Below are 114877 nucleotides of genomic sequence, written 5' to 3' on the forward strand. Positions count from 1 at the left end.
CTCCTCAGACTACAGAGAGAGAGAGAGAGAGAGAGAGAGAGAGAGAGAGAGAGAGAGAGAGAGAGAGAGAGAGAGAGAGAGAGAGAGAGAGAGAGGGGCTGAGAAAGAGTGACACAGGCATCCGGGACACAGAGCCAAGGCCTGGAAACCAACAAAGCTGTCCGACTGTGTGAGCACTAACGCTTGAGACAACGCTGAGCAGCAGACTCTAAAAACGCATAAAGGACAAGAGATGACTGCGTCTCCACTATAGGTTCCGTCATAGATCCTCCCTCATAGGATGAGGGACCTTTAGGTCATGTTACAGGGTAACAGGAGCTGCTTCACACGCCTGCAGAGCTATTCACGTTGGTACTTTTCTTCTCAAATTCATGCTTTGTATAAATCATATCTTGATGGGATTTTTAAAAACCCAGCTATGTCGACAATCTTGTGTCAGACCAGGAAAATATTTCCTGCAGAGCTAAAGTCTTTTACAGGGCTCTGGGCAACATTTGTTTTGTTGGGCCAGTCCACTAGTAACTCTTGCATGTTTGTGTGGATTCTTGGGATCGGTGCAGTATGAGATAAACTGTGATTGCTATCATTACGACAGCTAGAACTCTAAAAGAAATAAAAAAGTAATGTAGTAAAATTAGGACAGCCAACAACAGCCATGTGAAATTTTAATAAAAAAATGTAAAACATAAAAAAAAGAAAAAAGAAAATGGGATTTCTGACGAGGAGTAAGTTAAGACATTTATTCCCAAATAAAAGGGCTGAAATCGTACATGAGCATATTTCATCAGTTGCACATACATTGTCCATCTTCATTTCGAAGAATTTTTAGACCCCAGACATGTACTTTGATATCCTGATTGAAAAAAAAAAGAAGCTTGACTTGCAAGGGAGTGAGCATAAAGGGAGCATGCCGTCTAAGATGAACATAAAAACCAGACTAAATTTCAAAGATCAGGACTTCTGGAATAATGTTAACTCAACAGACAAGTCCAAGAATATTCAACTAATTTGTCTTTTCAGAAAAAAAAAAACACAAAAAAACCAATCTAATACCAATTCTGAGCTGCAGGTTTCAGGGGTTGCTTGCGCTTTTGCCCTGTAGCAAGAAAGAATAGCATCCTCACAACCCTGCATGGATGCGCAGGCATAGGGAATACAGATAGGCTGCAGGACCAAGCCGGCTCGCCATCATAGAATCCATCATGAATTTCACAGTGTTATCAGAGGGAGCTTGACGACCATCTGTAAAAAAAAAAAAAAAAGGTAACATGAAGCAGAATCCACTTTGAACCCCTTAAAAGTCTCTTATCCAGGTTAGGTGAGATATTAAATATCTCTATGATGAATAAATACATGATTATGCAAGTAAGAGAAAAAAATGTTTTTGACATCAGAAAATCCTGGCCTACATTTACCCCACTCAATGCTCCAGAGTTCACCCCCTTTTTAAATGTACGTGTTACCTTTGTAAACCAGCAGGGGGCAGAACAGGTTAACTTTAGTACCAACTTGCAATGGGACAATTCAATAGCGCCAGTAAAACGTTAATAGGTGTAAACTGTTAAATAAACCTCACCTGCCTTTTGTGTAGAAATTTAAAATGCTGATTAATTTAGAATATGTTTATAGACATTATATATGGCAGTACCATATATATATTAGACATTTATATAGACATCAAAAGCAACCACAACATAATTTGCCGCAGCAAAGCATTTCAAATACAGGTATTAAAAAAAAAAAAAGATTAACTCTGCAAAAAATTATTAAACAAATTAATTATATAAACCCTGAAAATTACCTACACATAGTGCAATGTTACAAGTAAGTACAATGATTTGGCAGCAAATATGAAACGCGGCTACAGAATAAAATGCATGAAATAATCAGAGTACAAAGAGCAATCAAAACAAAACTATATGCAGCCATTACTCTTCATTTTTATATAAAGATACAAATGCCGCACAGTAAAAGGTGCACACATAAAGCTTACATACTTATAAAAGTAAAACTTACCATACAAGGTCTTATTCTCCTAAAAAATATGAACTTTTGTGATAGAAATTACCTCGTGAGAAGAAAGGATGTGCATGATAATATAAGCAACAAGCTCATACCACACGACCAGAATGGAGTGTGAAAAACAATTCTATTCATACATGAACCTTATAACGCAGTTCCTCATTGTTTTTACAGTATGTTTAAACTGCAGAGTTTCTAAAGTAAAAAAGCAGCCAGAGCCTTTAGCTGCAACAATCCTGTAAAACCATTTACACTTATTACTCAAGTAGAAGTATGGACAATAGGATTTAATATACACAAATATTTCTTGTCATATATATAAATATATATATATATATATATATATATATATATATATATATATATATATATATATAAATATATATATATATATATATATGACAAGAAATATACAATATATATTTTCTGTACTTTTGCAGCATAAACTGTGTTTGGATCTTGTAGACGGCATCCCACAATGCCTTGTGCTGTTGTCACCGCCTGTGCTAAATCCTTCCTCTCCTCCACTGTGCATACCACACTGTTGAGCTGAGCTAATTTAGCTCTGTAGAAGTTTTTAACAGCTTAGTGGAAAGTCCACTTTGTTATAGTCTCCTGAGGAAGAAGAGCCATTGCTGAGCCTTCCTCACCCACTGGGAGGTGTTCACAGTCCAGGAGAGGTCGGAGGAGATGCGAATGTCCAGGAACCTCCTGCTGTCCATACGCTTCACCCCCTCCCTCTGTATGCAGAGAGGAGCATGTTCAGTCTTCCTGGACCTCCTGTCTATACAGTTCCTGGAGCAACGCTGTGTAAGATTGCGGACCTCCTCTCTGTAGTCTCATCATTGTTGAGGCCCACCACAGTGGTGTCGTCTGTAAACTTCAGACGACACCACTGTAAACTGGGGTGGATCGCGGAGCAGTCATGGGTGAAGAGGGTTAATAACTTAATTTTGCTTCAAACCTTTGTTCTGTTTTCCTTCTGCTTGGCAATGATGTCGTACTTTGTGTTGATCATTCCCATAAAATGTCACTATAAAAACATTAAAGTCCATGGCTGTAAGGTGACTAAATGTGGAAATGTTCCGAGGTCTTTTGTGAGGTGCTGTTAATGAAGAAGTGAGATCGTGATCCATGAAGGAGAAAACATTAGATGACTTCAAGCTTTTCATCCCAGACTCCTAATTTTAATATACTAATAAAGGTTTTTGAGTTGGCTGGTGAAAAAAAAAAAAAAAAAAAAACATCCAATCTGCTTACGTAGAAGAGCATGTATTCTAACATGTGTAAGAATATGATTTTGATCTGGGATTTAAAAACTCGGGTCATTTTAAGACATCTTTAACATGTCTAAACGGGAACCTGACTTGTAAAAAAAATAGACCCCCAGAAACTTGCCTGACTGCTATTTTCAGTCTGTTCTATTAGGCTGAAAATAGCCTTATGAGAGATGCTAACAGAGAAAAATAAAAGAGGGCTAATTAACATCCTCTTGATGGCCATAAAGCATAAGGAGAGCGTTAGATTTGAAATTATGCTGATTATGGCTTTTATTTATGCTGTGAAGATATTCTTTTGTCAGTGACCTCATTGTGTCTTGTACATGTTTCAAGTGCAGTACCTCACCTCGTCCATTTATTAACTGTTTCTTCCATCTAAGCATTGTGAGCCCTTTTTGTTCACAGAATTTCATTTTTACGACTCGCCAGTTGGACAGAAAATAGAAAAAACAGCTCCTGCAGCATATCAAAGACCTGTGCTGAATAATAATAATATTTAAAAAAAGCCGTCAGACTTCAACATTCATATTTCTCGTGAGCTATCAGAACTCACCCAGCAGCTGCCAGCTCTAAATATAGCATGTGTCGTACCTGATTGCAAACCGGGTGAATCTGGTTTTTGAACCTGCGTCTTTGAACACATACACAAATAACAGACCGCTTCCTGAGTGCGGGTGCGCGGCCCAGCAGACGGAGGCTTGATGGAGACATGGGTGAGCAGCAAGCCACCAAGGCTCTCAGCTTTTAGGGAAGGAAGCTGCAATTCTAAATCTGGACCGTTTTAACACATGAAGCATAAACAACGGGCCTCGTGTGTCAGTGACATATGTGCAATGCTTTAAAAAAGAAAATGTGTCAAAATTTGGGAGGCTTTAGGGAAGTTGGCTGAACTGTATTTAGTCCGTTTATCTTCAAGTGTTAGACAGCCGGCCTTATAAAGTCATCTGGGTGAAAACCGTTGCTACAATCCATTCGCTTTAAAAGGTAAAATGCAGAAGTGCTGGAAGTACTCATCTTGGCGTTGGTAAATAAGACTCAAACGAGAACCAGAAAAGCACTTCAATTACAAAAAAGCATAAAAGGCAAGATTTTCTGTTGTCACTATATATGCAAACTGAGAAGGCAACCACAGCAAAAATACTTATGTAAGCTGGCAATATTGCGGAGGGGAAAAAAAATGGCCCATTCTTCTTTGCTGAATTGATTTAATTAGGTTACGTGGGAAAGCTCTTCTTTATCCTTGGATTATTAACACTGACATACATTGAGGTGAGTGGAGCCTGCAGAGCATTAGATGTTGCTCTGGGCTCTTTGGTGACTTTCCTGGGTGAGTTGTCCGTGCTCTCTCTAAGTCATTTTGGGAGGCTGTATACTGGGAAGGTTCACCACTGATCCAGGTTTTCTCTGTTTGTACAAATGACCTTGTGACACATTCTAAACAGGAAGATGTCAGTTTCGTCTCTTGTTGAATTTTCTTGATATCGGGGGTCTGTTGTGATGTTAGCAGCGCTGTTGACTTGCAGCAAGTAGGATGTCTTCCCCCCAACGCCCAAAAAATCATGTTAGGGTAATCCGTTTCTATAAACTCCCCATTAGGAGTGTGTATGTGGATAGTTCTTTGTCATGTGTGCCTGTGTTAGTCAAGTTTTTTTTTCAAGCCTGTCAGACAGAAAAACATCTTCTGAGCATATACAAAATTATTTTGTTGTTTCACGTCAGAAAACGTAACGTTGTAAATCTTGTTGCATTAAAGTACGTTTTGTTGCTTCAGTTTTAGCTTTATGCAAATGATGAAGTTTTATTTCTGCCTTAATATATAAATATATATATATAACGATGTAAACCAGGAGCTTTTGAGAAGCACATTACCTTTGGCCATTTCAACACAACTATTTTATGTTTGTTGCAGCGTCACGCTCTTAAAAAAAAAAAAAAAACAACAACAACAAAACAAATGCCTTTATTTTGTAATGCGCACAATTTTCCTTCACTGATTGTGGAATTTATGCCACCCTGAAGAACATTCGGCGTAACATGTCCCTAGAAATTATATTAGGAATACTAATCCATCTGTGTCTCCCATATGTTGGCGGTTTGATTCGGAGGTTTGAAAATGTAAATGCAATTTAAGGGTTTTGTTCTTTTTGGAGACTTAAAACCATTTGCAACAGAGAGTCCCATCATGGGCACGCTCAATGGAAGCTTCCACAAAATATCAATTCTTAAATCTAACAGTAATGACAGTGATATATAAAAAAAACAGTCCTCCAATTCCATACACCTTCAACAGGAGAAATTAACATGTTTTTTATTTGATCCATTTTTGATTTTATCCCTAGAAACAATCATGAACATATGGGTCTCCTTTTTTTTTTAGACATTAGTTGCAGTACCACATTCTGCCAACAGTGGGCGTTAGAATTGATGCCATTTCCTTCAGAACCTTCAGGCCGAGAATCCTCTTCACAGAAATTCCCTGCTTCGTTCGAAATGACGTCAGCGTCTACTCCTCTATGGCAAGTCGTTTCAGCATTTTGCAAAACCCCCAGTTAGCTTCCGTCCCGCTAAGTGCAAAGATCGTCTATACATGACATGATGTTCAAACACTTGAAATTCACCAAACCTTATCCTACCAAAGTTATTCGGTCGAAGTTGGGTGCGACTATAAATTGAAACAAACCAGCAACAACTTTCGGATAAATACCTGCTAATGCACGCTTCTTCTGTACTTCTTGAATTAGAATGCCAAAACAAGCTTTTTTTTTTGTTAAACCATGTGTTTGCTTTCTGTTCAACTTGTTAGGATTTCTTTATATATATATATATATATATATATATATATATATATATATATATATATATATATATATATATATATATATATATATATATATATATATATATGATAAGGTAGGATAAGGTTTTTAGATACTTGTTAGGATTTCTTTATATATATATATATATATATATATATATATATATATATATATATATATATATATATATAAAGAGAGAGTTGAGACTAAAGCAGTCTACATAATCAATTTTTTACTCAGTATTGTTTGTTTTAACCAACTAATTTACACTGACAATGAAGGTGTAATACACTGGATGATGAAGCATGCATTTCTAGAAAATAGGCAAAAAATTCAAGATGATTAGCTGCCTTTAATGAATATTGTGGCAGGCAACTAAATATGGGCACACAGTCTGAAACATTCGAGTTGCATCTAGGCTATTTGGAGCTGCAAGGGATTCAACGTTTATAAGGTGGAGTTTGACTCAGAAGACACCCAATGTATGATGGACGAAGCAGTGGCTGATGAAGCTGAAGCAAACAGTCAGGATGACACTGATCATTAAATCTGTTTAGATTCCTGTATGTGTTTTTAGATCTGATTAGTTTCTGTGTATGTTCACCATTTGTAAAATAAATGAATGCTGTACACAATTCTGAGTTTCTGGGTCATCGCAACAGCAAACAGGCTTAAATCGGAGGCAACTGGACTTCTGTTCAGTTCTTTCTGAAAAGACCCTAAACCTAACACCTATCCAGAAGTCTTTGTTAATTCTGGTGGCTTGCACTTGAACAGCTTGCAGTGAGTGCACTGCCGTTTTCAAGGACATGGAGGCCCATCCTCTCTCTCTCTCTATATATGTACATATATATATATATATATATATATATATATATATATATATATATATATATATATATATATATATATATATATATATAAAATGGTTTGACAGCACTCTTATCATGTCATGCCATCAAACTGAACTGAAAAGCTAAGCAAATAGACTGACCATGATATTTTGGTCTGGAGGTGGACACTTATTTTTAAAGTGAATATATAACAAATTCTATACAAACGTCTGACAAGTAGTATTTTCTTTGTTCTTTTAAATCTCAGCTTTTGAAGGGGAAAAACACACATAGAAAGCAGGCACAGCAGACAAAACAAGTAGAATACAAATGGAAGCACTCAAATAGACCTGATTAGTGGTTCTAGCTGTTCAAGTTACCACCCTGTGACCTCACCAGCTTGTTTGATTTAATATCTGGATTAAATGACAGTTTACAACAAACTAGCATTAAACTAAAGACAAACTATCCATGACATTTCGTTCTGTTTTCGTGCATAACCGCATTTACAGTGGCTTCAGTTGTTACGTAGCTTTATTCTGTACACAACAGCGTCTATGTCATACAAAACCGTCTCCAGAAACACGATCAGTGTGAGAGCTCGCCGTTATATTCTATCTCAGCGCCGGGGTGTCTCGTGTGCACCCGCCCCGTCGGTGACGCTCTTCCTTCCGCGCGCCTCATTGGTCGGTAGCGCGCGTCAGTCAGGGGGATTATGTGCGTTGTAGTAGGTTTCTCGCAGTTCTGCGGGGATGTGCTGAATCTGAACGGGCTTGTTTTAAAGCCGCCCCAGCAGCGAACATATCGCTCCACGGTAGGAGCTGGAGCTGAGTTCAGTTTTCGTCCTCTACCTCCATCCCTCTCCGGAACCTTTATTATTATTTTTTAAATTAAAGTCAAGAATGTCCTGGCGGAGAGGACTGTAGTAACATTTTTTCTTTTTACCTGAGACCGTGGGATACCTTTGCTTTGCACCGCACCAAGCTCCATTATCTGCGACGTGTTTTTTGTATTTTTTTTTATTTTATTCTGTCGGAGAAATAAGAGGACTCCGGCTTGTGTGCAACACTCAGAATAGAGGAGGGTATGCGGAAAGGTTTTTCTGGAATTGTTTACATGTTGGGAATGTATTTTCCATCATTGCGGAGGCAGTAGAAGTAGTATTAGCTCCGGGATTCTCCCCGCCCTCCTCCTCCTCCACATCTTATTCCTCTTCTCTTTCCGCTTGTTCCACGCGTTTATTTATTTTTTCATTATTTTTTTTGTTTTAGTTCCACTGGTTCGTTGGTTGGTAGAAGATGGGGCTACCCGCTCTGGAGTTCAGTGACTGCTACCTGGACAGCCCACAGTTCAGGGACCGGCTCAAGTCCCACGAATCGGAGCTGGACAAAACCAACAAGTTCATCAAGGAGCTGATTAAAGACGGCAAGGCGCTGATCCAGGCTCTGAAATGTAAGTAAAGCTGGACAGGTGTAATGTGTGCCATTTCGATGGGCCTGATGGGAACGGCCGATTAAAAACAAAAACAAACGCCAAAATAAACACAACGGGAAGGAGGCTGACAGAAAGCCTGCAGGAGACTGTAAACAAACGAGTGAATACTGTTGTGCCTCGGTTTGTTGCTACCCCTTGTGAAAATGTGTAACAAGCCTTGGAATAAATATTGTTTTTGTTGCAGGAACGCATAATAATAATAATAATAAAAAAATACAGTCTTTAATATGATTAGTTGGTGAAGATTCTCAGTCCTCCAGGTCATGGTCATTCCAAAAAAAGTAAAAAAAACAAAGCAACTGGACTTGTTTTCCGTAGTTGAAGACGTCTTCAACTACAGAAAACAAGTCCAGTTGCTTTGTTTTTTTACTTTTTTTGGAATTAATATGATTAGCTACATTTATCCAATCAGCAGGGGGAATACAATCCAATTTAAAGAAACAATTGCTTAAAAACAGCAACAACCTGTGGGACTATTTGTACCCCATAAGACAATTCATCTACTCTTATGACATTATACAAAGTTGGAGAAATTGGCGTGGTTTCGTATGAGAGTTTCATGACGTGATCACCTGTCAGATTTCTCATAATGTCCGCAGAACTATGAATGAAAAATGCATAACGTGGCATACTCGCCTTTTTGCAACACAGAGAAGCAACAGGTTCCTCTGACTGCTCCTAGTAAACTACAAGGTACAGTTTATAACAGCTGTAATAACGTCGTCTAACGTTTACCTTATGTTTTGTGAACAGGCTTAAGCAGACGTTTTAAAGAATGCCGGCTTAATACGTTTTAAGGGGCTTATTTTCAATGTTTAGTCCCTTTTTTTTTTAAAGCCAGCTGACCAGCAGAGTGCAGCAACATGTGAAGAGGGCAGCACTGAACCGTCCTGGCGAGCTTTTGATGGTTATATTGGTGAAGGTAGGACAGAAAAGGATTCGTTCTCGCATCACACCCAAACATGCCGTTTAGCATTTAGCTTTAAACTGCTGGTTACTCTGGAAACCTGGTGCCTCTCTTGGCTCCGCTTCTCTAAACGTGAGCTTTGGAGATCATGTTACCCATTGAATGATATGATATACTCACGTTAAAGGTTGGAATTTCATATATATATATATATATATATATATATATATATATATATATATATATATATATATATATATATATATATATTGTGTTAGATTATGCTTATTCAGTAATAAAGCAGAATTTATTTTTAGGCTTTTTACACATGTTCACCAGGGGTGGCAAGGAATTTGGTCACTGTCTGTCTGTAATTCTCTGTGTGTGTGTGTTACTGATAAAGGACGTAACAAGAACAGTTCAGATCAGCCTGATTTGACTGCACAGTGCATGGTGTCCTCTCGAGCTGTCGGCACACTCGTCCCTATCGGCTTGTATTATTTTGATGCGTTCAGGGCGAGTGTTGGCTTTCGTTGAAACGGTTGAGTGCTGTGGCATCTATGTCAGTATGCTGATGCCTGCGCTGTCCCCGCTCATGCTGATAGCGGCTGATTTCTGGAACTCGCTTGAATATCAGTTACAAGTGACTCTGAAGAACTTGACGTGTCCTGATTTTTAGGAAAAGCAAAGTGTGCTTTTTTTTTTTTTACACTTCCGGATGGGCTTCTTTGGTGTTTATGAATTTGTAACTTGGCAACAGAGTTAAGGAGGAAGTGAAGCTAAAACAGAGCTTTCACTCTGGAAAAGAGCATTTGAATAAAAACAAATGTTTTATATTTAAATTGTGAGCTTGAAAATCCGTCATGACGGCTGTTCTTTCATAACGCAGTCTGACAAAATATTTACATAAACCCCATAAGGAGAGAATCACATTGCAACGACCTTACTTCTATGAATATGATTTTTTTTCCCATTAATATGCACGATCATCATCATTTTCTTCTCTGAGAATAACAACTCACTTGTCTTTCATTGATTTCTGTTCTTTACTTTTTATAGAGCTGAATGTTAATCTGGCCCTTTACTGTTGCCGTTAAATAACGCAGCGCATCATGCGCCTATTTCCTCTACGGCGGAGTTTGGATTTGTTTCAATCCAAATTATAATGCAAAGCAGTCAAACTCAGTCGATGATTTATTGCCAGTAGGCAAAAGTTATGTCTCGAGTCATTGACTTTGCAGCAATCCCTCTTCCTGACCAAGTATGTAGCGACAGTAGAGAGGAACAGCTTACTTTCAACAGGAAGTAACTTCCAGCCAAACCAGACTTGTTGTGAACTGGAAATAAGATTACAAAATCGTCCTAAGCTCTGAACTAAAAAGTCATAAATGGAGCCTGGTATAATAATGGTACAGTCTAGATCAGTGGTCCTCAATTCTGGTCCTCAAGGATCGGGGTCCTGCAAATTTTGTTTGTGACTCTGCTTCAACACACCTGATTCAAATAACCAGGTCATTAGCAGGACCCTGGAGAACGTCACTGTATACTGAGAAGGTAATCAGCCATTTGATTCAGGTGTTGTTGGACCAGGGTCAAATCTAAACATTCCAGGACACTGGACCTCGAGGACCAGATTTGAGGACCACTGGTCTAGATGGTGCTTTTACTCGAAATTTGATTTGGACCAAAAAACAGACATAGAATTAAAACAGAGTGTGGAGACTGATCCAAGAACCTCCTATCATTACATGATACATTCAATCATCAGTTATTAGAACTTAAGACATCTCAGACGCGCAACATACTTTTTAAACTGATAAAAGAACAAACCTAGTAAACATTCTGAACACTGATTGGAATAATAATTAATTGTGTTCATTTTATTGAGGGTTAAGCTTAGTAATAGCTCCAAACTATTGCATATTTCATATTTCGGTTCAGAAAAATCAGTACGTCCACATAGTGTGGGAGACATAAGGTGCGCTGTGTTGTTTACTTTAGGTTTTTCCATGGAACGCCTTGGGTTCATTTATTTTGCACCAAATTAATTGCTTTCGAGCTTTGAGTAATGTCAATAGACATTACTCAACACCTATGGTATTGTATCACAGAATTCTGTACCAAAGCCAGTGTTTTTTTTTATTTATTTGATGGGACTCTAAATACAGACTCAACAGAACAGTACAAGGAATTACAATAAAACTGACATGGAGCATGTCTGGAGCTTTTGTCTTCCAGATTAAGTTTGTTAGTATCGACTGCTTATTAAAGCTTCTGATTAATGCTTTAGTCTTAGATAACGTGTTATTGAAGACTACTCGTGATACGCTAGCTACTTAACATTGTTTCACTCGGCCGCAGTTTAAGTTTTCCCTGACAAAGAACCTGTTGGCTGCTGCTACTTCCTTTTGTGTGTTTTATGTTTTTAACTATTTGCGTTCGGGTCGAAGTGTGTTGCGTATTACTCTAGCAATACAAGCTGTCTTTTCCAACTGGTCCGTTTCCGCCTCCTTGTGGTAACAGCTACTCATTGCAGTCAGGTGCCGAATAAGTAATCCTTTGTTGTGAGGACATTTTTTTTTTGTAGCGGCCAAATCCAAGAATATCACGAGTGTTGGTCAGAAGTACACATTGCATAGTGCTACATTCTCTGTTTTACGCAAAATAACGTAACTTAACCAATATTAGCTCCAGATAAAATCTAGGTAATTTAGAAATCTAACTAATAAGTGACCATTTTAAAATACTTAGCTGTACGTTGTAAGTCAGCTTTGCACTTTAGAGTGTGTAATGTGGATCATGTTTTGAGGGGCTGTTGAGGTTAACGAGAGGCTGGAACCTAGGACTGTTTTCTTAGGGGAGATGTTGCCAGACAATTGTTGGCAAAGATCATGAAGCTCATTAGGGAAAGTCAATAAGGTGGAAATGATGTTTCCAAAAATTCTTCCAGCACAGCAAAACAATTTGACAGAAAGATGATCTTTTGACCTTGAAAGTGGTTTTGATAGTGTAGTGATTGTAGTCAAGTGACTACATTCACTTCACTACACGGAACAAACAGTGTCAGATCAGCTTGGTAGAATGCAATGTACAGCTGGGTAAAGCCACATCTTGACATTCATGAGGAACTTAAACATTTTGACAGAGATGGATCAGTCACTTTTAGCTGAAGAGCAGTAAGCCAGACAGAAGTGCTTAAGAAAGACTCAAGGAAGAGTGTGAGGCTTTTCCCTGGCACTCAACCTTCTGATACAAGAGATGGGGACTAAAGTCTCATTTGATCATTCATAAGTCACAAAAAAAAGCAAAAAGCAAACAAACAAAAAGCAAAAAACAACTACTTTATACTCAATATAGACTCTATCTATAAAGGCTCAGTTTTGACTTGGACACAAAGTTTGAGACTTGAATTAAATGGAAAAAAAACTGTACCTTGTATACAGCAGTGTGGATGAACACACGTTGCTTTTTAGCCACTGACCACAGGCCTCTCCTTTAAACTAAACTCTACAATAAATGACTTTGGGTTGTTTCAGAACCAATGTTAATTTTTAATTACAAATGATTCTTCCAGAAATCATTTCTTTACACCTAGGTGAAATATCTATCCTAGGATTGACCGGAATAAGTCATATTTTGCAGTACACAGAGACTCAGATTAACTTTTGCTGTTTGAAACAACTTTAGATTCAACCTCATTGGCTATTTTATTCCAACTTGCTAGGCCTTCCCACATGGCTAAATTGTGATGTGTATTAGTACTTTTCATCACAGATCCACTCATTCTACACGAGATTTTAGATCTTGTCTAGTTTTTTTGTCCAAGGTGAAACGATCAGTAACAGAAACTGACCCATTTTTCGTCTGCAAAATTAAACACACCTAAAAAGCATAATGCATAGTTTACCTCTGACATCTTCTGTTCCCTTTAAGCTTGCCTCATAAAAGCACTTCCATATCTATTATTTTAGAAATAGGCCATTCTCTCTCATTTATTCACTACATTGTTCCCCGCTAACTTACTTTTTGTAATTACGTTACATTACATTAGAACATTTACTGTTTAAACTTTGCAAAACGTGTTTTACATACACATTTAGCGCTTGGTATGTTAATAATCTGAGAAATGATCCAACTCAGAAAGTAGAAGAAATGTCTCTAAAACCAATGAAGTCCACTATATACTGTAGTAAAGGAGATGAAAAGTTGAACAGATGGATTAATGTGTCCTGCACAGTGGAGCACTTATAAGCATTTTTGCCCTACAGCAAGGAGGTCCTGGGTTTTGGGGCCTTTCTTCCTGTGCATGCCAGGATTCTTGCCCAGTACTCCGAATTCTTCTCACAGTTAAAAAAAAAAAAAAAAAAAAAAAAAAAACATGCATAGGAAGTTAACTGTCTACTGTAAATTAGCCTGAGTGTGTGCATGCATACATTTTTGTCCTGTGGTTTTCCGTTTCACTGTGATGTTCAGGGTGTACCTCGCCTCTCGTCCAGTGACAGCTGGAGAAAAGCATAATGCCGCTAGGTACCGATGCAGCAATTAAGCGGATGTAGAAAATGGATGGATGGATGAATAAACAGGCGTTAACTACCACATTACCAAGTCACAAAAATTGTCAAAATAAAAGCACGTTAATTCAGAAATTTGACATTGATAGGATTTATTTAACTTTTTCAAATGCACTAATCCATAAAAAAAGGAAGCACTCCATAATAATTCTACTTATACAGTATAAAAATTAAATGCCCACATGTTAATTAACTATAATTATTTGGCTTGAATTCAAAGCCGATAACAATGCGGTGTTAAAAGTTCTTCCTTTTCAGGGATCACTCGAGACTTAACTTGAACTTGGAGAAAAGCACTTGCAAACATCCCTAACAGATACGGGGTTGATGAGCTCTAATGGCCAATGTTATGCAGCTCATGATCCAGTTGAGCTCCAGAAAATGGAAATCTGAGAATCTGTGACTACCTTTCCTCCTGTGTAACCTGCACTTTTAACCTCAGATAATTACCAGCAACAGCGTTGCCTTCTTAAAGCAGCAGGGAAACTCTCCGTCCACCACAAACTGCGGCTCAGCTTAGTTTGCGGCTATTAAAAAAACAATGATTCTTTCCTACAAAGAGGCCGTACGTCAGAAAGGATGATCTGATTTCTCGAAGCCCGTGTTGTTGCTGCGGGGTTTTGCAGGAGGTCTTCGATTTCTTTCCGTTTCGCTGAATGTTTGCATGTAAACAACACCTCCACCTCCTCTGCCATGGAGCAGCTATGTGGGAGGTCGTTTGAGTTTAAATAGTGAGAGAACCGCTTCTTGTAAATGTGTCTATGCCTACTTTCACTTGTGCTTTTATTCTGCGTTAAACATTGACAAAGTGAAACCTGCAGTTACCTTGTCACACTTAGGTTACTATTAATGCTTCCTGATCATTTGTTTGTGTCTGTAAGGAGAACATTCTCTGTATTTCCCACCGCTTTACTACAGAAAACGTCTTGCCATGGCAGATTGCTGTTGTACACTTCTTTTGAATCGGAGCAGAAAGCATGGCAGGACTGCTTTTATTGACTTGAACCTCTCGATGAAGTCACTCAGTGAAATAAAAGCAATAGGATCCTTAAAAGGCAATTTCTTTACATCTATGAAAGCACGCACGCTGCCTCGTTCAGATGGTTTCCAGAAATGGCTGCAAGCGAGTGTCAAGTAACGCGTTAAGCACTGAGATCCTCTTTTTCTTATTTTTTTTTCTTCACTACTTTGAAAAGCAGTTTTGACATATCATTGCTCACAAGAGTGACTTCCCGAATACAGCACAGTTTCGCACATACATCAGCGCCATTGCAAATTTATAGCAGCTCCATCCTGTTTGTGGGTGTTGAAGTGGTTCTGATAGCTGCTACAGAGGGTAGCGCGTGTACACACCAGTGGCCGTAAGCACACTAACCCAAAGCTACAAAGCTTCTGTTGATCAAAGGTTTTTCTTTTTTTTTTTTTTAAACATCCAAAATAGTCGATGAACGCAAATTATAAATATAAACACTTCCACAAATATGGACCCAAGTGTATGTGTGTTGGCAGATTGTCATTTAAAGGCAGGCAGAGCTTGTTATTATGGAGGCTGTAAACATGTCTGGTTGGCTGCTCCACCTCTTAACGCGACACGACTTCATCGGCCAAATAAACCCTAATTATCAGCCTGACAGTCTGGTGCTATGTAGGAAACAAGATTCTGAGCTTAGATGATTTATGTGACTCAGACTCACGGGGTCGCCATGTTTTCAGGCGATCAGAAAGCATTATTTAAGAGTCTCTCTTCGCTTTCTTTAATCCTGAAAGATTTCACTAAACTTTAAGATTTCTTTGATGACATACTGATACAGAAGGAGCTGCAAAACCCCCTATTTCCATCTGGAAAATGTTCCTTTCAGCTCACCAAGTGACCTATTCTGATGGAAATGTCAATTATTTGAAACGTTTGTTTTGTGTAAAGCTGTTAGAAATAGAAAAACAACATTTTCATGCCAAACGCTGTCAGGATAACTGCAAAGATCAGGAACAACGTTACTCTGTAGCATCAGTGCTGTTGTAATAAAGCGTAGCCATTTGGCATGACTGTGTCTAATTAATGAATGCTGTCAGTGGTTATTTGATAGATTTAGTTTGGAGTATATATTCAAAAATAAAAAACTTCTAGAATATAGCATTTAGAGAAATGTAAGTTTTAGGTGTATGGATGTGTATTTAGTTGGTGTTTTGCAAAACACTGTGAATTTCCTATTACTTTTCTATTAATTTTCAAATTTTTAACAAATGGGAAATTGACAATAACCTAAACTAGGTGGTTTATACACTAAGGTTGCATTTATTATTGTTTCCATGTTAGGCTTGCCATACAAATTTTGGAAAATTAAGGTCAGTAAAGTACAGTAACTCGCAGAAGTAAACAAAATGCTTCATTTTCGAGATCTAAATACAACTAGATGTGCAATTCAACTGAAAACGAAACAAAACCTCACCGAAGTTCTACAAATATATGAAATTCTGGGCATATCTTTTATCTTCTTTGGGTGACCTCACTGAAGAAGACCTCACTTTTCTGTCAGATTTGGTTCTTGACTGTGTTTGGCCCATCCTGTAATGTTCATTTTCTCCCCAAGGTGATTTTGTTGAATGTCTACCTAAAAAAAAAAAAAAAGGGAGTACTTTACCACTAGATTCTGGGCGATCTTAGTCAGATCTTGAGGTTTTCTTTGTTAGAAAATAATTCTGTCTTTTAGCCCTTGGAAGTAACAAAGGGGAAGGAAACAGGAGATTGTTGTCACATACAGAAGACAACCAGCTCAAGTGCCACTCTGAGTTTCAAACCAGATCAAACACAGCATAAGTCCAGGAGATTTTTGTCAACGTTTCACGTCTTTGTATTGCAGGTTAGTCCAGTTTAGCGTTTCAATTCTCAGGACAGGACAGTACTGTGAATGTTGGTTCATTCTTTGATGGGAATAAAACATAGTTTTCTTCATCCAATATTTGTGTTGCAATCTGAGAACATGCATGTGTTCTTACCTGCGGCAATCTGATTATACGATGGCACCAACGGAAGAGTAACATGTTCCCAGAATACAAGGATCCACCTCACTCTGCTACAGGGACAAAGACATTCAAACCAAAAGTTATTTTACTTCTTCTTTAATCGTGGATCTTGATTATTTTTTTTATTTTTTTTTTCAGTTTTAGCCTCATTTTATTTCCTCATAATTTTAAGATCATTTCATATGCATCTTCTCTTTGCCATTAGATGCTGAAGCATAAAAATAATGTTTTGAAGTTTTTTGGACCTTGTAAATATACTAATGGAGTTAGCAGTGGTCTTGGTTTATTGTTGCCATTGACTTCGATTGTCTGTTTCTTCTTCAATTTAAACTACATATCCGTGACAGCTTTAATATTAAAAAGGAACAATAGAATAGAATGCAAGTAGAATATAATGGAAAGATCCTTTATTGTCCCACAGTTGGGAAATTCAGGTGAACCAGCAGCAAAGAAAGAAGTGTCAAAGTGAGGAGGGATATTTCAAGAAATATGTTAGACTTTTATGTATATTTAGGCATGAAAAACACCAACAGACTATTTAGAAGAATGAAAAAAAAACAATGCAAAAAGAGCAGAGACAATAAACACTTATTGAGTTTGTTAGAAGTAGTGATGGTAATAATGTCTAAGAGCTGCTGGTAGAAGGACCTGTGGTGGTACGCATTATCCAAAAATGAAGGTTTAGTTACACTTAATGTCCATTTACTGTATCACTTATTCACAATAATCCATGTATCACCAAAAAGTTAAAGAGTGGTATCATTTTATTTGAGGGAAGCTTTTACATTTCAGCAATTCCTGCTGTAGTTAACCTTTCAAGGCACCATTTTCAGAAAAGTAGAATTTCCTTCTTTGGTTCGAAATGCTTTGATGTTTAAGACATCTACGGTTCTGTTGCAGTCTAATGCATGTTGGTCAGTACTTCCATACAACATTTCCCAATTGTAGATTCACACTAGGACCTCAAATGCATCAATCTCTCCCTGCAAACATAGTTCTAGCAAAAGATTGTTTGACATTTTTAAACAAACTAAACTGGCAGGGGTCTTAACTAAAAGGTGTCATCTGATTGCTTTTCTCCTGTTTAATTTAAACAACAAATCCAATGAAAACCCATATTTTTGATTAGATTTAGCCGCAGAAAAAAAAAAAAAAGATTGTTCAAGCTGAACATCTCGAGACAAGCAGCTCCCTCAGACTACAGCTACCACATGTCATAGCTCCACTGAAAGACGGACCTTACGCGCTGTTTGATCCTCCAAAGCCCATGCATTGTCCAGGCATGTGCTCTGTGCTTTGGTACCGGCTTAAAAAAACATCTCCCCACCCATTAGCAGCATCTTGATAATGGTCTTGCTTTGAAGCAATTGCTTTAACTTCAAATGGAGCCTTTAAGTGCTCATAACAACCTCTCAAACAAGCTGCTGGCCAACCGAGGGCTTGCATGTAAATGTCCCAGAGAAGGAGAGGTGGAAATTCCCTGAAGCACACCGCTGTGCTGGATGTCTCCCTGATTCTTCCGTTTTTTTTTTGTTTTTTTTTTAAATATCTCTCATTCTTTATCGTTCTGTAGCCACCCACGCTGCTGTTGGAGAGTTGTAGGAAGGGCAATGGCAGTCATTCAGTGGCTCAGCTGTCAACAGGACTGATATATGAGGGTCAAAGACACGCAAACACACAAAACACCATAACTAATTCTCTAGCAGGCCTGGAGGGAATCTCCTTTTAAGACGTTCGGAGCACAGGAGGGGTATGTGCCGCGGGCCTAAAGGAAGAAATGGTGTCTAAGGGGGCAGAAGAAGAAGAGACGTTGTCGTTCGTACTGCCTGTGGAGGAGCTGGGAGCGGAGCTATCTAGGTTGTGGATCAGAAAGAAGCAATGAGAAGAATGGGGGCAGAAGATTGAGCTGTGGTGTGTTGTCTCTGAATCTAAAAGCATTTCTCTCAACGGGGAGAATAGTGTCGATCTTTAGGCTTTTTTTTTTGTACGCATTCGTCATTTTGTCTGCAGTTTTGCTTGAGATGTGATATGGACAGAATGTGCTTTTATCCATGCCTTTGTTGTCTTAAAAGAGATACACACAGTGCATCCCAGTGGGGGTTGGGGGTCTTACTTAGGATATAAGCGAGGGAAATTAGGGCACGACTTGGCTCAGCTCTTTTGCTTTTGTTGTCTCGCTTTTTGTTGCAGCAAATTCACAGGCGCAGTTTGAAACACGTGCAATGACACACCCTGCATTTTTTTCATTCAATCCTTTTAAGGCAGGATTTTTTTGAACCATCTCGACACCTTTATTTCTTTGTGTTGCAGGCTAATACAGGGTCTAACACAAGCACTGAAGTTTTGGCTAATAAGATTTTTACTGACAGATAAAAACCTTACCAAAGCTCAAGCTGTGTGACACAAAATAAAATATTTGTCTTTAACCGCGCTGGTTGCTGACATTTCAGTTTCGTAGGAACCCAAAACATGCAATAAGCTAGACTCAAAAGTAAACTGAGAAAATGGAAAACAATCATCATAAAAAAAATGGGAAATTGTACTTTTAACAAGAGAAACATGGCAGACCCGTTTTAGTGTGTTAAAATGTACATCGATAAAAGTCTGACTACTATGGTAAGGCAACCAAAATGATGCATGTTTAGTTCATGTTTGAGCAGGTTGAAATGCAACAATTCTATGAAGATTTAAATTTAAAACGTAAAAAAAGTGAAGATTTGTGGTCTTTACCCATGAGGCAACAAGTTGGGACAATAACAGAGTAGCCCATGCATGTGAAGTAGAATTAAAAGGATGCATGCTTCTCAAGGTAGTTTTACTAACCTAAATCTGGAAAGTGTGGGTTGCATTCAGATTCAAGCCCCTTTCCACTGACAGCCATTAATAAAATCCTGTGCAATCAGTTTCATTGCAGTCATCTGTTATTTAAATGTCCATCTGTGTCCAGTTTTATCTTTAAATCCAGCTTTTCTGTGAAGACCTCAGGGGTTTGATAGAGAACATCGGAGAACAAGGAGTGTCATGAAGATCATGGAACACAGCATATAAGTCAGGGATAAATCTTTGGAGAAGTTTAAAGCAGGGTTAGACTATACAACTATTTCTCAAGCTTTAAATGCCCAACAGAGCGCTGAAAAGAGTTACGAGAGCCTCATGGCAGCTTTCAGTCCTGTACTCCAGAAATATGGTCTTATAGGATAGTGGCAAGATGAAAGTCATTGTTGGATAAAACTGAATGGAAAACACTGTTTGAAGCAGGGGACACTTGTAAAAGAAGGTGCTCTGGTCAGAGAAGACTAAAATTAAAAGTATTTTCCTACATGCAAAATGTGCTTTAAGCAGAAAGCTGCACCAGACCCTGAGCACATAGCCCCTTCTGAGATACATAGTTGTGGCTGCATGATGCTGTGGGGTTTAGGGTTGTCAAAACAATCAATATCTCGATATAATCAACACTAAGAAAATTAATTATTCATAGACACACATTTGTGTCAAAGTCGATATAATTTGTTCACATTTTATTTCCTGTCCGCAGCGCAGCAATAACAGAGACAGTCGCTTCTCTCAACAATGATTTCGCTGGAACTTTAAACCCCGTTAACGTGTTCAGTACCGCCAGATAGTCAGGCTTATAATTGGTCGGCTCATAAATAGATTCGGAATCAGGTCTTGTCGCTGAGTTGTTTCATACAGTCAAGGAATTTGACTCTAGTCTAGTTCCACTTTGCTCTCCATCAAGACATTTGAGGTCTTGAGAAAAAGTTTTCTTGTAAATATGAAAATGCACATTTTAGTAAAAGAGGACTGGATTGACGGTAAAGGTCCTCGATGGAGGGAAGGTCAGCCAAGATGATCCTCTTTGTGGACCCTAATTGTTTGTTGCAGTCTGGATCTGTCCTGTTTTGTGGGTGAGCCAAACCACACAGTGATGGACAAAATCAGGCCAGACTGAATGATGGCAGTGTGGAAGATGACCAGCAGCTCCTGTGGATGCACTGCAAAAACACAACTAAAAATAAGTTAAAACTTCCTGAAATGAGTGTATTTGTCCTTGATTTGAGCAGGTATTGATTTGACCCCTAAAATAAGATAAGTAGATATACTGCACTTGAAATAAGATCATGGAGATGAGTTGTCCCTATTTTAAGACAAAAATCTTATTCCATTGGCAGATAATCTTATTTACCTGCCCAAATCAAGGACCAATACACTCATTTCAAGACCGTTTTACTTACGTTTAGTTCCCATTTTGCAGCATGGTTGTACTTATTGAGTTGTTGCCCGAAGTACAGTCTTTGCTGGGTCTTCTTCGGCATCCTGAATAATGAACAATAAAATAAGCCCCCCACCATTACTCTAGCTATTGGAGACTAATAACACAGGTTATGTGGGAGCCAGACTGAAGCTGACGGAGCAGAAAAAAGTAGGAACCCGTAGCAACCTGTCCTGCTGCTGTAGCTGATCGCAAAAGAACATTATGCAATGTTGCCAGAAAGGCAGAAATTGTACAGGGATTGATATTGAACCAGATCCTTGTTTATATATAAATAAGCGTTGTATGCGCCAGATCCATGTTTGTTTGAAACACAATTCATTGTAATTTAGAATGATTCCTTGTTTGTCCCTCGGTAGTCAAATCTAATTGTATCAACAGCAAATTGACAGTCAAGTTGAAGCACGCAGTAGCACACTAAGAGTTAGCAATTCTAATAAAAATAAAATAATTGCATAACTGAATCAAAGGTAAACACTTCCGTAAAGGATAGTAACACTTACACTGGGTGTTATCTCGTCTGCTGTTTTGCCAAACAAGTAATTGACATTTAAATGATAGATTTCTCTAAAGCAGGGCGAAATTGTCCCTTACTCGCTGGTTTTGCCCTCATAAAGGATGTTAAAGTTTGTCATATTATAATTAATCATATTCTCTAATTGTATCCAGATTGTGGTTTCAAATTCATTTGTTGTGGTATTGAAAATGGGATCGTATCAAGTGTTTTTCTCAGTATCGGTAAGTTCAAAACAACAATAGTATCATGGCAACAATAGTAGGGTTACTTTTCCTCACTTGGGAGGTTAGTTAAAGATGATGAGATGGAAATAGCTCAAACTGTCTTTCAGACATTTGGCTCCTTTGGGTATGACAAACGTAATGATATGTTTAAGAAAGAGATATGTTTTTGTGCATTAAGTGTGTCAGTGATATAGAATATGTAAGGATTACCTATCCATTTATATTTTCCAGCTCAAACAGCTCTCCTCTGGTGGTGAAAATCAGAATTTATTCACCATTCCATACTTTTAGTTTTTTTTTTTTTTTTAGTTAGATTGCAAGGTAATCTACTTTGTCAACATCAAATATATGTTAGCATTGGAGATGCATACTAGGTCATCGAAAGCACCAAACAGTCCAATCTAACTTACTTCCGGCTGATAAAGTGTGTGGAAACAAAGATTAGCTGCATCCTGATGAAGTTCATCAAAGAACTGCGGCAAACGTTATTGTTGACACTTTGATAAGGACTATCGGACTCCAGCTGGACTGGGACTGATAAATATTTTAGCAGTGAGGCATATTAGTTGCGCTGTCCAGCAATCGCACAGTGACTCAAGCCTTCAGTGCTTTGTGGCTTTATGTGTGTCTTCTCTGACGAGTTTAATCTGGTAATGTGTCTGATATAACCTCCAGTTCTGTTAGTGACAGAAGCTCAGGAGTTAAATTAAGTTTTGAAAAAAATAGTTTTTTTTTTGTTTTTTTTTTTACTAAGATAGCAATTTTAAGATCAACATTGTCATCATTTGTGGAAATAAAAACTAAATTCCAAAAGAGACGAGGTTGGTATTGTCATAGCTCTGATATAAATAAAAACAGGCTGTTATAATGTTAGCATTTCCGATACAATGCAAACCGAAATTAGGAAGTGGGATTCTCACATGAAATACCTCATCTTTAAACGTGTTTTTGCACAGACCACAGCTTCACTGATGGAAGTATTTCTGGTAATTATAGTAAGCTGATTGCAGAACTGTAAGCAGCAGCTTCACATGCACACTTTCAGACCTTGCAGGTGACTTACTCTGTGCACCTGCTTGGCTAAAGTAATGCTTATGAATAATTCTGATATACACAGTAACCAATCCCATAAGGGTCACTATCAGGTAAAGCTGTTTCTTATCAAGATTAGTTTCAGTCCACTAGTTTTGATATAATATGATGCAAACCTTGAAGTTACCATACTAAACGTGTTGAGTCTATATTGGGAAGCATCTTAAACTTCCTCTGTCCAGGTGTAGTCACTAAGGCCTCAGATTTGAAGCGGCTCACGCTACAGACACCCTGGTTAGATCCGAACTCTTAAATGACATAAATTTTTAATTTGTCCACATGTGTGGATATTGTGTCCTAAGAGGCTAATTAATGTAGAACCTGCAGTACAACCCGTAAGCTCATGATCATTCATACCCCTCGCAGATTTACATTTAGATTTACAAAATTACGATGTATGGAGCTACAGGCAGGCTTTACACGGAAAGTAGTAAGTTGAGATGGTTCAAGAATCTGATCAGGTTTTTTCAAGCATGCCTCTTTGAGACATGACACCATGGCAAACCAATAACTATATGTAAAAAAAAAATAAATATATATATATATATATATATATATATATATATATATATATATATATATATATATATATATATATATATATATATATATATATATATATATATATACATTTTATAGCCTAGGGTCCTTGGGATCCCCTGGAATGAGCTGTGGAGAGGGATGTCTGGGTTTTCCTCTTAGACCTGATGTCAGAATAGTAGCTGTTGGATCAAAACAAAGCAACTTGTTCAGTTGTATATTTTTTTTGCCTTTTCAGGCCCAATGGAACAATCAACCATTCAATAAGTAACAAGCCTGTTCATAAACATAAACCCTGACAGGGTTAGGGTTGACAGGGTGTGTTTCTTTAAATAAACTGTTACTGCCTTCAGATGCTTGCAACGCAATTAAACCAACTTAACTGAGAACCACCTTGTTCTATGGTCGTGTTTTTGTTCAAATAAAAGGAGCAAACCTGGCAGAGGGCTATTGCTGTAAGGCAAATGATTTAAAAAAAAATAAAGGTGACAAGAAGTGATAAAAGCAGTTCTGCTGGCTACACATTAATCTGATCACATTACTGCACAGTAAAGCCTGTACGACACGTGGAATCAAGCAGGAAGCGAGGTGGGAAATTAAACTCTGAGGACTGCTTTTTTTTTTTTTTTTTTTTTTTAGCTTTCTGCACACGGCTACCTGATTGCTGCGGTTTGGCCATAAAAGACACAGCAGCACAGAAACCTTATAATGCAGGTGGTTATGGAGGCAAATTGTTTAATTGCAGTGCTTTAACAGCAGATGGAGAGTGGTAAACTACTGTAGCTTACTTTATCACCTCATGCCTGTATTCAGCGTGACATTCTGTCCTTTAGCCTGAATATCAAGGATAAATGTACCAGACGCTTTTACGGCCTTCCGCAGCTAAATGCAACAGATTAACGGCTTAACAAATGGACATTTAACTGTAAACTAATAAAAGATTTAGTTGTGATATGTATAATTCTTCGGGTGTGATAATCGCTCAGTGACTCTATAACTAGCACCGAGAATGCTTTTAGATAAATAAAATAGACTACATTTGTGTCTCGTGTCTTTAACTGCACGGTTGCTGCCTATAAAGCGTCACAAGACTAAAAGGATTCGGGTTTATGATCTACCGCTAGGGAACAGGTAACATGAGCTTCTAAAGGGCCTAATCTTTAATAGAGTTAAAAACATTTTGATAACACGTATTGAAAAAAAAAATCCTTTAGGTTTCTTTTAAATCATGGGCACCTGTACACATTGTGTTTTCTGTGGGCGTTCCAGCTACTCCTATCAGGATGTAGACTTCGGTGTCCAGGCGGTTGGACATGACAATCTTATTTTGAAAGGTCAGTAGTCTATAGACGCTCTATATTTTCCCCAAGTCAAATGCGCCTGCACGGTGAAGCTTCAGATTAATCAGCGTTATTATCGCGATCCTTTCCGCAACAATTATGTGTACTACTTACATCGATGTTGCAGCAGTGGTGGAGATGTCATCATCTTTGCTACAGTCATTAATTCATCTGAAAAACAATTATTTTCTTTATTTACTCAAAGCTACGCGTCTCCGTGTGCCATGTAAGCGATAAGGTGATACTGGGTATAAGATGATTTCTCTCTACAGGTTTACTTAATGGGAGTGACGCGTAAGGTAAATGTTAAACTAACAAGCTGAGCCAGTATTTCTTTTCAAGATTTCAGGTATAAATGAGGCAACATCCAGAGACCTCTGACAAATATATATTTATATATATATATTTATATAATATAAATATTATATAATATTTACACTTTCCTCTCCCAAATTAACAGGCAGTGTGTTAATATAATTATTAATATTATAATATTACTTATTTTAACACAATATGTTTTATGCATATTAATATATTGCCCCCTACAGAGTCTACAAAGATCCTTGTTAAAATGTTTCTTCCACAACTTTCTTTTTTTTTTTTGTCCAGAAAAATATATAGAGATGCGTATTTCTATTCGATGCAAGCACCATCTGCTCATGTTACACTGCAGCCATGTTGATTCCCTCCAAACCCGATTGGTTTTGTGTAAAGTGAAATGTATAAAGATTTCCAGAAATTCGGAGGACCTTCAGATGGAAGCACATCTGCTCTTTTTCTTCGCCTCCAGGGCAGCCACGTTGAAATTTAACCCGTGTGATAATGAGCTAGAAACCCACAGCCGGCGGTGCGGCAAAGGTGTGTCTTACAGCTTCTATCCTTTAATAAGAAACCTCAGGCCACTGCATATTCAACTGTCCAGACTTGCAAATTTAACCCGCTCAGCAAAAATACTTTCCCAGTAACAAATTCTCACGTTTTTGCCAGGTTGGCCCCACGGTCTGAACAAGCGCTCCCTGCCTTTGCAGCCGGGCAACTCAGAGATAGAACAACAGGTGTGGTTTTAGCCTGGCAAAATGAGTGCACCACCGCGCATAACAAGCACAGGCACGCCAATGCATGCTGTTGATAAAATAGCTGTTTTCACTTCACATCAAAGCTCTTAAATGAGTCAGAACAAAGGACAAAAAGGCAGCAGCTGCCAGGCGAATCAAGACCTGGCACCGTCTTTCAAGGAAACTGAGTCTAGCGGTTGTGAGGTGAAAGCAGGTTGTTACTGTACCCATCAGCAACAGCACCTCCTTTGGTAAAGGAGGGAATGGCCCCTCTTTTTAAAGCACATTCATAGATTATATTTTGAAACGGGTACTCAGATTTTAAAATGTATTCTCTTTGGTGTGCCAGTAGAAATTATAACTGGTTACGGTAATATTGAGTTGAGGTTCATAATTAACTAAAAAGTTACATTGTCAACTTTTAGGTTTTGATTTAACATTATCCAAAATCATTTTTTTTTATTTATAATTCAGCTTAATTCAAATATTTCAGTCAGTCAGCCAAGCAGTTCTTATTCATACAGTACTTTCAACACAAACTGCTTTATAGGAAATGTAACCAAGAGGCAATGGGACATAAATAATTAGTGACTTTAGAGTTTAAAGTAGTTAAAGATTAGGATGGTGGCAGAGAGGCCTTTCAACCTGAAAGACTTGGTGCACAAAAGATGAATCAGCAGAGTACAGATGGAAACATGCTAAAAGCTGGTCCGCAATTATAAAAAAAAAATTCCACTAGTTTTTGAAAATGAAATCAATGATTTTTGATGTACCCTTTTGTGTTAAAACGTTAACAATAATTTTCTTTTTTTTCAAAATTGATATTCTACATGGTTATCTTATTATATTTTTATATCGTATCATCTCTTGATAGCTACCTGTCAACCAAGACCAAAAGTCTCTGTTGAATGAAAATTATTTTAATTCTAAGTCTGCAAGGAATTTGAATAATTTTGGGGTTAACTGTAAAGTTACAGTTCAGTGAGGCTAGTTTAGGAATTAATGATCTTGAATTTCAAAAGTCAGCTCATAGTCTTATGTTTCCTTTTGAATAATTTGCAGTCTCAGCTATCATCCTCAGAAGGATTGTTTCCCAGGTGAGGCGCGTACTGAGAAATGTTGCCCCACCATAGATGTTAATCCCTTCTTTAGATTTCATCTTCTTTGGTATTGTTGTAATGTCTTGATTGGTATTGATGCCATTGTTGAAATGTCAAAGCAAACAAGTTTTTGCATGTTATACTAAAGCAGGTTGTGCAGGTTAGTGCTGAAATTGCTATTATAGCTGTATAACACTATAACTCTTAGATGATCTAATTTACAGTTTATTATGGTTATACATTAATTTAAATGTCTGATTCTGTGTGTTATTTATCAGATTAATCAGCAAATAAAAGCTGGGAGTTCTGTACTAAACCATGTGTATAAAAGTGATTTGTTCAACTTGTCTGTGTTTAGGGATAGTTGGTTATTGAGACTTGTACGGGAGCTGGTTGGGTGAGTTAAGTTTCGTGTGGTGGTGACTGGCAATTTTTTTTAAATGTTCTTGGTGAAATTGTTTGCACGACAGAAGCAATGCGAGAGTTGAAGTGGTTCGGGAAAGGGATGCACTGATGCCAGATTTTTCAGACTGAGTACAAGTACTTACATTTGATTACTTGCCAATACCAGGTACTGCTACACAAACAAATGAATGCAATTACACATCTTGCCATTATTTTAGAAATACTTAATTTCCATTAGGCACAATACACTTTTAGTGTATTTACCCGTGTATTTACAAAATGTTACTTATATTTGAACATTTATTGAATCTTATTCGGCCTTACTTTTGTCACCTTCGTTTACATGGAAATATCTCCACACCCTTACATAGTTCCTCCTCTACTACCTGCCTGCTTAAAGTCAAGCTTCGGTCAGGCTGTTTATCCGGCTACCGTACGTCTTCTTCTTTTTACGCTGCTTGCATTCATTTTATGGTGTATTATTGCTGCTTACTTGGCTAGAGTATTTGTGTGTAAACTAATACTGGCTGTTAGATGAATAATTGAGCTCCTACCGCAATGGTATCGCGCCCTTTAGTACATGAATACAAGAATACAAGGAGTACTCCACATGGTATTGGACATATACCTGATCCTGGTTACTAAGTAATAATAATAAAAACACAAAAGCAATTTCATATACGCACACATCTGATGGAAGAGGTGGCCTAGTGGTTAGAGCAGTGCGCCTTTGTTCTAAAATCTTGGAAGAACCTGGTTTGACCCCTGCAGGATACCACCACGGTTCCTGATCAAGACCCTTAGCTCCAGATTGCTCCCCAGGTGCAACTCAGTGTTGGCAGCCCACTTCTCACTAGCGCATGGGTTAAACGCAGGGATAAATTTCCCGTCTGTGGGCCTATAAAGGGAAATATTTATTTATTTTAAATCTAACCTCCATAATCAGTGAGGTTGCATTTAGATCTTGCAACAAGTCCTGTTGTGCCTTTTGAAATCTCTGATTTTTTTAAAAACATTTTTCTTTTCTTTTTTCAGTAAAACCATGAATCCACAAGATAAACTAGTTTTTAACGTGAGGATTTTAAGTGGACATCAATTTCTGCTTGAAAGACGCCGCTTTGGAGAAATCAAATGTGACTGTGCATTTCCTCATAGCCACTTTTACCATAATTACTGAAAATGCATATTGTTTTTTTTTTTTTAGACAGAGCATGTTTAGGTGAAAGTCTTTGGAAACAGTGGGGATTATTTGGCTTTTCGTTGGTAGGGAAGAGGACAGAGAAAAGAAATAAGACGGAATCCTGCAAAAAAATGATCCTTGCTTGGAATTGAAACTGGAACTGTAGAGTAGTAGACTCGCATTCAGTGACTTTTAATTAAAAAAAATATTCCCCTTTGTGTCAGCCTTTGAATCTTCCTTGTTTTGCTTTCTGGTTTCATCCCTGGTGTTCCTCTCTGTTTTCCAGAGTTATTGGAATAGAAAAGTGCAAGTAGAACGACCGAGCCGTCCGTCACTGGGAATAGTTTACTGAATAAAAGGAAAGGAGTGCAGGTTACATGAAATGCAGGAATCCTTCACTCCTGCCAGCAGTTTTATTGTTTCATTTTCTACCACAAGCAGACACAGCGGCCTGGGCACAACGCGTAATGCATTTAGCCAGGGGTTGTGTTATTTTTATAGAACCAAGACATGAGAGAACCCCCACTGTGGTGAAGTAATAACTCTGGGCTTCAGTCCGAACCAAGAAGAGCAGGCCCGGAGTGCTGCTCTGATGTTGGAAGCTTGCTTATTATTTGATAGTAATGCTTTTGCTTCCAAAACTGCACACTTACTCACACAGACGGACTGTTTGAGGAAGCCAAGCCAACAGGTGGAGGTCTTTTAAACTCTCAGACATGTGGAGCATTTGGGCATGAACCTGAGCTCTGTATAATGGACTGCTCCTAAAGCCTTCTGAGCCTTAAACTCAGCTGTAAAGTAGAACGTTCCTTTGTAAAAACCCTTCTGAATAATAACTGAAAGAAATCTGTATTTGCATTACAGCAAATAAACCATTTTTATAAGTATAACAGCTTTTTAGATGTTTCCATTGGTATTTTGATGATTAATATTTAGCGATTAGCTCCATGTCTTTACCATCAACCTAATCTTTAGCTCCCTTCACTGAAAAATAATGTATCCCACATTTTACCCCAGATTTTTGTTTGTACAAATATTAATGAATGAATCCTCTTCCACTTCACAACCATAAGCTGTTTTGTGTTGTTTTATCATATAAAGTCCTGAAGCAATACTTTTAAAGTTTGTGGTTGTAATGAGAGGTTTTTGGAGCAGCACGTTTTCCCTTCTCTTTAATTGCATTTCAAAAGTATCTGATTCAGTTTCACTGTTAAAAAGCTAAATAAAATATGTATTGCGTATTTAATTTTGACCCGGTTTGCTTAATCATAGGAAGCAGGGTAAGGATATATGCAGGCAGGGGTGGGCTGAGAGGGGGGAGACCTGTCACTCCGCTGCCGAGAGCCAACCCAAACAAACCGCATTTGACTGGCGTGGTGAGCAGCGAAGTGCATGTTTGTGTATTTAACAGTGCACGCGTCTGCGTTCTGGCTGTTTTTGTCCTGCTCACTCCAAAAATAACCCCCTGCTAAGAATATTTAATCCCCAGGTTATAACGCTCCTTCCTCCAAGTCTTACTCTCTGTCTCACCCCCATCTCTCCGACACCCAGTCTCATTCGGACACACATCCACAGGGATTTTTTTTTCCTTTGGTTGTCTCGAGTTAAATAGGGCATTTGGAACCATGTTATCTTATTAAAAATGTGTACTTGTGATTATTATGCCGTCTGATTTGTTCCTGAACACAGTCGGTCAGGTCAGACTGAGACATGGATGTTACTCCAGGTCAGAAGGTCAGGATTATCACTCACTCAAGGTTTTATGATGTGTAGATGGAAGAGGATTGAGATTTAAGGCCCGGATTTGGGTGCAACTCCACAGGTTTAAGGTTGTTTGGGGTTTTCTGGTGGTAGCAGATGGAAGGCGCTCTAAAATAGTGGATTAGTGTTTTTTTTAATGGTATTTGAGTTAACTTGGTACATATTATTTCAATCTTTTTTTTAAAAAAAATAGAATCATAGCAATTTATTATATCAGTTCATGTTGTGTGAATTTTTAATTTTTGGATGCATCAGTCTTTAGACCTTTTTAATGAGCTTTTTATATACAGGATTAAATTTAACTGGATTTAAAGCTACAGTTGCTGCTTGTAAGGTATATCAATTCTTCTTATGCAATGATAACTTTGAACATTTATAATTAGAAATAGCTTTTTTTTAATATCCATGTGTTGCAAGGTAATTCAATGGGTTTAATGGTAATATTTACCAAAACAAAAATAGTAGACTATTTACCTGTAAAGCCTAAATATGTCTGGTGATATTTTGTCAGATTCAGAAGGCAACGTAAATTTCATTATTTATTTTTATACAGTTAATTAGTATTTTTTCCTCTAATACATTAAGACTAGTATAAAAATGGGTAGCTTCTCACAATAACTTACTGGAATTTTGGCCCATTTTCCTTCCAGAGCTGGTGTAACTGAATCAGGTTTGTTGGCTCCCTCACTTGCGCATACCTTTTTTAAGCTCTGCCCAAACATTTTCTGAGACAGAGATCAAAACTTTGCGACGGGCGCTCAAAAACGTTGAGTTGCTTGTCTTTGTAGCCATTTGTAACTAATTTGGTGGCATGTTTAGGGCCATTGTCCATCTGGGAGCCATATTTATGCCCAATCTTTAATTTCCTGGCTGATGTGTTGAGATCCTGGACTCAATATTTCCACATATGTTTTTTCTTTATTATGCCATCTTTTTAATGAACTGTACCAGTCCTTCCTCAAGTAAAACACTAGCACATGATGTTCCCGCATCTTCACAAATATTATTCCCAGCGTTTTAACCCTGAGCCATGACTTATCAATGAACTTGATTTGTGTGAATGTAAACTGATAGCAAGTATTTCAGGTATTTTAGTGTAAATTAATTTACATTTAAATTTTTTTGACACCAGTGGTCAAAAATTTTCTCATTGAATGTTATTACATCCCATTACATGACATGCATATTTCTTGCAGATTTTGTTATAAATTTAGTTTTGACGCAGTTTAATTCTATCACTAGCCTTTGTTTCTAAATTAGGAATTGTGTCATCTTTTTCATTGTTAAGTTTATATATGAAGCTTGCACAGAATTCCTCTGTTCTCTAAATTAAACTCTTATATAACATGTTCAATGTTGTTCTCCAAAAGTGATTTATCTCATGTGGTTTCAAGTGAGAAAAAAAACTGGAGCAAATGTCAAACAGACTCATAATGTACATTATCTTTACATTCTACATTGCAGCTTATCTTGTAATGTAGTGTCATGTGTAACCGGTTGAAATTTTTTCTCTAAGCCTTTGGACCTCTCAGTAAAAAAAAAAAAAAAAAAAAAAAAAGATCCAGACATTTATCTTTAGAAATTAAAAATGTGACTTTAAGAGGCAGTTAAAACCCTGACCACAGGGATCGCGCCGGGTATCAGATGGTGATACAAGCAAATGTCCTGGCTCAGAAGTGAAGCAGCTAAACCACAACACTGTAAAGCTCATTTGTCTGGCTGTACATGGTGGGTCCTGTAAAGTCAATTTCCCATTCACTGTCAACAGACCATCACATATTGCAATCTTTATCTGCTCTCCGTCTTGTTCAAAGGAGCTATTGATTAGGCTTCTTGGCACTAAAGGAGAACACATTGAAGAGGCTAATTGAGTTGAATTCCTCTTGTCGTTATGCCATTCTCTTGGCCTATTTGTAGGTTGCCAGATGTCATTTTATCTGTTTAAACTGAAGACCTAAACTGAGATTCTAACCTCAGTTCAAAACACTGTATTTTCTCCTCGGTTCATTCTCAGGTACATTTTTTGGTAAGACTATTTCCTACAGCTACTATATATACTGAATTCTATGTAGGTTTTAAGACAGATTGCTTCAACTGTACTTTCAAGGCCACACGTTGTGACTTAATTTAAGCAACAGTGTAAAACTTCCCTGTGTAACACATTTTGTTAGTGTTATTAATAGCAGTGTACCAATCAGAAATTTGTGGCCGATTTCCAGTCAACAGTTTTTGGAAGCCATTATTTCTGGACCTTATTATGATCTGTAAGAATCATAATAAGGTATCAGAAGCATTCACAATATTTCTTTTAGCCATCCTGTTGTAAGTGGTCATTATTGATTTAATTTAGGCGAAAGGTGATGCCACACTCTATGGGAGAGCAGTCACTTTAAAAGGGACGTATGCAAAATCCACTTTTTTAGCCCTTAAATACATTTTAACTTGGAGTCTCTAGGAGTGCTCTGTTTAGCCTTCCTGTTTGATGGTTAGATTCTCATTCTCTCTCACAACCTGAGAGAACAGTAGACATCTAAAGACATGCCATAGAAAATAGTTTTCCTATTAAAGCTTCTTACTAATGTTATCTAACTTTGAGTACCCTTCACTCAAAAAACTCAACTTCCAAATCAAGTATGTTCCATGACAGATGGATCTTAAAAGATCTAAATAACTGCTATAATCAATCAATCAATCAACCAATCAATCAACCAATCAATCAATCAATCAATCAATCAATCAATCAATCAATCAATCAATCAATCAATCAATCAATCAATCAATCAATCAATCAAATTTAATTGTCAATTACAATTTGCATTGCAATCAGATTAGCCTTCCTGTTGTCTGCTGTAAGTCTTACTCTCTCTCTCCCTTTCACAGCCGTAATGAAATGGCAACATGTTTTGACACGTACTACAAACTAGAGCGGTACAATTTTGCCAAAAATCTAAATTGCAATATATTTCAAGCATAATTGCAATTGCGATTTAATTTTGACTTTTCACTTAACCACAGGCAGCAAAAACGGCCTGTAGATAAAGAGGTTTGTAAACAAGGACTATTTAAAATACGAGTTGTAAGTATTTTTTATTAATCAGAATACTCTAATTCGTCAGAATAGCTTGTCGAGTTGGATATCAATCCTTGTTCAACATAAAGTGCAAAGGGCAACACACAAACAAGTCTATGTATAAAACAGTTTTACCTGCGTTAAAGGTTGCTAAAACTAATAAATAAATAAATAAATAAAATAAAATAAACAGTTTTACCAATACTTAATGTTATGGGTAAATTCCTGAAAGTTTGTGGTAAAAAGTATTATTACATAACCTTTAAAACAAATAATAAAATTCAATTATCTCACTGCTGCACCTCTCTTCCCTTCCTTGTGGAGGCAAACCCACTTTAAACATATCACTGACACCTGAAGGAGGCGTCTGGTCCATTAATTGTTACATAGCCAAAAATTGCAGACCTCTGCGATTTAGAAATTGCGGTTTTTAAAATTGTGATTAACTTGCAAATGCGATTAATTGTCCAACCCTACTATAAAATTAAGTTTCCTTTAAAATGGGAAACAGATAATATATATTACATATTACAGCAATTACGGTACGTTCCATAATGAAGCATGAACTGGTCATTTCAGAGTTTCTGACTAGCCAGTCACTGACAGACAACTTTTTCTTGCATCTCTAATTATCAAAGGTAGAATTTTGGACCTTTTCAATTGCATTAGCAGTCTGTTCATTCTTTCTTTCACATTTATTTCAAATACAGAAACTCCTCTTTTGTTTTGTGTTCAGTCTTGGTTTCATATGTCGGCAACAGAGAAATCGGTCGACCTAAAAGCCACTCAGCTCTACATCCTGAAGGCTTTGATCCAGGCTGAAAGTGGATGAAGAGAGTAATGACTACTGAGAGCTAATAAAAGATGCAGTCTTCTAAGAACAGTCTTAGAAGACTGAACTTGTTCCTTGCCTTTAGCCATGCAGTATCGCTGCATTGTATCTGAATGGGTGGAATGTGATAACAATAAATGATTGTGCCTTTAGGGTTGCTTGTATTCTCTTACTGGGAGTGAGATGATGGAAAAAGAGCGAACATCTTTTCTTCCCTTTCTTCCAGAAGAATACTCCCATTATTCAACCTATCTGAGACCAACAGTAACATACCATCCTCCACCTCACAGTATCTTGCTTGAGGCTGCAGCAGGTGCCAGAGACAGCTTGCTCACATATGCAGGCTTGCGTGCTCACAGTGTGCTGCTGTGAGCACGCCTTTGTTAAATCTTTAGCAGTGCAGATTTGCCTTGCAGCTATGGTCATCAAAATTCAACACATATACAGATTTGCTGCTTACAGTGACTACCCACTGAGGCAAAGACATGGGAGTTTAAATAAAAATTACACGTGGTGGTGAAATAATAGGATTGACCTGATAACCTAGTAACATCTTGACAGGAACGAAGCAAAGCGGAGAATAAAGGATTAATGGCAGGGAGCTTACAGATTGGAGGTGCATGGTTCACGTAGCGTTCGCCATGCTGAAGTTGGGATTTCGGTGTTGAACACCGTGGACGTTGATGAGGTATTCATGGGGGAAAAGATGATATTAATATAAATGCATATTTCTCTGCCACCAGAGGCAGAGTGTTTAGAAAGAGAAAAGGAGATCAGGTCAGAGTTAGAAGCTTATGGAGACGAGATATTGGTGTAACATATCAAAGGTTACTAATATATTTATTTCTCATACCCAGTTTTATTTGTATGTATTTATTTACTTATATTTTTAGTTAGTAGGGCTGTACAATATCAGGAAAAGTTGGGATATGTTATAATATTGGCAAATGTTGCACTAACGATATAGCTTGTGATAAATACAGAAAAAAATAAATGGTTAAAATGTATCTGCTTTAGGATCATAGCAAACATAGACCCCTGATAATGAGTAGTATTTCCAGCTACTAAAAAAGAAAAACATTTATCATTTCCATTTCAAATACAAGGTTGTGTCTGTCCAACTTGTGATGTTTTGGGAACTAAACAACTTAGATGTAGTTTCTTATCAACTTTACCACCTCTTTAATCTTACGCATTTCATGTTGCATTAAACAACAAATGTCACCAAACATATTAGGAGCCCTGAGAGCCTGAATGCAGGGTGCTTAAATAATTAGCTAACACTTATTCCACTCCAGGCAATTCTTTACGATCGATAATATTGCAATTACGACACATTTGCGATATAATGTGCAGCCCTATTAGTTATTTAGATTTTTTTTGACAAGTTGACAGTTTCCTTGAAGCGATTGTGAGGTCCTAAATCTAAGCAGGATGTCTGTCCGGCTGCCTGGTGATTGTTGAACAGCCCTGAGTTTAATGGTAAGACTTTATTTGTAATTGCGCAGTGATTAACTTGAGAAAGTTCAAGACTGCCAGTTTGCATATACTGTGTGTCAGTACTTTTTAAGAAATGTATAGCTTCAAGCCAGACTTATTTTTAGAAATATAATTAGAAATGCATTAACCTCAACACCTCTCCTACATGACAGCAATACTACCACCAGAACAATCTAAATCCATTTAGAACATGTTGCTGCCATGTATGAAATAATGCCTTTGTTTCTTTCTATTTGATATTACCATACCATACCCCCTTTTTTATAAAGCACTTTGAAATAACAATATTGCTACACAATCTAACATAAACAAGACTTTCAGGATCAAACAATGCTCCACGGAGTTCACCCAAAGATGGAAAGAAGAAATGCGTTTAAACCTCCGTTCACTCGTCACAATTTCCAGACAGAAAACAATGATACAGATGGAAGTGAAGATGGGCTAAAGTTGCAAGTTTTTTGCACACATTTATTGTGTCTAGGCTATCTAATGTTGAAACCGAGGAAGCTGTTAGGCTCAGGGCGGCTGCCCTGTGGGCAACAGAGGAAGAGAGTAGAGACAAAACATGGAATCCGCCTCACAGAAATGTTATTTTGTTCACTGTCACTTTTTAAATGATTCACACGCGTCCAGGAATAACAGAGACAAATTGATAAAAAAAAATGGTTGATGAACACTCCATGTCTAAATTAGTGACACCATATTCCCTCATATTACTTGTCTCACGTCAATGTGGTCAAAACACTTGATTCAGAGTTATTGACTTTTAGCGGATTACAGAAATATAATAGGGTTAAATTAATTCATCATATTGCTTTAAAATTACAACAATATATTCCTCTTTATCATTGTAGTAAAGTGTGCTGAGCAAAAGCATTTTATTATGGTCTGATGGCACATATCCCTGTGCTGTAGGGCATCTCGTCAACCCGTACGGTGCTTTAGAGGTGCTTTGGGTCGCCAAGAGGACTGCGGTAAACCCAACCAGCTTCCAGCCTCTTCACCCCTCACTGAAGTATATACTTGTCTCTCTCTCACCTCAGAGTCGCTGTCTGTTTTGTGCCCTCCATCTGTTACCTTGCTCTTTCTCAGTCCCAGTGCGGCTCGCACCTCCAGCCAAATCAGTACTTAAGCCTAACTTTAGTGTCTCAGCTTAAGACAGAGAGTTCTTTTCGTTGCTTTCTGTGATCTTTGATTGTTGTTTGGTAGCCAAAAAACGTACCCATAATGCAACGTGCAACCCGAAATCTGCAACTTGCTTATTGCACGTGTTTCAAAGATCATGCAGCCTTAATTGACATGGATACAAAAAAAGGAAACACCAATATGGCCAAACTGATTGTGTAAAAAAACTTATACTGATACTTTGGACTTTTGATGTCCTTTCCAATTCCTTTCAATGTAACATTTTGCTGAACTGTTGCTCTCTTCATCATCTTTAAAGAGAATTGTCTTCAAATGAAAAAGGAACCATTGTCTGAATGACTGAACAGACTACACCTCGGTTATTTTTATGGAAATAAGCTGACTCTTGTTAGGCACAGTAAAATACTGGAGAGACACACAAAGATTGAGGAGCAGATTTGGTACTCCACTCTTGTTATGACAAACAGGTAATGGGTATTTGAATATTTTGTAAATCACCCTAACATATGCAAATTTGTTGATTTATATAAATGGTTCATTTATATAACTGGTTTTAACAAAACCAATTTGTTGATTGCCTTTGTGAGTGACTGCTCATCTGCAATCAATTTGTTTTATTAAAGAATGCTGGCTCTTTAACATATAAAAAAACATTGTTTTTACTCTGTGGGAATACTAAAAACTAGATAGACCCCCTTTGATAAGGAATTCTGACAATTCAATGCCAAATCTGGCACTTACAATTCAGTTCAGATCAATTATAAATTAAATAAGAGCTTCTGACTTTTTTTTCTGTCTTTCTTTTTTAGCACACATCAGATCGGAGTGTACATAATATACCTCTTATAAGAACACTTTGAATCACAGAACAGTGTGTAATGCAACAGAATGTTTCCACATATTCAATCTGATGCAGTTATTCTGGCTGGAAAACAGTCTGGATGGAGAACCCACTTCCTCTTCCTGTTCTTGTTTGGGATCTCTTGTTTCAAACTTCCCAGAGCAGCGACACAAAAAAAAAAAGTAGGAAGGGTGGCCACTGTAAACTTTTGTTAAAATTCTATATGTTGTATATCGTGGGGGGTTAAAAAAAACTTAAACAATATGGCACAATGTTTAAAGGAGAAACTGATGTTTTTTTTCTTACTAGACTTAATCTCTAGAAGTAATCGATCAAGTGTTCTGTTTATATACCCAAAATAGTCAATAATATCCCAGGGTAACGGCTTACAACCTTAAACAATCCTGCGTCCATAAAATATGTATTTGATGTCAATTATATAACCAAAAACATTTCGAAATGTCCTTGTTCTAAGCTGCAAACTCAGTGAAGTACTCTTTGCTGAGTGAAGAACAGTAAAGTACTTAAGGGGTATAGTGTGAAAGTAGTAAATAGAACCAGTAGTTATTTTCAGACAAAGTAATGCATGATAGTTTCCTTCATTTATGGGTTTTAAATTGTTTCTGTGTCATTGCCTTTCTTTGTCCTTCCCTTCATTTATCTCATCTTGATGGAATGAGGTCAAGGAAAATTTCTGCCAAGCCTGTAAGGGACTGCTGATTTATTTCCTGGTTTATGTCTTTGCTTTGAACTGCTCATTCTTGTAATCTTCAACATGGAATCTGGGCTTTATTCTTCAGTACATCTTTAAGTACGATCTTTGCCTCTTCAGTGGAATCAGCTCTCGCACTTAGGGAGCATTTTGGAAGTTAATCTTGATTTCTTTAAAGTGTTTAGTTGCAAGTTCGACAGCACAAGCTTGCATCTGCAGGACACACCAGTTACTCAAGATGTTTTTTCTAATTAGTTTTAGTATAATTAGCATATTTACAGCTTGTCAATCCTGCAACTCCAACTCGCTAAGGAGGCACAACACATAGCTGTGTTTCTCCAAATGATGTCGCACAAACCTTTGACCCAATAGCAATATTGATTCAAAATTCAATGCAAGACCACCATTTAGCCCTAGGGGGGTGCCACACTGACAGTTTTAGACACAAAAGCAGGACTTAAACAAATTTGCAGTTAATTGTCAAAATAATCACCAGGATATGTAGACAGCCCTATAAAACAACCATGTTAACTGTTTATTAGCAAAAAAAAAAAAGTTGATTTGGGGGTTTTACCCATTAAAATTAGTCCCTGTAGATGTAATGCTGCATGACTTTGGTTATTTTCCAAGCTCTCAATCATATAATCCTTTAACATCAGATTTGCATTCAGTGTTTAACATGTTCATCACCAGTTAAAGTCATTATACTATTTCTGGAACATATTCAAGCTTTCTGAATTTCTGAAGTAGTTACACACACTTTGAGGTCAGGTGGTCTTGTTCTTGAAAGCTCAACTCTGATGAGTTTATGTATTATAGTTATACTTGTGTTGACCAGGTATTATGACTCTTCAGTCATATCAGATCCATTTTAGTAACAGGTAGTCAATATGAAATTATAGTGGGTAAAGTGTGCATAAACAAACATTTAAAAATGGAGAGATCAGTCTGCTGCCATGAAGGTGGTAAAACTTCCATAGGGGCAACATGCTAATAACGTAAGTAGCCAGTAATAGATAAATACCTTCACTTTAAGGGCATTAGGAAGGTCACAGTTTGGCTCTTACAGAGAGTTGTAGGTAGTTTTTTGGTGTTGCTCTGTGAACCAGAGGCGGGTTTGTGTCCGCTTCAGTGGAGGAAGTGGACAGTGACTATTTAGAGACTGACACTAATCTGGTTACTGTGGTTTCCATCTTCTTCTCTGTCTGTTTTTGCCAATCACCACTGCTGCCTCTCTGGCCTGATCTGAACAGTGACCTACAAGGCTTGATTTGTAAGGACATGGCTTGCATAGTAAAATAACTGGCAACATTTTCTGGTCACATGTTAAAATTGTTTTGAAGGCTACATTAATGCTCAAAAGTTAACCCGCGTTAGATTATCTTGTGTTACTTAAGACATTCGGGTATGGCTAATGAAAGAAATATATGGATAATTTCTGTTTCATTACTATTATAGTCTGATTTTGGGATGAAAACTAGATTCTCTCATACCAATGACAGTCTCAACTGGAAACGTAAATTCTTCTATCCAGAAGTAAAACTAATCTTTCATCCTGCTGCACATTAGCGGACCGTTATAAATGAAGTGTGATTCTTTCAGCTCCTCTCACTCTGAGTGCACTGTTAGAGGAAGGCTGTATATTATGGTGCATTTCCTGTTTTGAAGAGGGTGCCTGTGCTGCTAATAGGTCATGGATGTCACATCAGGTAAGGCCATTAGATGAGATGTTTGAGGAGTGAAGGGTTTTTCTAAAACTGTGTTTTCAGTTTGTTTACCTTCAAGACATCCTTAGTGCAGTGAAACACTAAAAACGTAGTGCTGCTCTGAACATGTTTTGTGTAGCCCATTTCTGATCTTAGGTTTTGATAAAGCTTACATTTTCCTAATTTTATTTGGTTCTAATTTCTTTTTAAGAACCCTAATATGCTAACTATGTATAACTGTGATATAAGAATTGAATTGTCATTCAGTATATAGTATGGGCACAAACGACGTCACGTTCCATTTGTGAGACAGCAGTCACTGTACAATAGGGTTTTGTTAAAGCCCCAGTGTATAAGATTTACTCCCATCTATTGGTGCACTAAATACATTACAAACAACCTCGCCGTTAAGTGCTAATAAAAGGCAAAATTTGTTACACACAGTCGCTTTAATATTTGAAAATAAAAATTAAATTATTATTAAGTAGACATCTGAAAAGGCCTTTAGGATCTTATAAAAGAGGTTAGCGTTTTTAGCATTACTAAAACAGCACTCTCTGTCTGTATGCCCTAGAGCAGTGGTTCCCAAACTTTTCTTGGTGGGCCCCCGCTGTGATTTAAAAATTTTCCTCCAATCATATTTTTGACAGCTGAAAAAAAAAGCCAACTGCAGTAAAACATATAACAATAAAATAAACTGCAATCTTCTTTAAATCACTAAACTACAACTTTTGAAGTGTAATTATCTTAAATGTAACTGTCTATTTTACTGTGTAATTGAATTCAACATTCCCACTTTGGGAACCACTTCCCTAGAGAATGTAGTTCTTTACCTTAAGTCTGAGGTGTCCAAATCTAGTGTGTTCCTTCATAAACAGCTTGAAAGCTCAAAAGGGTAGAACAGAGAAACTCTGCTGTATTTCTGGTCACTCTTATTGTTATCAACGGGACGTCTCACTCTCGTAGCCTAAATGCACTACAGAATAAAGTCTGCTTTAAATAGCTTCTTTGAACATTTGTGCTTCACTTTTTTCACACCTCACTTATGCTGAAAATAGCTCACTTTAAGTCTTATGTACTCAGCAAAGATTACCAATCAAGGCCATTCAAGCAAAAAAAAAAAAAAAACAAAACAAAAAAAACCCCACAATTATTTGATACGGATCAACTTACTGAAGCTGTGCTAAAGGGTGTTCAAATGTAGCAGAAATATATGAAAAACAAGTGGGGTAAAGTTTACTGGTTTCTGCAAGTAATCACCTACCAAATTAATTGGTCATCTGGTATTCTTCAAGTACCAATTGATTTTTTTTTTGCATTGCTTAAATGTGAATTAAGAATTTGAAAATCTAATCTATTTGGGGGTGGGGGGGTGATTTAAAAAAAAAACATGAAGCAATCAAGGTTGCAATTGTCAGAGTTGTGATGGTGCCTCCTTCCAAATGGGACATGCAGACTGTTGGTTTCGAGAAAAAAGTTTTAACCCTTAATTTGTTTTTTCAAGTCAAAGAACATCAAACATTTTACAAGAGATACTTCCATTAGATCAGTGCAAATACTGTTCCGTTATCTAGCAAACTGCCACTGATAGATGTCTTAGGTTGGCCCGCTTTGGTCAACGAGAGCAACCAAAATGCTGCTGCTAGACAGATGTAAGGAAACCTAAAATTACTCTGTGTTGGTGCAATGCTGGTTAGGTCTTAGCTTTTGGGCCTGCATTTACAGATTAGACTTTTTTTTTTACTGGCGATACATCAGAAGGTGTGGGGATGTCATATGTTTAATCAAGTCGGAAAAGTTGTGTTATGTAATTACTTCCACACACTCAGAAACATGCTATGTTTAACACTCAAAAAAACAGTGAACATTCTGTGAAACTTGCGTAGTAACACAACATTTTTTATTTTGGTAAAGCATGCAACGTAAGCCGTCTTTGTAGAAAAGACATCCATGCGAGTGCTGGTAATACTTGTATACTTGTGGTGTCTGTGTCTCTTTCCTCATTTCACAGGAATGTTTTAAAACTGGCAGCACACTTGGTGTTTTCCTTCAATTTTTGGGGTCAGTTTTACCCAGAGCAGGGCATTTTCTGGCTCCCCGCATGGATTCCAAGTCGGATTGTCCCAAATTCCCGCTGTGGATTTTTCCAGTGGCAGCAGACCGTCTGCTGGATGATTTCACTCCGCAAGTGCTCGCTTTTTTTAAAAACACGCCGAGAGGAAAGCCTCCCTGGTTGTCTGTGTTCGCTGTGTCAGCAACAGGCGTGGCAGTGCCAAAATGAGAGCGGGAGAAAGAGGTTGACTGGCGGTTATAGAAAGCTTCAGAGGCACAAAGAGGAGAGAGAGTGATGGAGCATAAAGACTGAGGGAGGCTGACAGGAAACATTAGGGAGAAAGGAAGCATGATAAATATAAATGAAAAATAAATACAGATAAGATACTTCAACACAACCCCAGACAAGCTAAACTTTCTGCACTTTGTTGGGGTCTTTGTCGATGTTGCCAGGATACGCCAACTATGTGACTTGGGACAAGAGGCGGTAGATAGTGAAAGGGTTAGTGATGTACAGTGGGTCCTTTTTATTCCCACAGCAAACCAGAGAACCCATAACTTTTGGACTCCATCACATAATTGAACCATTGAGCCATTTGCCATCTTGGTGTTGATGTCCGAATCAAGCTTTTCTGTCCGAAATACCCTTCTGAATGATTGAACATTGAAAAACTTTTTTTTAAGATAATGACATCGCACAAATAGATAATGCTGTGCTGATGTCCTTTTTTAATATTTTTGTTATTGTTGACATACAAATTAAACTTTTGGTTCAAGCTGCAAGCAACAACTTAGGAGAGCCATACCAGTTAAAAAAAAAAAACTATACAGCGTAAACTATGTATAAACTAAGTAGGTTTGAGTCTACCAATCTTGGAAGGCCATCTTTTTTTCAGATTTTGTTGAAGCTAAATTAACATAAAAAAGAAACCCGATGGCTTCATGTAAAAACCTTCATGATGTTTTATTGCTCACTAAAAATTAAAGAATTCTGTTTTGCAACCAGTGCATACAATTAACTGTGTTTCACCATGTGAAAAAGCTATTTTTTTTCACCTCTTAAGCAGTGGCTGAAAATTGGCTAAAGGGTCCATTATACTTGCACATTGGGTTATCGCAACAGTCTGAGCGAGCCCATAGAAGCACTGTAGACATTTACCATACTTGTCATGGACATAGATGCGGTATCTTCAAAAACTGAGGGGGGCAGTACTCAACATAACCAGTGGAACTACAGTTAAAAGAAAAGAAAAAGTTAAGGTCACACAGTTAATGGGGTAAGTAATACTGACATCTTGTGTCTCAAATCGGTACAACTTGACAACTACAACAATCCAATATGCCGTTTTTAAACGGTGTTGCTGCAGTTGTGCATTTTTACTTACACGGGATAGGTATATGATGTTGCATTCTGTTTTATTTCTTGTCCGTATATCTTACTGGCTTGAATGTTTGCCAAGATAAAATACCAAATGCTGTACTCTGTTTTGGGAAACCTGGGAAATCTCATAAGATTGGCTGAGGAACCAGGAAGTAAACACGGGCTACACTCTGAACCGAAGTAGTTCCAGACTGTACCTCTAGGTTTAAAAGGAGAAAAACGTGACTAAGACATTGTTGATGGAGATGACCGATTGTTTATAGGGACTGTTACCTCCATCCCGAGTGGCAAATGAGAATGATTTAGGTTGATTTTACAGTAAATATCTTACTTATAGCTGCTTTAACGTCTCACAAAATGGCTGTGCACATTATTGTACACAATCATGAAGAATAGTTGGTGTTTTAAACGGATGGCCAGAGATGTAGAAGAAGATGGTACGTTCATCCATTGCATATCGACATGAAGATGAAAAGATGGGGAATACAGCCTGTCTGTAAACCCCATAGGGAATTTTTTTAAATTAAAGGTTTAAAAAACACGTTTCTTTGCTAAATAGAAGCTTATTGCTTTACAAACTGTGGGCCATTGTTTTAGACTTGATTTACGCTGCAAGTTATGGGAAGAGAACTCAAACTTGGCTAATAAACTGACCCCTAAAAGTATACCAGTAATTTGCGCATGCTGTTTTCAGTCACAGCATAAGCAGTAACAACACAGCATTTGGCCAAATTGTGCCGCTTGAAACATCTGGGCAATGTGATGTCAGTACAGGCAAACTTGTTTGGCGATTGCTCCTTTGAATCCCCCCATTTTGAATGAAACTTGCATGCGCAGACCGCACCAGGTTACAAAAACTCAAAGGTGCACAATTGCACTCTGCGTCAGCTCAATTCGGTTAGTATAAAACTAACTTAATTGAGGCTACTAAAAGTGGTACAAAATGAATCATCATTTTAAAAGAACAACCATCTTTTAACATTAATTTCTCCAGTATAGCTTTATTTATTTTTTTCCTTTCACCAGCCATCTAGAGTTTTTGTGTCCATTGGTAAATATAGATCTACTGTCAGCTTTTCTAACAGATGGGTCTTTAAGGCCATCAAATGACAGAGTCTTCTATTGCAAGATGGTTGCATGTGCTTATTTGTGGTTTGTGCAGACAGTAGTTGTCCAGACAAAAGTTGTTTTAGTGCTGGCAGTCTTTGTGACTATCGATACTATAAATATAGGATGTGGTATTGTCGCTATGATTTCAAAGGTAAAGAAGGCGTGGCTTAGCACCTGATGATAGTTAGGTGTGGGGGATAAAATCCATGTTCTGATGCATCAGGATGCTTGCAGGCATGAATCAGTTAACAAATGTTATAACTCCCTTATCTTAATAATTCTAAGTAGCGCCAAAGGCAACACCTAAGTAAGGTTTATAGTGAACACAAAGCAGAAGCAAGATTGGACGGTTGAGTGAGAAATACAACAGCTTGCTATGTGAAGCTGACCTAAAATATTTTCAAACACAACAAAGAGATGAAACCATACTATTCCACAGCCGTTCTTACCATCTGATCAAGCAATTTAATATTACTGTGCCTACTGAACACTGAATATTATATGTAATCACCTAAATTAAAGGAAATTGAGTATTTGCTGTGTTTTATTTCCTCTTCTTGTGATATGTAGTCATCCTTCTAATTTTATTGACTCTTTAATCCGGGAAGTAACATTTCGAATTTTATCTCCAACAGCTGTTTCTCAGCTCAGTCCCCTCTTTCCCTCTCTAAAGCTTTAGGACTTTCTTCTGTCTTGGCTTTTCTGGGTTTCCCAAAACCCTTCCTGCCCCCACTCCAAAGTCTAACTTTCAGTTCATTCTGGTTCAGGCTTTTGTTTGTCATTGTTAGCATTTTTTTTTGTTCCCAGGCTTTATATAGCCATTGTTCATCGCTTTGTTGGCCTCTGAGCTCCATTTGGTCAGATTCTGATGAGCATGGTGCTATTACAGGGCAAAGAAAAGACACTCTAAACAAGCAGAGAGAAGAACAACGCTCCACTGACTTTACAATTGCCATTATAAAAGGAAGGTTGCTTGAAAATTATTTCAGGTTTTTCCTTCTTTAAAACATCCCAATGCCTTCCATCATGTGATTCCTCTTAAGGACGGGCAGTCTGGCCGATGTTGAGTAAGAACGCATGTGTGGTGCTTGATCAGAAGCCAGCTGGACTTTATTGCTTTGATCTTGAGGTATTTTGCCTTTTATCCAAAAAGGGTTTTCTCAGGTGTGCAGAACTGAAGAAGCAAACTTTCTTCGCAATAGCGCGCACTCTCCTTAAACTCTGCACTGACACATTTAGCCATCTGCTGAGATAGACAGAGGGAATGTTTCCAGTGTGCTTGTGCACATTTTTTTTTTTTGTCAACACTCAGTGCTGTGTCATGTGTTGGCCCATGTTTGCCTTTTCTAAGTGGTTCCAAATGTGGGGCTCTGAGTGCACCGGTAGGTCCACTGTGTGTTTTCTATTTTACTGTCATGACTCCCACATGCAGCTCTGCTCAAGGTTGCATGTCATTCTGTTGCTGTTTATGGTGCACTAAGCTGCTGGTGGCAAGTAAAGGTTGCAGAACCCTGTTGAAGTAAATGCGAAAACAAAAGGTATAAGCTTTAAATTGATTGTTTTAAAGACTTTGAATGTTATATACATTGAAAAGCTGTGTAGCGGCTTCATAGCTGTAAGGTTGCAATCACCGAGTTTTTAAAGGGGCCTCATTTTCCTCTGTCATGGTTTTCAATGTGAAATGCTTGTTGAAAGTAAAACTGACACGTTTTGGTGTTAAGGAGGTAAAACTAGTGTGTAGAACAGTAGGGCTGGGTGTCAAGCTGTAGTTCAACCACGAGCCGGAGTATTTATGCAAGTGGCCACTGTAAGTGTGATTTAGAAGTAGGCAGGACCTGCATACACGAGTCTGTGTGGGAGTGTTGTTGTGTCTATATCTTTGTGTATCGAGGGACTTTTTTTCTTTCACATCTGTAGGTTTTAGAGGTTTGAACTGCCCCAACCCACACATACCATACAGTGCTGTACGGTATCCAACATCTGAATTTAGGCCTAGTGCACTCGTCGCCGGGTATCTGCGTAAACAAATACATTTTTATGCGGTTATGCCTTTCCACACATTAACGGCGTCTTACTTGCAAAAAAACGGATGATTCTGAGAACTCCGGCCAAAGTGGAGATTTCTAAAAACACGGGCTACACAAGACGGAGTTTTAGGGTCCGGTGCATCACGGCGCTGATGTCACATACATGCGGGCCATTGTTATAGTAGGCCATAGGCCATACAGTGGAGTAAAACATTTATGCTGTCAAAGAGGAGCTGATTTCTACGGTGGTTTTGTGATTGATTGTTAACAATATGTATCTAATCAATGTTAAACTGGACAAATTCACTAACCTACGGCATCTCTGGTCATTTCTTTCCAACCGATGTTACCTCTGCACAGCACAGTATTTCCTGACTTGGCCTCGGTGTTGAGACTTCAAAGTAAAAGCATACATGGAACATTCTAAACATTACAGGTGGTTCAGACGCTTTTTGCTTCTTTGTTTTTTACAAGCCTTCTGCTCCAAGACGTTGAGGTGCAAAGGAGAAACAGTGCTTGGAGCTCAGCTGTTTTACGCCTACTCTCCCTCCCATTACGGCAGCACAACACTATTGAATATGGCCATTATTTTGAAGGATCCTGACTGAATGACATAGGTTTTAGTGTATTTGGCATGCTTACGACAAAACTCAGTGGTGAATTTTTTATGGGTTTGTGTGGATGAAAACCTTTTTAAAAACGATCCTGTGTACGGTATTATTTTTAAAAACAATGTGGGGGAGATATTAGTTTTTATAAATACCCAACTATGTGTGTACAAGGCCTTAGGTTTTCTGACTAACTAGTTAAAGTCATTTATTTATGCACCATTTTAGTTTTGGCATTGTGACACCTATTTTAGTACAGTTTCATGTTAAATAGAAAGTTGCAATTTATAGAAACTTTAAGAGGATACAACTTCATTGTATACTTCATAACTTGATAGGTTGGTGAATTGATCACTTTGTTGAATGCTTGATTTACTGCTGTTAGCTGATTAATTAATTGATTCAATTGATGCTCTGTCCATTGATTGGTGGAATCTTTGATAGATTGATTTACTGGTTGACTGGCAGATTGAATGGTTAGATAATTAATTTATGGATAGCTTTGTTGGCTAGTTTATAGGTTGACTGATTAATCAGTTGGTTAGGTGATTGTTTAATTTGTAAGTTAAATAGTTATTTTGTTCATTGATATCATTGTTCAGATGATAGTTTTAGATAATATTTTTAGATTGATTGGGTGATGGTTAAGGGGTTGATTAAGGGACTGAATAAAGTTTTACTTGATTAATTGGTTGGATATTGAATAAAACGGTTAGTTGGTTAATGGATTATTTGAATCTTTAGTTAGTTGATGATTTAATTGCTTAGTTGGTTGAATTGTTGGTTGGTAGTTAATTAACTGGTTGATATATCCATTGAATAGTTTGTTGGTTGGTTGATTATTTGATGAAATGAATGATTGATTGGTCGGTTGACAGATAGATTCATCAATTAAAGAATTGCTGATATGGTTGGTGATTGGTTAGTTGCTTAACTGATTAATTTGTTGCTTAGCTGGGTGAATGGGTAATTAATTGACTGTGAATGTAAACTGACCTTGTTATGTGTGTGCTTTGCATCTGAGCAGAAAGGTTTCATAGAAAACATGTTTAGTGAACTCACTGTCTGTTTGGCACATTGGAAAGTGACACCAAATCTGTGCCACTTTGACTATTTTGGTAACAATTTTATTTACATTTAGGTAACAATTTCTCTAAATTTTGGATGTGGCAAAATTTTCTTCAATTGAATAAAAACAAAACTGAAGTAATAATTTTTGGAACAATACAGGAGCGACTAAAAGTTAACACACAGTTTCAGTTGCTTCAGCTAGTAACCACTGATCACATCCAAATCTGGGTGTAATGACTCAGACCTGAACCTCCAAAAGCATATAAAGACATTTACAAGGTCGGCTTTCTATCACCTGAAGAACATTTCTGGGATTAAAGGACTAATGTCTCAGCAGAATCTGGAAAAACTAATCAATGCGTTTATTTTTAGTGGAATAGATTACTGCAACAGTGTTTTCACAGGTCTGCCTAAAACGTGGATCAGACAGCTGCAGCTGATCCAGAACGCTGCTGCCCGTGTCCTCACTAAGACTAAGAAAGTAGAGCATGTCACCCCAGTTCTAAAGTCCTTACACTGGCTCCCTGTATCTCAGAGAATAGACTTTAAAATACTCCTGTTAGTCTATAAATCATTGAATGGCTTAGCACCAAAATACATCACAGACTTGTTATCAGTGTATCAACCCACCAGACCACTTAGGTCTTCTGGCTCCAGCCTACTCTGCATACCTAGAACCAGAAGCAAACACAGAGAAGCAGCATTTAGTTCCTACGCTCCACTTATCTGGAACCAACTTCCAGAAAAATGCAAAAGTGCTCAAAGCCTGGGTTCTTTTAAATCAAGATTAAACACCCATTTGTTTAGGATTGCCTTTGACTATTCTAGTTAAGCTGTTTACCGAAACATCATTTGTTTAAGTATGTTGTTCAAATGTTTTTAAAATTATTGATATTTCCTTTTAGTTTTCATTTTCCCATGTTTTTTGTTTAAATTTTTCTACATTTTATTACAACAGTTTATTTTACTTGCTTTTATTTTGTTTTTTAAATTCCTATGTTTTAATCATTTTTAAGTACTGAAATGTTCAATACAAATAAATTTGCCTTGCCTTGCCTTCTCCTCCATGTCATCACTCCTCTGTATGTTTGTTATTTGTACCCTAAACATATAAAGTAAAAAAAAAAAAAAACTCTCCTTCACTCTTGCTTTGTTAAAATGAGGAGTCATGTTGAGTTTTTAAGGCCAACCTGTTCAGTATTGCACTCCCTGAGAAGATTTTACTAAAATAATTTGTCGATAATGATACATTTTTTATGTAGGCCTACCATTGAACCACTTTACTATATGACTATATGACCCTGATAGGCTTTCTGGTGGTGTAGATTTAATGTTATTGTACATCTGTAAGCATACGTTTGGCTATACTTTAAATGAATTATTAAGGGGTGTTATATGAAAAATGATGGACCTGAAATTCTGCTGTGCACGAGGATCTGCTTTCATTGCTAGATACTGTAAATCATTGATGTCGAAGTTTAGCAGCAATATGTTGTTCGTCAGCTTTAAGCTGACAGAGCAAAAAAGACAGACGAAAGACAACCTTTGACCTTTACCTTTCCTTAACCCTTCACTCACCGTGGTAACATTGGAAAGAAGCTAAGTCCACTTCCTAACTTTTTTACCCTCTCACACTTTCCCTTCCTTTGTAATTTGTAATTTCTGCCGTGACGGTAATGTTTCCTCTTTGCTACATTTCAAAATGACCTTGTATGCTGTCTTACAGGAAGGTCTGCACACACACCAAGGTTTATACTAAACATTAGTGACGTACTGTACATACACATAGGACATCTTCTTCACAGAAAACAGGAAAGACACTCGACAGATGTGTTACCAACGGCAAACCATTGTGGTATGAGTGACATTCTGTCTTTGCATACCTTTTTTCCATAGACCTACTTATTTATTCTTGGAATTTCAGCCCAACATTAATTACTAACTGTACGTTTATTTCCTGTCTTAATTTTTTTCCCAACCTTTAACGAGAAAAACACAATAATTCATGTTTGTGGAAGCCATCCCTTGAAGGGACATGAGGCCCTGTAATGTTACAGTGTTAACAGATTTATGTCCCCACAACATGAGTAATGCAAGTAGTCCAAACTGGTAATGCCTCTATTACAAGACAGCAAATAGGATGGACTTAGATAGGTTTAATTTTCTGTCAGATGTGCTGAGATTTGGTAGGAGTTTTAACAAATTAAAATTGTGACACTGCTAATTTTCCATCCTGGGATTAGTAGTAAAAGAGATAAAAATTAAAATGTTAAATTTTCCTAATACCAGCGAAAGCTTTTGAACTCTAGTCTCTTTCTTCTGTTCCCTCAAATGTACCACCCTATGCAATTAATGACACACATGCTAAAGTTGTGGAAAAAAGTTTTAAAATTAATTCATATTTTATTGCAGTGTCATCATTTTACACAAAACGTGAAGAAAAAAAAACAGCTTACAAAAAATATAGGGGTGGATATATATGCACATAGCAGTTTTCAGATTTTTTATTTAATTATTAATTTTATTATTCAGTGATTTAGAATTGGACTATGCGTACTTGTGCAGATCCATCACCTAAAATAAGATGGAAAAACATTCAAACTATATGGTGGAAAGTTGCAAAATAGATAAAAAGGGGGGCTGAATATTTTCTTCAAGGCACTGTACATACCGTTGACTTGAGATATGGGCAGCTGACCACCTACCGTGAAATGCAACATCAAAGTCTTTAGTACAACTTGGACTGTGACAAACACGGTCTGTGAATCTGTGTTTATCCTGTCACTGTCCTCTGTTGGCAGCATGCTAAGTGGTGTAGAACAAAAAAACAGATCTTCAAACATCGCTGTGAGTACATGAGAAAGGAGCAGGACCTTGTGTTTACCAAGTCCCCAGTCAGCAATAGAAACTATCTACACTCCAAGGAGCTGTTTGGGAGGCAAATTAGCAAAATCTATTTCTTTCAAATCATCTACAATGTAAATGTGTAAAATTTGTCTAACAATACTAGGACTTTAACTGGGGTTCTCAGGACAACTGAGACTAAAATGCCAAGAAAGGATTTGTATGTGGAATATGGGGAAAAGAACATCTGGCTCACAGTAAAATATTGTGAAGAATGTGTGATGCTGCAGGCGTCTTTCTCAACCAATGGGTCGGGGAACCATGTAGGACTGCATGGAATCTTGAACTCTTGTCACCAGGACATTTTTTTTCACTTGTCCTATCACAACATTTCAGGGATACCATATAATGAAGCCGGTTGCCTACATGTGCCAGGGCAGCATCCATCCATCCATCCATCCATCCATCCATCCATCCATCCATCCATCCATCCATCCATCCATCCATCCATCCATCCATTGCTTGAAATAGTAACCTGTATTTGGATGACCTCCAACCATTTGGATGATTTGTATGTCAGTGTGTGCATGTGTAGAAATAAGGGTGTTTTATGCCGATTGGGTGCACATGAGCAAGTTTGTCACCTGGAGATGCACAGCTGATATAGTGGGGAAAGCGGTTGAAATGCTTCAACTCATAGGACTCAAGAGCAGCAAAGGATAGGTGGACTTAGGTCTGCAAGGTTGCAGCAGCCCCAGGCAAGACACATGGCGTCGCCCCAGGACGTCAGGACATTTTAAATACAAATCTGGCTGCCTTTGTCAGACAACTGAGAATTGATCATCAGTGGGTCTTCCAGCAGGATACTACCCCAAAGTAGATCATACTGTTTTCTGCATAAAATAATGGTCCTAAATTATAATGAAACATGCTAACTAAAACATGCTGTAGCAAGAGTCCCAGGTGGAGCAATACTTTGCTCTGAGGTCACATGGGGTAAACACAGTTGAAATAATGTAGGTACTCTTTTAGAGACAATAGCAGCCACTAAGTAATGTTTACACTATCCTTTTATAATCTCTCTCAAGTTTAAGTCTTTATCAAGACAAATCCCACTAGCTTTAGGCTGCAGTGTGACTGGCAATGTTTCGCTGTGTAATTAAGTCAGTAAATTCTAGTCTGTGCTTGGTTGCTGGGTCATGTAAGGAATAAAATGAGGAGACTTCAAATCTGTCTTTAGTCTCCGCCGAGGAATATTGTGTGAGCCTGTACTGGTGATGAATGAGGTTTTTATTCGCATGTGCGCGAAACAAAGATACAGCAGAATTCAGGCTACCACTGGATATCCTGTTGATATCACACTAGCCCATTCTTTTGATTGTGCATTTTGTGGGGTTGAGCGGACACTCACACACACACACAACAAAGGCCCGTTGTTGTGCTGCTGCATGGTTGCGGTTAATTGCACATGCCTTTTGTGTAGCTTATAGTGGTATGTGTGTGTTTTGCTGTGCAAGATGTCCGACTCCAGCAGTGGTCCCTGGTATGCAAATGTCAGTGTTGAAGAATGAACTGAATATGAGTCAGATGTTACAGCTGAAAGAGTCCTTCTCGCTAGATGTGTCGCAATGACAGTAAGATAATTGGTTTGGAAATCGTAATTCTCTGTAAAAAGTTGGTTGGTAAAAGCACAAATTACAGAGATGAACAATTACGATTTTCTCTGCCAATTCCAATCTCAGATTTTCGTGATCTGTAATACCTGACCTTTAAAAATCGTGGAATGAATATTCATGAACTGTTCATATTGGCAGCGGAGGAAGCGAGTGACAAGACAGGAAGATGTTTGACGGTACAAAGGGTTTCATTCAAATCGAGAAAAAGTGATTACAGAATTTATAGTTTTAAAAATGTCTTTAACTTTTTTTATATGTTGTGATAAATCTGCATTTTCCCCACTCCTCTCTCTTACATCTGGGATGGAAAAGCTTCTACCAAACCCTGTGACCCTTAGCATCTTGGGGGGCTTTCATGTATTAGGTGAGAATATCTACTGCAGTAAAAATCTAATTTTAGTGTTGGTATACAAAACATCAATTCAAGACTTTTGGAATATTAAGCCTTACAAATAATGCATTTCATTTGTCTTCGACAATTTTGCACAAACTAATATGGGGAAAACAATATATTTGTAATATACCATGGAGAAAGAACCATGCTGGGTTCTTTCTCCATGGAGTTTGCTTGTTTTCCTCACCAATTCTCGCTGGGTACTGCTTCCTCCTACACCGAATTACTAACAATTGTCATGATGTGATTTTGGTCAGGGAAAGGAGGACAGGCATGGCAGGAATCCTGCATTTCAAGTGTGATCGAAGAGAGGAAGAGGACAGCAAGGCCAGTGTCAACAGGGTCACCTATTTTTAGCTTTAACTATCCAACGCTTTCCTTCTTGACTGGACTGTCTAACATGCATGCACTCATGTGCACACACACACACACACACACACACACACACACACACACACACACACGCACACGTCCTTGTGTACATAGTTAGGACCAAGCCTAGTCTTACATAGACTTCCATTCCTTCAAGCCTTTCTATGGCCTAACCCTGACCTTTACGGGTTTATTCCTAACCCCGTTAGGAATCTAATCTAAACCTGAACCTCTGCTGCAAGTACAAGAGCACACACACACACACACAACCATCTGTAATCAAAAATGCGGCATTTTAATTTAAACTGAAATTCTGAAGCAGCATACTGAAGATGTTTCACATATTTTCATTCATGTGAAAATGCCATTGCCCCTCTTTTAAACAATCGCACATTAACTATGTTGACTTATGTTTTATCTTAATTCAATTTCACTAGCCACACCCCAGCCTGATTTCTGCCTGACCAGTAGAATCAAGAAATCACTTCAATAGTACCTGTCTGACAAGAAGAAGTAAAGCCAAAGCATCTCAAAAGCCATCTGATCATGTCCCAATCTAAGAAATCTTAAAACAGATGAGGAAAAAAGAGTGGTGAACCTCCTTTCAGGTGGACAGTCTACCAAAATTACTCTGAAAGGGCATCAGCGACTCACCCAGGAGGTCACAGAAGAACCCAGAATAATATCTAAAGCACTGCAGGCCTCACTTACCTCAGTTATGATTCGGTAATAACAAAGGTATAGTATGAAAATGGGATTTTCACACAGGTTATGATGGTTTGGCAAGCCATTTTCCCTTAAAGGGGCAGTGTGTAATTACCTTGGCTTTTAGTTAGCAAAAATCAAGTATTGCTTTTTATAAATACATATTCTGGCAAAGTCTAAAAACGTCACATCAAAAATAAAAGCGTTCTCATAACTTAGAATTAGTAGTTTATAAATACATAGGTGTCGGTGCACTCACTGGGAGGTGTCATGTTGCGTCGCTATTTCTGATTTCAAAAGCTCAAAGAGGCCAAACTGTCAGCCATACGCGTTTCCCTATCTGTTTTCTATATGAAGACATGCTGTTGGTGGTGGAGGAGTAAAACAAGCAAAGGTGACCGTAGCTCATTCTATTTGAAATGGAAATGTTGAAATGGAGGACCACCCATATTCTTTCCCCACCGAGAGTTGAGAGACAGTAACCAAGAAAATAAAAAGTAGTAACCGGGAATAAAACGAGTCTACGGGGATTTTTTTCACCAGGATTTTTTTTCAAACGTAACGGTGGATGGCTGGCGGGGTTGCACGCGTACACCCGAGTGCACACGTGTTGGGAGGCTGGTGCCCGCGCTGGTGTGTCGTTCCATTCCCTGGTTGCATTCCCAAAAGCGGCACGTGCAGCTCAAAGGGGACTGTTTTGCTTTTAATCAGGTATCTGTAAAGGAATAAATACTTTTTTAACAGCACTTTATGTTACAAGGTTAATTCACAACACAGGTTGTCACGAATACTTATGCTATTAGTTCACCTTTTTATCTTTCATAATGTTATACGTAAATAGAAGAATTTCTGCTGGCTCTTTGCAGATTTGCTTTGCTTACAATCACATGAACAAGCTAATTTCGGTGTATATCTAAAAAAAAAAATGTCACTATGGTAACACATGTTGACAATAAAGATTCTTGACTCTAATTTCTGGTTAAACACAAACACTGCCAACTGTATTCCCTCGGCCTGGCAGTCAGGTTATGTGTTCCTGGCTACAGTAAGTAGTAGGTCTTGCTACGTTTGGCGGATTCATCGCTGGCATTGTTTAACAATCTGTTAAACCTGAACATGCGAAGCACTGCTTTAGAATGCACTCCATAAATGGTAAGACATTACTGTTTGCTCCATCTGCATGCTGACCTTCTGTTACACAACAGCCATTTTGGACATTGTACTTCTTGTTACGTTGCATTGTTTCTATATCTTATTGTAATCCACTTGTGTTGGACGGATTTTACAGAAACGCATTGGCCAACAATGTGGTTTTGATTTGCAAGTGTAGTTTGAATGAGCTCAGAGTTCTGATTCGGGTCAGTGTAAGTTGAGTGTCTGTGAGGATGTTTCTGTGTGTGTGTCAGGACTGACAGGATATGTGTTTCCACATTTATGAGCGCTGCCTGTATTTTTTAGTGTTATTGAACAAAGTGTTTGGTTATTTTTTTTCATTGCAGTGGCATAATCCAGTTGTATAAAACGTCATGTTGAAACAAATAATAGTTTTTAACTAATATAATCCCACAATACAGGAATATTTGCACAATCTCTTCTGACTGTACAGAGTTGTGGGTCTTCTCGTATTGTCTATTCAGGTCAACAGATGGGTGTTCAGTAGGATACCTGTGTGAGGACTGTGATGACCATGAAAAAATGGCAATGTGTGTCTTTTGAACCATTTGATGTGTTCATATGTCTGTGTGTTTAGGATCCTAATACTGTCAAAAGACCCAATGAAAACCCTTTTTCATTTTATTGGTAGATTTCAATTGATTTTGATTTAAAATAGCCCAATATTTTTACGAGTATATGATGCCATGCCCTCTTACAAGATTCCTAGGGCCTGTAAAAGACAGCAAAAACAGGTTCACAGTTCCTTCACCATACTCAACTAGGTGCATTTTTTAATAATGAACCTTTATTTGATGCCAAACCAATGTGGAGTGCTTGTTACAGAAGTCCTAAGTCTTGGTCTCTAAAGACTGTTTTTTATGTACACTTGGAGACCATAAGTCAAAGCACTTTGCTACAGATCTCCAAAAATTAGGCTATTATTTTACCTCAACTAGCATCTTTGTTGCTCTGCGTGGGTGCAGGATAAACATGGGTCGTTGTCTAGCCTGATAACCAGCAGCTAAATTTTTCTGAATATCATCCAAAATTCCCTACAAGTCACACTATACATTACAAAATTTCTCAAACACGGTGTGTAAACTGTAGTTACAGTATATGAAAATGGAAGCGACTTCGGTATTTGCTGAGTTGTGAACATTTATTTGGTTTACAACATGATGCAATTATCCAAATATTTCAAAAACATTATCAGACCGATTAGCCCACTGTACATACTGCATGTTATAAATGGGACAGTCACTTTAAAGTGAAAAAAAAAGACTTTGTTTTGGGTATCAAATGTGCTGGGCCTGGCTATAAAGTGAATTCTGTGATAGGAGTTTACACAGGGGTGCAAAATTCTTGAACTCTTCTGAGAGCTTCTGTTGTCTTAATCATCGGTTTGTGGTTAGTTTACGAGAGGAACCACTTGGAGAAGCGAAGGCTGGAGTCAGAGAAGAGAAAAGAGGCACATTTCATTTGCAAGGTGCAGAGGGGAACTGTCAGTGACTGCAAGGCGAAACCAGACGGAAAGTAGTGAAGACGTCACAGTGAGGGTATGTGTTAAAGGAGTGATGGCGTTTTGGTAAAACTTGAAAATATGAGACGTCACTGCTGGCAGAGCTGCGTTTCCTCCTCTGAGAGGCCACCCATGCTGCAAACATTGCCCTCATGCATTGTTTAAACAGAGCAAATAAAAGGTTAGTGAAAAATGTGTGATAGAAAACAGAGCCTTTGCTTGCATCATATGCTGCTATAACAAGAGCAGTTGATGTTCCAGTCATGTTTTGCAATGTTTGATGTTTCCAAAAGTACTCTTTATGGCTGAAAAGTCTCTTTGATTGCATTTGCCCTTTAACTCAAAAGTTTTCTTATTACTTCTAAAATCAAATTGCGATTATGGTACATGCAGTAGGCTACCATAAAATAACTTGTTGCTGATTTCTTTTTTTTTTGTTGTTGCATGTAGTTGTCGTTTAACATCCAACTGAAAGGAATATTTTCACGGTAAACATTTTAGCTGCAGTAAATGATCCAGCTTTTGGTGTTATTGGCTTATTGAAGACATGGTTATTTGATTTATATCGTGATCCATCCATGGTAGAATACTTAGTTGTGCACGTATTTAATCCTACTATTAGCCTGATTGTAGTTGTAGTTCAAACATCCTTAAAAGTTCAGACTTTTTATGGAGAATTAGATGGGAAATTACATCAAACCAAGGTTACATATCAAGGTGGATTCTCTTATGCTACCATGAACCTTTACCCTTCAAAACCTAATTACCTCGAACACTCAAACGTTCCCCAGCCGTTTGTTTCTTTTTTTGTTGCGTTTCTATTGCCAGTGAATTTTGTGTAAATTAGCCAACTATTGTGATTAAAAAGGCAACAGTTGTTTCCAGTTAATTAATCAGACCTTTATCTGCTTTGTTGCTCAACAGTCATTTCCAGCCAGCGTTCCTGAGCAGACACTGTTAATATGGCACATCCTCGAATGGCACATAAAGACCTCCACAGCTAAAATAAACAATAGGAGAACCTGAGGTTATAATGTTTGCATGTTTGTATTTTGCATTATAAGTTGGGTATCTGTAGCAGTTGCAAGAAAATTGGACAAGAGGATTCACCCAAACCCAAAGATCGTTTACCAGAAGACAAAGTTCTGAAGTTGTGTGTCCGCAGGTAAAGTAGAAAAGGAAAAAAATGTCGAAAGGCTGTTTAAAACAGGGTTTTAAATAAAGAGGTGAAATAAATACTGGAGCTAGCAGACCAGGAAGAACTCATTTGGATCACAAGCTCCACCCATAAAGCTTTAGGGTAATATGAAGCACTGCCTGCCAATCAGGGTCAAACCTCTATCTGGGCAAAATGTCTTTACCCTGGTAGATACAATAGGAAATACGGGTGTAAATAATAGCCACAAAAAACTGCCCTGAATTCCAGAAAAGGTTCCGCTTTTAAAAACACAGCTATATATTTTAATAAGAAGTCGTGATAGTCCTTTTTTCTAGATGCATCTGAACATTGTTCTGCACTTTTAGACAACTTAAAGTGAGCAATCTGGAGTGTATATTGTTGGTAAAATATTCACAAAGGTTATAGTTCACAGGAAAAACAAGCTACAAGAAGTTGCCCTCTGGTGGGCATAGGAAACAATGCAAGATTAAAAAGTCTATTTAATGTATCTAATGTGCAGTAGATGCAGCTTGGTTGCAACCAGACACTACTAGTCTATCAGCATTAGCAGTATTTTGGTCTTTTTAGTTGTTATCTTTGAAATTCGGACTTCGGTTTCAGTTTGGTCATCCTTTAAATGTTTTTTTTTTTAATTATTATTATGTAAAGTCACTTTGACTCACTGCTTGGTGACATCCTACAATGATTCACTGTGTCAGCCTCGGGAGAGAAAATGATGAACGTCTGTGTGTGCCATCAGCTTGTCTAATACTTTGGCAGCTACTCCAGAGGCCTGGGTTTCATTTTTTGACTGGCAAACTGCACAGCTCCATGGACATGAGCGAAGCCAACTACTGTCTGTCTTCTTTACACTCACTGTCCTTTCCACGACTCCAACATGTTTCTGTAAAAGGCATTATCCGTTCTCCTTTGTCATTTTTTATCACATCCTATCTTTGTTTTTTGTTTTTCGAACCATCTTTGGGCTTCAAACTGTACTTTCTTTTTTTAATCTTGCAGAGTAGGTCCTGCTCCTTCCCTGCTGAGTCTGACCACACCATAATGTTACCCCTTTAAGTCTTTCTCTTTCTTCTTTGACCACCAAAACACGAGAGCAGATATTATCCCCAAACCAGCCATATAAAATGGTCATTATTTTAAGCCTACTTGAGCGCCTTGATTCGTTTAGTCAGGATTGCATGCGAGACCCTGGTTTCGGTGAGTCCCCCCCCCCCCAACAACGTGTGGTTTCTAAGAAACATATGAATAATGTGTCTCCGTTTGTGCCTTGCTCGTTATCCTGCCCCTATTTCACTCTGAGCCTGGTTGTGTGGCTGACCTCAGCCAGCCCAGCAACAGGAAATGCTGTAGTGAAGCCAGATCTACCCTTGAGTTATAACGCAAGAGAAGCCAAAGTTACTGCGAGTGTCTATCTCCTTGGAGCTTTTTGTACTTTGTGTTTTGTTTGGACTAGCAGGCAACTGTCGAAGGATTTTTATGGCCTCCCGTGGCTAAGGTGACTTAAGGTTAATAGGACTTTTGTAACCTTTGCAACGCAAACACGTGCAGATAAATATGAGATGTCATACAGTAAGATCTGATTCTAATTGCAGTAGAAGGTGGTTATATGACTGTGACTCTGTTGAACACATGCTTGGATTATTCTCTGCTTTCACAGAATAGGGTTAATTCCATTAGAAAAAGGCCCATCATTTATAAGGTGCCTTAATTAACTTGACTCTTTCTTCATCTTTCTGTTTTGTTAGGTCTGTCGACGGCAAAGAGGAAGTTTGCTGACTCCCTGAACGACTTCAAATTCCAGTGTATTGGAGACGCAGAGACAGATGATGAGATATGCATAGGTAAGCGTGGAGAAATGTTATCCTTTAGATTGTTTGCCAGGGAAGGAATGTTTTTAAAGGCCTTTTGATAATGCTGGGTTATGAACTGGAATGTTATCAAGTCCTTTAAAAGGTCAATTTGTGCTTTTTTTTATATGGCTGATTCTATTATGTCCCTGATCTGGGTTGCTTTGTGTTTATTTTTTATGCCTTTGAGTTTTGTCAGACTTCATTATTTCAGATTTCATTTAGTAAGGGTCAAACTTGTCCAAAACAAACAGGCCATAGGTGGAAAAATAACTAAACACTACCTGGTTGTGCCATCCTTGACTACAATACCTGTCACCAAGTGTTTATGATGACTGTCAGTGTTTTTTGATATTTCACCGAATTCATTTAGCACACTTGTTTTAATTTACTCACACTGGATGGGTTTTGTCCATAGATGTCAATGACCTTTTTTTCCTCATCTGTTTTTAAATTTCTTTACATATGAGCATGATGAGATCTTTTAGTCTTCTTCCCTGATCACCCTCTTTGGCCTACTTCATATTATCAGACAGGATAGACAATAATCAGGCCTGTGTTTGGCTTTTGGTTTTACTGATAAAAAACATTAATGATCACAATTAATTCACAATTTAACAAGGGAGTCAATTACTCTTTTCTCACAAAACCAGGTTGGTTTTAATGTTTTTTTTTGCGTTATCACCAGTAATTTTAAAGCCACATTTAATGACAACAGGAGCAACAGAAAACTACAGCTAACTACGTTATTGTGGTTATTAACTATAGTTTTATTAGCATATTTACTGTATATGTGAAGTCAAATGAGATTCATAACATCTCATGAGAACTTATTGATTAACTGATGATTAACTGATAATAGCAAAGCAAAATCAGTTCTTCCTTACTATTTCTGAGGTACAGTAAATGCAGCACCACTTAAGATTCAAAATGGTGAAATCTTTCTAATAGACATTTTCTGTTATCTTACACACTTGAAAGGCTCTCTGAGTCAGATCTTTTCATATTTTTCTTAAAATCTGTTAGAACTTCATTTTTGCAAGGCAAAGACGAAGAAATCAGAGACAGTTTAAGAATTAATTGTTTCAGGATGACGTTTGGTCAGTTTAGGTTACTGCTAATGTGAACGTTTGTGAAAGCCGAGCTGCACCTTAACCTCGCTGCTTCCAACGTGCAAACAACAAACCTGTTTTCCTGCGAGCATCAGAAGCATCGGTCAACACAACAACAACAAGATATCGCCTCAAATTTCCATATTATGTGTTAAACCTGTTTTTTTTTTTTTTATATATGACCTCTCATCTTACCAGTTTTGTTCCAGTGCTTTGAACCTAACGCAAAAGCCTGACGCTGACAGAGATCGGTCACGTCAGTGTGGTTTGGTTCTTAAATGAAAGTGTTAACTCCCTGTACTCTTGTGGAGCGTTTGTGTTCAGACATCCTGCTGTGTCAGTAGGAGTGCAGCCACCACACCCCTCTCACGGCTGCCCAGCTCTGTGTGCGCAGAGCCGCGGCTCCTGGCTTCGCTCTGACCCACCCACCCACTGCTGTTGTTTAACTATCCCCAGCTATCTTTCCTGAACAGCTTGCCACTCAACCGGTGTCGAGCTGTTGTTTCATAGTATTCGCAGACATGTCAGAACTGATATTCTCCCGGCTATGGTGAGCCGCTGCTGCACGTTGATGCTCCCTGCTGTAAAACAGGTGGAATTAAGCCATTATTCCACGTGACTGCTTTAAAATACGGGAGTCAGCCTTCTTTTAATTCTCGCCCAATAGCTTTGTTAAAGCAGTGCAACCGTTGTGATTTCTGTGGAGCATGTCGTTTTGACGTGTGCGCCCCCTTTCTGCGTGTACTCAGTGCGAGGTGAAGTGTGTCTGTGTTTGTGTGTGCGCGCCCCAAGTGTCGGACAGGCAGAGGCAACTCCAGTGGAAACTCTGACCCAAACAATGTAGGAGTGTCTCGCTTGCCAGTGATCAGGGAAACAAACTCAGAGCTGTGTTCACAGTGAAAGGACCGCCGCCTCAATCCCTCAAACCCTCCGAAAAGTGGTTTCAGATCCGGTTAATTCCTCTGCGCTGTCATGATGAGTCTAGAGAGATGTCTGAAGGACCCATGAACACGAACAAAGTACTTGCGTCACTTTTGCGTGAAATTCTACTAAAAATCCTCTGAATACGGTTCAGTTAAAGTTTTGTTACTAAGAAAATAGCTCCTCTTGTTTTTGTCATTCTTTTTCATCTCTTTATTTCTGTCCCTTTTTACCAACATGACTTTCCTCAGCCAAGTCGCTTCAGGAGTTTGCAGCTGTCCTACAAAACCTGGAGGATGAGAGGACGAGGATGGTGAGTGACCTCTTCAAACATGGACTAAAAATGTGTCCGCTTAGGTTAATTTAAAGCATTATGGTTTTTTTTTTTTCTGTTTTGCACTTATCTTTTCTTTGTCATAGTAAAACATTTGGTCACTACCTGAAAATAATTCTTCCTTTACATGATGACCTCTTCATATTTACAAGCAAGCTTTGGCCTCTGTGAAACGCAGCGCTTTAGTTTCACAACGTGTCTCTGTGACTTTTGTGTTCAGCACAGTATTTGGATATAGTCTGGAAAAGTAAGAAAGACGTTTTGGAATTTCGTTTTCCAGGTCTTAATAAGTATATAAAAAACAGGGAATACTCAACTCTATGAGGTTTTTTTTTTAAACTTGGGAAGACTTAATTGCGTATGACATTGTCTAAAAGTCATCCATCCATTCCATCCATCCATCCATCCATCCATCCATCCATCCATCCATCCATTTATCCATCCATCCATTCCATCCATCCATTCCATCCATCCATCCATCCATCCATCCATCCATCCATCCATCCATCCATCCATCCATCCATCCATCCATCCATCCATCCATCCATCCATCCATCCATCCATCCATCCATCCATCCATCCATCCACTACAGAACCCCATCTATTGTCATTCTACATCAAATAATCCCTCTCTGTACCAGACTTCGTTGACGTTGGACCTCTGAACTCTTGTATGGTTCTGGTTTGATAATTATCGAAAGATCAAAATGCATCATCACGTCTACATTATGCACACCGCAAGACACACGGCTGCCGAGTGAGAAAACATTTCTGTGTGTGCCACCCTTCTGTAGATCGAAAATGCCAATGATGTGCTGATTATTCCGCTGGAGAGGTTCAGGAAAGAGCAGATCAGCGCAGCCAAGGTAAGAAGAGCAACTCTGTGCAATCAGAGGACCAGACACAGCAACGGTCATACATGAGCTGTGGATGAGTATTGATGTGTCCTCGCTGGTGGTGAAAATTGAATCAATAAAGCCTTTGTTTTGCTCTTGTTGCGGTTAGATAGAAGTTGAGCGCTTTTTAAAATGAATATCACATAGCTCTCTTGTTTACAACCACAAAACTTTGAGTTTCATTCCAATTCAGTTAATCTCAGATTTCATGCCAACTAGGGATGATTTTAAGCAAAAATATGAATGAAAAAATCAATGGCAACTATAGTATATTTTATTTTTTAAATATTTCCGCTATAACCCTAATATCCAGTATCTGAATACACCCTCACTGATTAAACAAGTGAAAGGTATGTCTGTGCTAATTCCTCTACTGCAAGATATTTGACTTCCTTCATTTCCAATTTACCGGTAGGAACTGTTATTGCATTAAAAGTTTGGAGGATTACTTTTGATTTTTTTTAGACAGATGTTGGACTAAAAGAACAACCACTGCTGTTAAATATAGAGTTGAAGTTCACAAACAATGATAACCTATATATATATAAGTTGGTGTAGGTCCTCAGTTATTTTCTGTATAGCTTAAGTAGAAAGCTCCAACACAGGCTTAGCTTGGTTAAGAAAGCTAATATAATGATCTGACAGCATATCAGCTACAAAATGGGTTATTCTATTATCAGTTTGTAAAGAGATACCTTTTGAAATGAACAGCTACTAAAGTGGCCTCCTGCTCCTGTTTTTATGCTGTTTTAGGGTTTCTCTAACCTTTGTTTTTATGACTCATTGATGATTTGATTTGTAACATATTTCCACGCGGCCCCAGTTGGTCTTGTGCATACGAAATTTACAGAAAAGAACATTTTTTTTTATGACAAGCATTAAAACTGCACTCTGCAGCCATATTCCTTTCGGAGAACTTTACATCATTATACGAGAAGCAAAGGTCACATGACACAGACAGACAGGGATCTGCTGCAGCCTCTCACTGTGAATGCCATTGTAATGGGTAAAAAAAGGCTTTTATTGTAGACTTCAATCAACAAAACTATGTGCCTGGACTAAAATACAGTTTTGCCATTTGTGGACACAAAAATTAGAGCAGCATTATTAAAACAATAACACAAAGCACAGATACAGTCGAGAAAAAACTGGTATAGGGAGTTGAATTGTAACGGGCGTTATGCAAATCTCACTAGCACACTGTGCATAATTGAAGTTATAAATTCACCAGGAATCATTATAAGTATAGCCTGCTATGATGAAGGCACACTGCCTACTTACAGATCCCCACCCCCAACCGACCAGTTCTATTTATCTTGCCGTCAAGACCACACAATGACCTAAATTGGAGATAAGAGAAATACATTATGCTGCTATATAAAAAAGGGACAATAGATCAGCAGGTCACCTGGGTGCATGTTGGTGCATTAAGCCATTACACATAAAGAAAAACTTTGTGTATGTAATTTTTTCCCAATGTTTTGAAACAAAAAAATTGGGCCTTTTTTCAGGTTCAACTGACTTTTTTTTGGTGTAACCCCCTTTTCATGTAATAAATATTATAATCTGCCTTCATTAGGTCATGGTGTGCTTGATCCATGTAGCTAGTAGCCAAAGGGCCTAAATTAGTGGCGGCAAGGGTTTCCATAAAGCATTAATTATTAAACACACTATGAGTACACAGTTGACTAATCCATCCCCTTTGTTGCAGAGCGTTGTCTGATCTTGGCACAGTGACCGGATTAAAAGATAAATTCACAATGAGCAACGCCGAAATTAATTATATGCTAATCCCAGTTCAGCATTAAATGAACTGGTAAAATCTTAGTTTGGCACAGTTTCACCTATCTCTGAAGCAACGGATGACTTACATTTTGTAAATACAAAAAAATAAGCCAAATCTCTAGGGTTACAAATCACATAGAACAAGTCTAGATCTTGATTCTATCCTCCGGGGGAATTTGAGTTTATCAGCATATCACTCAAAAATGTTCTCAGGGAAATCACGTGTTTAAAGAGTCAAAGGACGTGAAGCTGGTGATATCAGGCCCCTGACAACAATGGTTGAATTGTAAATACTCTGAGAATCAACACAAAGCACAAACACCGCTGTTACATGTCCTGCTTTCTGAGACATATCAAATGGTTCGTAATAAATAATCGCCAAACATTTCCCATCTTTTAATGTTACATTTATATTGTATAATTTAACTGAGAAGCAAAACAAGCTGTCAGGGGAGAAATGCCGCAGTCTGGCAAACCTGGTTGCATACGTGTGCACACCCTAAAGCTAAAAATAGTTTGAAGCACTTTTTCCGGTCTGTTTCAACTTCAGCGTCCAGTCTTTTTTGATAGGAATCTCCCAGAATGTGACAAAAAAGTTCTCCAAATCTATGAGATTGTGTGGGCATTTCTTGTCCACATACTAAGAACCCCAGAGCATGATGGTGTCTCCACCATGCTTGTCACTAGGTGTAGTGTTTTTGTGGTGAAATGCAATGTTGTTTTTGTGACAAACACAGTGCTTAAATTTATGGCACAAAGGTTCTAGTTTGGTTCCATCAAACCGTAACACATTTCCCCGCAAGGTTTTGGGATATTTTAGCCAGCCCTGAGTGTTTTGTCTGCAACAAAAGAGCTTCTGTCTTGTAACCCTGCTCCTTTGTGGAGGAGACACAGGGAGAATCCAGCAGATTGTTTTCACATAAATACCACAACCAGCGCTGGTAGGAAGTGGCTGCAGCTCCTGTGGTCTTGCTGGTGGCCTCTTGGCGGCCTCCCTGTCCAAATTGGCTTCGATATTTATTTATTTTGAATGTCAGCAGCAGGTTTATGCAAAAATGATTTTTGTGACAAATAAAAACGAAATGAGGTGTATGCTTGCCTGAGCGTGCAAGGTGTGGTGGTGTGTTGTATAGCTTCATGGGATTTCAGTGGGATTATTCTCTTGGCATAGTGGGCCTTGTAGATGTGATGAGTCAACCTGCTGCTGTTGATGGATCCTGTAAAGAAACCTTTCATTACTTTGCCTTCCTGGGAAAGGTCACAATATCCTCATCTATTGCGCCGCACTGCCACCTGCTGGTGAAGAAAATAAATACACCTTTTTACTTGCAAAAAGTTTTGTAACGTCATCAAACTCAGTCAGTCCGGGTTTTAAATGTTTAATTTAATTTCAAATGCTTCTTTATTTTTCTTCTTTTTTTTTTTTTACATCAAATGTGTGAAACCTGAAATAAAGCCTTTACAGAAATGGGATGCAGAAGTTCCAGACACTTTAACCTGAAACATTGTTGTTTCCTGATGTGGTGTGCAGCTGTTTTCTAATTCCCATCTGGACCAGGGGAGGGACGCAGCTGTTTGCTGCTTGGACTGAACACTTTTTCTCCAGTAAATGTCAACGCAGAGTGTACACCCAGCTCGTTATCGACTACTGTCTCTTTCCATGTGCTGAAACACTCAGCTGTGCTCCCAGGGAAGAATAGTTTCACTCTGAGTCCTGTAAAACAAAGAATTATTCTATGTAGGAAAAAATAAGCCTTCGGGAAAAATGTTAAGCTCTTTGCTTATAAAACAGCTGCAGCTTAACTTGTGGCTGAATTGTTGTGGCGTTACTCTGCATGAATGTCATATTTATGTGAAGAGAATGAACATGATGAGCTCATATCTCTCCTATAGGCAAATCGTTTCATTGGCTCTACGTGTAGTTGAAAATTTGCTATTGAATAATTTTTCTCTACTCCAAAGCTCTCAATAATCAGGCCCCATGTCGTCTGAAAGATTTTTGTAGTTCCCCATTATCCTAACAGAGCACTGTGCTCTCAGAACCTAGGTTTACTTGTGGTTCCTAGAGTCTCCAGAACTGGTTTGGAAATGAAGCCTTTTGCTGTCAGACCCCCTTATCGTAGAACCAAGTTCTGATTAGATGATTAGACAGTCTATTTTTAAACTTATACTTAAAGCTTTTATTTTTACTTGCTTTTGTGTAAAGTTTGCGTAAAACATCCTCAGCCTGCTTTTGCAGTACGGTTCTCTAGTGTTCGCTTTAGTTTAACTTTCAATCACTGAATATTTTTATTTGATATTTTTCTTCTGGTTTTTAACATATTTTTAGATTGCTCTTGAAATTCATTCTGTACTTTTATTTGTGCCCTTATTAATAATACTTTTTTTTTTTACTATTTTTGTATGTTGGTTGTTATTCAGATATACATAATTAAACATCATTGTGTTTGGTTGAATTTTTTTTGTAATAAGTTTTCTTGGCAATAAATCCTTGCATGTTTATGTTCCTTTAAATGGTGGCACATTTAGAGGGAGAAGCACTGTAGGTTAAGTAGCACAGTTAAATGTATGTGAGCTGTGCCAATGAAAGATTTAATCAATCCTCTCTGCAAATGCCAGAAAGCTTATTCTGTTAGCAACTCTTGTTAGCTGTTGTTTGTTAAATTGGATGATTAAAGTTGGAAGAAACAGGAGATTTGTTCAATTTATTTAACAAATAAAGGCCTCAAGGTGCAGCCACTGCAGGCTGGCACCTCTTCTGCATGCTGCTCACCAGCTTGGTCACACACTGTTGTGGGATGAAATCTCATTCTTCATCCAACATTTGGGATAGGTCAGCCAGTGCAGTCGTGTTGGTCACTCTGGCACGATCAAATAAGCAACTAATTGGTTCAATACGATTGAGGTCAGGAATGTAGGTAGGTCATTCCATCTTCTTCACTTCCAAACTCTGTAGGTAGGTTCTGATAGGTTGGATGTGAGATTTCCACTGTTTGCAGAATCTCATTTTGATATCGCTGTGTTGATGTTACCTCCTCTGATAGCTAACCTTGATTTTCCAGTGAGGGTGATGCCGCTCCTTACCATCAAGCTGCCTCCGTCATAAGCTTGTTCCCTTTGGCAGAGAGGATTTAGCGAATCTTTTACTGGCACAGCCCACACACTGAACTCTGCTGCTCAACCCACAATTGCGTTTATCTTACGTGGCACCGTTTAAGGGGAATGAAGAGGCTCTCCAGCAGTTACGCTTACAATGCCTGCAGCGTCTTGTGTTGCAGTTACACGTCGTTTGTGTAAAGCTCCTTGATCTCCGTGCCCATTGGAAGAGGCCGGTGTAAAGGAAAATCGATTGATTAAAGTTTCACAATAGTTCCTTCTGTTGTTTTCTATGTGACAGGAAGCCAAGAAAAAATATGACAAAGAGACGGAGAAGTATTGTGCAGTGTTGGAGAAGCATCTTAGCCTTTCAGCGAAGAAAAAAGAGTCCCATCTACATGAAGTAAGGCCTTTTGTCTGCGTCTACATCTCTTAACCGTTTCCTCCTGTCTCCTCAATTACCCGAATTTACCAGTTCTATGGATTTGTTTTTCTTTTCCAGGCAGACAGCCAGGTTGATAACGTGAGGCAGCATTTCTATGAAGTTTCTCTGGAGTACGTCTTTAAGGTGCAGGAGGTCCAAGAAAGGAAGATGTTTGACTTTGTGGAACCTGTAAGACCAACACTGCTTTTCATTATTTCATTTTACTTCCTATATTTAACTAGATTAAAACACCATTGAGATTTAGATCTTACTTGGAAAGGGGACCTGGGATATGACCTAGGCACAGGGTTTGCAGTGCATATCCAAAAGTCAAACACTTTAAAAGACAATCAATTAAACCATTACAATAATCATAATAATGTAGAAACTAAAAAAAAACAACAAACAACAAAAAAAAAAAAACTATTTAAGAGCATCAGCACAGATTAAAGGTAGAGTCGTTGATTTTTCCGGAAGTTTCCTCAAGGCCCTTTTTGAATAACTGCGCATGCGCAAGACCACCTTACCTGCTCTTCCACCCCTCAGGGGGATCGTGTAAAAAAAAAAAAATCTTCAAAATCCACCCTGGTCTTATTTCTTTCCACTGGGGCCTTCCTCTTCTTCTCATAAACATGAACGCGGTTTGTTTCTTAGGAATATCAGCCATGTTGAAAGTATACGGTGTGAGCAGTGGAGCTACAATAAACGGCTAACACCCAAGCTAACCGCTAAGCTAACTGGATACATAAACACTAGACGTGCACATGCTCAGCCAGCAAGCGGAAACTAACAAGGCACGAGTACTTTGCCGTTCATTGGCGTTACGTTAGCGCGTCAGAATGATTGGCTTGTGGGACAACCAATAGATAAGGTGCTACCACCAGAACTTCAGGGACAGAGAGAGTGAGAGCTGGACCAAAACTTTGACCAATCACTGCCATTTGATGTGAATGGTTGTGATTGGTCAGAGTTCTTACATGCCTGCAGCTTACAGATATCTAATTTTTTAACCTCCACTTTCTGAATACATGATGTATTAACTACTTTCAGGACTGAAGGACCATTTCATCCGGTACAACAACAAGTGTCTCTGAACAGGATTACCAACTATAGCTTTAATAGATTCAGGTTGCTTATTCTTAAAAATGGTTTGAAATATTTTCAAAGAAATAATGTCCCATGTCTTAAATTCAGACTGGGTATTATTCTATGATGTAGGAGCCATGATGCTGAATCCTTGTTTCCCTTCTTCCTCCAAACGTGTGGAACGTACAAAAGGAAAATGTCATTAGAGCAACGAGAATTGCCAGTGTTAGATCTTTAGAGGAGAGAACTTTAAGTAAGACAGAGGTTAGCCAAGCAGAGTTTTATAAATCAAAGTCATCAAATCAATATATCTTAGTACACGTAGAGGAGACCAATCAGCTGTCAGCAGCCCTTCTCAAACCTCAAAGGACGGTGATAAATAGTATTCAATGACTGTTCAATTCAGTGTTTAATTTAATTTCCTTCTAATGCAATATAAATGTTCCTTTAACTCCTCTGCTGACTTGTCTCCATTACTGTAAATGACTTTGATGGGTCCGAGCATGCCAGATGCCCAGAATAACAGCAGTCTTCTGTTGGCGGCAAGCGCTGACTTTGTTTTCGCCTGAGGGCGTCTCCACTGGGGATTTTGAAGTTAAGACAAGTCGTTGCACATGTTGCTCAGAAAACTGACTCAGAAAAACGTATTTCTTTAAAGCATGTTAAATATTACTGATGTTTTATTTTTTTACGCGCCTTGCTTGACTTTTCCCCTCTTTTCTCCACGTTCTCTCCTCCATCCCTTCCCTTCTTCGTCTGCCTTTCCCGTCATCTCTTTGTTGTTGCTGTTCTTTGTTTCAGCTCTTGGCGTTCCTTCAAGGCCTGTTCACCTACTATCACCATGGCTATGAGCTGGCAAAGGACTTCAACCATTTCAAGACTGATCTCACTATCAGCATACAGAATGTAAGAACACCCAAAGACAAGCATATAGCATATTTTGTCTGGATGGAGGTGGCTGTACAGATTAACTGAAGTATTTTTTTATTTGATAGATGGAAATGTTTCCAACAGTTAGCTGTTAAATATATGTACAAATTCTTTTAAAAAAATAATTACATTTTAAATTTTAAGGTATGCCAGAAAACGAAAAAGCACAATTGTCCTTCCATCATAAATATAATTGTATAGAATATTACAAACACAGATTTCCATGACTTTACCTGGGGTTATGTGATTTGGTTGGATGAGACTAAAGATTGAGCTTTTTAAAAATAAACGCTTCAGGTTGCATGAAACGGCGGATAACCCCCAATATCCACTGCTAAGTATGATGGAGGATCTGTGACGCTGGCAGTTTTAAAGAATCTAAAAACCCTGTTAGAATGCATGGCACGTCCAAGAGAAAGTCTCAAAGAAAAGTCTACTGCTTGAAGATGCAGAAGTGCAAAGAAGCTTTACATGTTTTGTGTTATTTATAAACTAAACTTTGGTAACCAAATAAATCTAAAAAAAATATTAAAGAACTGTGCAAGAGCCTTTATTAACTACTAATTTATTATGAGATAGCTTTTTTTAATCATGGAAGGATAGAAGAATACAGTAAAGATCTACTGAAAGCTTCTCTTTCAATAGACTTGTGATTTCACCCTTATTCTCTCAGTATGAACTCTCTCAGACTAGTTTTTGCAACTCAGATAGTTTCATTTCTCAAAATATTGAGGTCCAGGCACAGGAAATGTCAATGAGCTGATAACATTCCATACACCACTATTTAAGTGGTAGGGTGTATAATTAATCAATCATTTTCTATTGAATTGAGCCTTTTCTCCCAGTAGTAGAGTTCTCTTTTCAGGGTTTCTGCAGAGCCTTTAAAAACATGAAAAACTCTTCAAATGAGTCATCTCAATTGGAGGTCTTATAAAGTCTTAAATAAGCCCTTATTCCCTTATTATGGTAAGCCAAACAGAAAATATGAATTGGGCATGTATGCTTAACACATTTTGTAAGCTTTACATAGGTTTAAAGTTTAATCCAGAGTTCCCTTAAAAGACTCTAAAAAGCATTGAATGTAACTTTTCACCTCTGCTAAAACCCTGATCCTATAGAGACTCCTATTTTAAAGGATGCTTTACAAATGTTATACCTTTGCACAGCTCTGAATGGTTTCAGTCAGACACTACTGACATGGCTATAAGTATGCATAAATCAATTATTTACACCAGAGACATCAATTTGAGTGAGTAAACTGTCCTGTTGGCGTTATATGATAGAAAATAAATCGCACAGATTTGACTCCTGGAAGTTTTTAGCTCCTCTGAATGGTTGCTTACAGACGAGGAACCGTTTTGAGAGCACACGGTCCGAGGTTGAGAGTCTGATGAGGAAGATGAAGGAGAACCCTCATGAGCATAAGAGTGTGAGCCAGCACACCATGGAGGGCTACCTGTTCGTACTGGAGAAGCGTGAGTACAAGCCCACCCGGGTGTATCGCATCGGTCACATCTGATCTGCATTTAATCTGTGATCCAGGCCCAACTCACACGTTTCTGTTGTTTCTGCTGATGTTTCACTGATTATTTTCGCTCCCCTTTTCGCTCCCCTGTCCTCTTTTCCCTTTGTTGCTATTGTTAGTCATCTCACCTCTTGTTCTTTATTTCTTAGGCTCCTTTGTTTCCACTTGGGTTAAGTACTACTGCACATACCACCGTGAGCCCAAGAGGTTTTCCATGGTTGTATTTGACCCCAAATCTGGGGGCAAAATGGTGAGTATTTCCCTCACTAATCATCCAGATGTTAGGATCTGTCCAGCTGGCTGCGACGAAGCTTTTCACTTGTTCTCATGTTACAACCACTAACTGCGATGTTTTAGTCACCGGTCGTACCACTGCGCGTAACTGAAGCATGAAAACTTTAGCAAGAAACCTTCAGTCGGAAATGTGGAGCTTCACTTGTCCTGCTTCTTCAGAAGAAGCAAAGTGAAAGTAAAAGATCTTTAGCAAGCTTTACCAGATCCTCAGATGGCCAAAATCTCCATCACCTTGTCAAATGACATCCAGAATTATAATTTTATTTTGTGGGTGTCATTATTGTACCACACACTGCAGTGCTTTTGTCTCTTTTTTTTGTCAGGGCGAGGAGGAGAGCTTCACCCTGAAGTCGTGCACCAGGAGGAAGACAGAATCCATAGAAAAGAGGTTCTGTTTCGATGTCGAGGCCGTAGACAGGTTAGTGTGTTTGTTGTTTGATTACCTGCGTCCTCTTTTTAAATCACAAGCTCTTGACACAATTTTCCTTTTACTCACTCATCTGTTACCATTTTACCAGGTTTATGTTTAGGGGTGAAGCTAAATAACTAATCAAAGGCTCTTTAAACATTTTACTAATTTCAATAATTTAGTTCAAAAAGGAAAAATATATTATAAACATTCACTACACACTAGCAGATACAAAGGTTTATTTCTGTTGGATGAAATGATTTCCCCTTACAACTTTGGAAAACCGACAACTCACGTTTCTCAGAAAAATAAACAAATAAACAAAACAAAAAAATAGGCAATACCATAATTCCCCCCAAATTCTTGATTGAGATTTGCTTCACAATCCTCTCGTAGCTGCAGTCACACCTTTTAGTTAAGCACCTACCACACCTTTACCTTCCACTTAACTTTCTATTAACATGCTTGGATGTAGCACTTTGTAAGCAACCACCTCATTTAACAGTGACCTGCTGTGGCGTGCCCTGCTTGTGGAAGGTGTCAGCGACTGCTGTATAGGGCTTGAGTAATTATGTAATGTAAGTTAGTAATCAATTAATAAAATAAGCGTTAACATGTAGGGGAAAACATAGCATTTCACATAGATTAAAATAAATCCTATTCAAATTTACTGAGAAGCATTTTTTTAATTATTATTATTATTTAAGATAACGGAAACCGACAGAAGAAAACACATTATATGCAATATATTGCTTTTTGGTGATCTTTGTAATATGGGTTTTACTACTTTAAATTGAATTACGGAACTAAATTAATTTATTAATTAAATTTTTATTTATTGAGATACAGTAGTATATCACATGAACACATTAATAAAGTTGATTCCCATCATGCTTCGTTTTTACACAGCTGTAATTTCCCTCCACAGACACATGAGGGTGCTATTGGGTTAATCAAGAACAAACATGGCGGTTCTCTGTTCTTTCCGGTTCCTCCTCCACCCTTTCCTCCTTCATTGCCACCTAATCCTCTTCTTGGATGTCATCCCGTTTGTTTGGTGTTTTCACACTATCCCGTTGTTTATAAAGTGCATATGCATATAAAAGAAAAGTCTTTCACCTCTTGTAACTTCATTTAAACAAACACTTCAGGCTCTACTGTACTTCAGCCAGTGAAAATTACAGAACTGAAGTCTGAGAAAGCGTTCCTCACTTTAAATCTCCAATCATGGGAGCGGCCGAGAACCTTTAGCTACTTAGCGATGGAGAACCCAGGATGTGTCCGAGCACTTGGATCAGAATGCGTCCGGATGAGCGATGACCTGCATGGGGGCAGTGGGTCGTGATTGGCGTAGAGCAAGGGAGCAACCATAAGATGAATGTGCTGCTGCTGACAGAGTGACTAAAGCAGGATCGATTGCAAACTTGGAAGGAGACAGAGACAGATTGGGCTAATGAGACTTTGTGAGTGACGGAAGTGTGGGAACACACAATGAACGCAGCTCCTCTCAGGACGATTTGTCTAATCTTCTTAGGGTAATGAATTCTTGTTAGCTGATGATTTTTTCAGGGAATCGTCGTCATGCGCCTCTCATCCTTTTATGTTGAAAATCTGATATGAGCAGCTGATCATCTGATTCCATCAGAGTAAAATCGGAGCACTGGCACGGGCAAAGGAACGTGTTTCGCACTGGAGGGGGCGGGGGTGGATCTAATTTGCTCAAATCAGTCTGAAAGTATTTCAAATGTCTCTTTTTATACTTCTAACACTGTTTGTTCCAAATAAAATGCCAGGATTACAGTGATTGTTTGCTCATGAGGCATTTGTTCCCGCACAGAGTGCAGTATTTGCATGTGTTTCTTTATGAGCAGTTGGCCAGTACTGGCAAATTTGTTGATCTAACAGCCTCTAACTGAAAATGTTTGCCACTTACCATGAAATTTGAAAAGCTAATGTCCCTTTTTATGTGTGTGTGTGTGTGTGTGTGCGTGTGCAGGCAAGGCATAATCACCATGCAGGCTCTGTCAGAGGAGGATCGCAGGTTGTGGATGGAGGCTATGGATGGTAGAGAACCGGTAAGTTGCCATGGTTACTAGTTTGTGCTTATATGACGAAGACAAACAGTGATGAAGACAAAAGGAGGAGAGAAGAGGACATCATGTCCTCTGAGCCTCAGTGCAACTTTGTCACATGCACAACAAATCGTGCACTATAGGTTTACTTAAAACGTTGTTTTTTTTTTTTAGCCCAAAGCAACTGTTTTCTTGCGGCTCTCCGCGCCCACATTCAGAACCGTTCATGTCTCGACACCTCCCTGGTGTCTGCATGCAAACGGGCAAAGGTAATTGACATCACGCAAGCTGGAACGTGCAGCTGCGGAGCTCAGGCGGGCCGTCATAAAACAAAATGTGTTTGTGTTTTCTAACTCATCTGTAAAACCGCCTTTGATGTGAAGACATGTTGGCTCTGTAACTGTCACAGTTTAATCAGTACAATCTCACCAAGCGTTACAGCGGGATGAAACACCCTTGAAATAGAAAGTTATTAACAGAAGTAAGTTTTATTAGAAAATGAATGTCCTTTGTACTTGTTTTTATGTGAAATCTGAAGAAAATTTATTTGATAAACTATGTTTTAATTTAGTTTAAAGGAAAAAGATTCAGCAGTGCCTAATCATATCCTTTCAACTTTTACACATTTTGTCACGTTCACAGCCACAATCTTGAATACATTTTATTTTGGGTCTTAACTCATAGACCAACAGGAAGTACTGCATAATAACTGTGAGGCGGAATCAAAATGACACATGGTTTTAAAGTTCTTTGTACAAATAAATCTATTCCACTCTTTTTTAAAGTGTTTTTTTTTCACTTTATTAAAACTTCTTATTCACTCCCATTTGCTTTAACCCTACTAAATAAAATCCAGTGCAATAGACTGCCCTCAAAAGTCACTTAAGTAGTACCTAGCCTACCTGTCTCAGAGGAGAGCATTAGTCAGAGAGTCTGTCCATGGTAACTCTGGAGGAGCTGCAGAGCCACATTGCTCAATGACAGCCATAGGTCCTGTTTGCAGTTTGCTACAAGCCACGTTGTGGACAAATCAGCACACGTGGAAGAAGGTGCTCTGATCAGAAGGCAAAAACTCAAGTTGCTCTACATATAACACACCGTGTGGCAGAAAAATAACACCCACCATCTCCATCATGAAATGTGGAGGACGTTTCATGCTGTGGGGATACTTTACTTTAGGGCCGCAGGAGCTGGTCAGAGTTGATGGGGAAGATGGAGGTAAATACAGGGAAGAAGTAGGGACCTGGCATAAATCCATTTAAGACTTCATAACAAGGCTCTCCGTCCAATCTGACTGAACTTTATGCGTTTTGCAAAGAAGAATAGGCTAAAATGTCAGCCAGTCGCTGGGCAAATATGCCATATCCACCCAATGATATGTAGCCTAATTGTAGCAAATTGGGCTGTGTATCGACTTGAGGGGGGCCTAAATATAAAAGCACTCCACACTTTTTAGGTTTGCATTTAAAGAAAGTATTAAAAACCACACATCTTTTTACGTTCCACTGTTTTTTGTTGGTTTGACAGTAAATGCATTAAAAACAAATTGACGCTTGTGGATGTTTGGTGACACAATGTAAAAATGTTCAATCTTTTTTGTATTGCGCACAAAGTAGACTTAATTCGTAAACTCTGAACATTGATTATAAATTACCTGTGCACCTTGTATGAATAATGTTGCCGCTCCCATTAAAATCCAGCTTTAATGTTGCAACCAAAAACAAGTGTTCTCTTTATTTATGCAAAAGCCAACATTAAATGTGAGATCTTCATGCATTCCCCTTAATGTATTAATAACATGTTATGGTTTTTGCTTTGGCACGAGACGCAACAGTTGCTAAAAGCTGTTTTGAATAGTACACATAGATTTTTTCTTAAAAATATATATATATTTCACAGCTGCACAATTTAATGCATTGTCTCTCTTTTGTTTGCAGGTGTACAATCTCAACAAAGACAACCAAACCGAAGGGAGTAAGTAGATCAGGTTTAACATTTATGCATAAAAGGGCTTTGAAAATTAACATTTTGGACGTCAACATGTTATTCAACCCTAACCGATGAGTTGCTTCTCATTTCTAAACAATCATGTTAAAAAAAACAAACACATTCTTCAGTCATGAGAGAAAAGTTTAACTTGTAACAGATTGAAACAAGTATGGTGGAATTACCATTCTGAATCAACTAAATGAGACAAAATGATTACTAGAATTGGGTTTAAAAACTAATCTGAAAGGGGCGTGATTAACCATCAGACCCCCGAGGTGGGATTTAGACATGTTCTGCTGGCCTCTGTATGTGTCGTGTCTGTATGAGAGGACCCATCAGGAATTTGCTCAATTGTTGCGTTATGAAAAACTAGTGGACCCTTAAAGGAAGGTTTATGTTGTTGAGTTTATTGAGGGATGTCTTCTGATGGAATTTGTTTATAAAATTTTGAGATTTCTTAAATTTATATTTCAGTATAACCAAAAAATAAACTCTAGGGCCAGATGTAATATTAATTTCTTAACATTTTCTTTACATGCCGAGTGCAAAAAAAAAAACCAAACAAAAACCTCAAGATATTGGAACTTAACATAGATGCAGTTTTAAAATCAATACAATCAAACGAGGAAAATTGTTGAAAAAATACCTTCAGTTTAGGAAGTTTAAGAGCAAAAGAAAAGAGGTGATCAGTGATTCATTTTGTAAAATTCTGTGGGGTTGTTTCACCTGGTCGGATTTATGTCCCCCGACTGGCGGGAAATGAGAGCGCCTACCTGAGCATTCTGATTGAGCAGGTTTCCGACTTCCCTGTGAATATCTGGGAATGCATAAAAGGAGACTTTTTGCAGCAGTTTAACTAAATTTGTTTCAAAGCATGATCTCAAAAGGCATGCCTGGAATAAGAGGAGACACATTTTTGAAGTCTCTAAAAATCTAAAGATGGAAGACATTGCCATTATGTATTTGTTTAAGACCTGCTAATCGTCTCATTGCTCGTTGCCTTTGTCTCCCATCACCAGTGGCCCAACTGGATGTCACCGGGTTCAACATCATGAAAAAATTCATCTACGCTGTGGAAACTCGAGGTATAATGTTAACAATGTATCTGCTTGGTTTCTCTCCTGCTTCATTCATGTGGATTAATTTACTTTTGCATATATTCAGTTGACATCTGCTTGTCCCAGTTGCAAACTTACATTTTAAAACTATATATATATATATGTGTGTGTGTGTGTGTGTGTGTGTGTGTGTGTGTGTTTGTGGAAGATTCTACATGCTAAGTATGTAAAACAACATGTTTTTAGGATTTTTATTAGCTCTTAAGGTGGCTCTAAAGAGATACCATGTCTGATTTACAAGGATTAAAACCTTGTAAATCATCTGTTCATTATATTTGGTTCATGTGATCTTTTTACAGAGCCTTTCATCAAGCTATACATATAAACTAATCCTACTGAGGCACAGTAGATTGCAAGACTTAAGGATCAAACAAAAGCAACAAAAAAAGTCCCCAAACAACAGAGAGAATCAATAGATTTGATCCAGGTATACTAACAGGATGTTGATGTAGGTAGATATTGCTGCTCTCCTTCTGGGAATAAAACTTTTGTGCACTTTAGGTAGCATCTATGGCATTTCAAGCCTTGCTGTAAAAGTCTTAAGTCTGGCACAAATGAAATTAAAGCTGCCACCTTATGAGTATGCGTCTCTTTGATGTTTCTGGACACTTCTGGCCTTCAGATGCTCCTTTAAAATGTCACTGTAAAGGTCTGCGTGATCGAGGGAAAAAACAAACAAAAAAAAACAGGACCTTGTTTTACCTGGTGTTGTTACAGCGTCTTTTGCTGCCGACTGTTTTTCTCTTTACTCTTCAACAGATGGATTCACATTGTAATTTTTGGATGAATAAGTCCTTGTTTGTCTGAGCTGCTAGAAATTATTTTTTTTAGTTCATTAAAAAAAGTAATTACTCATTTATTTTGGATAGTAAAATATACCAATAGGCCTCACTATCCCCCTCCACAACTAGTGGAAGCCCAGGGTAAAGATGTGTAAACAGCCTTAAAATAAATTAATATTTTATTGTAGTACTGTTCAGCATTTCCTCAAATTTTCTATTTACTTTTTTGAGGCGATAACAATGGCTTGGGCATTTTGAATGGTATTCAACGACTTTCGTTTTCCTTGGAGTATAATTATAGCTTAACACTGAGGCCTGTTTGTTTTAGCCGCTCCTCAAATTAGGAGAGAGCAGAAAGCTGTTGACTTTCATTAGCAGTAGTGATTTCTGACATGGGCAATGTGGCTCTCCGCCAGGGCGCCTCTGTGTCAGGGAGCGGCACGGGTGCTTTAAAAAATCATTATCATTCATCATCATCCTGAACATAATTTCTATTGCTTGTTGGCATGTTTGAGCCAGTCAAAGAGGGGCATAAGCATTGTAAGACAAAGTGGCTGAAAGCCACATCCATAAATGGTAAATGGACCGAAAGCGCTTTACACTGTAGGTAGGTAACTTGGGGTAAAGTGCCTTGCCCAGGGGGGCCATTGAATAACTTGCTGATATCATCTCCCCTCCTTCAGGTATTGATGAGCAGGGCCTGTACAGAATCGTTGGCGTAAACTCCAAAGTACAAAAACTACTGAGCCTGGCCATGGGTAAGTGCAGAAACACATACCGTAAAGACTGAGCAAGTACATCAAGGGGAAATGGAGTAGTTATATTTCAAACGCTTCTACCGTCTCAATTTATCAAGTATTTTGGTCCATCAGATCCTAAGACGTGTGCCGACGTGGAGCTGGACAACCCGGAGTGGGAGATTAAAACAATAACAAGTGCCATCAAGTATTATCTCAGGTTTGTGTGGCAAAAAACGGTCTGATTTCTTTCTGCACATCGCTATAATAACTGGACAGTTCTGCTACAATTCCTGCTACACTCTGCTCTTAAGGTCGCGTCTTATTTTAATTGCCTCATGACTTGCGTAAATATTGGTTCGCTTGGCATGTCCTGTTTTTCCAGGATGCTGCCTGCGCCTCTCATGACGTACCAGTACCAGAGGAGTTTCATCAAGGCTGCCAGTAAGTCTCCTCTTATCTCATTTGCCTCCCAAGTGCTCATGAAAACACGACAGACAGCTATTCAAAGAAAAGAGGGGTTGTACCAGTGTCGCTCACATCTTACTGCATATTCTTTCTGCACATTTGTGCAAAGGGCAATCCAGTGGGTAACCTTTTTGTTTGTTGCTGATTTAAGACCAATTCATTTTGAATCACAGTCTTGGTTTGGATTAAGCAAGGATTTCAGTATTTTTACTATGACAGTAATGTGTATTTTTTATTTTAATAATCTTTTAGAAGCTCCTCAGAGGAGTTTAAAACACACAGCATATGAATCCGCATGCAAATAACATACATGGGAGTTATTTTAGCCTTCTGATTCCTCTATTTTGCAATGTGTATGACACAGATTGCCTCCGGGCAGCCTGTGTGTGCGTCTGCTTGTGTGGATCAGTAGAATTATACAGATAAGATTCAAATTTGACATGAAGGGCAAAAGCCATGGGTCGCCGACCTAAATGGTACGAACTAGCTGAGTTTTATATTTTTGAGTTATGTAATGCCAAACCTTAAGCTTAAAAAATGATCTATTTTTGTATGTAGAGCGCCTGTTGAAGTTAAAAAATAAATAAATAAAAAAAAATTTGGCTTACTCAGCCTTTTTAAAGATTGATTATCTCTACTGTCCAACAGCCAAAGCAATCGTTTCAGTCCACTGCATTCCTTTCTCGCTGCTGCTGCTGGGATACAAAATAAACTCTTGCAAGCAGAGGCCGGTTCAGACTTTCTCCCAGACGTCATCATCTCCATCGGACCCAGTTTAATTTTTGATGCCGTTTAATACCCGAAAAGTGCAGCATGTGTTGTTGTACGTTTAATGCCTTGCAAAAGTAGAAATAGAATACGTGTCAGAGCTGCGCACCTACCGAGCGATAGGTCAGCAACAAGAGCATCAATCAGAGAAGCAGCCGAGAGAGCTACAGTCCTGAATTTAAACTTTAAATTTAATCTTACCTGAGGTATGAATATGTTTTCAAATCAATATACGTTTATGACCAATATCCTCATTTTCTTTGTTGATTTTATGTTTTTTTTTTTTTTCATTATTGCATGTTAAAAATATCTGGAAAGATGTGCAGACAGGTTTTCAATGTTTGACTGTGGCTAATCCTTTGGAAAGCTCAACTTTAATGGGAATGAACTCCAGGAAATGACTCTGTGTCCCTGGCAACACTGAACAGGATGAGGCTCCATGCAGCACATAGCGAAGTCAACCAGGGAGAATCAAACGTCTGTCTCTATATGCACGTTTGTGTGTGTTACACGACTGACTTATGGAAGCTCAGCATGTAAATGTGGGCCTGTTTAAAGCAAATCTGGAATGTTCCGCTATATAAGCAATAATTGCTGCATTTTTAAAATTGTTTTCGGAAGGTTTCTGGTTATGTTAGATTCAGCAAGGGATGAATATGGAAGAATTTGGCTGAGAATATGAATTTCGGTGTCTCCCCGCTCATCCCACGAAGAACCAGCAGAGCTCTATGAGGACAATGTCCTGGTTTGAACTGTTTCTGCCGACTCCTCCCTTTTTTCTTCTCTCTTTCACATCTCCTCCAGTTACTCCCACCACCGTCACCCATCTTGCTCCTCCTCAAGTTTCCTTTCTGTTTAGTCTCATCCTGTGTCAAATTTCAGGTTGAGACATAAAAAAAAAAAAAAGAAAAAAAAAATGAGACGGGGGTTAAAGCAAAAGGCAGAGATGCTGTGGGAACTGGTTCGGTGTAGAGAGAAGGAAAGACGAAGAAGAGGAAAGGGAGGAGGAGCAGAAGGTGTGGCAGGTTGGAATTTGACTTCTGATACCTGTCTTTTGTGCACGCTGACAGGAGAATTACAATGCCTTAACTCTTCTGGGTGCTGACATCTAGTTGAGCTTGCAGCACGTTTTCCCATGAGTTTTTAGGTTTTTCTCTACTTACTTTAAATAAGATTAGTCTTCCCTTAAAGTGTCCTGCAAGGTTACACTTAAAAGAAAAGAAAAAAAACCTAAACAAACGTTCATTCAGTGTATGATAGCGTGTTATATTAAACTCAAAGAATGAATTAACAAAGAAATAAGAGGCAATACGGTGACATTATAAGACATCTCTGCAAACAGCTGGTCTAACTAGTTTGGATTTCCCTTTTAAAAAACACCCAACTGATATTTATCTTCAATCCTCGCTTGGTTTCACCGGATAGGTGAAAGGATTTTATTTTATTTTTTTTTTGCTTTCGGCTACACAGAGGGTGTGAGATAGCTGTTTTAATAAAGCGATATCTCTAAAACTCACTGTCATCTGGTGTCTTTAGAACACATTAGATGTCATCGTGAAAGGTTCTGAGACAGACATGTTATGTTTTGGAGGAATCGGCACTTCCTGGATAGAACAGGCTTTAAAATGATAGCTGGACGACGTGCCTTCCAGCATCAGCCGCCAACCGGATGCCGTCGGTGTGGGTTGTTTGACGGAAAATCATGGGGGCGTTCTTCTTTTCGTGCCTGATGCCGCTGATGTGTGTTGCCCTTTATTCTCTTCCCTGATGTCAGCTCAGAGCTGAACTCGCCGAATCCAGTAATTTGTGAAGCAAATGTCTTCATGCCCTATTGGGCAAGATTTGCATGGCTGAGAACCTTTCAAGAGCTTAAAATATTTTTTTTGAATTCATTTGATTTTCCACATAACTACATCGTTGCTGTTTGTATACAGGGACTTTCAAAAAGTATTTATATCCCTTGTCTATGAATGTTTTTAAAATGTTTAATGTTATGACTACAAAAGTTTTTTTTCTGCTTGGATATTCAAAGTACATTTTTATTTCTTTATTAAGTTCACGTGTCATTGTCTAGACCCATTCTCTTTATCTCTGGAATGAAATATTTGAATTGCATTTAATCAAAATAAATAACCAGGCTAGGGCCGGACGATAATTCAATAACATTATATATCGATCGATAGATGTGTGGTGCGATAAAAAGGAAATGGGTCAATAAAACATTCAATACAACAGTTTTGCTTACTTTTGCATTCTAGCCTATCATGTAGGTAAATACTACATATATTACATGGTTCCAACCAATCACAAACGCAGACCCAGGAATCCTTTGTCACCAAGCTCCGCCCCTTTCAAAGAGTTCAGAGAGTGTTTGTGTGTTCTTCTGTTTACCTAAAATTACGTCAATAAGCAACGGCATAAAATGGCCTGGGCTGCTTTTAAATATGTTTAGAATTTTTTGAGAATTATCAGTATCGATCAATATAATTTCAATTTTATCAATATGCTTTTTTTCTATATCGTCCATCCCTAAACCAGGCCAGGCGAAGCATCTTATGCACCACCATGGTTAAAATAAATTGTAGAGGAAAACCCTGCAATGATCTTGTACTACTTATTGTAAGGAGTTTTTGAAGGAGGAGAGTGTATGGAGTGTACTGAGTTTTAGGGTCTGTTATAGACAATTCCTGCCGACTGCTGCAGAAAACTGGAAGGAAGTGCGACCAAAAGATTTACAGACGTGACTGTAGAGATAATGGTTTACCATCTCCTTCTTCCACCTTCATGCCTCACAGCTACAGCTGGTATGAATGCTCCATTTGGTTTATGCCAAACAGGTCCTCGGCTGTAATAATTAAATTTCATGGTTTTAAACCTTGATTTAAAGGAACTTGGGGTTTGTGGAGCATACAGACTTAATGCTCCTTCTCCGTGTTTGGTTCTGGTTCTGGTTCTGGGTATGCCGAGTAGATTTGAGCCAGAAGACCCTCTAGAGGGTTGATACACTGATAACAGGTCTGTGATTTATTTTGGTGCTAAACCATTCAGGGATTTATAGACTAACATAAGTCAGTCTGTATAAATACTGAGGCTACTGCAGGGTGTCCTATTTTTTTATCAGATGGCTTTATGTGTTGACAGATTGGATGTTTATTAGGAAATGTTTAGGCTGTTTTATTCATCTCTGCACTCATCTTCTATAATTGATCAGTTTCATGTTTTATTCCTTAGCGTTTGCAGCAGCCAATCGGTGCTCATGGAAATACTTCTTGCATGAAAGTGTGTGAAAAAGCTTGCCGGCCCTGTAGAGGAGTCGTTGTTGCATTACTTGCAGCTGACAGCCAGAGCTCGAGGGCTGAGCTAGTGCGAGCTCTCTTGTCACCTTTCTGTTGACTTACAGCAGTGATGCGTTACAGTTTTTCTTGATTGCTTCGACCTGCTGAAAGAAACTGGGATCCACTCAGTTTTCATCATCACTATCTCAGCAGAGCTGAAGACACCTCTTGTGTTAGCTCTTTATCATTGTGCTGACACGTGTAATAAGTACCATGCCTGGGTTGTTCTGCACCAGCATGGATGGAGGTGGCAGATGAGAGTGAGTGTGCGGAGGTTGGGGTGTAGCTGGAAGGGTTCAAGATTCAGTAGAAATTTGGGCGACTTTTGCTGAACAGTAAAATTCACATCAAAGCATTTCTGATTCTAGATCCACTTTTTTTGCAAGAAGGAAAATCTTACACAGCCTAAAAGGCAACAATGACAAACAATGATGCACTGATTCGCTGAGTCGAGTGCTGTGCTTTGTTGTTCATTGTGTAATAATTAATTGGAAGAGCTCTCACACTTGGTTGCAAGTCGTGTTGTTTTATGGAGATATTTGCTTTTGATTCATATGTTAAAGGTTTTGGCATGGTTCGAGCCTTTTGCAAACAATATGTGTCTCTTTGACCATGGTTACAATTGTTAAGGCCTGTGTGCCAACTAGGACTGAGTGATATGGACCAATAGTTTTAGGCTGAATGGTGATAAACGACATATGTTGTCCTATTCATGAAGTAATTATAAAAAGGCATCTTTTTATAATTATCCCAAATGTCTCACAGGCACATTTTTGTAGATAAATATGAGAAACGGCCGAAATATAGCCTACTGGAATATATCAAAGTATAATTCTAACGCAACATAGGCCTTCCTGCCATTAAAGATGCAGTCCCATCTTATATAGCTTTTTTAAATTATATTTTTATAATCTCAATATATTGCCCTGCCCTAGTGTGAACTGTTTTGAAAATATGGAATTTGAGTTGAAAGCAATCAAGGAAAACAGTAAATGCAGGTCTGTCAGCCCTAACCATCTGTAAGACTAAGCACCTTTTTTAATCTCCAGCAGTGCTGACCAAAGAGATACAGGATCACTAGCTAATGGTTGTAATCACAGGAGAAGCTCACCTGACATGTCAACGGTCATGACAGCATTTACATATCTATTAGAAAGCAAAAGGTGTCTCCTTTTCCTCAGGATGTCCTCAAACTCGCTCTATAAAGATGAGGAGTTTTCATCCACCCAGAAATTTTCCCTGCCATCACACTTTTATTTCCAGGCTAAACTGTCCACCAGAATCGTCCATGTTCATCAGTCTCTAACGCCATTTCTATGGCTATATTTCTTTTAAACCCATGTTTCCTTTTCTCTTTCCTTTTGTACTTTTGAACACAAAAGACTGAAAGAAAAAGAGATTACGCATGTGCAAGAATAGCCTGACCACACACCGCTGAAGAGGCTCTTAGACAAATACCTGTCTAATTTTTCACCCTGCCGTTCTATTTTTGTCTTACCCAGGAAAATCTAAATGATAGTACGTCATTAATCCTTTTCACACTAAAAATAGGACGTACATTTTTTATGAATATACAATGTTTTTAGGAAAGGCCAAGGACCAACAAGGCTTCATGTTTTAATTAAACATACAAATTGCAAAATGGTCAAAATGACCGATACGGCTGTTCTAATGTTAAATAATCTCCTTTTACCTTTTGCCTGAAATAATTTGATTTAGCAACAGCTCCATATTTGCTTCTTTGAAACAAGCTGCAGTCTATACTGTGAATTAACATGAAATATCATTACATTTTATATGGTAATCTAGGAAAGGTAAACAAAAATATTGGTCTACCAGCATGACATTTGATGGATTTTAGGAGCATTTTAATTGAAATTATTTGTCTTTGATGTGGGCATAAAGAGAGAGAGAGCCAAGTGACAAAAAGCATTAAATAGTCCTTTTTAGTTTTGGAATTGAAATGGAATAACACTTAAATACACTGATCTGTAGACATTCCTGTATTTCTCCATTTCTGTTCTAATAAGAAATAATTTGAATAATTAAAAGGTTTAATTTAAACTTGAATTGGGCATTGGTATAGATACATTTAGATTTAACTCTACATCTAGTAGTCTCTTTGCAAGTGCAGCTTCTACCAAATGGTGTCCTATGGTACCCCAGAACATTGGGCATTTTAGGTCTACAAAGCCTTTTCCAGTAGCTCTGCCCCCCTGACCACAGAAAAAGAGGAGAACGCCTTCCTCCTCAGCAGTGTGGGGTTTAGCATCATCATCCCTGGGTGTCAAGGGATGAGGGGGATTCAACAAATTAGGCTAGTTTTTAGGATGGGCTCTTGTTCAAAATATTTATTTTTCATTGTAATTAACTTTTGAGCAAATGAGCATTTTCTTCAAAACAGTTTCAGATGATAGCTCTTTCTGAGTGTCAGTGATGATTTATAAATACTAAATTACTTTTTACTGCACAAAGTTACAATAAAATTAAATTAAAGCTCCACGTGAACAAGGGTAATAACATATATTACATTATATAGAGACAGATGATAGCTGTGTAATTTTGTTGCCTTTTTTGCATACTGCTAAAACATAAAAGTGAAATAAATGACAGTAAGCGATGTTACTTTATTTTCTATTAATCTGCTTTGTTAGTTAGATTATCGGCATGACTTTAATATTTTTTTTAAAAAAATGTTCCTATGTGCAACATAATATGGTGAAGGAAGCAATGATTTGTAAGATTCCTATTTCCAGGTCAACAGGTAAGTAATTGGTACCTTCCTTATATATTTTACTTTGCTGACTGCTGACCCGTGACCGTCTCTGTCTCAGAGAAACTCACCCGTTGCCTTTATATGTGTCTTTCTTCAGAGATGGACAACCCAGAGGCCAGAGTGAAAGAGATCCACGCTCTCGTGCACCGATTACCTGAGAAGAACAGACAGATGTTAGAGCTGCTGATGAAACACCTGGCCAAGTAGGTGGAGATAACACACAGGCAAAGATGAACTGCAATTCTTTTAAGTTCTGACCCTCTAATGATAGCAGTGATGGTAATCTGGGTCTTATTTCCTCCAATCACTTTGCTGCACTCCCGTTCCTCTTGACTGGTTCTGCCATCGATCCTGGAAAAGCGCTGGTACTCAATGTAGATTTAATGTAGTTTCACACTTTGTGGGCTGAAGATAGAAACCCTGGAGCCAACAGGATCATTTCTTTTCCCAGGTTTTCCGTTGCAGGGAGACAGATATGGTCGGGTGAAAATCTTACCAGACATTTCAGAAATCAGAAGAATAATTGGGTTCATGGGAGAGTTAAGAACTGGTTCAGACAAAAACAACAGTGCTTTAATTCCTGCACTGCAATTAGAAGAAAAGAAATTGTATGAACGTCAATGTATTCTCGCTATATATTTGGCTTGATCTGGATTTCCTATCATTTTGACTAAGATAATAGGATTGTGGACTTCACTTGAGCTGGAAATCACTCAAAAAGCCGCTTTAACATAGAATTTTTTACAATTCTGTGTTCAAAACTTAAAGAATAAATATTCACAAATAGAGACATTTAGCTTTTTTGTGTGCCACTGGTTTATTATGAGATAAAAAAAAATCATACATGCACAACCATCAATTCCTGCAACTTTTTTACATTGTATATGCATAGCAGGCATATCCCATGTTAAAGTTAAGACAGTTTTACTTTGTTTGAATTTTCTAACTTTGTTGTTGGAAATTCTGACTTCTGGGTACAATTCAAATGCATCATTAATAAACTATTAAGTATTTGGCCTTTATCCATTCATCATAATTGTTTTTCTCCTTTATCACATATAAAACTTACGTTTTGGGATCTTTTGACTCTGAATCTTGGCACCGATACTGCTCTTTGTTATTCTACAGAAATCCAATTAATTCTAAAAGCATGATTTGTTTGTATTTATAGAGCGGTGGAATCATTAAAATGAGCCTCATCCTTAAAACAATCATGGCATTACAGTGTATGTTGACTTTTTCTTCTAAATTATCCGACAGACATTGTGTATTCAGTCTAAACCGGCTATCTAAGCCTAGTGGATTTATCAGGCTTGCCTTCTGCAGCAACAGCACAATGTAATCTGTGATAAATGGGCCATCATCCATGGTCCATACTACACATGGGTAAGCACATGCAGGCCTGGTGGCCTGTTGGCGACGAGCACATTTCCATGAGCTCTGGTAGATTACAGCTGTCGATGGCTGTCATAACTGTTTTATAGATATGGTGACTATCAGAGCACACCTTTGATCTTTCCGGTTTTCTCTTTCTGTCAGCCTGAAAACTGATTCATTGCATCATTGCCAAGGATTAGACAGTGTTTATAGATGTAAAAGGTCAAATCCATAAATGAGTCCAGCCTTAAGTAAATCATAAACCATGTTCAATCAGAGTAGAACAGACACAAAAAAAGTTAAAAATCTATTTAATGTCCCCTTACCTTTTTATTATTTATTTTTAACCATATTTATGATAAAACAGATTTTATTTTAACATATTCTAAGCAGACAAGACTCATTTGCCTTAACTAACTTTAGATCAGTTTTAATGGCAGAGGTTCGTTGTGAAACGTATTGCAGAAGCAAAAACATCCCTTAAACAGAAAACTCCATGGACTACCACTCTTCTCCCGTCTTGCGCTGTCCTTTTCTGACCTGCCGCATGCAGACAGGTGATGCCCTCTGTTCTCTGTGCTCTTTCAGCCTTTCTGCAAAGGTCCCTGCCGGGCTGTTGATTTACAGCGGAATTTTATGACTTTGTGCACGGTGACAGCATGTAGCCAAGGGCATCGTGCTTAAATTGCATCTGTCTGCTCCTTTCTCGTGAATGCGCCATCTTTTAAGTTCCTGGAAGAAATTTCTGTGAATTTTGAGCAAACGCCTTGAAGGAGATTAAAATGCATCGTGGCCGTGAAAACATATTTCACAGGCCCAATAAACAAATCAAGGATTTTGATGTTTTTATATTTGAAATTGCATCAGTAGATTTGAGTGTATTTTGATTTTCCTTGAGCAATATACAAGGGCGATTTGAAGCTTTATTAAATAAGAATTGGTAATTTAACATTGTGGGTTGTTTACACATAAGCCAATTATCTACATTATAAATTAAATACTAGCAGTAAAGAACTGTGTGGGTTGCAGAAAACCACTCAGATTCATTAAAGTGTAAACAAAGAAGCTCTGAGGTTTTCCTGCAGCTTGCAGGGAGGCATTTCCATAGACTCCTCAGCTAAAAGGGATGTTATTTGTCATAATCATGTTCGTACATTATTTTAAATTAAATAAATAATAATAAATAAATAAAATTCCCCTCAAAACCACCCATACATGGTTGCATTATTTGTACCTGGAAATCGGTTTACAGAAGAGTATCAACAAACCATCAGCCCAGTTCATAACCTGTTACAAACCCACTACTGGTTACACAGGTTTTTGCAGGTTTCTGAGCCGATGTATATCAAATCATGTATAGAGCCTCTTACTTGAACGTGAATTAGCACACTCAATCTCTCAGGGACTGTGTTCAGACATTCATGCATGTTGCACATTTCTGTAAATGAATTCGTTGCACAGTATTGTAGTCTGTCATGCGTTTTTTTTTTTTTTTTTTTACTTGAAAATGAGTCCACTTGCACATCAGGGAGTAATATGGTTGGCCAGTGCAATCATCATGTTTTTTTTTTTGTTTTTTTTTCCCAGTGTCCTGTCTAGCAATATGGCAATAGGAATTGATATCTCAATGCCAGATAGAGCTCGACAGATTTTGCTTTTACAAGTGGGGCAAACAGCTTTCGCCATAGTGCTCGACTTGATGTATGCTTTTAAATAGCTTTATTATGATTCCTGCAAGGAGAATTTCAAATTATATGGACATGACAATGGGAGAGTAAAGGAAGAACAAAAAGTGAAAGAAAAGAAAAAAAAGAGTAGAGGTGAAAGAAAGAGGAGATAAAAGGAAGAGAATGATTAATCATCATGTTTTAAAAAAGAAAAGATGAAGATAATGTTTGGTTGTGCCTGTTTTGTGAGTTTATGTGCATTCTGAGCCAGCGTGTGCCTCACCAAAAATATAATTATGTTAACGCATAATGACAATAAAGCTCCTTGATTCTTTATGGGCCGATTAAGTAATTTTAATTAGATTCCAGATAAAGGACTGGAGCAACCAGAGGCCTCTCCTGCTATTTGAAGTATAAAGTAAAGCAGCAGCACCATTCCCAAACCTGTTGCTCTTCACTGCCGGTCAGCTGGCTGAAGGGAAACTTCTTTTCTATCTACACGTTTCGCTAGCATCCAAGAAACACAAATCCAGCTGTTTTAAAAATGAGTCTCATTGAGGTAACAACGTTTTACCGCTACTATTGCCAAACTTAGAGCGGTATCTCTGTTACTACACAATTTACCAAAATGTCTGGATATAATTAAAAGTTGGATGAGTGAGAGTTTTCTTTAGCTGAAGGAAGATCTTCTACATTTTATCATGTTGCTCTACTTCTGTAACAGCTTCATTGGCTCCCAGTTTATTATAGAGTGCAGTTCAAAAGTTTTAATATGAAGAGTTCTGCCTGGACAGACACCAGTGTATGTCGCTGAGTTATTACGTCCCTACATCCCCACTAGGGCTCTGAGGTCCAGTGATCAAGACCTGCTGACTGCTCCCTATACTAAATTTAAAACTAAGCGAGACAGAGCTTTTTCTTCTGTTGCTCCAACACTATGGAGCTCCCTTCCTCTGACTCTGAGATCAGCAGACTCAGTGATATCCTTTAAAGGCCAACTAAAAGCATATCTTTTCAAATCTGCTTCTGTTTAGTTTGTTTTCTGTGTTTTTATCTTTTATTGTTAAGCGTTTTGTGATTTGTATCTTGTGAAGTGCTATATAAATAAATAAAACTTACTAAGTTGACTAATTAAGCAGACAGCCCAACTAATTTACAACAAACTAGACTAGACTCTGAGTGTTGCTTTGTAAAAGGAAGAATGACAAAAAAGTTTAATATTCTGAGGATTAAACACTTCAGAAGAACCATTATATATTTTTGATAATAATTTTAATAACTCATTTTTAAAAAAAAACTTTCAACCAGAATCTGTAGCAAAAGAAATAGAAAATCTCATTATAGCTTAATGAGATTTTAAGAATACTTAGTTTAGCATTTCAACAGCAGTGGAAATAGTTATTGCTTTGTTTGCTTTTAACAAAACCAGTTGTATCAGTGTAGATGTTATAATAATAATAATAATAATAATAATAATAGTAATATCATTTTTTGCATAACTACCATGAAGCTTTGATATTTTGACTCAAGTTGTTCGTACTGTGAGAATCTGACACAGGCCCATGCCTACAATGGGAGAAACTGTCTGCAGCCCTATATCAACGCCTATATACTGCTTTCATTAAGCATTAACTTCACTTTAGACAAACTTAATGGGCCTTTGTATTTAGTCTAGATCTAACTGATAACTTCAGCTCCTAATTCTATTGGCTGTCCAGTTTCTAACTGGTTTAACAGGAACTTTCTTTCGTTCTACTTTAAGAGCAATACTTTTCAAAGCTAAAAATTAGAATGTGTCTGAAACAAGGATAACACAATACACAGAGGTAATATTTGAACGATTTGCTATGACTAGCTGAGTTGTACTACTAATTGTGCATTGCCTCTGGAAAATGCACCTCTTGCTTCTACTGAGTCAGACTGTGTTGTTATCTTTTAAACAGACCTAGATCAGGTTCCCCAAGAGTCTTTTAAAGGTTGCTTGTTGGACCTTGCCAGCTTTTTCACTGCGGTTCTGTCCAAGCCCCCGTCTCTGACTGTGAATATGCAAAGTGGACAAGTAGGACGAAGGAAGTACTAAAATTTAAACGTGTACTGCAGATGTATCGGTCTGTCTTGTCTTTCAAAAATCGGTGAATAAATTCAGCAAAAACCGGATTCACAACCTGAGAGCAGCAGCATCGTTTGATTTAAGCTACTGCGTCTTTGGAAATCTACTTGATGTTGCTAAAATCGTATTCTATGTCTGGTTGAACTATGAGAAGCGGCACAAGTCAGAATACAGCAAAAGATTTCTTAAGAATTGTGGCCTAAACCTCTGGAGCATCAATTGTGGGCATCAAGGCATCGCACAATGTCCACCCAGACAAAAATAGTGATAAAGTTTCTAACTTAAATCTGATTTCAAGCTACGAATGTTGATCTGTCCAGCGAGGAGAAGAAAGTCAAGAGAACTTCTTGTCTCACTCATTTCCTGCTTGTGGAAGAGGGTTTTTGTTGTCGAAGGTTTTTTTTTAAAGTTACTTGACTGCCCTGAAAACAATGCAAAAAGTGATTACTATTAAATTTCAGTAGTTTCAGTATTTTCTGTAGATGTTACGGTACTAAAATACTATATCCGTCCTTTAAGGTTGGCATGTTTATGCTTTAAGTCCAGAAAAACTCGCTGAGAACGGGACTGTATTAGCCCATAAATCCAATCCAAATTTGACCTAAAGATGTTGAAAATACCCAACCAGGAGACGTCAATAGTATACATCAGTCTGTTTCTCTATGTACATGTATGCTAAAGAAGCAATAAGTAAGGTAATTACTGTAAAATCAACCGAAATAAGTCTAATTTCTCACCTGGGATAGAAGTAACATTCCCTAAAATCAGTCCACTCCATCAACAATGTCTTAGTCACCTTTCTTTCCTTTCAAACCTAGAGGTACGGTCTAGAACTACTTTGGTTCAGTGTGCAGCCTGTGTTTACTTCCTGGTTCCTCAGCCAGTCATATGAAAGTTCCCAGAGTTCTGAAAACATAGTGCAGCATTTGATATTTTATCTTGCCAAAAGTTACAGCAGCCTGCAAACATGGAAGCCAGAAAGAGAAGCGGACCAGAAATAGAACAGAAAACAACATTATATATCTGCCCTGTGTAAGTAAACATTCAGTGCAACAACAGACCGTTGAGCAAATGGTTGGTGTCTGTGAAAGGCATTGTGTATGTGTTTTTTTTTTACAATTTTACCCACTAGGTGTCATTATTACTTATGGTTCCTTTAACATTTCCCTTTTGAGCCACAATTTCACCTTTTGTAGACAGAAGGTGACGTTGCCTTTGTCTATGTCAGTCTACCTAAATCTTGTCAAAGATTTAGTTTAAAACATTTACAAGGAGCAGATTTTAGTTCAGTAAGGGATTCGTCTGGATTTTTGCATACCACTGTAAGGTAATTTGCCTGTGCAAATTCTCAGTTATCCAGATCATCGCAACAGCAAACAGGTTTAAATCAGAGGCAGCTGGGCACCCGCTCAGTTTTTCTGAGCGAAAGTCATGTAAGGTATTTCAACCGTTGTTCACTGTTTTTGCATTCACTTAAATGTGGCGCTCCCTTTCTCTTTGCTGTTCCTGTGTAGCGTGGCCAGTCACCACCAGCAGAACCTGATGACTGTCGCCAATCTGGGAGTGGTCTTTGGGCCGACTCTGCTCCGCCCACAGGAGGAGACGGTCGCAGCCATCATGGACATCAAGTTTCAAAATATTGTAGTGGAAATCCTCATTGAGCATCATGAGAAGGTAAGAGGAGTGAGGGCTGCTAGTTCAGCCGTAGTTGAAGATGAAGTTAACTGTTGAATTCCACACAGGAGATTAAACCTTTTATTATCTCCTATTAAAACATAATCTATTGTTTGTTTTGTGTGGTGTAAGAGCAAAATAAATAAACTATAATAAATGAAGCTCTAGAAAAATGTAATATGTTTAACATGAATGAACCACAGCGCCTTGCAGAAGTGTTCATATCCATAAACTTTCCCACATTTTGTCATGTTCCAGCCATAATGGTTAAAGTGTGGCTTTAAGCGTGCGCTGCACTACAACGTCACATGCCTCAAGCTGCTTACACAATTCACCATGGCAACAGTGTGTCTGCATGAGAGCCTGCCATTGGACACACAGCGTTCAGTCAATGAATGAAGTAAACAATTAGACGCTGGTAGACGGTTCTTCTGCCACACACATGTATTTTGACACGAGCAGGACAGTGTGTGCTAAAAGGATGTCACAAAAATATCAATTTTTTTTTATTTTTGGTTATGACATCGTCCTCTTGAGATTCGGCGGGTTGCTGTTGTGTGGTGTAAGAGCAAAATAAATAAAGTATACACTCTATAATAAATAAGCTCTAGAAGAGTTAAACTTATTTAGGATAAAGAAAACATAAACTTTCCCACATTTTGTCATGTCCCAACCATAATCGTTAAAGTGTGACGTTATTTTCTCACTTGTTCTTAAATCCTGAAGCCACTCTTCTTTATTTTTTTTTAAGATCCTTGTTCAGCGTTGAGCTTTGACTGTTTTCGTATTTTATGTACAAGTCTTGGTTTATTTAGTTTTTTCTTTTGCATGTATGGATCTCTTTTTACTTGGATAGTTTAACAAATGCAGGTGTCTATGTCTGTAGGAAAAATTTACCTGAAGGGACAAATAAAATCACCTTACTTTGTGCATTTTATTGAGATTTTATGAGATATTCAGACACATAGTGCATCATTGTGGAATGTGAAGAGATAAATAGAAAATCTAAAAAGTGTAAAATTGATTTGTATTGTTTGGATGGCAAAATAAACAGTGCTCTATTTGATATTTAAAGTTTTGGGCACAGATTGGTAACGTGACTTTTACTAACTAGGTGACTTCTGAAGCCAATTACTCGCCATGGTTTCTATTTATGGGTATTGGAGTAAAAACTGCTGAAGTGTGCATGCCGCATCTTTGAGATTTTTATTTGTAAAAGATTTCAAACACTCTATATCCTGCTTATTCCCTGTCACAATTATGCAGTGCTTTGTGATTATCCATCACAAAATAATCCAATAACGTACATTTAATTCAGCACTTGTGATGGAGCAAAAAGTGGAATAAATTGAGGTTCTTGTGTCATTGTATTCTGCTGCTTTGTTTTCAGATGACATGCTGGATGAACCACACCAGTTTTACCACAATGTTAGGAGTCTGCTTGTTTTTTTGTTTGTTTGTTTTTTACATAAACTGTGGTTTTAAAAGACAAAATGGGATGATGAACAGTACTTGTTCTTAACCTGCTAATTACTTTTACAGACATTACAGAGCAGTAGTGAGTAGCTCCTCACATGACTGGAAGTTGAAATTGTTTCTTCGAATTTCCTTTCGAATTTTGTTTTTGTTTTTGTTTACACAGATATTCAGGGACGTGCCGAACTTGACCGTCAATTCAACAAACATGCAGCTCGACCAGTTGAGGAGGAAAAGCACTGATGGCAAAGCACCGTCCTGCAGCGAGAGGCCTCTCACACTCTTCCACACACCAACACATTCTCAGAAAGGTGAGCCTAGTGCACAGAAATAAAAAAATGACACATTTTCATCATAATTTTCATCCTTAAATTCTTTTCTTTTTTTTTGCACTTTCTTTGCATAACAAACGTCATATGGATGGGATCAGGTTAGACAGATACAGTGTTCCCAGTGGTTAGTCAGGATTGTTTTAAATCAAAGCAGCAGCGTTTGTAAATCGTATCTTATTTTGTAGGTGAAAAGAGGAACAGTGTTGGCAACACCCCGGCCGCTGACCTACAACACCCAGTGTCTTCGTCTGCAAACTGCAATAGCAGCAGCAGCAGCAGTAGCAGTGCCGGCAGCCACAACCGAACCCCTAGACACAGCCTGACCAGCAATGACGGAGACCAGGACGGCCGGCAAATCCGACCCAGCTCACTGTGAGTCCCAGCGTGCCGTCATATCCTTTTCCACCACTCTTACAACCCTTTTTCACATTTTTCTTGCAAACTCCAGCTTGATTTGTTGGGATTCTGTGTAATTGTCCAACACAAAGTAGTGCATAAGTCTGAAGTGGAAGGAAAAGGAAAATCTGAAAAGTGTTCCATGCATTTGTATGCAGTTACTTTCGCTCTGATAGACTTAAATAAAACACAGTGCAACCAATTGCCTGCAGAAGTCACCGTCACTGCCACATTCTACAGCTGACGTGTGGAAGAGCATGTGCAGAAAAAACTAACTCTGTACATCACCTTGAACACATCCTGTGCGGAGGCTGCTTAGATGTGATGGATGGAAAAGATTTATGGATCTAAATGTTCAGGTCAGTCACGGATGAAAATCTGTCAGAGGCCCCTAAAGACTTGAGACTGAGGTAAAGGTTCAGCTTCCAGAAGCAAAACGACCCTAAACACACAGCCAGAGAGGTACAACGAATCGATTAGATCAAAGCATATTTATATGTTAAAATGGTCCAGTCAAAGTCCAGACCAAAATCCAAACAGAGAATCTGTGGCAAGATTTGAATAAATTTGGATTTCCCTTCAATGTGACTGACCTTCAGCTAGTTTTCATAAAGAGAATGAAAAGAGTAATCTATTTCTAGATTTGTAAAGCTGTTAAACACATGACCCAAAGAATTACAGCTGCAGATTTACCAAAAGATCTAACTACTAAATATTGACTTAGAGGGTTGAGCATAAATAAAGGCTGCAATTCAATTTCCCCTCTACTGACATAAACAACAGAAAGTGGAGAGAGAGACAGACATGTTCTGATTCTCGCTCGTTTCTCTCCTCTGTTGCCTCCAATTCTTCCCTCTCTTGGTTCCTCTCCTCCTCCATCACTAACTTCGAGCTTAGATGTCTCACCTGCATGACAGTTTCTCCGATTTAAACCAGTTTAGCATATTTGTGAGAATAAATAAAGTAGAGGTACAGCTGAATACGTTTTTATTTATTTGTTAAATTTACTGTATTTGATTTTAATTTTTACAAAGAAAATGTTTATTTAATACGTCTTTATGGTGTGGGGACTGCCATTACATTTTTCAGCTCACGCACCACACTTCGGGAATCCCTGACTTAGAGGGTTGAATATAAATAAAGGCTGTAATTTTCCTATTTTTATTTTGAAAAAAAGAAAGAAGATAAAACATGTTTTATTTTTCTTCCTTTTACCGTAATGCATTACTTTTTGTTAGTTTGTTACATAAGAACATAATAAAAAGTAAAGGTTTCTTTTAAAAGTAATTTTTAAAAATGCAAAAACATAAAGGGGCATAAGTACTTTTGCATGGAGCTGTTATAACTAGGTTTAAGATATACCTTCAGATTGTTTACTCCACACACACATCCTCAGCTTTTATTTGTTTTATATTTTATTCAAATAAGAGAACAAATTCCAGAAATTGTTTAAAAGTAGAGAGGGGAAACGTCATCCATTCAACAATACAAAGATGGATGTACTGACTTCAGTGGACAAACTTCCAGCCACGATAACGAGTGTGTAAAATTATACGTTTGTAGGCTGTCCTTTTTCCTTTTCTTTCCGGAGCAAAAATAGCCTTTTACTCCGCTTACCAAGGGTCATGTCAAATTTGTACTTTAGCTGCATTTTACTTTCACACTTAAAAAGAGATCAGCGTGTGGTCAAAATTCCCTAAGCCTGTATAAAAACATCAGAGGGCTCTATATTTGAGTAAGGGAGAGTTCTGGAGTTATTTCCAACTTCTCCACTATAAACCACAGCGTACACACACACACACACACACACACACACACACACACACACACACACACACACACACACACACACACACACACACACACACACACACACACACACACACACACACACACACACTGTCTCTCTCAGCTGTGTATCTCTAAGGCTGATTGTGTTTTTACTGTGGTGTGAATGTAAGAAACGCTGCCAAGGCAAAGATAGATCTGATTAAATGCTTTTGTGCTCCTGGCAGGGCTTCCTTTTGTGGAGTCTGTCCCACATTTGAGAAATCTGGTGCGCGCTAACTCACAAATTCAATTTGTTCTGTGCAAAGAAATAATAAAAGGTTCTGCTGAAGATTCCTCCAAACCCCGGAGGCAGTTACTCGGAGGACCTCAGGTTTTTACCTTCAGTCGCTGAGAGATTCGCTTGCGTTTGTTGCATGATCTCTAATAAAAGTTGTCATTCCCTGAGCAAGATTTAAGGCTGTTGGCACCATGCATGAAATAAGTTTACATAACGCTTACCTTTTCTTTTTTTTTAAGTGTCTGAGAACGTCTAAGCAAAATGCTGACTTGACATAAAATGTCAAAAGCTGAATATAGCAACCCCAAAATGTAGCAACTGGTGCTGAGAGCAGAGGCTGCAGGGTTTTCCTGGAATAGCTCTGTCTGCTCAGCCTGCCAACAAAACGGTCTCTGCCTCTATCAGACCTTGTTGTAACTGAACAGATCTCTCAGCATAAAACCAGAGTTATCATTAGTAATGAAACGATATAAATCAAAAACGTCCTGTGGCTGGAAAGTTTATGCGACGGTGAATGGCTGATTTGTAAATACAGACAAATCCCTTTCTTCCAGGTTTTCCTCATCAATGAAGACTTTTTTATATTGGGTTCATTTGTTTTAACGTTCTTAAAACCTTGATCAGCTGTTGTAAATATATTCTCAGAGGTATTTGGCAACAGTTTGACATATTTAAATGTTTCCGTGTAAAGATTCCCTTACAAAAAATGTTTTTTTTGGGAGGATTGTGAAGGTCAGGTTCCCTGCTCCATCAATCCATCCATTCGTTACATCTGACTTTAGTGGGCAAACTTCCAGCCATGATAACGAGTGTGTACACCCACCCACCAACACATGGCAGAAACTGATCTATTAGAGCATTTGGAATTCCAAAATAAATCCCTCTGTTTAAACCAGTCGGCTGTCAAATTGCACCTTAAACATACATGTCAGAAAATTACTCAATGGCTTAAAAAAATTACAAGTTTTTTTTAAAAGGACCAGAGGCCTCTAAAGCATATCCAGACTGTGTTAAAGCTGTTTTTTATAAAGGGAATGGAGGGGGCTTTGGGTGACTCAGCCGGTAGAGCAGGCGCACCTTGCTCAGAGGCTGCAGTGTTCGACGCGGTCGTCCTGGGTTCGATTCCTGGTCTTGGGACATTTTCTGCGTTTCCCCCTTTTCTCTTCTCACTCTTTCCTGTCAAAGTACTGTTCAGTAAAGGCCACTAGTGAGAATAGTTCAAAGTGAATTTAAAAATAAATAAATATGTAACTGTTTTTTTAATGCAATAGTTATTCTCTTTCATACCAATAACTATACTCCTTATTTGGTTATTTTTCAAGAATATGCTGCAGTTTGTCTGTCGGTGTTCCTTCAGCCAGGCTCTCTGTCTGTGTGTACGGGTGGCTGCCCGGGCACATTTGAAAGACTCAGCTAATGAGACATTAAGAAGAGAAAGAGTGTTTACAGATGGATTTATTGGCACTAGCGGGTAGTAGGCTCATGTGTTACTTTAGACTTTTAGGGCTGTTGTAAGAGGAACTGGGTCTGCCATAGCTCTCCTAATGTCCCTGTGGCAGCTGCCTGTGGTTTGTATCTAACCATCTCTTTTTATTTCCCTCAGTATGGTGCCTTGGTCTGATTGTGTTTCATAATCTCTGTTATCTTCTTCAGGTTTCTTTTCTTTTCTTTTTTTTTTTTTCCATTGTTGGTTTTGTGATTTTTTTTTTTAAAACCGAGAAATCCAGTACACATTGTCTTTATCTTGCATGACTAGATTTGTTTCAAATTAATTGTTGTACAAGTATTATTTTGTTTGTGGGTTCTATTTTGCAAATAGGTAACAATAGCTATTTTAACCACTGTTTCTAAATGACAACAGGGGCCTCTGCTTCTGCAGTCAGAGACAGTGGTAGAGATTTATAGAAGAGCTCGTACTGATTAATGATCGCAATAAAAAAAGAAGCTGCACATGCACATTTTCTTGTGTCTAAACAATGTTATTAAGCTAGAGTTCATGTATCTGCCTCCTCCAGGATTTTTGAATGAATTGATGGAAACAGTCCAATAGTAGGGTCAAGCAGACATCATATGCAAGCTATATTTTGCAGTAAAGCTAAACAGATAAAAATGTATTATTCTATTGTAGCAGCTCACTGTGTGACCCCTGTAACACATTAGTGATTAATACGGCTCTTGAACCTGAAGGACTTTTTTGAAAGTTGATACATACAGTAATTGCTCCTCCCAGCAGATAAGTACAGCCATATGAAGTACTGCTCTGCAGTATGATTTACTGCTATGATATTACAACTTTATGTTCTTACTGACATGAACTTTTCCAATGTTTCATAGGCCAAGTTACAAAAGACACTTGTGCGTTTACAGAGACTGTAATCTGTTAATGTAAGTCACTCAGGTGGACATTTATGCAGTTATTTGCAGGGGCAAAATCTGTTTAATCTAGAGTTTGCATATCCTAATTTTGAAACAAGAAGCAAAGGCAGATCTACTCCTGACTTAAGCCCCCTTTCCATTGTCACTTAAAAACCTGAGGCTATTGAAATCCGGGGTAGTGTTTTCATACACATAATTTCAGTTTCCTGGGGCTTTGGTCCCTCAAGCGACCCAGTACTTGGCTCTACTTTCCAGGCTTGTTGAGGGGGCGGGGTTGCGTGCATCAAGAAAAACTGTCTGCCACAAGGTTGGAGTTAGGAGCAGTAAGGAGATGAGGAGTTTACAAACCTATTGATTTCCATCCATCCATCCATCCATTTTCTGATCCGCTTAATCCCTCATGGGGTCGCGGGGGTTGCTGGTGCCTATCTCCAGTGTTCACCGGGCGAGAGGCGGGGTACACCCTGACAGGTCGCCAGTCTGTCTCAGGGCACCTATTGATTTTATACGATAAAATAAAATAAGATAGACTTTATTGATCTCACAGTGGAGAAATTCACGTGTGACACATCGCCTCAATAATCAAAAGAAGGTGCCAAAAGGAGGAAAAGGTGCATGAGGTATATACAGTGCGTCCACATATATACAGTGGATCGAGAAAAAAAAGAAGAAATAAAACAGAGATTTAAGATGACTTATGTACAGATAAGGTGACTTATATACGTATGGATTTGACGTTGTACATTATTATCTTAATTTATCACAAAACGTTGATTTAAGATGTTTTTAGACAAGAAAGTACACCTCCAAGCTTTATCTGTGCTGTCAGTTCATTAGGATTATGAGCCATTTTTAATTGTGCTCGGACTTGTGGGGAGCGGCAGAGACCCGCTGACAGGCCGGTCGCACCGGGCAGGCTGCAGTTTTAACCCCCACTAATGCATCGTTGTTACTTGGCCAGACCGCCTGTGATTTCCCCCAGAATGGATCTGTTCGTCGCGGCTGAGAAGTCACTATATAGAGCGTTTACTAAGTTAGTGGGGAATATGAGCACATAACAGATATCAAATGGGAAAATCTTGCTGTGATGTTTTCGGCGTTTTGAGGTAATTATAAACTGTTTCGCCACTGTGTGCGTGTGTGTGTGTGTGTGTGTGTGTGTGTGTGTGTGTGTGTGGCGGGCTCGCTTTCCGTGGCACAGAAAGTGATGGAGACCTGCTCAGCATGTATAGCCTTCAACTTATATAAAAATAATTTGGCTGTGATCAAAAGTCTGCGATACTGTACTTAAAACTCGTCCTCATTGAACTAACCATGGCTGAGGAAATTATACTCATAAAGCTCTAAAGATCAGTCTCGTCTACCCTCCACTTCTGTCACACACCCCACACAACAGTGGTACCCGCGCTACCCAGGCAGAAAGAAGCTGGGCTTTATTTTTTTATGTATACTAACATAAGTAAAATAGAGAGGGGCCTGGCGGTGTAAAATGCACTAAGGAGATGTAACGCCATCAGTTGCGCGTAATCCTCCTGTTTCTCCGGAGTCCGGATAACTGGGAGCACGGGAGTGGCAGGATATGGATACAACTTCTCTGCATCTGTCTGTTTGATTGCTGTCTTCTTGCCGCCACCAGCTGGACCGGAGTGGTACTGCAGGTATTCCTCACAACATCTCCAACGTCCCATACATCATTAGGGTTGCTTTACATGAATGCCCCCTTGCTAACGTAAACCCAAAAGCCCCAGACTTTGGTTTACCCCAGGAAAGCAATGCCAGGGGCTTTAAATCCTTGGGCTATTAATGGAATAGGGGCTATAGTGTCTTCTTGTGCTGACCTGGTGCCACATTTTGCTACTGGTTTCAAATACTATTTATTAGCAGTATTTTAGTCCACATGAATTAGTAGCTGGGCTTATCTTAATGATCAGTCAAATCTAATCAGTGGTCTAATCTGCTTGTTTTCTAATCAAATACCACATGTTGCACAATGTTTAAAAGCCTTGAGTTTCCTGAGGCTCTTGGATAATTTTGGACGTCCGCGACAAAAGATTTTTTTTTATAGAAACGCGTTGATGAATTTAAAAAAATGCCACCTCACTTGTGCATTCATGCCTGTTGAAGCATTTTCAACATGAACAATGAAATTACATCAATGAAAAGGCATGTAGTCATGCAGTCAAGAATAACACACAAAGGGCTGCCTGCAGCTGTCAGTGTTGTATTGTGAATGTGAAGTGTTGTGTTTCCTCATCCCCCTTCTTGCCAATCTTCATTGATGGCAGTTACAATAGTTAATGTATAAGGTAACCACAATAACAACATTTCTGAGCGCGATTCATAACCTGGTCTTGCCTTTTACTCAAGCTTTTTAGCTGTGTGAGTTCATCAACAACTCGCAGCACCAGATTAGATGGACAGCATGACAAATTTATTGGTGAAGGCTGACAGCTTGCTCAGATGGAAGAGTGAATTATATTTTTGCAATTCCATGGTGACGGACCATTTGGAAATGAGATTACCATATAGTCTCTCCTGTTGTTGAACACAGCTGCTGTGCAGTGTGTGCAGCCGAAATGAAAGCATACACTAATTATCAATTATCAGCAGCCTATTAAGATGCTATTTACTGTTTCATGATGTCATTTTAGGGGATTTAAAAAAAAATGCATGCGTCTTTTTTTTGTTTGTTTTTTTTACCCTATGCACTGTATTTCCATACGTATCACTTTCTATAAGAAATTATCTATGATGTAGTTGGATGGTAAAAAATTACAAAGCTAAAGTAGATTCTCACTGATTGTCATTGTGTGTTGCAAACAAACATCAAAGCAAATATTTTGCAGCTTTACAGATCCATTCAGAGCTTTACCGACACACATCATGGAAAATGTGAACAATTTGTTGGTTGTCCCTCAGCTTCTTTATTCAATCCCCTTTAACACCAGAAACACTGGCAGCAGAATAGCCCCTTACCACAATGCTGCCACCACCATGCTTATAGTATAGTGTTCTTAGGTTTTAGAGCCTCACGTTTACTCACTCCACCAACCATACTTCTTGGTAATGTGGCCACAAAGCTCCATATTTGGGTTGTCTCATCATAAAATCTTTCTCTAGAAGGCATTTAGGTTGTCCATTTTGACATCTGTGAAATCCTACAGAGTTCAGAAGAAGCTTAGATGTCTGAGTAGGTCCTTTGGTCGGCAGCATATCAGTCCAGGGTCACAGTTTGGGCCAGATAGTCAAACCTTGCAAACAATCTGGTATTCCAACAGTCTAATGATCATAAATGTTTTTCAAAACATTTTTTAAACTATCTAAATACCTAAAACAGACCAACATTAAACATCTGAAATGGCCCCAACCTCAGTCCCATTGACAAGTTATTAACAACTTAAAAGGTGGTTCTGTCCCAGAAAAAAAAAAAAAACAATTTAAATACATTTGAACAATTCTGTCTAGAAAAGTTTAAGTTTGTTTATAGCTGCGAAAAATATGGACAACTTGCGAAGGGACGTTTAACCAAATATTAGTGGGTTTTGCATCGATGCGTGATTTTGATCCTGTGTGAATTCAACAAAATACACAGTAAATATAAACGTTTGCACTTACATTGTGTTGGAGAAAAACAGCTTCCTTGGAGGCAGTTTGCATGTTTTGTTTACGAGGTGATAATGCTGCAACACAATAAAAGTAAAAGGCATAATCTGACTCTTAAAGTTAATGATAGTTAATCCTTAGAGCCAAATGTTTTGTATTTAATGCTATCCACTGCAGGGTTTACACAGCAGACACATTCTTGAGCAAACAAGATCTCTCTAAAAGTTGTATAAGGGGAAAAAGACATTATTTAACCTTTTAGATGATGTGCTCTTTATGATTCAGTTTGTTCATTCACTTTTTTTCAGTGTGTAGTTAATTTTTTTTAATTTTCATTTTGTGTCATCAGACTGAACCCCAAAAGTCGTGGCAGCATACCAACAAGGTAATAAAAATGTCTGAACGTCTTTCACTTGTAAACTTTACCGTTTACAAGCAGAATGTTGTTGTAAATCTTTGTGGGTTAATTGTGAGAATTTTTCTTTTCAGTGCAATATCTCCCAGCCCCACCTCGCCACGTTCCCCCTCCTGGCCAATGTTCTCGGCGCCGTCAAGTCCACAGCCGATCTCCTCTGCTTCCAGTGACTCTTCCCCAGTCAGGTCGGTCCATGTTGGTGTATTGTTTCATTTAAAGCCTTTAAAATAAAGTTTGTTTCCCAACCCTTTTCTTAGCTTGTGTCATTATGCAAAAGAAACAAACCTTAATTTCCAGAAAAGCAACAGCTTTTTACATAGATTCACACATAAAGAGCCCAATTTAAGCTTAATTTGCCATATCACGACTTTTAGAAGTTGTTGTCCAACTCCTTTTGTGCTTTTGGGTTACTGACTGAGACCCACAAATAATTGCAGTCATGTAAATAGCAGTAAAGGGCCATTTCACAGTTTTTCGGCAGTGCTGTAATCTGAAACTGTCACCATTAAAGTGAATCTGGTAAAATGCCAAACACCGCATTGAAAATCTTCACTTTTACATGTTTATAAACCAAACAGGAACATCACAGATTAAAAACTGTGCTTTAAAGAATATGTGTTTAGTGCAGGATAAGCTAGTCCAGATCTCACTAGCCAATAGGGATTAAAATAATGCTAGTTGGTCCACATGCCAAACAAATCTGCGAAATAGCCCTTAACCACATCGCCAGAACATCATGGGACATACAAATAAAAAAGTTCAGTTGGGTAAATGTTTTATACTCAGATTTCCAGTTTGTTTCAAAAATAATGAATAATGCAGATGCAAATATAAACTTGGAAAAGGATGGCATTTTGATGTGAACAGCAGCTGGTAAATATACAAGGCTTATTAGCTGTTAACATGCAGCGAGAAGAGATGAATTTAGGCCCGACTTCTTCAGCTGCTGGGCAAATTTCATCCGAGAACTATCAAAGTAAGTTTCCTGAATGTCTCGGCTGTTTATTGGGACAATGCTTCTGTGCCCTTAAGCATGACGTGACCCCTGAACTTCTATATGAAATGAGGTCATCCAAGAGCTAAATAAGAAGATCAGGGTTACATCTTGGATCAAGACAGCACTCCGAACTATTTTTACGCAGGTCAAGCAGCGGCCTTTCTCATATGAGCCCCTCTATTTAAATTGTAGTAAAAAAAAAAAAACAACACCCCCGATTGGTTGCAGTAACTGAACCTTGGCTGACGAACGTGTCTGTCGGTGCATTTGAACGCTTAACATTTGAAGACTCAAGTGTCCGGTGCTGCCAGAGGAGCTGCTAACACCTGGTTCTCCTTCTGGCTGCTTCGAACCCACAGTAGCCTTTCCCTCACCATGCTGTTTATGGGACCCTTCACTCACTGGCACCACTGGTAAAGACGTGTAAAAACCCTGAAAATAGATTCATCCTTCTCATTTGTGTCTAGTCAACAGTTCTTTATTTGGGCAGATGGGTCATAATTCTGCTGACAAACCAAAAGAGCTTATGATCCTATGTACTCTAACAGATTTTTCAAGGTCTTTGGGACACAAAGTGGCGCAAAGCATCTCAGATCCTCCACCATCTTTAGCAGGTGGACATTTTCCCACATTCAACCTTTGATCCACACCATGGCCTCCTGGAGTCCCCAAGCGGCCTTTTAACATGTATTAAGTCTTTATTAGTTGTTATGGAAGCTTGGTGACCTCAACATGTCCCTCTTTGCTACAGCTCTCCTGCAGTGACATTTAGAGTTTTATTTCTACTTCCCTCATCGTGCTGGTAACTCTGCGTGGTGAAAATACAAGCACAGCTGCAAGTCCAGCCTCGTTTGCTAGTTTTTCTTCTTTAAATTATTGCTCTGACTGTTTATATGGGCAAAATTAGGCAAGTATCATTTTTTTTCCCCTGGTAGCCCTTTTCTAATGTATGAAGGTGTCAACACACATCTGCCTTTGTTAAATAAATGTTTCCCTATCCTTCCCGCTTTAAAGAGAGGCAAAAAAGCAAAGGGCCGCTGTGTCCTGTTATATTTATACCTCAGGAAAGCACAAAGTCATGAATTGTTAATTGGAAATTCCTAGAAACTCTTAAGAGACAAAAGTATATAAATAAATAAAATAAAAAGTCGGGGGGGGAAACCTTAAATAAAAATAAACAACATAAACATTTACGTTTATAGTCCTACAGAGTGGGATTTAGTATCGGCATTTAACCCATGACATACGGAGCAGTGTACAGCCACACCGAGTGGCGTCAATGGTCTTGCACAGGGCTCAGAGTTTTGAACCGTCAACCTTTTTGCAGCCTCACCAAGATGCAAATGCCCAGCTCCCAAAGCACTAGGCCACCAATCCCACCTTTAGGAAGTTTTATTAAAAAAAAAACTTGTTTGGGATGACCAAGACAGTGGCACAGCCGAGTTCGTAAAAAGCTCATGTTTCTTTAAACTGAATGCAATCCCAAACTGAATATTTAAGCTTTAGTTAGGTGCTTGACTTTTCAAAATGTCTGTACTGCAATCAAAGTAGCAGTAGCATCAACATTTACTTCACTGTTACAAATATTTACCAGGGGTGCCAATGAGTAAGTAGGATGCTTTACAACAAAATTCAAAAGACAAACATAGCAGTTTATTCTAATAAGACTTGCGCATAAACTGATTACTCGCATGTAGTTTGTAAAAATTCAAATATGCTATATATCCTGGTAATGTTTCGCTCCACCTTTCTGTCTGCTCGCAGTATCACAGGCAGGAAGGCCCGAGCGCTGTACGCTTGCAAGGCAGAGCACGACTCGGAGCTGTCCTTCATCGCCGGGACCGTCTTTGAGAACGGTGAGTCAGACGCCGGGGCTGGCAGCGGGGAAGGAGAGACGCAGGACGTGTGTTGGCGTTTTAGACGTTCATTTGTTGTGAAAACATAAAGTAAGCCACGGGGATTTGCGTTTCCTCAGATTTCCCGGTTTACGGCTTGAAAGATTGTGTTGACGCTGCGAGGGTTTTTAGTCGCTTGCTTTGTTTTCATTAGGAGGCGAAAGCAACACACGCAGAGAAAAAAGGAGGACCTTTCAGGAGCTTTATTTGTCTTTTCACCTACATCACTGGAAGAATCTAACAAGTCAGCTTTTTCAGCCTTGAGCTCACACACTCCCTCCCTTTACATGAAGGCCATATTTGCACAGATTCAAGGGTGAAAAGCTATTAAAGCTGTTCGTATGCTGACACGCTCATTGACTCTCAACCCGGCGGTTCACTTGTTTAGCTTCATTTGCGTAGTTGTTGAAGAAATTGCGAAATGGGGGGCTTTTTAGCTGCAGGCACACATGACGCTCATGGTAGAGAAGCAGTTTTCTCGCTGTTTTGAGCGGACCGGTGGGCGTTAAACTCTAAATAACGTTGGCATCTTAAAGACTATTGATAGTTATGTAATGCGGAGCAGTGTCATGTGAGCCCTCTTGGGTCAAACTGTGTCCCGGGGGACATGTAATCCTCAAAGTGGTATCTGAACACTGCAGGCTTTTCATCGGCAGCCAAAGACGAAGCATTTAATCTGTCCACAAGAAGCTCAGAATATAACATCATTTTGTTGTTTTTTTTCCTTCTAGCAGGCATTATAATAATGATTTATTACCACAAATGAAGATTGGTTTATCCTGATTAGCACGGATTCATTCAGCAATTTCATCACTAAACTGTAATTTGGGTGTGTATACATTAACTTAGATTAGCTTGGTCACTTATTTACCTACAGTCATGAACAATAGATATTATTCCAAGAAGCCTTCATCACGCGTGTTTATGATTGTATTGCGTTTTGTTTTGTTTTTTGAAAATCACTGTATATATATTGTTGGGTTAACCCCTCTTGTCAAGCACTTTTTGAGACATGTCTGTGAAAATGAATTCTCACTTAAGTAAAACATTTGGATATCTGTATGCTAACGCATTTGGACAAGTGAATATTTATTATCAATTTAGAGAAAACTGAGATGTTGAACCAATTTAACTTACTAACTTACTGAAGAAAAAAACCCTTTCAAAACGTGTAAAATGTAATTCTTAATCACATTTCTGTCCAAATTAAAGTGGCTGAAATCAAACCCAGGCATATCACATCTGCGGCACATGATTAGAAGTTGTTACTCAGCATTTTAATGAAGGTTTGCCCTGCTTAAACCCGACAATTAGTTAGTGGTGCAGTTTACTGTTGAAGTGAGAGCAGAACATCATGGTGGGATCTAAAGAGTTGACTGAGACCTTCAGTTGGACTGTAGCAGCTTATCAGTCTTGTAATGGATTTTTTTTAAGTCTAATTTAGCCATTCTACCATATGTAAAACAAGGGGAGAGCATTCAAAACAACTGCAGCATGCCCAGGTCTGACTGTATAAGTAAAACTCGACTGTAAGACGTTAAAAAGAAGTCTCTAACAACCCTAAAATGTCAGTATGGGAACTACAGCAGGTTCTTGCTACTGTGGATGAGGAAAACCTTTGTCTCCCACAAAAAAAAAATGAAGGTCAGACACCTTATACCACAGACACCTGATCAATATCAATAGAAAATGCGTCCGATAAACGTTTTAATAACTCCACTGAACTCTGATCCAGAACCACATGGTATTCTGGGTCATATAGGCAGAGGAAAGGATTTAGCCTCTCAACCTCTCACTGCCAGATTAAGCAAGGTTGCTAGAAGGGCTGACCTATTTTTAAAGGTTAAAGTGTAACTCACCCCCTTGTAAAAGCATATTTCCGCCCCCAGACAAATTTGAAATCTCCATTAAAGTGGGCGGGGATACAGGGGACGGGGAGGGGGCTGCGTTCAGCATGGGGGAGCAACCGCAAGCTTGATTTACCTTGTTGAATCATGGAGAGTGAGCAGTGTTATGCTGGTAGTTACGCCACGGTTCGGTCTTTTGAGGTGGAGGATTTCTTACCCCTCTCGTCAGCAGAGGTTAAGGGAGGCTTGTGGAGCCCAGCGTGCCAGAGCCTTGTCAGTTTGAGCTGCTGGCTCAAGGCGCTGACTGAGCAATGCCCGAATCCGGTGCTGCCAAGCAGCGGAGGTCAGGATTGGTCCAGTTATATTTATTTCCCGCTTTTTCAGTCCAAGCGGGATCACCGGCAGTTTTGCTCGTCGTTATTCGTTTTTAATGTGGACACGAAGCGGGGTCGATCTCCTCTTTGCTCTGACTACAACTGGCAGGTTTTGAAGAGAGAGAAGTTCACAGCAGCAGCGGGGAAGTTAATTCTAGGTTGGACAGAGGACATTCGCTCTTCACGTCTGCCGGCTGTTTGAGCCGATACAGGGAGGCGGATCTGGGGCTTCCACTGTCTGTCTGCCGGCTGGCTGTTGAAGCCGCGAAACACGAACATCCAATGTCCAACCCAAAACTAACTTCACCACAGTCTCACACCAAGTCCTTCCTGGCTGCCTCACAACAATAACGGCAGAACAATTGGGCGCTTTCCCATAAATTTATCCAATAATACATAAAAAGTTGGTAGATTTGTTTCCAGCTGCTTTTTTGAAGAAAGGCCTGAGATAGAGATCTGTTTTTTTGTTGTTTTTTTTAAGACGGAGCAGCTTTTAATACCAGAGCGGCAGAGCTACCTACGCCACTAGATCACATTTAGATCAGGTCAACCTAAAGCAATCTTAATTCGAAATTCAATGCAAGAGCACCGCTTAACCCTAGGAGGGCGCCACGCTGACAATTTTTAGACACAAAAGCAGGATTTCAACAAATATGCTCTAATTCTTTCCAAAATGCTGACCAGGATATGTAGACAGTACTATAAGACAACCATGTTAATAGTTTATCGGTAAACAAGTTGGTTTGGGAGTGAGTTACCCTTTCTTTAAAGGTTACATTTAAATGGGGTTGGGGTTACAGTTTTCCCCTGGTCTTTGTTTCAAATAGGTAAACAAAAAACTACTCAATAATTATCAATATCGACTGATATGAAAGGCTTATATCATTTCAGCCTTAGTTCAGACTGAAGTTTGTCTGAGAGACCACAGAGAACGCGGTAATAAACGCTGAAATTTTCTGGCATTTTGCTCATTTTGTAATACATCTATTGTATTGTAAGCATGTTCTGTAAGTGGAATAGCGCTAACTCTCAAAACAATCCCAGATTGTGAGGATTGGAGTTGTTCAACTTAATACAAGTTTTGAGATTGACACGCACATTCAAACCAAAACGAGTTAATCTCTAGATCACAAGTACCCGCCGTATTTGTTTAAATAAATTGAATCATGGGGTTTCAAATTCTCTTCAGGATTTCTTGTTTCCATGTCACCCAAGGACACAATGCGTATGAGGTGTTGTCTTGGGATACATCTGACATGATTTTGGGTCTTTGTTGTGTTTTTGGGGCTGATTGGCTGAACCTTCTTCACCGCTCAGCTCACATGAATCAGTTTCACCTGCTGCTGCTAAATAGGCCCAAGTCTTTTAAACCTGTTACTCCACCCATTTATACCTTCCTCCAACAGTCATCGCCTGCCAGATCGTCACTACTCTCTGCCTGCCTGAAGTTCTCCCCATTGTCTGTGCTTTTTGTGTTTTTTACATGCCCTGTCTGGCAGTGCAGCATTAAGAATAGCTGTCTTAATGAATGCCAAAGAGACCCCGATAGATTTTACTTTCAGAAGTGGAGCATTACTGATCCGCTTGATTTATATATGCAAAAAGCTTTATTAGATTTTATTCTGAGACTATTTCACGTTCAATGGACAGAAAAGCGGGAAGGAAAAGAAAATGTTGAGTCTGCTTCTACACCTGCAGAGATATATATAAAAAGAACAGCAAAACCAACCAATAAAGTATTACAGGTACATACAACCAACGCCTTGATAAGAATACGTAGTATTATTTAATACGAGATGTACGACGTGTCAGCTAAGGCTAACTGTAGGGTTTTCTGTATAGAAGTGAATCTGTAAGTGCTTGTAGATGTTTGCAAGAGTGTGCATGTGTGAATGTAGGGTTTATCCATAAAGAAAAATGCCAAAGAACACCAGGGATACTAGAACCCCAGATGCCCGAAAGGGCCCCCAAAGCATCACCCAGCTGCACCCAACCCCACACTGGGGACCACCAACGCACTAGCAGGTAAAGGCACCAGCCAACGGAGTGGAGCCGGAAAGGGGGGGATGGGCTCCTTAGACCTGAGATGTCCCAGGAGAGGGAGCAATCCTGTGCCTCAGTTTAATATTGAGAATTAACCTATCAGCAGCTTGCAAAGGCATTATTATTATTAAATCTGTATTTATACAGGATGTCTCAATGAGACACGAGTTCTCATCCACAAGAGAGCTCTGGTTGTTTGATATCTGGTTAATCTTAGGGTATGTAAACGTCTGATTTCCAGAGATGTTTTAATTTAATGTTCCTATGTTGTTCCGTTTCAGTTCATGCTTCCAGGGAGCCCGGATGGCTGGAGGGAACTCTTGACGGTCGCACAGGTCTGATTCCAGAAAACTACGTGGAGTTCCTATAGCCCGAGCTGGACCAAGAAACATATCGTAGACCAAGCTGGACTTGACTGCACAAAACTTTCCTGTTATCATCTGATTGACTGGACCAGGTTTTATTGACTTTTGCGTTGACTTAATTGGGGAAAAGAAACTGGACCAAGCAGAACCATATCAAAAGGGACATAAGACAGGACTGAAGCAGTGTGGACTTTGCTTGAATTGCACTGGGAAGAGGGAGAGAAAATGTTTAAATGCTGTTATTGGATTGTTGTGAGTGGAGTCCACGGTGAAGAAGATCCACGTGTTTGTGTGTCAGCGATGTAGATAGCATGAGAGTTTGATAAGATTCCTCCTATAGGTGAGCTGATATCTTTGAGGTGAGAATTTTTTTTTTTTTCCCCAACGTCTGATTTATTATTTTGATCTAGACTGTCGCGTCTTCATCATTCCTCCGTTTTCATTAGGTAGATACAGCGTTATTGACAGGGAACAAGATAAATAGTAAGTGGCCTTCGGCTCAAAACCGCTGGTTCACCTTCCCATTGTTTGATCGCTAATCCCCTTGGGAAATTTGAGCCGAGGAAGCGGGCCCGAAATGATTGGGCTCGGCTGTAAACGTGTTTGCAATCTGTCGTCGGGGTTAATTCCAGGGGAAGAGACTCCGCCTGGCTGATGTTTGGGAGTTAAACGGCCGTAGCCGCAGGGGCCGACCAGCAAGACGGATGAGTGCTCTTCAAATGGCTGGGGTCAGCGTCGGCGTCATGCTCGTTTATAACCCTTTTCCCCTCACGGAGTCATCGCTAGGAAGGAAAGAAAAAGAAAAAAAAAAAAAAGACGAAATGTGAAAAATCTCAGACAGGATCCACGGGCAGCTCAGCAGTTTACAGCGAGGCGTAGGAGTAGCGACTGATTGCTGCTGGTTAAAACAAGCCCAGCTGCAAGGCCTCGCTGCGAGTGGAGCGATCGTGAGTCATGCTTGCACTATGTTGGTCCATTCTTGGAATTCTAATCAACCAGGAAGCTTTTTCCCCTTTTAACGTAACAAAGCACCTGTATAATTTTTTTTTTTCCCCGTGAGGCAGATTCTGAGGCTTTAATGTCAGCAGCCCCAAAATAGAAAACACTTCATTCACCAGCATTGATCTTATTATGAGGAGTTATAAGGACAATGCTAAAGCCTAATGATGTGAGAGAGATGGACATTTTGATTTTATAGTTAATGAAATGTAGAATATTTTCTGGGCTGCAGCGACTGCTGTTTTTTTTTTTTTTGTTTTGTTTTGTTTTTTATATTGAGTTGAACCACTTTGTGAATGTTTTGGTAATTAACTTTTTTCCTATTTTATCTTTTATTATCAACAGGATTCTTCTTTAAAGAGTTTTTGAAACATAAAAAAAATGGGAGAATTAAAAAAAATAAGTAAGCTAATGTGAAATGAGACTACTTTGTTCATATATAAACTTATTTATAAGATTTTCTTAAAGGTAAAATCCTGGACTTCATCCTTTTGAGGTGTTTTAATGATCCTGTAAATAAAAACTAAGCATTTTGATGGGGTATATTTTTTTCACAGGTATGAAATTTTATATTTTTTATTTCTGGCGTACTAACTTAATTCCTTTATTGCTTCTTTTGCCAGATTTTTCTGTCATTTATGTCTGTCCACGGCCTTAAATATTCCTGCAGATGTTTTGGTGAAGGATTGTGAAGAATAAAATTGACTTCTTGAGCATCCTCTGCTTTGATTTTTTCTTTTATTGTTTAGGAGCACGCTCCAAGTTTCTTTAAAAGATTAGACTACTTCTGTATGCATTAAGGTATTACCTTACTGATGAGTTTGGGGGGGGGTTCTGATTTAATGTTTCCTTTTTTTTTTTTTTTTTTTACATATATACTTCAACGGCTCATAACACCAAACCTAAAAAAAATATGCTGTAGGTGGTTTGATAAAGTTAGTGGCTTTGAATCCAACACAAATTAAAGCAATTTATAGGGAGGGGGGCCAGGGGGTATTTTCATGGGCTTTTACAACTCTTTAACAGGGCTCCTTCTAAATTTGGAACATGAGAGGGGGGGATAGAGTGACTTCAAGTTGCCAGGTAAAACTGATGTCACTCTGGATCTTTCTTTAGTATCTCATTAAAAGGTTTTAAAAACCCTGATTTTTATGTTCTTTGGTATTTCTTTATACCAATAATCAACCCATGCCTTCTGTAGTTATGAACAAGTCAAGGCAAGAAGCAATTTTCCTGTAGCTATTTCTGGTCTTATAACGACAAATGTAATTCTCTCCTTGAATGGCATGCTCTCTTGTCTTTCCTATTTTGAAGAGTGTGAGAAATGGACCTCTGCGTCTTTTTTTTTCTTTTATAGATTTATTCCCAAGGGAAGCTCAATAACGCCGTAGTTCTCCAACGCTGATTTACTTAAATAAAAAATATTTTCAATAATAGTGATGCCAGGAATATTGTAAAAACAATGGCTAAATTAAAGACTCACCAGACAAACTGGAATGGGAGGCGTAACATTTAGTCATCGGGCTCTTCCCCTGTAGAACCAACGCTCAGTTTTAGTCCATGAGACAGACACCCCGTCTACTTTTAAGACCAGGCTTAAAATGTTCCTTGTTGATAAAGCCTATGGTTAGAGTGGCTTAGGTTATCCTGAGCTATTGCTATAGTTATGCTGCCATAGGATTAGGTTTCAGGAGGATAAGGGCTCCATTTTCCTACATTCTACTGCTCTTATGCATCATCTTAATGTTATTTCTGATTCACCTCATAGATCTGACTACTGGCTCATTTGTTAAGCTGGGTTTCTAACTAGATGAAGCTACTGCTGAT

The 114877-nt window shown here is 38.5% G+C and overlaps 2 protein-coding genes across 2 annotated transcripts in view; one reads left to right on the plus strand and one right to left on the minus strand.

Annotated features, from left to right (window-relative positions):
- LOC105935688 (putative fibroblast growth factor 1) overlaps positions 1-16 on the minus strand; it is an 8403-nt gene extending 8387 nt beyond the window's left edge. Inside the window, exon 1 of the mRNA XM_012876224.3 lies at positions 1-16. This exon is cut by the window's left edge and continues 239 nt beyond it. The gene's annotated coding sequence lies outside the window, so the exon portion shown is untranslated.
- A 7651-nt stretch (positions 17-7667) lies between these two features.
- Positions 7668-113766, plus strand: LOC105935674 (rho GTPase-activating protein 26). Its single transcript, XM_012876195.3, has 25 exons — positions 7668-8035; positions 8223-8403; positions 60078-60173; positions 62464-62525; positions 63341-63412; positions 68625-68726; positions 68826-68936; positions 70635-70739; positions 72109-72238; positions 72438-72538; positions 72906-73000; positions 74988-75066; positions 77001-77037; positions 78072-78137; positions 79636-79710; positions 79825-79909; positions 80075-80133; positions 87134-87239; positions 93705-93864; positions 95507-95651; positions 95858-96044; positions 104465-104500; positions 104605-104715; positions 107292-107383; positions 111968-113766. The coding sequence occupies exons 2-25, from the start codon at positions 8250-8252 to the stop codon at positions 112054-112056; spliced, it is 2355 nt and encodes a 784-aa protein (XP_012731649.2). The 5' UTR covers positions 7668-8035; positions 8223-8249; the 3' UTR covers positions 112057-113766.
- The last annotated feature ends 1111 nt before the right edge of the window (positions 113767-114877 follow it).

This window comes from Fundulus heteroclitus, chromosome 11, assembly GCF_011125445.2.
Source record: "Fundulus heteroclitus isolate FHET01 chromosome 11, MU-UCD_Fhet_4.1, whole genome shotgun sequence".
Classification (NCBI taxonomy): domain Eukaryota; kingdom Metazoa; phylum Chordata; class Actinopteri; order Cyprinodontiformes; family Fundulidae; genus Fundulus; species Fundulus heteroclitus.

Coding starts and splice junctions, on each gene's coding strand:
- LOC105935674 (XM_012876195.3), top strand. CDS start 8,250: ATGGGGCTACCCGCTCTGGAGTTCAGTGACTGCTACCTGGACAGCCCA. Junction 8,404..60,077: donor GCTGATCCAGGCTCTGAAAT/GTAAGTAAAGCT, acceptor CTGTTTTGTTAG/GTCTGTCGACGGCAAAGAGG. Junction 62,526..63,340: donor AGGATGAGAGGACGAGGATG/GTGAGTGACCTC, acceptor ACCCTTCTGTAG/ATCGAAAATGCCAATGATGT.